General features: G+C 38.8%; 3 protein-coding genes and 1 pseudogene across 6 annotated transcripts; all 4 read right to left on the bottom strand.

Annotated features, from left to right (window-relative positions):
* Nucleotides 1–15,712: 15,712 nt before the first annotated feature.
* LOC149018752 (NAD(P)-binding Rossmann-fold superfamily protein) lies at nucleotides 15,713–53,015 on the bottom strand. 2 transcript variants are annotated; one of them, XM_089152908.1, is made up of 12 exons: nucleotides 52,847–53,014; nucleotides 52,670–52,725; nucleotides 52,539–52,572; nucleotides 43,904–44,002; nucleotides 43,656–43,804; nucleotides 42,638–42,676; nucleotides 42,225–42,317; nucleotides 41,624–41,722; nucleotides 30,212–30,313; nucleotides 19,441–19,524; nucleotides 18,960–19,025; nucleotides 15,713–16,306 (listed from the first exon to the last, which is right to left on the bottom strand). In XM_089152908.1, the coding sequence occupies exons 1-12, from the start codon at nucleotides 52,920–52,922 to the stop codon at nucleotides 16,217–16,219; spliced, it is 987 nt and encodes a 328-aa protein (XP_089009034.1). In that variant the 5' UTR covers nucleotides 52,923–53,014; the 3' UTR covers nucleotides 15,713–16,216. The 2 variants fall into 2 exon arrangements, with proteins under 2 accessions (XP_089009034.1, XP_089009035.1); XM_089152909.1 differs by lacking the exon at nucleotides 15,713–16,306 and having other exon boundaries at nucleotides 18,954–19,025; nucleotides 52,847–53,015.
* An 11,452-nt stretch (nucleotides 53,016–64,467) lies between these two features.
* On the bottom strand, nucleotides 64,468–66,401 carry LOC149018751 (protein TIFY 10A-like; annotated as a pseudogene). The gene is made up of 2 exons (XR_016172976.1): nucleotides 65,995–66,401; nucleotides 64,468–65,609 (listed from the first exon to the last, which is right to left on the bottom strand). The product of XR_016172976.1 is annotated as a protein TIFY 10A-like (transcript).
* A 1,031-nt stretch (nucleotides 66,402–67,432) lies between these two features.
* On the bottom strand, nucleotides 67,433–123,001 carry LOC149018750 (YTH domain-containing protein ECT4-like). Of its 2 annotated transcripts, none has more exons than XM_089152905.1 (8): nucleotides 122,701–123,001; nucleotides 120,300–120,376; nucleotides 120,026–120,188; nucleotides 113,012–113,088; nucleotides 112,408–112,923; nucleotides 98,073–98,612; nucleotides 69,421–69,633; nucleotides 67,433–68,341 (listed from the first exon to the last, which is right to left on the bottom strand). In XM_089152905.1, the coding sequence occupies exons 1-8, from the start codon at nucleotides 122,744–122,746 to the stop codon at nucleotides 67,961–67,963; spliced, it is 2,013 nt and encodes a 670-aa protein (XP_089009031.1). In that variant the 5' UTR covers nucleotides 122,747–123,001; the 3' UTR covers nucleotides 67,433–67,960. The 2 variants fall into 2 exon arrangements, with proteins under 2 accessions (XP_089009031.1, XP_089009032.1); XM_089152906.1 differs by having other exon boundaries at nucleotides 120,300–120,337.
* A 15,588-nt stretch (nucleotides 123,002–138,589) lies between these two features.
* On the bottom strand, nucleotides 138,590–141,124 carry LOC149018749 (uncharacterized). The gene is made up of 4 exons (XM_089153959.1): nucleotides 140,447–141,124; nucleotides 139,078–139,133; nucleotides 138,927–138,978; nucleotides 138,590–138,721 (listed from the first exon to the last, which is right to left on the bottom strand). Exons 1-4 carry the CDS (start codon nucleotides 141,122–141,124, stop codon nucleotides 138,590–138,592), a joined length of 918 nt encoding a protein of 305 aa, XP_089010085.1.
* Nucleotides 141,125–144,179: the final 3,055 nt, after the last annotated feature.

The following is a 144,179-nucleotide window of genomic DNA, read 5'->3' as shown; positions in this document are numbered from 1 at the left end:
ATGGTCCCAACAGTAAAATAGAGAAAAGATGAGTGAGAAAGTGATTAGGAGAGAGAGTCATACCTTTAAAGTGGAACAAGAAAGTAGGAATGAGTGGTTGGCAATGATTGATGAAGAAGATGCTTCACCACTACCAAGGAGGAGTTCTTGGGAGGCTCTCTCACGTTCCCAGATGTTAAAAACGCGAGAATAGGGCTCCAGTCTCGAGGAATAAATAAATAGAAAAGAATATTCCAAGAATCTTTAAATCTGGGCTCAGCAGACTTTTTGGTCGATACCTTTGGTCGATGGTATCGACCAATAGTATCGACCAAAACAATCTCTGCAGAAATTTTACAGAATAGTTCAGCAACTTTAGGTGCGGACTTGGAGGGCTATACAAGGTCAAATTGCATGGGGTTTTCTCCTACAGTTCACTCAAGAGGTCTAGTTTCAGGGAGTACCTTTGGATTATGCACAGGAGTCCGTTTGCTATTTCAACTGTCTCGCTCTTCATCAGTGCGCAGATTCTAACTTAGCACTGGTAATGTGCTCAAGGAAGGAGCAGCATCATCAATGTCCATAAACTGGAATCCCGACATTACGTCATCAACCAGTAGGGCCCATAAGTCCCTCCTACCACCACTTCGGGTCTTTGGACCTACAAACATAACAATGACCGGGTCGGGTCAAGGTTAGGTAAAAGCTAGATTTTACAAATTGTGTCATGCCTCCTCTTGGTTCGGACGGAGGAAGAGACGTTAGCCCTCTCCACCATTGGTTTCTTCCCTTTACCCAAAGCATCAGCTACAGGCCTGATATTCCTGATACCCCTGTAAGAGGGGTCGGGAGAGGGAAGAGAAGCCTCTTGATCTGCAGTCAAGACCCTGGGCGATCGTTGCTCGACTGTCACAACGGCCCTAGCGGCCTTCATCCGCAGGCTTTCAAGGTTCGTTCTGGGAGGCACTGCAAAGAAGAAGGACAAGAATCAGAATTCAAGACATATCACTTCAGTCAAATCAAAGGATGATGGTTAGAAGCTCACAATGAGCCAAGCCCCAAGATGAAGGATGGAGTTATACTCCACTTCATATCCATGTATCTCTTGATACCACGGAATGGATTTGATCTTCCTGATGGCCGCCTCGTCTTCTCTGGATAAGGGAAGGCCCCGGTTACTTTCGGACGAAGAAGTAAACCTCCTCCAGGTGGTCGGGAAGTTAAGATCTGATGGAGGCGCTCGACAGAAAAAGTATCATTCGCGCCATTTTTTGTGATTAGAAGGGCAAGTTCCTTTGACAAGGATGCTGCCCCTCCAATCAAGTTCAGCCTTATTGCGTTTGGAAAGAAAGACCCATCCGGGAGGATGGGAGATAGAAAGAACATGAAAATGTACAAAAAGAGAAAGAGATGGCGTAATGCCAAGCTCAAAACACAAACCCAAGAAGCCGACGATGAGACGCCAGCTATTGGGGAGGAGCATTCCAGGACAAATGTTCCAGTGATTCAAAACAGCGGAGAATAAAGGATTAAAAAAGGGAAAGCGAACCCCGCTTTCCAGTGCATCTATGTACAGAGAAAATTCACCCGAAAGGGATGAATCAACCCTCTCATCAAGGTGGGGAGCCCTAACCTGATAAGAGGAAGGAAGGTCAAAATCTTGGACAGCTGAAAGAAGGGTTTCTCCATTGTAAATGGAAGGAACAGAGCCAGGTCCACCATTGGACCCGGAGGTTTGAGGCTGCCTAGAAGAATCGACGATCTTGGAAGATCCAGACTCGAGAAGGACAGGAGAAGTTTCGGTTTTTCTTTCAAAACCTTTTTGAGAAACTTTAGCGAACTCCTGCCAGAGGACGGTTAGGGTTTTGTTATCACTATCCGACTGTTTGGGAGCAGGAGAAGAAAAAGCATCACTGCTATCACCAACATGGGGTACTAAAGAAGCCCTATCGTCCGCCATTACTCGTTTCAAGTAAACTACAAAAAGAAAAGACCAATAAACTTACCGATTCAAGTGAGACGGAAGCTTGAGAGCGAGGAAGGCGCGAAGGCAGACAACAAAGGTTCAAATTCCAGACGGGGAAGAATGAAACCTACGAAGACAACGAACCGCTTTTAAAACTCCCGCACGAGTGTTCGGGAATCTGAACGATCGAGATTGATTCAAAATCAACGATCAAGATTGAAAGACGTTTTGAAAGTTTGAACTCACGAATCCGAAATAGGCGTTCCGAAAACGTCGCTTGGATGACGTGAGCCACGACAGATCAACTGCAACGGAGATACGTGGCCTTACACTCACAACGCTCGAGGAAAAGTGACCACCGCATTAAATGTGATATGACATCTAATGAAGCACGCAGAGATCATCACCTGACGACGAACCTAGTTAAAAACCAAGCCCTCGGGATCGACCGAACGCTTGGTCTGGGGGGCTCGTGATATGGAGAGTTTATGACCGGGTTCATACCTGGTCCGACCCTCGACCCCGGTCGAGACGGAGAAAACCGAATCGCTCCCGAGCGAACCGGATCAGGAAGATGGCTTGCTGAAGAAGAAAGATTATTCGGCTGCAAGCGTGCCCTAATCTTACATATGGATTAGGGTAATCACCCTGATGACAGCAGACTCAAACCGACGGCTGCGGATAATCATCATCAAAGGGATAACTATCGCATAACCTAACGGTTACCTCAGGAGTCCTCTACTAGCCCAAACTAGTAAAAGTCTATCGCTCAATGGATCTCATTGATAAGATCCAACGACTACCCGAAGAAGGCTCGAGTGCATCCAACGAAGGAGATTCGAAGGTACACTCTATATAAACCTCACTACCATACAAGGTGAGGGACGGATCAATCGATCAAAAAGAATACTATCTGAGACTCAGGTTCAAATACATATCGATAGATCCAAACTATCGGCGTCTCCGCTATCTAGATCACCTTTCCCGTTTCTTCATTCATTAGCTCTGTGCTTCTAGCAGAGCCGTTTGTGATTAAGTTCATCAACTGACTTAGCCTTCGGAGGTGGACTCCCGACCCCAGTGGTTGGGCCACATCTAACGCTTTCGTTTTGCAGGACATCACGTGGAGATCCTAGGGCTGAGCAGATTTTGGACGCATCAGTTAGAATATATCTTTCTTTCTTGTCTTTAGAATCAGCTGTAATCCCTTTGATTTTCGAACTACATTCCGCTGTACTCATGGAGTGAGATTTTGCCTCACTCTACTTTTGATTTATATATCTATTGGTATCATTTCCGCACTCTGATGATTATCTCGTTACTCTACTTTGATTCATTTGAATAATATTGTTAACATTGATTTAGTCTTGTTCTTGATTATATTGTTGTGAATGTGGGAGGTTGATTTTACTAACTACTGGATCTTGTGGACTGTGGATCACATACTCTGTGAAATCTAGCCCAAACCTAGCCAGGACACCCTATCTATTTTGGGTGAAGAAAGGTTAGTTTAATGTTACATCTTGAAGTTGGACCTTGATTTCAGTGTTCTATCTCCTTCTTCTCTCTTTTCCTCTTCTTACTGTTCTATCTTGATGTTTTGATTGTGGAGAAGGTGTTACACTACTATAACTACCTATTCTCTAATCTCCTTATGTCTTAGAGTGAATCCCCAATCACTCTATGCATTCCTTGAAACCACATGGTGAATCTCCTCAATTCTTCACTGATTTTGATTGAATTTTGGACAGCATGATCATTTTACTGTAGCTTCTTTTCTAATTAATGTTTAACATGTTTGATCTTAGCCTTTACTGCTGTTCCAATGTATTTCATCTCCTTGAATCAATTCCCCTTTCTTTCTAGCCATTATAGCCTTCTATGTTGACCATTGATATAAGCATTCTAGTAAGTTTCTATTTGATTCCTCTCATTCTAGGATTAGTATTCTTTTGACTTTCTATTTAGTTATTCTCGCCTCTGATATGTTCTTGATATTCCATTAGAGTGAAGCCTTGTTCTCTCTAATTCTTCCCTTGAATCCATGGTGAGTTTTCTATGAGAACCATGTTGTTTCCAATTTAGAAACTCATGTTCCCAATTTATAAAGTACTGATTTTTGGACCATGGATGATGTCAAATTCATGCTAGATAGTCTTAGTATGTTTGTGTGAAGCTCCCTTTCGAATTTCGGATCAATCGGACTTCAAACAAAGAAGTTATGACCAAAACAGTGCAATCTGTACCTTGATGTCTCCATCGGTCGACTGATTGGTTGATTGGAGCCAGTAGACCAATCCAATCGACCAATGGGATCTGTTTTGCAGATTTAGGTCTTTCTTGCTCTATTTAAGTCAAATCTCGGGATTACTTCGTCTCCTCTGCCTCCTAAGCCTCAGGAACGAGTTAGAACTCCATTCTAATCAATTTCCTTGCATCCTTGGTTGATCCCTCGCAAGAACTCAAGTAATCTTCTTCCTCTTGCATCAAAGGTATGTCTACACTCTCTTCTTCTTCTCCATCTCTGATTTTCTTTCCTTTTTGGGCTAAGACAGTAGAGAAGATGTTGCATTCTCTATTGCAAGCATCTCTCTACTCATCCCTCATGATCTTCCTAAGGATTAATGGCTAATGCGATGATCTTAATCATGATCATTGCAAGCTTTTGAAGGAATCATGATCTAAATCATGATCTTGTCTTCGTTCATCTTTTGATTCAAATTCTGATCTTCTTAGATCTATTTTATTGATCATATTAGTAGTCAATCGTTGTGTTTTCTTTACAAGAGTTATAACCTATCAATCTCTAGTTCTTTCTTCTTGATCATACCATGCTTTCTCCAAGAACCATGACTGATACATTTATGGTAAGTTTTGTTTCCTTATTTAGATTCATGTTCTTCAGTCTTAGATCTATTCTTCTTGAATATCTATGCATGCTTTTCATGATTTCTTTATCACAATCAATGATCCATCATCCTATTGTTCTTGTCCATGATTTTTACCATGAATTCTTCAAGAACCATGATTGATCTAATTATGGTAACTTTTGTTTCCTAATTTGTAACTTGAAGACTTGATTTGATTAGTGTTTTGAAGTCCTCTATATACTAGGATATTGTCATAGTAGTTTCCCCCTTGTTTAGTACCCTTTTGAACCACCAAATTCGGTTCTATATTCTATGATCTCTGATTTTTGAAGGCCACTGTCTCTGTTGGTCGACTGAGGCAGTAGACCAAGTCAATCGACCAATGAGTACAGCAACCTCATATTTGGTCTGTTTTGGATGTTTTGATATCTTTCCTTCTAGGTATCTTTCCTAATATGTTATATATACTTGTTTAGGACCTTCTTGCCAAGTTTGGGAAGATTCTCCTTGATCCTTGGAGATTCTCTTCAAGTTATATAAGGTAAGGATGGTTACTTCTATAATAGCATAGATTGTGTGATTTTAGTTTCTATATTAGAATCTTTCGGATCTGTTACCATAATTAGATTCTTGTATGAATATATTACTACTGTATTTACTTCAATTACAGTAGTATTATTTACTTGCTTTCTTTAGTTTATGAATTTCTTTATTTGTTAACTGTATATGAGATGGATCTTATTATGGTATATTTTCTATATACAGTAAAAGTGTATGATATGATTGATTGGTGATTGTGATTGTTTAAGTATGGTTCAGGAAGGAGAGGTGTCCTTTTGACACTTCTGTCCTTGGACATCGGAGGGAATAGTATGGGATGTTCTCTGAAGATGCCCATTGACACCTTCCTGAATTATTGATTTTCATACCTAGGGTTGTCAATTAGTGTTTGGCTAGGAATACCCCGTTATATCAGACCCGATTCGGAAGGGTATTGAGACCGAACGACCCGTGGCAGCAATGGAGATTCATGGGCGCTCAAGACCGGTAACCAACCCTTGAGAGGACAGGAATCACATTGTGGGAGCCATTTATTGGTAGGGTTGCATATGGATAGACTTGGGCTCACGGGTGCTCAAGACCAGTAACCAACCCGTGAGAGGACGTGAGAGCTTCCTGTTTACCATATGTGGATGACCTTTAGGGTTGATGAGTCCGTAGTCAGGGACTATGAGGACTCTAGTGTGAAGGATGCCGGAAAGGATCACCAGGGGCGAGGAATGGACGTATCTGGATCTTACTTGATGTAACTAAGTAGGAGACTTGCATTTGGCTAGGCTTTGACCGTGACATGCGCCAGTACTTAGACCAATGGTGATGTGAGAGAGTGGTGACCTATACCCCCAGCCATGGAATGTCCCGAGGGATGCCGGACCCACTACCAAAAGGCGTTGTGTGATGAAACCTTCCTAAAGAAGTATGGTGCTATGACTTAAAGCATGTCTCCCAATAGAGACCAGCATACATAGAGTTAGATTCATACAATCATTGTTTGTCTCATACCATATTGCATTTATGTTTGTTTTGAAATCCTGCCATTTATGTTATTATGGACTTAACTGCCTTACTGGGTTTCTTTCGAAACTCACTCCTTTTGTACCATATATGTTGTTAGACTTCTCTGCAGGTTTCGAATACGATGACGATCCATATGAGGAAGCACAAGGTGAAGAAGATGAAGACTGAAGATGAAGAAGAGCCGACTGAAGATGTGGATTAGATTTCTCTTGTTTCGTCTAGACTTATCTTTATTTTACTTGTATTAGCTTAGAGCTTTACTTAGATTCGATCTACCTTCCGCATATGTTGTGGAGTATATTTCCGCTATACTCTACACTTGTCTTTGTTTGGTATCTTGTTATTCTGCACTCTGATATTCTTTTGTGATCCTTCTAAGATCCTTTCTTGGCTTTTATTATAAATTACTTGAACATTATGATTTGTTCTTGCTTTTGAATATGTTATTGTGCTAAATGGATATGATCGTTCCTAAACTTGATCTTTTGGGCTGTGGATCACTTCCCCAGGTAATCCAGATAGGGTACCGGCTGGGAGGATGTGACACACTCGGGTATGCCAGATAGGGTACCGGCTGGGTGGATGTGACGGTTCACTAGGGTACACGATCGAGACTAGGACTATCCGACAGATGAAGCTGAAACAGACGGGTGAGATCTCCTGGTCCACATGGTGAGGAGGATGAGGAGACAGAGGATGGAGGAGAGGATGTCGGTCCTGATAGTGATGATCAGGCCGGAGGTGATACAGAGATGCACGAGGCTGAGCCGGGGCATCACGAATTTCCTCCATCACACTTCGAGACAAGTGGCCCGTCTCATGCAGTTCCATAGACTTCAGATCTCGGTGCACAGATGATATCGATGACTTCCATGCTGGAGAGGATGGAGGTTAGATAGGAGCAGATTTATGAGAGGATGGAGTCACGAAAGGATAGGATAGAGCATCAAGTGACTCAGCTAGCAGAGGACTTCAGAGCTTTCAGAGATCAGAGGAGATCACCTAGATAGACTGTACTTTAGGATTTCCATTTATGCATTATCTGATGTAATCGTTGTAAAAACTTTTGAAATTAATGAAGTTCACTTTGTTTCACTTTATTATTGTGTATTATGAACTTTTCTTTTATTGCATTAAGTGACAATTGTTTAAGTATAATTATGGTATGTTATTCAGAAATATTCAGTTATGCTTCATTGGTTAAGTTTCTAATCCAAGTGTTCTATTATTCACTTCTAAGAGTAGAAGATTCATTTCAGATCTATGACTCAGGAATGTTCTGTTATTGTTTTCTGTGGTTAGGATTTCCTTGAACTTTGGGCTCTGATACCATTCTGTAACATCCACCCAGCCGGTACCCTACCTGGCATACCCGAGTGTGTGATCCACAACCCCGAAGATCAAGTATTGAGGTAATCAACCTCCCACATAGACAATAACATAATCGTGAACAATAATAATCAATGTGCAAAAGATAAACAAAAGATCCAAATAAAGAAAGATTAAATCATATATCATCAGAGTATGAAAGACAACCAGAATGTCTAAATCAAAAAGTAAAGTGAGGCAGAATCCCACTCTACAACCAGCGGAAAGTAGATCGCAAATCAAAAGAAAGATTACAACTGTTTCTAAGATAAGAAAGAAATAACAAACTAAACTAGAGTCTATTCTATCTTATAAAGAACGTCTTCATAAACATAGACTTCATCAACGACGCACAGACGTTCCCACTCCACAGTAGGGCTAATCCTGGTAACAAGCAAAACCACTTGAGGAATCCTCAATGTAATCTTCATGGTTGCCAGCACCTTGTGTGAAGTACGCCTCTTCAGTTTGTGCTTCCTCATATTGACTTTCATAGTCATCAGTACCTGTAGAGTAATCTAACAAAACATTGTACAAAAGGAATGAGTTTCAAAGAAACTCAATAAGGCAGTTAATCCATAACAACACAAATGGCAGGATTTCAAAGCAAAGTAAAATGCTATATAATATGAAACACATGATGCAATATGATTCTAACTCTATGCATGCTGGTCTCTATTGGCAGACATGCTTTAAGTCATAGCACCGTACTTCTTTAAAAAGGTCTCATCACACAACGCCTTTTGTTAGTGGGTCCGGCATCCCTCGGGACATTCCATGGCTGTGGGTTAAGTCACCACTCTCTCCCATCACCATTGGTCTAAGTACTGGCGCATGTCAAGGTCAAAGCCTAGCCAAATGCAAGTCTCCTACTTAGTTACATCAAGTCAGATCCAGATACGTCCATTCATTGCCCCTGGCGATCCTTTCCGGCATCCTTCACACTAGAGTCCTCATAGTCCCTAACTACGGACTCATCAACCCTATAGGTCATCCACATATGGTAAACGGGAAGCTCTCACGTCCTCTCAAGGGTTTGTTACCGGTCTTGAGCGCCCATGAGCCCAAGTCTATCCATATGCAACCCTACCGATAAATGGTCCCCACAATGTGATTCATGTCCCCTCACGGATTGGTTACCGGTCTTGAGCGCCCACGAATCCCCATTTCTACCACGGGTCGTTCGGTCTCAATACCCCTCTGATCAGGGTCTTACATAACGGGACATCCTAGCCAAACACTACTAAACTATCCTCAATATGTCATCCAACAGTTTAGGAAGGTGTCCAGGGGGCATCTCCGGAAACATCACATAATATTCCCGTAGTAGTCCAAGGACAATGTCAAAAGGACACCTCTCCTTTCCAAACCATACTTAAACATACACAAGCATAATTCCATAGCATCACATATATGGCAACTTCTTATATGGAAAGAAATCAATAATAACATCCAACTTGCATATATTTGGTAAGTAAATCACACATGAATCAATCTAGTATAAACAAGTAATGCTACTGTAATCAAGGTAATGCATGAGTAGTATATCAGTGTAAGCATCTAATTAAGGGAATAAACTAACAAGATTCAAATATAGAAACTAGAACATGCAATCTATGTAGTTAAGGAAATACCATCCTTACCTTATATAACTCGCAAAGGAATCTTAGGGAATCAAGTAAGACCTTGAGTAAACTTGGGAAGAAAGTCCTAAACAAGTGTATACAACATATTAGGAAAGATGCCTAGAAGGAAAGATATCAAAACATCCAAAATAAACCAAATATGAAGTTACTGTACTCATTGGTCAATTGACTTGGTCTACTGCCTTAGTCGACCAATGAGTCAACCAACAGAGACAGTGGCCTTCAAAAATCAGAGTTTTTAGAATATAAAACCGAATTTGGTGGTTCAAAAGGGTACTAAACAAGGGGGAAACTACAATGGCAGCATACTAGTATATAGAGGACTCCAAAACACTAATCAAATCAAGTCTTCAAGTTACAAATTTGGAAACAAAAAGTTACCATAATTAGATCAATCATGGTTCTTGAAGAATTCATAGTAAAAATCATGGACAAGAACAATAGGATGATGGATAACTGATTGTGACAAAGGAATCATGAATAACATGCATAGATCTTCAAGAAAATTAGATCTAAGATTGAAGAACAACAATCTAAATAAGGAAAGTGAATGAATACAAGTTTTCCTTCAAAAGCGAGTGATGATCTTGATGAAGATCATCCACCAAGCTTTAGATCCTTAGGAAAAGAGAGGGAATGAGTAAAGAAATAGTTGCAATAGAGATACAACATCTTCTCTACTGTCCTTGATTAGAAAAGGAAAGAAAACAACGAAGAATCAAAGATGAAACACAGAAGAGGATGATCACATACCTTTTTGTGTAAAAGCACAAGTTTTGACGAAGATCCATCAAGATAATCACCAAGGACGCGAGGGAGATGACTTGCAGAGGGCTCTGGTACGTTCCAAAGAGTTTGGAGGCAGAAAATATGAAGTAGACTCGAGATTGGACTTAAATAGAGCAAGCAAAGACCTAATTAGCAAAACAGAACCCATTGGTCGATTGGATTGGTCGACTGGTCCAGTCGACCAATCAGAACAGCAAGTCCAAAACAAGGAAATGAAGGCTCAGATCAAATCCAAACATAAAGGGGTTTTGCACACACACCAAGTGACTTACCTAGTAGGTAGAAATGCCTTTGAACCAAGACAAAGAGCACTCCAAGTCTATCAACTAATTCGATCTTCATCAGGATGCAGTTTCCATAAATGGAACACTGACATCAACACTCATGGGTTCTAAGCCAGTCACCAAGTCTTCAACTGAAATGGCCCAAAGCTGACTTCTTGGTTTACTTCGGGTTGTCGGACCTACAAACAACAGGGTTTCCTGGTCAAGGTTAGGACTGGGTTTCACATCATCAATCCAACAGAGATGTTCCAACTCCACGTTGTCTCTAATCGTAGTACGAAATGTGATCGCTTGCAGGATCATCAGAGTATTCTTGATTGTCGCCAACACCTTGCGTGTAGTACGCTTCATCGGCTTGCGCTTCATTGTACTGTCCGTCATAGTAGTCAATCCCTGTAGAATAATCTAACAAAACATTGTACAAAAAGGAATGAGTTTCGAAAGAAACTCAGTAAGGCAAGTTAACTCATAACAGCATAAATAACATATAGCAAATCATAACAAGATGCAATGCAGTATGAGACAAATAATGTATGTATGCATCTAAACTCTATGTATGATGGTCTCTATTGGCAGACATGCTTTAAGTCATAACACCATACTTCTTTGGGTAGGTCAGTTACTTGGCTCCGGTTGGTAGTGGGTCATTCATCCCTTGGGACAATCCATGGCTGGGGGTTAAGTCACCGCTCTCTCACATCACCATTGGTCTAAGTACTGGCGCATGTCAAGGTAAAACCTAGCCCAATGTAAGTCATCTACTCAGTTACATCAACTCAGATCCAGATACTTCCATTCCTCCCCTCTCAGGATCCTTTCCTGTATCCTTCACACTAGAGTCCTAATAGTCCCAGACTACGGACTCATCAACCCTATTGCGTATCCACATATGGTAAACGGGAAGCTCTCATGTCCTCTCACGAGTTGGTTACCAGTCTTGAGCGCCCATGAGCCCAAGTCTAGCCATATGCAACCCTCCAATAAATGGCCCCCACAATATGATTCCCGTCCTCTCACGGGTTGGTCACCGGTCTTGAGCGCCCATGAATCACAATGCTACCACAGGTCGTTCGGTCTCAATACCCTTCTGATTCGGGTTTGATATAATGGGGACATCCTAGCCAAACACTACTAGACAACCCTAGGTATGACAACCAATGATTCGGGAAAGCGTCGATGGGCATCTTCGGAGAATATCCCATACTATTCCCTCCGATGTCCAAGGACAGAAGCGTCAAAAGGACACTTCCCAATCCCAAACCATACTTAATCAAACACATTCTCAGATCAGTCATGACATACACAGCCAACAATTCATCATATAAAAGAGAATGTAAAAGTATAATCCGATCAAGCAGAAATAAACATCTCATATAAGCTTGAATAATGAAAAATAATACATAAACAAGTGCTACTGTACTTACAGTAGTATATCAGAAGCATAAAGTACAAGAACAGTAAACAAACTCATAGTTTTATAAAGTAGAAACCAGAGAGTATGTGATCTATGTTATTATGAAATAACTGTCCTTACCTTGATTATCGCCGAAGATAATCCAAAGATCAAAGAGAGCCACTCCAAACTTAGCAAATAAACTCCTAACAATCATAGATACAACATTAGGAAAGATACCTAAAAGATCAGAGAGCAAACGAATCAAATCAAGCGAAAAACGAAGCTACTGACATCATTGGTCGAGTGCTTGGTAGACTGGCCCAGTCGACCAAGCAGTCTACCATGCGAGTCAGTACGGAAAAGTGAAAACTGTTTTGGTCATAACTTCTTCGTTTGAAGTCGGATTGATCCGAAATTTGAAGGGGAACTTCCTAGAATGTATTAGAATCATATGGGAAGGTAAAATCATCAAGTCATGGTCAAAATATGGGTTCTTGATTTGACCCAAGAAATTAGGGTTTCAACCTTTATGGTTCCCATAAAAAGGTTATGATCACGGAATGAAAGGGAATGATTGCTATCAAGAAAATAACAAGAAATCATAGAAAATCTAGTTTAGATTAATAGAAACATTGCCCATGAGGTTTCCTTCGCATGGGAGGTTACCAAAGGTTTCTAGAAATCAAACAAGGGTTAGGGTTTCAAGAAAATAATCAAGCTAGGGTTAAGATCATGATGATGATCATAGATCTCAAAGAAACGATGGAGATCACGAAGGGATGGTTGCAAGAATGCAGCATCTTCTTCCTGATCTCAATTAAGAACAAGATCGAAGAAAGAATAATTAAAAATTCAGAAGAGATACTAACCTTGAATTGTCATATCAGAGATGAGAGGCTTCAGATCTGCAGAGGAGTCTTCAAAATCACCAGAGAGAGTTTCGGAGAGGTCTTCTCACGTTCAAAAAGTGTTTAGGAGGCAGCCGTAACAAAGAAACACGAAGTAGGGTTTAAATATAAGTGAAAAACCCTAAAATTGGATTTTCTCGGATTTGGCAAACCTTTGGTCGAGTGCTTGGTCGAGTGGTCCAGTCGACCAATCAGTCGACCAAGGCAGATAGTAAGGAATAATCAGGGAATTGGAGGATCAAATGGGCTCTAAACCTTATGGGCTTTTGCACACACATCAAGTGACATATCTAGTGTGTAGAAATACCTTCAAACCAAGTCAGATAATACTCCAAGTCCTTCAACTAATCTCATCTTCAGACAGGTGCAGCTTCCTTTCCAAATCTGCACAGACTTCCAAGTATGGAACTCCATCATCAACATCCATGGGTTCAGAGTCAAGCACCATGTCTTCTACTGAGATGGCCCATAGTTGGCTTCTTCCTTTACTCCGAGTCTTCGGACCTAAAAGCAACCGGGTTACCGGGTCAAGGTCAGGGTTAGGTTAGGGTTGGGTTTCACAGTTGACATATGGATGAAAAATGCATTATCCTTACTAAGTTCGTCATATTTCATTCCTTTCTTTGTATACTATATTAAACTATACAAATGGTTTCAAGTCATTGGAAAATTGGAGAGAATTCGTATGATCAAACCATCACCTATGAAGAAGATGTGGCACCGTCAGTGAGAGATGTAGATAGCTTGCACGAAGCCTCCTGCGGATGCTTGGTGTGTGCTTATAGCACCCATTGATGGTAGAAGGAGACAGATTGCCAGACATTTTGTTGACCGTCTGGAGAAGAACCAGAGAACCCCCTTTCTTGACAAGCATGAACAACTTATCTTAGCTTTAGAAAAAGAATCTAGAATGAAACTTATTTAGTTTATTTTGATTGCTTTTGCTGAACTCATTATTCTTTTTGAAATATTGATTCTTTCTTTGATTATTTTATTGGAGTATTTGGACTCCTGTAATCTTTTTTTATTAATTAATGAACTTGCTCTTACTCTTGATTGTTTATACTTGCAGTTATTATTATTGATAGGTAAGACTGTGGATCCTGTGACGGATCGCACCCACTGGTTGTCGGGCGGGTAACCAAGACCGGCGGGTGGGGTGTGATACCTATAGCCAAGGATGTTTTTATTTCTCATGTAAAATCCTTGGGCTTGCGTAGATTGTGACTTACTTTTATATTGAAACTTTCTTATTATTGAGTAATATAAGTTCATTCTAGCATTTATTTTTCACTTTCTGTGTGATTGTGTTTCTTCTAACATAAAATGAGATATGTCAATAGGCAAGAGAATGGCTCACTCACACAAGCATTCACCTCTGGCGCCTTGGAGGCAAGTAGAGATGAGACAGATTGTGAATGACTTTGTGTAGGTCAATCCATAATCATGATGTCGCCTTGATTTGGAATCAAGATGAGTTTTTATATTGTGAAAATAATCGACGTGAATGTTCCCACTATTTATGTTGCCTATAGAAGCTAGGTGCGAGTACTTTATGTAGCGCTAGGGTGGCGACAATAAAGAAACTCGGGTTAAGCACAAGAGGTTGCGACTAGACTAAGACCTGTATGGTGTTAAGATGGACATACATTCTATTATGTATAGAATGCTCCACCATAGAATGTATATCATACTATGTGTGCTTAGCGATCATTGGAAATGAGAGGATGGATCCCTTCTCCTTTCATTGTGTGAGTCCTGGACCTTATGGTCCATTAGTGTTCTTCGCGACTTTCAACGACATCATGAAACGAAGGGTTGATGTGGCTACTTTGAGGTGTTACCTATGGTCATGATTGATTCGACCTAAAGGGGCATTACCGAGAAAGGAGTCAATCCTAAGTGTAGTGATGGTCTGGGGCGAAAGGAAAGGTTTGATTCAACTGCACCCTAAAAGTGTTTGCTGGCACCAACTGTATGTGTTACAGTAGTGTACATTTTAAGGACAAGAAGATGATCTCTCAAAGGGATTGAGATACCTTTAGTCTGGTGAGTTTGAATAAACCTACAACACTATGGTATACTAATGCTTATTTGATGTGTTTCTTTAAGTGATGTACCATTTTGGCCTTCTAGGAAGGTTTCTAGTTTGAGGCGCACACGTGCAGGTATATCACCAGTCGCACAACCCATTTGCCAGTATGACTTGTGGATGTTAGTTTCTAGGACACAAGTGGTCTATATATCTGGGATACATAGTAAAGAGATCAACATATGTATATCTGGGATATACATGTGTGTCTGAGATACACTGTGACAGAAAGATTAACACTTGCCCTTGTGCAAGTGTGGAGATGTTAGTGTTTATTAATTATTAATATAATTATATGCCCAATGACAAAACTAGGAAATCACTTTTAGAATGGTTACAAAATATAAGGTTATATATTTTGGTAACTACCACATAAGTGAGTGTGATTGCATTACGTGAGTTCCACAGAAAAGGACAGCTCCTTCTCTCTAAGAAAACGCAGGAAAGAGTTATTCTTTGATAGTTTCTTTTCCTTTGCTTTAGATCTCCATACCATCATTCTACACAATATTTGGGTTGTAGAATTTATTCCCTTTCTTAGAGATTGTGGAATCAAACCGGTAACGAGATTGTGGAGGAACGAGGACGTGGATCCAAATTACTTCCGTTGCAGATATTCTATAGTATTAGAAAAGTGAATCCAGGTAATGATATCTTTTCCTTTCTATTATCGAATAAAGATATATGAAATATTACCAACACAGCCAGATTAGATTCACATGGTCTTCCTCTTCCATCTTCCTCACTCTTTCCTCTATAATTATTAGAATCAAGGGTTCTAATAAATGTAAAAGAAAGGAAAAACATCCTCTGCTATGTACAACAATGCACATATATACCAAAAGATTGGCTGAGAATAATCTTACTATTAATTTGGTCATCAGGTCTAGACAAATCCAGATTTGCATAAATTCTACAAGTCCCTCGATTTCATCTGAATAACGGGGTTTTGATCGAAGGTACTGAATTAAATCGAAAAGAACAAAAACATGTAAAACCCTCATCATTAGGATCAACAGGTGCCACGAATTTGTCTTGCAGGAAAGCACACACTAGAAAATTCTAGAAATGAGAAACTACTTTTACAACCAAGTTATCACATTGCAAGCTTTGAAGGAGAAAAACAGGTGAAAAAGATAATTCATACAAAATTTGATGGGAGACAGATCATGCCTTATTTTAGTGGGAGAAGGAGAATAAAAGGAAAAGAGGAATATCAAAACAAATAACAAGAGCCATTCTGTAAACAGGATCGTACAAGTGGGATTAAAAGCAAATAGTGTCATGTTACATGTATCTAGTTTGAATCTAGCAGGCACAATTCAGAAGCATCTTAAGACTCATGCTTCTTTCTTCTTGTTGCCGAAGAGTAATCCCATTGAGTAGAGGTTTCCCTTCTGCGAAACAGCTTTGACTCTATTCCCACCAATCTGGAAATAACACCAGAAGAGTTGGGATAAATTAAATTGAGAAAGGAAAGTAGAAGTTTCTCATCAGAAGGTAATAAAGTACTTGTTGGTATTTACTATAGAAGCACAGTCAAATTTAAACCAAGGTTTCAATTTAACCTTTCCGAATGCTACTTAAAACAAATCAAATTGTAAAGCTCTGTCGGCAGCTTCTGCTGCGAAACCAAGGATTTATATTCGACTTGAGAATGCATCAGAATTTCATCATGCATGCAGGATGCAGAAAAATCATACTGTATGCTGGCCATCTGTTATTGGGGTATTCCCCCATTACAACATGCAAAAGGACATGAACTATGCTATCACACTGATTATCCAAGCACTTAGTCCAGAATTTCTTTCCACAACGATCACAGCGGCAAACTTGGGCTCCAGATAGGGATGGATCCACTGAGGCACTCATCTTGGTATTGAGATGATGGAGCCACCATAGCACGTCAGGCACCAACATGACCTGGGTTATTCTTATTTCATATTCTACACTTGTATAGTTGTACAATTGTAGTTGACTACTTGTATAGTCATATACTTATATAATGAATTTTAGTTGTTCTCTTTTTTCTTGCAATTAATGAAGATCTCTATGTTCTCTTGCATCATTTGCATTAGTTTAAATTGATGTTCTAGACTTCCAGTTTTGCCCGAATACAGACGGGTAAGTACTGATCAAGAACACCGTTTTAGATTAGGTATTCTACAGAAATAACATTCTCAGTGTGTTTATTGGCCACAAATCAGGCAAGACACAAAAAACCAGGCCAGAATAATCCCAAATACCCGCTGAAACATTCCAAAATTTCAATATTTTGGTCAAAACCAGTTTCGCTGAAATTTTGTACCTTTAGCGTAAGGTAGATGTAGGGGATAGGAAAGTGTAGGGATGACTACCACTAATTTTTGGAGGTTATTGCTGAAACAAAACACTAAACCAAGCTGCTGCAGGACCTTCCTGCGCTGGGTAATCCCAAAAACCCTAGTTGAACCACAACCTCTATTGTAACTCTATCTACAATATTATATTCATACAAAACTGCCTTGTGACAAGCAATAGGCTGTGCATTTATAACCTTTAATAGGAAACTCTTAGCAGTACCCTACTTTGAAAAATAAACTAAAAAGGACTTGCATTTTAAATAAAACTCCTGATCTGAACATAGAGACCCTCCTTGGCCAAACTCCAAGTGGGGCCCGCCAGATGGCCCATCCCCCTGATAGGGGTATTTAGGCCATTTTCAGCTCTCTTTTATTGCAGAAATTATTTCTAGTGTTTGCGTTGGTTTTTATTTCATAATTTGAGTTATGTTGGAATTGCTTAGATTGTGGATAAGACTCTTGTATAAAGAGGGGTCCTATCTTTTAGGAGGGTTCCTATCTTTTAAGAGTTTACTTCTAATTAGAAGTTGTCTTATAGTAGCTACAAAAGTGGAATTCCTTACAAAGAGTCTTTAGTTAATTAGTCTTCTATTTTCAGCATGTGTCTTTAATTTTTTAGATTCCAATTCAAGAGTCCTAATTATGTGGCGGGATCCTTGTCTGTTAAGGAATCCCATAGTGTTAGTCTTTGAAGGCTATAAATAGCCTAGTATTCTTTGTACTTCTAAATTTGGTTTGAGGATCACGGTTTCCTAGTTGAGGGGGCCATGGTTGAGGAAAAGTTTGATCAAGGATCAAGCAACCTACCATTGATTTCAAGCATTCAAAAAGCAACCTTTAATCACTCACTCCAGCAGCAGCCAAGTAGAGAATTCCCCCACCCATATTCCCTGCCTCCTATCCCTCTCATAGCCCTTCCCCCCTTTCCCTGCTTTGTGTAAGGTCGAGGAACGCCCCTCCTTCCATCACAGACCCTACCAGGCCCTTCCCCACCCCCAACAGCACCCTTATCCCCCTCCCCTACATCCTGCGACAGTCCCGGCCTTTCCCCCACCTCTCCCCTAGCCCCACGACTCCCCTACACCTTCTTCCTTCCCACAGCAGCCTTAGAACTCCCATTCCCTGCAGCTCCCTCTCCCCAGCCCCTTAAGATGCTTTTCTGCTTGCCTCAGGATCGTACCACTCCTTAGAGATTAGTCCTATTTCTATTCCCCCAATTAAACCCTATTTCCCTAGCTTTAAGAATTTCCTGCACTTCATTTTCTTCCCCTGAATTTCTGCAACTTTTTTTCCAAAGTTCTGAGAACCTAAAACTAATACTAGTCAGACCATCCCCTGCATTCCAGATCACTAAACAAGATCTGAAAACTCAAGGCAGCCCTTTGCCCACCCTAGCCTAAATACCCTAAACCCAAGCTTTTCAGATTTGTATTAAAATTCAGGTTTAAATTGGGCATTACAGCAGAGTTTTCAGAGCTATAAAACACCTGCATATTCTAGAATATCCTTTTAAGTATATATATATATATGCTAATCAAAAGTTATTCCGAAATTTCTGAATGCAGTGCTTGAAAATGATTTTGGTCTTTCAACCAAACTGGCTACTGCAAGGAGATTTACAACAAAGATACGCATGGAATAAGAACAAGAGAAGCCCAATCATTGATAGTAGAAAATGAATTACAAAGCAATTCCTACTGTTGGACAGCATTCATTTTAGAAGTCTCTCTACATGTCATACCTTGTCCATAAGCCAGAATCCAATGGCAGGCATGTACTGCACCAAATACATGACAGCAAGTACAGGCTGCAAAAATGAAGCACAAATTTGGCATGCAAGCAAAATTAGATGTCATACACAAATTCACGTGCTGAATGCATAAAAATCAGCCTAATTGGGATGGGTGAAGGACCGCACCATTGTTCAAAGTTCAAACGACGGAAAGGTGTACTAAAATTCAAATGTTAAACAAGATTTCAGATTAAGGAAAACAAATAATACGTGGTAGACAATTCAACATCAGTGAGATACACAAGACCTTGGAATTGGTTGGTATCATTACTTCGTGTGCCAATTCATTTGGCTGATGAGAGTCTAACCAACTCAGTGGAAAAAGTTGGGTCATATCTTGTGTTCTGCCTTTCTGGGAATGCTAGCATATATGGTCCTAAGTTCAAAAAATAACCACCATCCTAGAAAACAAAAGCTTTTAAGTAAATACCTGATTCGAGATCCATGCCTCCTTTAGCCCATGTGTTGCAGCAATGATTGTCAGCTCTGCGCACCTTTCTGATGACACACGCTTCTGCAAAATGGCAAGCACAATTTTATCTCAAGTTGCCATGTATCGCATAATGTTACCTCAATCACTGAAGACAGTATTGATAACAGTGAGCTGTTCAGCTGTAATTTAAATTTTGACTAGAAACAATTCGTCAAATAAAAAGGAGAGAGCAATATAAATATTTGCCTTTCCATGAATATGATATTTCATCTGAATGCTGCTAGTTTCAATAAGTTCATCCCATTCTCCAACTACGGACTACACAGGATACAGAGAGGAAGTTGACTAAAATAAGGAACTCAATGTACCGCATAGACCCCTGATGCAAAACTGACTCTAATTAGAACTTTCAGACTTGTTGCCCTGCCCATGGATTCCCAGGTGAACTCCCTAGGCTTGGTGTCCATTAGACCTGTAAATGAATAGCCGAAATCCACCTCCAAATTCACATTCGTATTCAGTTAAGGGTGTCCGTATCAGGAATTTTTCTTACCAAAAGATATCTGTATCCATCAGATAAGCAACCGGATTCAGATAATTGCTTATCGAACCGGATAATATCCAGATAAAAATTTATCTAGATACAGTAAAGTATTCAACTTTTCTCTCTCTAAAAATGGATGATAATTGGATTCGGAAACGGGTAATCGGTAACCGGATAAATCATAAATCAGAAATTATCCGGTTAGAGAAAAGTACTAAACATTCTTTTCTCTTAAAAAGGGCTGATAATCGGATTCATAAACCCGTAATCGGCAATCGAAAATTGGAAATTAAAAAAAAAAAAATGACAATCACCAATCAATAATCGGATAGTTTATCGGATCGTATTATTATCGAATAGCCGGTAAAGTTCTGAATTCGATTCGTATGCCTTCCCTAAATTTTTCTCCAAATTCGGATTCAGATATTGGGGTATCCGAGCCGAATTCGATCCGTTTACAGGTCTAGTGCCCATTACCTAGGCTGCTCCAAGCAAATACTAAAAGTCACTATTCTTTTTCGGCACTGAGGTTTCTTTTATTTTTATTCTAGTATTAGTAATTTCAGTGGCAGTTTAATAAATCTTCCAAAGATTGGATAGTAAGGTCATTCGAGTTATTAGTTTTTTCGTGAGTCGGTTTGTGTTTTAATGCCCATGATGATACAGATCAAACATCAAATTGGATTATTTTCCTCTGAAGTAAACATAGGGTTGATAGATAAGGGTACTAGGCGTTTAATCCACAGGTGTATGTGTTCATGGACCTAAAAGTCAAGGGCCTACATTAAGTAAGAAAACAGTTAACTGGTTTAATTGTGTAAACACTGCATAAGTTATAAGAACAGTCTTTTCTTGGATTTTATTTCAGTTTCCAGGAGTCTTAACTTAAAAGATAGATAGGAGTTTGAGTCTAAATAGAGCTTCTTTTATTCGTTTGTCAAGACTTGCATTCCCATTTGTTGAAGTATATGCAAGTTTTTGGCTGTTTTACTGTTCACATGAACAATAATGTGAACAGTATTATGCTAGCGATGATACTCTACTTTCTATTTCTAATATAAAAATCCTGCTACACAAGTTTTGGGAGTTCCTAGAAAGCATAGTTTCTATTTTATGTTAGTCACTAATTTCAAAACTTTCATTTTTCAGTACTTTCTGTTTTGGACAAATTTTAGGAATTAGAAGATTAGAAAATTCTATCCATAAGTTGTACTATTTATTTCTTTTTATAAAAGGCAAGATGGGTTGCTTCTGAAGTTGTAATCTAGACTATTGATATCTATAAATAAGAGGCTATGATTCTAAGAGTTCAAAGCTAGAATCACAAGCATATCTATAAATAAGAGGCTACGATTCTAAGAGTTCAAAGCTAGAATCACAGGCTTATGTGATTCCTATCAATTCTTCTTCTTTCTTCTTCTATTCTCTTCTTCTTTTTTCTTCTTCTTAGTTTTTCTTATTATTGCACTATTTTGGTTGATTAAAGTTTATTTCTAGCATGGTATCAGAGCATTAATCTTATTCACGGGTTGCTTTCGATTGCTGGTTTGAGAGTCGTTTAGGTTACCAGTTTTTGAAGAACAAAACCCTGGTTCAATGAAGATGACAAACTATTCATTGAACTGGGGTTCCCATGGAAATTTAACATTTACAAAAATAAATAAATAATTTCAGTAGTTCATTTTTTGTTTTTTTTACCTTCCATTGGAGGTTTTGCTTGGATTGAGTACTGGTTCTCTACACTTTATTTGCGTACCGAGTTTTCTGCAATCTATTTTCTGGTTTCTGAATTTGCTGCAAGGTGACTTTGAGTTCTCTAGTGAGATCTGCGATCTGTTTGCGAGATGTGGTCTTTCTTGTCCCTGTTTTAACTTTGCTTTCAGCAATTAGTTTGGCTGCGGTGGTGCTGGTGGTTCCTCTTTGTGCGATTTGTGCAATCTGCATCCCTTCTATTCCCTCTCCTCTAGGATTAATATTATTTTTTTTTGAGAAAAAAAGGGTTTTGATATTTCTCTCGTTCCATGAGGAAGAAGATGAAGTTTTGGTTAGTTTTTGGTTCATACTCGTTCAATGTTGGTTCAGTTTTAGGTTCAATTTTGGTTCAAATCTGGGTTCACTTCTTGGTTCAGTTTTGGGATCACTTTTGGTCCAATTCCTGGTTAGTTTTGATTCTGGTTTTGATTTTGTTTCCTGATTCTGCTTCCCTGGTATGTTTTTTTATTCTGTTTTCTAGTTTTATTCTTAATTCTTAATTCTGGTTTTGTTTCAGTTCCATACTTCCCAGACTTGCTTTATTTTGTGTTTCCATTAGTATTTGTTTCCATATTTAATTAGGATTAGTTCCCACCTTGTTTCCTATATTTAAGCTTCCAACTTTGCCCTCCATTTATAAATCTAGTTCCTTTCATGTCCATCACTTCTTTATTTACATCCAGCCTCTTGAAAAATCTGATTTATTATAGAATTGCCATTGGGCTTTTATTTATTTACCAGTAACCCCTTGAAAAATTATGGTTTATTACAATGTTACCATTATCTTGATCTACCATGGGGAGAGTTTGGACATTGTTTCTTGGATTCAAACTTGCTAGAAGAATGAAGATTATATCTACAATAAAAGTCTCATTGGAAATTATTGCTTGGGATCTTTTTATATTGGATATTGGTTGTCATTAATTGTCCACGTATAATGCTACACGTGAGGGGGAGAACGGTGCCTTATTTTATATCTACTCAAGGTGTGTTGAAGGATATTATTTGTGAAGACCTTTGTCTTCCCAAGATGGTATTCTACAATAATACTTTTACCTACCTACAAGGCTACAATTACCTAGCATTACCTACATTTACCTATACTACATTTATCTATTTGGTCCGTAGTAACCCATACTACCTTACCTAGCTGGTCCGTAGTAACCTATACTACGTTACCTATTTGGTCTGCAATAGCCTATACTGTCCTTTACTTACCTCATTGGTCCGTAGTAACCCATACTACCTTACCTATTTGGTCAATAGTAACCTATATTATCTTTTACCTACCTACTTGGTCCACAATAACCAATACTCCCTTTTACCTACCCATATTTTACCAAGCCTTCTTGCAAAGCGCTTATATGAACATTGGAACTGCAATTTTGAAGAATCAGTGTGGAGATTCCTCCCTACTATTAGCATTATTGAATGGTGCCTTTGATGTTGCTATACTTATGGATTTTATTTGTCTTCAATGTTGTTGGTTGTTCTCATTATTGGATGGTTCGTTTGACCTGAAGAATTAAAAAAAAAAAAAAATTTAAAGTTGGTGTTCATTATCTCCTAGCTGAAGTTCTCTCAGTGTTTCTCGTCGTCTGCTAATGCTACACAATTCAAGATTGGTGCTACCTTTCAAGTTTATTTTTATTGTGCAAGCTAGAGTTTTCTTTGTGTATACTCTAGTTTGAGGGGAAGTGTTGAAGTATACTCAAGTTTTAGGCTGTTTTACTGTTCACGTGAAGAAATATTATGCCAGTGATGATACTCTACTTTCTATTTCTAATGTAGGAATCTTGCTACACAAGTTTTGGGAGTTTCTAGAAAGCATAGTTTCTATTTTCTATTAGTTACTAATTTTAGAAATTTCATTTTTCAGTACTTTCTGTTTTGGACAGATTTTCGGAGTTAGAAGCCTAGAAAATTCAGTCCATAAGTTGTACTCTTTATTTCCTTTTATAGATCGCAAGATGGCTTGCTTCTCAAGTTATAATCTAGACTATTGATATCTATAAATAAGAGGCTGTGAATCCAATTGCAAGCTTATGTGATTCCTATCAATTCTTCTTCTTTCTTCTTCTCTTCTTCTTTTCAGTTTTTCTTGTTATTGCACTGTTTGGTTAATTAAAGTTTATTTTCTAACACCATTTAACCTATGGAACAAAGGCCCAATACCAATATCTATCAATTCTAGATTGATTTCAAAAACAAATAGTCCAATCTGGATCCAGGTGTGGAATTCTGAAATATCGGAATCGGCTTCTTCTTCTTCTTTAAGATATCGACCTTAAGTTTCGGAGGCTTTTTGGGGTCATCATGGCTTGGTTTTCAGTGTTCAGCCTAATTTGAGGCCAATAAACACACTAGGAGTGTTATCCAGTCAAAAACCTAACCCAAAGTGATGTACTTGATGGACACATGCTTGGCTTGTATATGAGCGAAACTGAAAGTCAGGAATATGAATCTTAAACCAATGAAATACGGATATGATGCGAGGGAACATTAAGATCTTCATTAAAATGCAACAAAAGAAGAAGAAAAAAAAAAAAGAAGCATCAACTAAATTTCAATATACCAGATTTTGGCCCTTCATTTCAAGCGTATAAGGATCATTTTGGTCTGTTTTCGGTATCTAGCCTAATTTGAGGCCAAGAAACACATTGAGAGTGTTATTTTTGCTTAAAGTCTAACCCAAAGTGGTGTTCTTATCGCCATATGCCCAACTTAACCCAAAGTAGTGTTCTTGATCACCACATGCCCAGTTGCGTGCAGGCGAAACTAGAATTCTGGAACATGAATTTTAACTAATGTAAATATGCATATGATGCAAGAGGACACTAAGATCTCCATTAAAATGCAAGAAAAAAGACAACTAAAATTCATTATACAACTCTACAAGTAGTCAAGTACAACAATACAAGTGTAGAAGTTAGTAGTCAGTAAACTCAGTACAACTATACTAAAACAGTATAAATGTATAACATAACAATATCCAAATTAATTACATGTTACAAATTTACAATCATAACCCACCTATGAATAAGAATAACCTAATAGTAGTTGCCATGTTCTAGTGGCTCCATCATCTCAATACCAAGATGGTGCCTCGGTGGATCCATCCTTTGAGCAGAGTAATATTGTGCTTATACGATTCTCCCTCGACCATTGGACATACACATCCCATGTCATGTTTCCCCTAGGGTTGTCAATGTAGTTGACCATTACAGCTCTGTAGGTCTTGTAATCCACATTTTTTAGATACCCTATTTAAGGGAACGTGCAATACGAACATGGAAGAGGAGATGGCTCTGGTGGTGGTGGTGGTTGCCATCTGTGGACTCCACATATGTCTTTGCCCACAACCCAGGATCCGCATAAGTAGCACCTTGGTACCCATATACCATCCCGTCACGGTCTCGAAAATAAGTCTAAGTGTGTCCCATTAATGCTTGATAACCAGGAGGGATACTGTAAGGTCCATAATTGTACAACCCAAAAATAGATGAAGCGCTCTCCATACCACTGTTGTGGGACTGGGAATCTACGAGTTTCTAGTATCCGAATCCTCTAGCTGTGGAGCCTCTAGACACATCCAAGCTCAAGTATCCCATTGAACCTACCAAGTGGCCTATATCCATAGGATGGTAAGATTTATATGATGAGGTGTCACCCTCATATCCATATCCATGTTGTTTTCCCTTCACCTTTCAGTTGTTGTTCATAGGATGACCATGAGATGCATCCCCACTATGATCTACATCCTTTCTAGCATGGGTGAACTATCCCTAGTGTATCTCTTGGGAGGCAGTTGTATCTCTAGTAGTGGAACTGCCATACGCCCTACAAGTGCTCCTCCACCACCATGATCATTTTCATCATCATCATGATTCTTGTGCTCATCATCTTCAGCCTCATTATCATCCCCATCATCACCATCACTATTGTCTAGGAGTGAGGGTCTCATCTAAGTCTTGTGTGTACGTGGAAGGGAGATCCTCATTGTCACGTATGGCTAAGGCCATCACCCAATCCTTATCCACAAAACCAACTGCCTCCCATGGAAGAAAATTCGACAAAAATTATCGAAATTTCGGTCAAAATGTCTGCAAAATCGCAGATAGAAATGAAATATAGTAGTAGGAACACGAAATGTATTATATCGTCGATACGACATGATATTTCGGTCGATATTTCGACCTATTGTCATTTTGACCCAAATCGAGCGATATTGCCTCTTACATTTTGAACTCTTTTTTTTTTATTTCTCTAGCTTTCATCCCTCTTTTCACCTAATTTCTACAAATCCATTCATTCAAACACTAGATTTGCTCCTCCATTTGTGGATTTTCTCAAATCTTGCAAGGTGAGTAACCAACTTTCTCATTTTTTTTATTTTTGTTTTGTTTGTGCCTTAAATCTTCTTGATTGCTTCCAAAATTTAAGTATGTTTACTTTAGAGTGTTGATCTATGACTTTGTAGTGTCAAAATTAATTTTTTATTCTTCCTACTATTTTTTATTTTTCTGTTATTTAAAAATTATTTTGTAAATTATGTATATGGCTAAAAATGTATATGTATAGTAGATGTATAAGCTTCAATTTAATGTATGTGAGAATTGAGACACCATAATGCTATGATGGTGTTGAATCAATTTTTTTTTTCTATTAATTATTTACTTTTACCATATTTAATTTATATCTAAATAATTTAAAATTTATTTAAATATTATAAAATAAAATAAAAAAACTAATTAAGGGTTAGCCATTAGTGGAGCCTTATGGTTATGGAGCTTATGGTGTCCCTTCCACTGTCACCTATCAAATACATCAAATAACTTAAATGTCATTAAAATTCCATCCATATGAGTATCACAATCTCGACTTTTGAGAATAGAATAATAAAGTTATACAACCATTAGAAGTTGTTCTATGTTAGTCATTAACTTATAAGTTCATAAGACAAGCAGAGAATGATTGATCTTCCTTTGATGTTGTAGATGTGCTAAGAGTAGCTATAGGTGAAAATCTGGCTGAAATCCACAAAATAAGGGGCAAAAATTGAGAGTTCTAGCGAGATATGGCGAGATTTAGGGCGAGATCTCGAGCGAGATCTCGAGCGAGATATCCCATTTCGCAAAACTCAATCTCTTTATATCTCGCGAGATCTCGCCACCATGGTTGCATCTACTTCTAATGTTAATGGTTATGGACCTTATGGTAACCATCTCGATTATTAGGCACGGGTGGGGCACACTCAGACTTATTTTCCAGGCCTTGACAGGATGGTATATGGGTAATATGGTGTTACTTATGCGGATCCTAGATAAGGGGCACATACATTTGTAGAGTTCATCTTCAGCATGCAACTACCAACACTACCAAAACCATCTTCTCTTCCACATCCGTATTGCACATTCCATCTGACAAGAAATCTTAAGTCTGTGGATGACTAGACCTATAGAAATGCAGTGGTAGACTGCATTGACAACCATAGGAGAAACATGGTTGGAGGAGAGAATAATAAAGGCACGGCTCATAGGATGGATCCACTGAGGCACTCATCTTGGTGTTAAGAAAATGGAGCCACCATAGCACAACAACTACTATTAGGTTATTCTTATAAATAGGTGTGATGTGATTATAATATGTAATTCATTTGGATATTGTTATGTTATACATTTATATTGTTCCAGTATAGTTGTACAGAGTCTACTGACTACTAACTTCTATACTTGTATAGTTGTACTAGACTACTTGTAGTCTTGCATAGTTTTATATTGAATTGTAGTCGCCTTTTCTTTTCCTTTCTTCTCCCTCCCTTTTTTCCATTTTAATAAAGGTCTTAGTGTTCTCTTGCATTATATGCATACAGACATAGGTTAAAAGTCCATTTTCCAGACTTCCAATTTTGCTACATACCGCCAGGCATGTGGTGAACAAGAAAACCACCTTAGGTTAGGTTTTAGGCAAAAATAACACTCCCAGATTGTTTACTGGCCTCAAATTAGGCTAGACACCGAAAACAATGCCATAATAACCCCAAATACCCTCCAAGATGAAGCTTCAAAATCTTTAAAAAAGAAAATCCAAAATTTCAGCAAAATTGTGACCTCGGTAGGAGCCGAGATGACCAATATGGGAAAAATTTCGAACCTTGGTTCTAGTAGCCTAACAATGTCTACCTCATTCATGGTGATCCTAGGGTTTACTGGTAATTGCTGCCCTGATACCAAACTGATGTAAACAAAAATTTAGGGTCAGGATTTTTTGAATGAATTAATTAAAATTAACGGCTAGCCCAGGATTAATTTCTTTTAAACAAGCAAAATATCAAATCTAGATGAGATGAATAATATTGTTAAATAAAGATGGGGATCTAAATGTGGAGGATTTGGGTAAAAGAAATAGTTTTAACAAAACTAAATAGGATGGTGGGGAAAAGTTTTGGGCTTAACAAATTCCTTATGAAATGACATTGGGTGACTAAAATTGTTACTAAGGGTGGTAGGAAAGAAGGATGAAATAATTCGGAACAATATGGGTTAATTCTTGGAAAAGAGAAGGATCACTACTATTTCTTCCTTGCTTTTCTTTTCTTTCTCTTTCTTCCTTTTTTCTTCCTATCTTTTCTTCTCTTTCTTCTTTCCTTCTTTCTTCTTTTTTTCCTTTTCTTTTCTGTTTCTGGTCTGCAATAAGGAAGAAGAAAAGAGACAGTTAGCCAAGAGGGTAAGAAAGGGAACGGGGTACTGTAAAGTAGGAAGAGGTGGGGTAGGGGTGGGGGGAGGGATTAGGGTTGTTGTAGGGGCTTGGGAGGGCCATTGTCCAGGTATGACAAGAAGGTGGGAGGGGTACTAGGGCTACACTGAATAGGGGAGCGTCTTGCATAATGTGAGGAGGTGGGGGAAGGGGCTGAGGCTGCTGCGATTGAGTGGGAATGGGTGGGGAGGGCCTGCGATGGTAGGAAAGGAGAAAGGGGCTGGGGTTTGTTTACTTGGAAACTTGCTGAAATTTCTGGAAGAAGAGTGCTAAACAAAATGTTGTTGTTGATCTTTGAAGAAGAATCTCAACTTTAACTCAACCATAGCCTCATCAACAGAGACCACAATCCTCAACTCCAATAATCTTATTCAAATAAGCTGACTTAAAGAATCACATAGAACGAATAGGCTATATAGAGCCTACTAAAAGACTCTAATCCTAAGTGGGTTTCCTTTAGGATCCCCTCACACATAATCTCAACTGTCTAAATAATTATTTAAAGATCTAATGGAATCTCCTTGAAAATAGATTCACCCTAAGACTTAAATACTAAAGGAACTCTTCTTGTAAATAAAAACTGATTAGAGTGTATCCTTAAAGAGGAATCCCAAAGACTCCAGAACTTATCCTTAACTCAAACTAGATTCTTGACCGACCAACAATCCTTCGAAATTAAAAAGAAAATTCTGAAATTTAAAATTTAGCACTAATTAGGGCTGGGATGGACCAAATTACCCCTCTTGGAGGTCTCTGCCAGCCCTAGGTGAGCCACTTTGGAGTGTCCTTAGCCCACTCTAGGGATTGAGGCCAGGGGCTGAATTTTGGTTCATATCAACAAGAGCTGATTCAAAACTCCCAAGTAAAGTCAAGCTTCTAATAGAAGAAAATTACATACAACAACAACAATAAGCCTTTTCCCAACTAAATGGATAGTTGCCCTCCAATCAGTTCTGTTTGAGGCCATGCTAGATACAAGGCCTAAGCTATGCATATCTTTTTTCACCACTTCTCTTTAAGGTTATCTTAGAAGAAATACCAAATATAATCCACACATGGACAGAACGAAAAATTCTGCCCCTGACCTATCAAGTAGACTCAAAAGAAAGCAATTAAAATTGAAACTAAGCAATTGGCCAGCAACCCTAGGAGATGGATAATAACCCTAGGTGGCTTCCTTTGCCCTCCACTTGGTCACGGACTTATTCTTGGGCTGGGAGGGCTAAACACTGCATCAATCTAAAGCATGTATCAGCCAATTCTGAGTAAAGATGAAAATACAAGTAGAAACCCGAGACATGGTTCTCATGGACCTCATGGTGACCAGGCGACCTTAAGACACTGGAGAGCGACCTAGGTGACATGACACCCATATAGAAATGATAAAATTATATAATCATGCTCACATGCAACTTAGATGTCAAATAAATGCAATATCCTATAATTATGCTAGTAATGACCAAATATATAATGCATAGGATTAATAAAAGCATATTCATGAAAAAAACAAAATGATAAAAAGGTGCACATGCAATAACATTGAACAACACGAACTGTGAAGCACTATAGTAATATCCTAGAAATTTGTTCTCTAGAAGAAATTCTTAGTATCTATATTCTTTGAGAAGAAAGATCATCACTAGGCCAGATGCTTTTCAAACTTGAAACAAAAACTTAAACACAATATAAATTCCACAATAAACTTCTGGTGATTACCTCAGGGTTTCCCTTCTCTCCTGAAGTGCTTGCTCCAGTCCCATTCGATGTCTCTATTGGTCCAGGACATACAACTGTGACCTTAATCCCTTTCTGGATGAGCTGGACCATGGGAAAAAACAACATGCACAGACATGAACACAAGCACTTATACATATAGTGAGATTTGGAAAGAAAGACACTGTTGATGATATGTTACAAACAAGTAACTAGTATATCTCTAAAAGGTGACATAAAGGAACTGAAATGATTTCACAGACTTGCTCCTGCAAGCATGTGGAAAGAGAATCGCTATAAGAACTAGCTCTATGCCACCGGAAGAAAAGCTAAAAGGAAGAAATATTGCAATTGTCATTAAAACTTCCAAGGAATCACCATAAAAAATTTAAGGGAAAAAAAAAAGAGCAAAATCAATTGGTGAAAAATAATATCAGGAATATATAGTACACACAAAATATGGAAGAAAATATTGAACAAGAAGTCAACAACTAAGGGAACTCAGATGGACTTGACCACGGTTCCAAGGGTTGCAGTCTGTTACAAGTAATGAGACTTTCTGAAACATTTTTTAACCAGATGAATGATAATGAAACTTCTGATAGTTGTCAGCTACATAGCAAAAACCACCTAGGTGATGCTTTGACAACTCTTCCTCTTATGATGCTACAACATTAAATATAGCCACAAAACTGCTAATATACGGCAGAACATCTAGAATTTCAACTGCAACACAGAGCCTTATAAGTAAAAAGCAGTTCTACTATAATATTCTGGCAAAAATTAATATCAACAGATACGGAGGGTATGACAGACTGTCACACAAAGAACAAAATCCCGTCGAAATTTCCCATTTTGGGAACCTCGAAACAAAAAAACTAAGGGACCAAAAAAAATCCTAAGTTTTGATCGAAACTTGTCAAAACCTCGAAACTTGGTTCAACCCAACTAGACCAGCTGGTTCATGAGAAGAAAAAAAATCCCAAATTTTGTGGGAAACATGGGAAATTTCGTGGAAACTTGGGAAATTTCATGAAAACTTAGAAAATTTCAGGGAAACCTGGGACTTTTTCTTGCAAGTTTCATAGCTTTCCCATATTTTCAATTTTTTTGTTTCTTTCATGTTTCCCCAAATACCCCCTCCAATAGGACTTCCCTATCCAAATTGCGTATTCCCTCAGACTGGTTATCTTAGGCATGTTGATGATCAAACTTATAAAGTTACAGTTGTCGATTAACTTGACAACCATAGGCATAAAATGTCATGGGATGTCTATGTTCATTGGTTGGAGGAGAGAATGTTACAGGCATAGTACTACTCAACTCACAGGATGGATCCACTAAGGCACTTCTGTTGGCACTGAGTTGTACTTTCTTTTTATTTTCAGTTACTTTGTATTTGATGTTTTGAAGTTAGAAATTATATATTGAATGTTATGTACTTAAGTAGTTAAGTTTATAGTGTACTTCTCGGACAACTCTACATTGATGTTATGTACATTAAATAACATCTACATTAACTTTTTTAGCAAAATACAGCCAATGTGTTCTTTATTCTCTAATTAGCTTAAATGCAGAGTCCCACCCTAAAATACTCCTTAAAACCTGTCGAAACTTCATGTCGAAACTTGCACAAAAAAGTCTTAAGTTTCCTCAAAATTTTCCAGTTTCTCACCTAGGTTTCCCATTTTCACCTAGTCGAAACTTGAGTTTCCCTCGAATTTTTTTCTATGCTGTCACATATGGTGTTCCCATCAGCTTTTGTTACCACCTGTCAAGAACTTGATGTGAATAAAACATAATTGTGAAAACAAAGACAATAATTCCACAAGATCTGAGAATGATCCATTATTTATGAGCATTGAACCATGGTATGTGTGATGATTAGGACCTACCAGACATGAGGACCTTGCTGGTCAAGATGCGAGAGTGAGAGAGGAAGAAGAAGACAATGATGAGAAGAGAGAGAGAGAGAGAGAATGAGAACAAGGAATAGAGGCAACTCAAAGAGAGACCATATCTCATCTTATCCACACTAGTCCTTATATAATTACAATGCTGGTAGAGTTACCCAAACTAGATAAGATCCCCTACCTTTTTAACCAAATTACACTCAAACTAATGAACAGAAATAAGAAACATAAATCACAAGAAAGGAAATAAATCTAAGTTCTAGCTCATGCTCAATTCCTTGACTTGGGCACCACTTCACACCAAAGGTCATCCATCCCTTTCTTTTTTTCTGTAAGAAATGCAACCTGTTAACACCACCCTTCAAGATGGAGAATACTGATTGCCCAATCCCCAGCTTGAGACTACCTCGCTGAAATGCAGGACCAAGCAAAGGCTTGGTAAAAATATCTTCAACTTGTATAGCAGAACTCAAATGTAATGTAGATATTACTCCACTCATGACTGCATCACGTCAAAGTGCAAGTCCACCTCATCGTGTTTTGTGCGCTCATAAAACTTTTATACAGGGTTGCTTGCGATATAGATGGATGCTTGATTATCACAAAACATCTCCACCGGTTCTTCTATACCAATTACTACCTTCAAAAACAACTTGATCCAAAAGATCTCAGAGAACATGTGTGCCATGGCTCAATATTCTGCTTCAGCAATCGACCGTGCTTTTCCATGTAACTAGATTTCCTCCCAAGAAGGTGCAATCACCCGAAGTAGACCTCCAATCATCCTAAGATCCTGCCCAATCAACATCAAAATAGGGACACAAATTCATCTATGAATTTTTCTTATATACCAAGCCTTTCCAAGGGGCCACCTTAAGATACTGAAGTATCCTAGTAACTACATTCCAGAGCCTTTTTTGGAGCATGCATGAATTGACTCACCACACCAACTGTATAGGACAAGTCTGGACGAGTTGCTATTAGATAAATAAGCTTTCCCACTAACCTTCTATATCTCGGTGGACCTAGAAAATCTTCTCCTTCATCTCTAGACAACTTGATGTGAGGATCCATGGGTGTATCAATAAGTTCACACCCTAACATACTAGTCTCTGTCAACAAGTTAGTCACATATTTATGCTGAGGGAGGCTAATTCCCCACCTACTCCTCAAGATTTCAATGCCAAGAAAGTATTGTATCAAAAAACAGCTGCCTAGGAAAGCTTTTACTTTGTCAATTCCTGCACCATCACTTCTGGAATGAATTATATTATAAACATAAACAATAAGCATAACAATTCCATACTCCTTTCTGCACACAAAAACATAGTGATCTGAGTAACACTGAGTAAACTCAACTTTAGAGAGTACAAAATTGAAATTTTCAAACCAAGCCTTAACGGATAGTTTGAGGCCATAAATGCAATTGCAAAGCCAGCAAACCTTGCGCGAATTACCCCCTGAGCAACAAATCCAAGGGGTTACTCCATATACACTTCTTCAAGTAAATTGCCATAAAGGAAGGCGTTCTTATCACCCAATTAATGAAGACGCCACTTTAAATTTGCAACCAAGGACAATAAATATGAACAAAATTAAGGCAGGCAACAGGGGAAAAAGTCTCAGAAAAATCTACACCGTAAGTCTGGGTGTAGTAGCCCTTCACCACAAGTATAGCTTTCAAGTTTCAACCTCTTTATAGGCCCATCTGACATATATTTATTTAATAGCAAAAACCGAACGACACTTAACCAAATCCTTACCTAGAGGCAAATCAACGAGTGTCCACATATGCCTAAATGTAGAGCCTCAACCTTTGACTCCATATCCACTTTCCAACCCAGACCAAAAAGAGCCTCAGACTATATAGATGGAACAGTGACAGAGGATATGGTAGTGGCAAGACAACGGGAATTACTAGGAATGTGAGCAATAGTAACATACTCGAAAATAGGGTACAATGACCGATGAGGATTTAGATATTTACCTTTCTGGAGAGCTACTGGTAAGTCATCAGGATTATCAAACATAGAAGGAGGATTGGAGTGAATTTCCATACCATCTAACTATTTTTGTCTCTTTCTTTGGTGATAGACCAATATAGGAGGAAATTAAACTAGGACTTCATCTGGTCCTAGAAAAATTTCAATATTTTCTACTTCAGTGGCCTAAACCAATTCAGAGATAGTATCATGGACACTTTCCTCATTACCCTAATCAGACTCAATTAAGAATAGCACAGGAAAAGGAGTATCAAACATGTCATCATTAGAAGAATTTTCCGAGTGATAATACGGCGTACCCTCAAAAAATGAGACATCCACAGTAACAAATTGCCATTTTGATATACGATAAAAAACTTTGTAACCCTTTTGGAAACAAGAATATCCCCAAAAAAATGCATTTAGAAGCTCGAGTAGAAAAAAAATCCTTATGATGGGGATAAACATGTGCAAAGCAAACACAACCAAAGGTTTTTGGCAGGACGGAAAATAACAGCAATTTGGGGTAGACAATTTTAAAAGGAATCTCATCTTTTAAAACTATGGACAATTTTAAAAGGAATCTCATCTTTTAAAACTATGGATGGCATTCTATTTATTAATGTGCATACAGTAAGAAGGGCATCACACCAATATCCTTTAGGAACATTAATATGAAGTAATAGAGAATGTGCTACTTTTAGTAAATTGCAATGTTTTCTCTGAGCAACACCGTCTTGTTGAGGTGTGCGAGAGTAACTCAACTGGTGAATTATGCTTATGGAAGAACACAAATCAGAATTGCACCTTTATAAATTCAACAAAGAAATCAGTGATAATTTTCAACACCCCATTTCTATCTTCAATTGGAAAAAGAAAAAAAAAACACCAACCAAGTTGTTGGTTGAGTTCTATTAGGAGTTTTGGTTCATGTAACTTTCTATTTCCTGTTGCCCAAGTAAAGGTATTTATCTAATAGTGCTCTTTCCACTTTACTATAAATAAAGGGCTTGGGATCACACTAATCAATGCAATCCATTCTACCACAATCATCTTTCTCAACATGGCATCAAAGCCAAAGATCGATTAGGGAAGGAAAAAAGGGGGAGGGGGAGGAGAGATCAATTCTACCTGAAAAAGATCCTCCACTACCATTGATTGATTTTCTCTCTATCTAGTTGATGAAGATCCACCACTGCTGATACTGCATCTACAACTAGAACCCATCATTGCACTCCATCGCATCTTCTTCTTCACCAGAACCCAATCGCAAAGACTTGCTCTTCTTCCGCAACAGTCAAAACCCATCACAGAGATCCCATTGAGTTGCATCTCCATTGCTTGACTTGCGCAACACCTTCCCTTCTATCACCTCAACCAGAACCATCACATCGGAAAAAAAAATAGAGGAAAGAACACACCTGCTTCTACCCATCAACCCTACCCTGTTTCAACCCATCGACCCTACTTCCGCCTTCCTCCTCCTTTTGCCTTATTTTGCCTCTTTTAAAACCATTGATTGAACTCCATTGAACCAATTAACCAGACCCAATCAAACCAATGAACACATTAACCAAATTGACCTCTGGTTTCTCCTTTTGAACCAAATAACAACAACAACAACAATAAGCCTTGTCCCAACTAAATGGGGTCAGCTACATGGATTCTTGCCTTCCAATCAATTCTATTTGAGGCCATGCTAAATACTAGGCCTAAGTTAAGCATATCCTTTCTCACCACTTCACTTAAGGTTATCTTAGGTCTACCCCTAGGTCTTCTAGTTCCTTCAATCTGGATTATATCACTTCTTTGTACAGGGCAAGGGTACCATGCATTCCTAGTTAAATGGAGGGGCAAACCAGTCAATGAGCGTTCATGGGTCTGTGCGAACAACTTCAAGAGGATTGATCCTGATCTATATGAGATATACCCGATTTTCACCCATTGATCGCAGATGAATGTTTCGAGAAGGGGAGAATTGATATAAGGACAAAGCAGGCCGCCAACAAGAATAGAAAGAGGCCCTAGGGCCGCTAAGCCCATGCGCAAACCTCTAGGGGTATTTTTGGTCTTCGTCCTTTAATTTTTTTTGCTTTATTTCTTTAGTTAGTGATGTTAAACCCAATTTTAGTTAGGGGTTTTTGATTAGGGGTTTTTGATGATTTTCCTAAAATTAAGGGCTGCCTAGAATCTTCCAGCAAATAAGTCTAATATTATGGGATGTATGGGATCCAGGGTTCACAAGCGTTGGCTAAAGGCTTAAGAGAATTTGTCCAGGCATAGGGTAAAAGGGGTTGAGGGTCTTAACTTGAAACATTGCTCTAATGATAGGTTCAAATTTGGATTTAGACATTAAGGTTTAGAAACAAAGGTCTTAGGGTTTCGGTTAGGTTAGAACTTAGGAATGGGGCTGTTGTTGTTACTTGTAATTTCAGATTTAATCCCAATCACTTTAAGTTTAGCTGGAGGCTTCCTACTTGGAGTGGGACTCTTAGGGAAGTCAACTAGGGTTAGGATTTGGAAGGGGAAGTAGCGTATGTGTAGGAAGTGCCAATCCTAAGTGGGTTTGGAGTGTGGTTGAGGGTCCAAGTTGAATCAAGGTTTAGGTTAGAGGATGAAGATGAATTGCAGAATTTTATGGAAGAAGATGATGATGAAATTATGAGAGAGAAGAATTGAAACTCATTTGAGACAAGTAACCAGAATCACAGAGAACCAATTTGGCTTTACGCCAGGAAGATCTACAATGGAAGCTATTTACCTCATTAGGAGGCTTATGGAAAGGTAATAGAGAGTGTCCTAAAAATCTTCATATGGTCTTTATAGACCTAGAAAAAACTTATGATAGTCCTAGAGTTTGATTTGGCAAGTACTAAAGAAAAGACATGTTGCAAGTAAATATATGGACATAGTTAAGGTCCTTAAGGATGTATATGACCATTCAATGACAAGTGTAAGAATAGTGGGCGGACAAGGTAGTGAATTCCCAATTACAGTTGGGCTACATCAAGGATCAACTTTAAGCCCATATTTATTTGCACTTATTATGGATGAATTAATAAATACATTCAAGCATAAGGTTTCTCGGTATATGCTTTTTGCCAATGATATTATATTGATGGATAAGACACAAGTAAGAATTAATACCAAGTTAGAATCATGGAGAGGAACTTTGGAGTCAAAGGGCTTTAAACTAAGTAGAATGAAAATAGAATATTTTGGTCATGATTGGGTAGACGACAAGGTGGCAAAACTTCATTATAAGGAGAGTTTTCAAAGTGATTGTTTTAGGTACCTTGGTTTAATCATTTATAAAAAAGGTGATATAGAAAATTATGCTTCCCAAAGAATTAAAATAGGGTGGATGAAGTGAAGAGGTGCATCCGGAGTCTTGTGTGATCGACGTATTCCTTTAAAGCTCAAAGGAAAATTTCATACGATTATCGTTTGACCAGCTATGACATATATTTTAGAGTGCTGGGCTGTTAAAAAGCACCAGATAGATAAACTCAGTGTGGTAGAAATGAGGATGCTAAGATGGATGGGTGGTAACACTAAGAAGTATAAGATAAGGAATGATAATATTAGAGGTGGTCTAGGAGTAGCTCCAATAAGTGATAAGCTATGAGAAAGTCATTTAGGATGGTATGACCACATCCAATGGAAGCCTATAAATGCCCCTTTATGGAGAAGTGATATAACTCAGATTGAAGGAATTAAAAGAGCAAGGGGCAGACTTAAGATAACTTTAAGAGAAGTGGCCAGAAAGGATATGCATACCTTAGGCCTTGTATCTAGCATAGCCTTAAACGGAGCTGATTGGAATGCAAGAATCTATGTACCCCACCCCATTTAGTTGGGACAAGGCTTGTTGTTGTTGTTCTTGTTGTTGTTCTTCAAGATGAAGTGCAAGAAATTTAAAAGTGTTACGATTGTAAGCATTTGATGGAATTAAGGATCAAGATGAAACGAGGGGTGATATGCAATCCAACAGAGAAGGGAAGGTAAGAGGGTGGGGACTAGGGACCTAGTAGAGGAGGGGTGCTGCTGCTGCCATAGGCAAGAAAAGACAGAGAGAGAAAGGCCAAGAGGGTTGGGGAGGGGGGTGTCATAGGGTAGGGGAAGGTCTAGGATAGATCGTAGGGGGTGCGGGAAGGGGCTGGGGTGTTGTGGGCCTTGGCAAATGATGCTACCAGAGTATGGCAGCAAGGGAAAAGGGGGACTAGGGTTGCGCAAGGAAGGGAGTGGCTGTAGGAGGTGAGGGAAGGGGATGCAGTATGCTCTATTTACTTGTAGGCTGCTGTAGTTTCTTATTGATGTTTGATAGAAACTGGAAGTAGACTGCTAGACAAAAGAGATGGTTGCTGATTTTTGAAGAATAAACTTGCTGAAAATCCGCTGTGGCCCCCTCAAACAAGAACCATGGTCAGGCTTAACTTTTACAAAGAAAGATCAAGCCATTTATAGCCTACTAAAGACCCTAAACCTAAGTGCGACCACTTTATAGATTAGGATCCCATTACATTTAATCACAACCATTAAAATAGAGACTCTAATTGACACATGCAGAAGCTAAAATCTTAATCAACCCAAAGATTCTAATAGACACATGCTGAAATCTATTCAACTAAAGACTCTAATTGACACATGCTGGAATTAAAGATCTAAAGACTCACATGCTGAAATTAAAACCTAATAACTAAAAATGCATGCTGAATTTAGAGAATTAATTAGTCTAAAGGGGGAAGAAGGACAAAAATGCCCCCTATGGATTGGCCAGCCTAGGGAGGCTCCCCCCTATGTGAGGGTTTTGGGTCCAACTTAGGGTTTTGGCCAAGGGCTCAACCCTGTTCACGTTAGTTCTCCCCTTCTTGAAAGCATTCATCTCCTAATGAATGAGCTGATCAAATGTTCTTGGTTTCAGTCTCTGGAAATTTCTGGTGTGGACTTGTCCTCGATCTTGCAGTGAGGAGGAAGTAGTAGATGCTCTGCTGCTAGTACTGCTCCAAAACAGAACTCTAGCATGGTAGGACTGGTGGGAGTGAAGTCTTCAATCCTAGGAGTCTGTTTGTCAAAAGCGCCAGGAGGAAAGAGGAAGTGAATGGACATGCTCTGGAATCCTTCCTTATCATCAACTCTGTCAGTACTGTAGCTAAAGCCTTGAAAATCCTCATAGTATCCCCTCCAAGAAAAAATTTGAGACCAAACGGAGGGCCAGTTTGACTAGGAATTGGGGGGCTGGCCCTGATGTCTGTGGGCAGCATTACTCTGCCTGTGGTGTGAAAGACATAAGGGATCTCCAATGGGGATGCCCTGTTTATGCACTTTGTGGGGCCACCTTTGTCAAGTATTACGCCTTGACATCAAGGACTTGAATCTCCTTGTCCTCCACCGTTTTAGGTACCACTTAATTCTAGGGCACAATTCAACATCTGAATCCAGAATTTGGTTCAAATCAATCAGGCAGGGTCCGCGAGGTTCACAGGGGGGTCTCAGATCACTCATGCAATACAAGATCAACATCATGGTGCATTTTCACCAACAACATACCTGCAGCCAACATCGTCACAACCTTGGAGCTGAGGATGACATATATGCATCCCCGATTCAGGAACCATGGGATCAATGTGCTTTAGGAGCCTAGAGGATCTCAACATTGACAAGCACCATCATTCAGTGGTACCTAAAAGACTACTACGGTGAGCATTGAATCAACAATAGACAGGTTATGGGGATGAGCAAATGGGGGATTTAACGGTAGCCCTTCCTTTGAGAGAACTACAGCATACAGACATAAAAATGGATATAGGGGGTCATCTAGTACAATTATGTCTGCACATGAATATGGTATAGATCAGAATCAGGATTAGGATCATCATTCATGGACACCACATCTATGGATGCCCATCACACCGAGTCCATCCATCATCCTCTAACAATAGCTATGATGAGTCAGTGACCCATTCCTTAGTTTGGAATATTTCTCTGAGGCTCACGTTGGGACCTATAGATGGGCAGTTATAGACTACCAAAGCAACTAACCCAAACCATGACATGGGATGTGTATGTCCACCATTGAAAGGAGAGGCTGAGACAGATGCAATGGTATGCACTCATGGGATAGATCCACCAAGGAACTACTCGTGAATTTAAGTGGTGATCTCGGATTCACAAGTTTCTCATTGCTTTTTTAGCTGTGGTTACCATGTTATTTAACATTTCATTTGATTGTATGAAACATCTAAAGTAAGTTTTGGTACAAGTTACAACTCTTTTTATTTGTCAGAATGAACACAATGTCTCTCAATTAGTAGGATTTCAATGAGTACTTTCATTGATCTTTTATGCAAAATACCTCTTTCATTGTGTTAATTATGCTTTAAACAGGGTGTATACAAGAACCCAGGTCAAAAAACCACCAAAATAGGGCCGAAAGCAGGGACCAGACTTTCCAAGCAAAAGTACCTGGTTTCTGCTGAGATGGCTAATTTCAGCCATATCTCAGTCTGGAGGCAGGCTGAAACTGGCCTAGAAACCAAGATCTTGAACCTTGGTTAATAAAGAGTTGAAGAACCAAGACTGAGAAGGGTTCCGAGGTTAAAGTCAAGCCTAGACACCTCCGATTGGTTGAAGATCAGAGTTCAACCTTCATTATCCATTTGAACATTCCATCTTCAAGGCTCCATTCAGGTATGCTGGCAGCCTACGTCAATCCCCATTTCCATTCTCTTGTATTTTCTATTTTAGACACCCATTCCCTAGTTTGGTCTCTTCTTCTTTGCCACCCACATCAACAACAGCCGCATCTCCATCAGCCACCAGTCCCACCCAAGCCATCAATCCACCTCCATCCCCTTTACCACAATCCAATCATCAGATCAAACAAACCAGCCAATCTCCAAATCTGGTCATTCTTCTTTTCATCACCCAATTTCCCTCCAAAATCAAGAAAAACTTAATATCTCAACATTCCATCATCCTAATCCATCAAAACTTTTGGGGATATTATTCTGTGCAGTAAGTGCTAGACTCTATCCAAGTTTCATCCATTCCCAAAACTTTTCTTCCCCTATCTCAAGAACCAGTCCTATTTCACCTAACATCCCATCACTCTAGATCTCTCCAGAAACTAGCAATGTATCATACTTGATACTTTTCATTGCAATCGACTAAACCAGGGATTTCAAATGCGTCAATCAATTTCGGCACTTTATAAGTAAGGACATTTTAGTCTGTAGGCAGATCTTTTACTAACACAGGTTAAGCGGGTCCAGTAATTGTCAGAAATGCAGGGGAGATTGTCAAAAAGGTCAGTGAAAGTCTGAGTAAGTGGCCTTTAAAATTGCTACGTACCAATGATTCAGTGGTCAAAATTAAATTATTGCAGGTTGTAAAAGTATATTACACGAAACACATAATAAGATTCAAAGCCACATGAACTCACTCAAACAATGTAATACCAATGCTAATCATTTACTAACATTCAGATCCTTACAAAAGACTGAATTATAGAAAAATACCTCAGAACGGAAAGAATGAAAATATCCATGTAGCGCATGCTTAGAAGCAGAATATACAGCCTGACCTGGTGTAGGCACTTTTCCTGCAGCACTGCTCATCTGCGCAGAAGTGTAAGCAAATAAACCTTTTATTAATAAGGAGAGAGAGAGAGAGAGAGAGAGAGAGAGAGAGAGAGAGAGAGAGAGTCAAGGAAAGGCAATCAGGGTAGGCATTCATGCAACGTTGGCAAGCCTGCAGCTATCAACAAATAACAAACACATCCCACCCTAAAACTATCTAATCATGGACCACATCTTGGACAGACATAATATATTAGTATACTTACGAGATGGTTAGAGCATCACTATTTGATCAATGCTCTTCTCAAACCAGTGGTTGTAATTCGATAACTGGAAACTCTATTTGTAATCATTTGAGGAATTGTAGTTGCCAGATTAACAACTAGGTGGAACCCACTCCACCATCCATGAAACTTTTTCCTACCCATTTATATTGCCTCAAGGAAATACAGTTCATAAAAAGAGGAGAAAATTATTCCATATCCAAATTTCTGTGACTTTATATTCAGAAAATTAATTGATGGAATCTATTAAATCATACCACAACAAAATGGCCCTTCCCTCGCCTCAACATTGATGGTGCCAATAGCCGAGTAAGAGATATTGTTCCCAGAACATTTACATCGAATGTAGCCTAAATAAAACGGAAAAAGAATTGTTAAAATTTCACAAAAGGAATGCTCATTACAATTATTTTGTTCTTCTAAGAAAGAACGATTATTATTGAGGATGTACACTTGATCAGAATGCCCAAGCGAATGAATGATATCTCTCACTGGATAACTCATTGACTCAAATAGCCAAGATATTATCTTGAACAACAAAAACCGGTTCAAAGTATCTGACGTCATTTTTCTCTCCCCTTATTTTTTCTGGATATCGAAGAGCATTTATTGTTCTTATTTTTCCTTTTCCAAATAATATACTACACCAAAATCTTTCCCTGAGTTGTACCTTCAGACTTTCTTCTGGTACATCAAGAACTGTCGTTTTCTGCAAAGATAAACACAAACAACCAAAGGGAGTTAGGCAAATGTTGATTATCTGGCAACTTCATCTTCACTAGGTTATCTTCAGTGATATCAAGATACAAAAGGTTTAAAGAAAATAATGACCTGTAGACTCAACCTCTAGCACCACATCAAGTGCAGAGAGTAATAGAGAGGAATACATCAATAGTAGGGAATGATTAAAAAGGCGTACTAAAGGCAAGCTTTAAGACTTTAGAGGCATCTGGTAACTAAGAAGCTACAGCACAAATGACATCTCAAGTTTGAATATAGCTACCCACTCCCAAGTCCCCACCAATGTCTCACATCCTTGCGCAAACCACTAATATAAACAATGTGCCACCAGATGCTAACCATTTCTAAACATATTATTAATCCATTTTCGTCTTACTGCAAGCAATCCTGACCAAGAACTAAGACCTTATGCTGGATTAGCAAATGTTCGTAAAAACAAGGGAATTGAATATCCTTAAACACCCTCCTGGAGACATCCGTGTACATATATTCAGATTTTTTAAGAGGGGAATGACAATGAATGATGTGGACTCATATTTGATGTCAACTTTTTGTGGTAATTATGGAAAACTTGTGTTAAATTATGATGGAAGAAAATTTTAATCTAATGTAAGCTGCAAAAATAATGAAGCTAGATGTCATTCTCAAGAATCTTAAAAAATAAATAAATAAAAAATAAAAAATCATGTCACTAAAGGTTCCACCCTATAGGTTCCCAAAGATGAATTAATGATGATTGCAGTTTCCAGCAAAAGAATTAAAAAATAAATAAATAAATAACCCGGACAAACAAGCAAACGAATCAAGCAGCAACCGCTCAAATAGGGATTGCATTCCCAAGCTCACTTCTTGTGTACATAGCTTTACATATACCTGATGCTTGTATCTAGGAGTGTGTTATGAAAATTGGTTGTCCTTAGTGGATAAACCAATCAGAAGTCACTTACAGGGCGTTCATAGGCTGCATTGTGCACCATATAATCAACACCAGCACCAGAAAAGAAGGACTCCACTTTCTGTACAGCTTCTCTCAGAGCCTCTTCACCAGACGCCAAATCCAAAGGTAAAATTTTCACTCCATCAGGTGCATTTTTACCTAGAGGAAGAGTAAGATATCAATAGGAGGCACAAATAAAACTGGAGTAACAACTAATGAAGAATCAGTGAGCATAGGGATTTTCAGTAAAAGATATACCAACAAGTTCTGTTTTGACTCTCTCCAGTTCAGCTTCATTTCGTGCTGAAAGTATAAGCTTGGCTCCTAAATTTGCAAATTGCTTTGCAAGAACCTCTCCTAATGATCGAATACAAAAGCAGGAAGTCATCAGGATCCAAAATCAACAGTTGCTGAAAAATCTGTATGTATCTTTGAACATTTTCAAAGAAGATATTTCCACTGAGGGTAATTCATACCATAAGATATTTAAAGGCTGCCATCTTGTTTTCACAGGAGGGTCATGAGGCATGGGGACTACTTTTACAGGGCAAGTGGATGTTTTAGGGAACCCATGATCTTGGAATTTAAAAAGTCCTAATGGAACTTAAAAATTGGAAGTTGAACATTAACAGTACTCCTTCAGCACAAATCTCAAGGGTGGGAAACCTGAATAAAATGTCAGGAAAAGACTCAATTACCCTAACTTGAATTAACCCAGCTAATTTTAACTCAATTACCCTAACTTGAATCAGCCTAGCTAATCCTAAAATTTGAACTAAGGTTAAATTGGGCTCAAACTTTAAAAAGAATGAAAACAAAGTAATCAAATCTAATTCTGTATCTGGCCCTTGCAACTGATTTTAAGCCCATTCTAGGGTCACAACCAAATACACCCTGTAAAGCCAGCAGCCAACAGATTAATTATGAGAAGTCATGCCTGACATTCAGCCCAAACGCCCCAATAAAAATTAAACAGTGGTTCTTGCGTATATTTAAGATCAATATGGTGATGGTTTAAGAAAATTGTTGAAAGAATTGTAGAAATCCTAACTTGTGTTTGAAAGACACAGCAGGAGCTTTTTTTAAACTAATAACTTTGCCAAATATAGAACAAACCAAATATTCCCAATGTGAGAATATTAAAAGAAAATATAAAAGATCCTAACAAAGATCCTAGCAAATCTACCCTTAGTAAGGAAACCCCAAATATGGAAAGTAAATCTAAAATCTTCCTTACAACACTCCCCCCCCCCACATTGGAGCATGGATATTTACAATGCCCAACTCGCTAACAATATTACTAAACGTCATGGTACTAAAGCTCTTCATAAGCACATCAGCCCGCTAATTATCTGAAGTAACAAAGATGATATGACTCTGTCCAACCCTCAATTTTCTCTTTGATAAAATGCTGTCAATTTCAACATGCTTGGTCCTACCATGCTATACTGGATGGTGAGTTATCTATTTGAGTACAATTGTATAGGAATCTTCAAATTTGATCCTATCTCCTAAAGCAGCCCTTTTAGCCATAGTACCTCATAAATGCCCTAAGCTATTGCCCTAAATTCAGCTTTGGCACTGGACCTTGCAATCACAACTCGTTTCTTGTTTCTTCAAGTCACCAAGTTACCTCCCATATACATACAGTACCCAGAGGTAGACCTCCTATCATCTAGACACCCTACCAATTTTGCATTTGTGCATGCCTCAATCTTCAAGTGTCCATGAGCTGAAATTAAAATTACGTTTCATGGAGTGGCCTCCAAGTGCCTTAAGATATGATACACTGCATCCAAGTGAGAGGAGTAAGGATCATAAATATATACTGACAACAAAGGTGATGTCTAGTTTGGTATAAGATAGATAGATCAACATCCCTACCAACTTTTGATAACTAGCCTTGTCAACTGGTTCTCCTTTTTTTTGCCTTCAAGTGTAGGTTAGGCTCAATAGGAGTCTATGTTGGCTTACACCCTGATAGGCCCTTGGGATCACAGTATTGTGCTACATTGAGGGGGGGGGGAGAGAGAGAGAGAATTAGGGTTGATTAGGGGTTATAAATAGGGGTAAGATGTTAGGAGTTAGGGATTATTTTATGTGAGTGTTTGGGCAGCCGTAAGCTATGGACAGTAGTGTGCTGTGGGGGTGACTGGCACCATTATAACCAGTTTATCATTGTTCTTCGTTATTCTATCAATTAAATAAAATTAGTTTTGCTTTGGATTCATGGATTCATAACAAATTGGTATCAGAGCACGCTTTGATCCACAGAAAGCAATGGAAACTGGATTGTCCATGTTTTTTGGGGAAGGGGATGTGCAGGAATGGCTTCTTGAAGTTTTGTTATTCTGTTGGGAACACCAAATCAATGATGAACCTAGATTGGGAGTGGCGCTCCAACATTTAGAAGGAGAGGCGTTAGCATGGGTTTACCAGAAGAAATGGTCAAACTTCAATAGGTCAACCTTCATGGAAGCCCTGAAATTGGATTTCAGTGTGAACAAGCGACTGAAGTAGCGAGAGAAGCAGAAAACACCAGGTTCGAGCAAGTTAATGGCATCACAGTGTATGAATCATCAATAATGGAACAAATAGAAGCAATAAAGGCTGAAATCATAGAGAATGCTCTGAAAATTTTCGAAGCCATCCAAACAAGAGGTGAAGGTATCGAAAATAGTAACCATGGCGATGAAGCATTGGTAAAGATTTTAAAAGAGGGTGAAAAAGAGGTCAAAGGTAATTTAGGATGGGAGGAATGACGCCAGGATAGAGTGGAAAAAGGCTGGGCGACAAGGTCTTCAGCAAAGCCACCTTGGATGAAGGAAGAAGCGTCAGGAGCAGCACTTTCCGAGTTGCAACGCCGGCATTGGAGGTTGTTACCGCATGATTTACAACGTCGTTTTGTCCAAGATCGCAGAAAACTGGTGATTGAAGATCTGGCAGCAAGCTTTGAGAAGGAAAGTGAGGAATTGATCGCCGGAAATCTCGTTGAGGAAGAGCTGGAATCGAATTTTCCAGATCCAGCAGCGAAAATTTGGGCACTGGTTAGGGTGTGGGTTGCAGGTGAAGCAAGGAGGAACAAAGGGCTTGAACCGGCGGTTCAAGTGTATTAGACCCTTGGGCTGTTTGGGCTATTTATTTTTATGTAATAAACCCATGGAATGGGCCTTGAGAACCCAAATAGATCTAACTCCCCAAAGACCCAAATCCATGGGCTGTGGACCAAAGGTTAAAAAGGAAGCACTAGGGCCTATTAAGCTAGGTCGAACTGAGCAACGTACCCAATATTCAAAATCCAAAGTGTGGGCCTCAAGGAGCCAAATTAATTCAATCAAACAGTGGCCCACTCACTTATTTTATGGACCCAAGGGTCAAGACGCCAGGCAGCAGCCCATCAGGTGTTATATTTCCAGGCCTAGCCCAGCGGTTGCTTTAGTGCCCAAGCAAATAAAGGTCCAAAAAACAAATGGCCCATTTGCCGAACATCATAAACAGGGGTATTTTAGGAAATACTCTATTCAACCTTCTTCTTCTTTCAACCCTACAACTGATTCAGCGAACCAGCACTGCCAACAGTTGCTCACGGTCAAGAGGAAGATTGTGGTGGTTTGTGTGGCAGCAAGGCTTCCTTCTAGGGTCGACGGCGACCCTGAGGAGTCTGTTGGCGCCTTCTATTTCGCCAAGGACTTCATTTTTGGTTGGACATGTGTGTTGGAGATGAATTGCAAGCCTTCTATAGCATAAGAAAAGTTGGAAGTTGAGGGTGTTTTCGGTGCACACGAGCACACTTAATTGCATATGCTAACAAAGATGCTTCCATTCGAGCACTTGAAAACAATTACTATGTGTCGCATTCCTTTTGTAATGAATCCTTTTGCAACTTCGGCATCAAGCAACGCATTTTCCCCCGCCAACTTGCCGGACCAGTACGTAGGGGACTGTGTAGAATGGCCTACTTTTGGTCGCTTCCCATGTACATTTGAAAATAAGTGCATCGTTCTCAATCTTGAAGGGGAAAGGGCTGCAAATGACGGTATGGCAACCAGAGTGCTGCTAATCCACTGCAAGTCCTTAACTCATATATTGACACGAAACTCAGGGCAGCAGGAGTTGTGTTTTATATGGGTCCATATGTTATTTTTGTTCAGCTGATTTCAGTTCCAATGGCTATTCCTGGTTTACTCTTTAACTCAGCTGAAGTTTCCAAGGTTTTTCTTCATTTGGGTTGCTTGGAGTTATGTGGTTATAGCATCTGTTGGATTCCAAGGAGGTGTGTTGTGCAACATGTCGAACTAGCATGGTAGTGAGGCAAACATGTAAAGACCAAGCTTCTAATTTTCTATCACGTCATTCACGTGTGAACAGCGAGTGGGCAGAAGGGAAGGAGGTCCTCATACGGAGTCGCACACAACCCTGAGTAGTGCGGGGAGCCGGGGAATGGGTCAAGTAAACTCCCTTTGGGCCGGAAAAATCACAGATGAAGTCAGCCTCCTTGAGGACAAGATGATTCTCGAGGGGCCAGTAGTGATAGGGCCCCAGGATCACAGTATTGTGCTACATTGAGGGAGGGGGGGAGAGAGAGAATTAGGGTTGATTAGGGTTTATAAATAGGCGTAAGATGTTAGGAGGAGTTAGGGATTATTTTATGTGAGTGTTTGGGCAGCCTTAGGCTATGGGCAGTAGTGTGCTATGGGGGTGATTGGCACCATTGTAACCAGTTTATCATTGTTCTTCATTATTCTATCAATTAAATAATATTAATTTTGCATTGGATTCATGGGTTCTTATCACACCCTAACATCCTAATTTCTTCCAATAGATCCAATGTATACTTTCTTAGAGGGAAACAACACTGGCTGAATATGCCGATTCCAGCCCTAGAAAGTATCTAAGCTTCCCATGTCCTTTATTTCAAATTCAGTTCCCAACAATTTCTTCAGAGCTGCAACCTCCTCCTCATTGCTCCCTATGATCACAAAACCGTCCACATACACTAGGACTCTAGGAGTACAATGGTATGGGAATTTTCTCTCTTGGTGAACAAGCTAGGATTAGCATTACTTTGCTAGTAGCCGATGGAAATCATTGCTCTATATAACCTCCCAAACCAAGCCCTAGGAGACTGCTTCAGCCCATTGAGAGCTCTCTTCAACTTGCACACCTTCTCATGAGTCTCAAGAGAGTAGAATTGATGTGAACACAAAGACCCCCAGGCCAAAACACTAAGTGGGGCCCCTGGATGGCTCCAAAAAGCCCCCTTGATCTGACCAAACCCCCTAGTAGGTATTTAGGGCATTAAGTCCTCTTTTGAGAGCTGGAATTGTTTCCAACTCTATTTCTAGAGTTTAAGCTTGTTTTTTGTTCTTAAATTGAGTTTGTTTTGAGTCATTAATCCATTAGTCTAGCACATGTTAAATAGAGTTATCATTAAATTGAATTTAGCATGTGCTAATCAGCGGTTAAAGTTTTATTTCAGCATGTGTTTTAAGTGTCCCTTAGATCTTATGTTTTAGATGGTTGAGATTAATTCATAAGGTAGGAGCCTAATCTATAAGGGAATCCCACCTGGAGTGAAGGTCGTTTACTATATAATTACAAATCGAGGGTTTAGGTCAAGTGGTAGGATGCTTGTCTATTAGGGATTCCCACATAGTGTCAAAGTCTTTAAAGGCTATAAGTAGCCAAGTCTGCCTTGTAATTCTTCAGTCCTGATTGAATAACATTGAGTTTCCCCACCCCATCCCCAACCTCCTCTCTCTCACATAAGAGCAACCCAGCCCTCCTCTGTTTCTGCGCAACCTTCCCCACACCCCTGCCCCTGCTGCCACATCAAACCAGCAACACTCCCTGCCCACTCACAACATCCCCAGTCCCTCCCCCACCCCACCCCCCACCCCCCGACTCTGTTAGACCCCTCCCCTTTCCCTCCCAACCCTCTAGGACTCTCTCTCTCTCTGTCTCTCTTTCTTGCGGCAGAAAAAGAAAACAAAAAACAAAAATAAAAGGGGGGGGGGGAAGAAACAAAACAAAACAAAAGAAGAGAGGAATCAAGGAAGAAATAGAAGATATCCTTACCTTCCAATATCCAACCCATGCCCAGTACATCATTATCCAATTTGGGTTTGTTAAAACCCCAAAACCTTCCCCATACCCAACCGCAAGTTTTGTTTACCCTTCCCGTCTTCCTATTAATATTTTTGACAAAGAAACTAATTCTTCCCTTTTTCTCAAAACCCTTCCCACATTAATTTGGATTGACCCATATCCATCCTTTCTACAATCCAAAATTATTTAGCTTCTTTCTACCCATCTTAGGCATCCCATAATATTTTTACCTTAATTTGCTGGAAGATTCAGTGAGAATCCTAAATTCTAGGGGATCTTTCTAAGAAACTCTAACTTTAGAATTGGATTTACATCAAGAACACCCAGGTGGCACATTCATATACACCTCCTCTTGGAGCTCTCCATGTAGGAAAGCATTCTTCACATCTAACTATTGTAGGCTTCACCCCTTATTTACTGCACATGAAAGAACAGTCCGAGCTATGTTCATCTTGGAAACTAGAGCAAACATCTCCTAGTAGTCAATCCCATAAGTCTGAGTGAAGCTCTTAGCCACCAACCGTGCCTTGTACCTCTGCACGGTCCAATCTGCCTTGTGCTTTAAAACAAACACCCATTTGCACCAAACAGTCTGCTTTCCTGAAGGTAAAGACACCAGCTCCCACATTTTGTTTTTTTCAGAGCTTGCATTTCCTCATCCATTGCTTCCTTCGAGTTTTAATGAGATAATGCTCCCTACCAAGGATTAAGAATAGAAGTAAAGGACAAAGATGAAACAAAACTTTGAAACTCTAGGGATAGGGACTAATATAAAACATTGGAAATAGGATGCTTGGTGCAAGTTCATGGTTGCTTTTTTAATGCAATTGATAAGTCCAAAATATGATCAAAAGAAGAGTCAGAGACAGACTCTCCTAGAGGAATGGATACTTTAGGACTGACTGATTAAAAGCTGAAGCTTCCAACTAGTTAGGCTCAGAAGGGGTCACTCCCTGCTTTATGTGACAGGTCTTCATAGATATTTGCCCCCTCTACACATCATCCACCAGCTATTTTTGAGGGGATAAGGCTTGACTACAATATGGGTCACTAAGGTTTTTTTCTTTCTTTCTTTCTTTTTTCATTTTTTTTTTTTTTGGGAGGGGGGGGTAGGGGGAGGGGGGAATGTACCTTAAGCGTGAGATACATCGACCAGTTACATTGGTGTAGATCTGACTTTAAATTTTGGGTTTACTTGAGAAGTCCAAAAATTAAAGAAAATTCAGGAAAAAAAAAATTAAGGTGATATGAGAAGGGGAATGGATGTAGTCTACCAAATACCTGAATGAGGAGCCTTTTAGAACTTTAGAATGAATTGAATGGCTTCTTAAGGCTGTTTATTCAGCCATAGAACAATTTGTCTTGAATTCACCAAGAACCTTGATGGGATACTCAACTCTTGTACCTCTTAGACTGAAGTTGACATAAACGAATAGTTGCAACAACAACAGAAACACAAACACAAATGCACTTTAGGCTTAAAGGAAAATAATCCATCTTAATCGATGGGGGTTATTTATAGCCTTACATAAGAAGTCCTAGTGAAATATGACTTAGAAACTTACTTAGACTAGTAGCATGTTGTGACCCAAATTCTTGAACCCGATTTCAAATATAGACCCACACCAACATATTTTTGGCAGGTGAGTTGAATGACCCATTTTTGGAGATTTGTGGTGGAAGCAAAGTGCTTGGGCATTGGCCCAAACTTAGAGCCCACCATTGATTTTGGTTTGTCAAAGGGGGTGGCAGGTCATCACCCCCACGGTACAATACGACCCATCTACCTGATTGGAGTTCATACATATGTATCTCATATGCGCCTACCACATTATTGAGAGATTTGGGATTTTTGGTTACGGTTTTGAGTGAGAGTTCTTGTAACGTCGTTCTTAGCGATTGGTTGTGAGATTTCCTTCTATACTTCTTCTACAGAGTGAAAAGCCTTCCCCTTGGAGGTAGTACATTGCATTGGTGTGTGAATCGTGTTAAATCTCTATATGTTTCTTGTTTCGTTTCATTTTCGATTCATTATTTCATAATGTTCATTCTAACAAACTGGTATCAAAGCTATTGGTTGTTTTTTACCCGTACATCCATGGCTTCTACATCAACTAAATACGACATTGAAAAATTCGACAGGAACATCAGTCAGAATTCGTCAAATAGAGAAATTATTCTGACAATTTTTTTTCTTGGTAGGAAGTCAAATCTAATGTCAGCCGTCTGGAATGTCAAACCCCACCCACATTTCCAGTCAGAATTCGTCAAATAGTAAACTAATGCTTTGAAAACCCAGAAAACTGAGAGGGTGAACACCAAAACATGGACTGCTAAAGAATGCTTGTGAGTATCTAAATGTAAACTAATATATTTTAGGCCTGAATTTTAACACAGGCCAATCCAATCATGTATTATGTCCAACAATCTGTATAGGCAATCATCCTGCAAGACTAGGTGGACCACCAGGAGCCTTTTCTTGAGTCTTGACCGGACCATGTTATGGTAATTTTTCTATCCAAAAAGAAACCGTCCATTTCCGTATGCACACCACCCTATTTTTATTACTTGTAACACTTCCAAATCCAATACAATAATGAGGGTGTTCGAATTGTGCAGACGAAAAGAACTTCAATTAAAACTCCTTGTTTCACAGTTTAAAAAGAAAGGGGGTAACATTCGACTCTAACCATTTATAGAAAAGCCAAAGTTTGTAAATAATATTTAACCAAAAACATAGTTCTAAAAGGAAACTGTTTGGAGTGGGAAAGAACTGAATCAATACCAATTCCTTTGCTGGCGCCAGTAATCCAAACAACCTAAGGTAAAATTTCAAGGGCAAATAAGAAGAGCAGAGTTATAATTAGTCAAAAGAATTCAATTAGATGAGGTTCAACTAAAATCTCAGAAATCCACCTTATCTTCGACTTCTTCGCGCTTTACACTTCTTTTTGAAATTAAGGTAAGATCCCCTGAACCAATAAAAATGGGGAAATGAATAAAAACAGAAGGGAAATGAATAAAAACAGAAGACAACAGAAATTTAATGGAAACAGAAAAGTGAACATAACGATTGCAATTAAGATTCATTACCATCCGCAACGACGAATTTCACGAGGATCGTGAGGACCGTGATTGAAGATACTGCAACCACCACCAGACCCAGCATCCTCACTGTATTTGTTTTCCTGCAGTCTTCTCGTTATCATCGGCCGTTGTTCATGGTTTACTGCACTTTTACTAACGTGAATCTTCACGAGTCAAACGTCTTTTTTTTTTTTTTAATTATTTATTATTTTTGAGTTTTTTATCTGTACATACTCATTTACCGGATTTTTATTTGCAATAATTGTTGCAGCGATCGAGATTCGACCACGTCATCAAATTTCTATTGGATGGTCCTGATTAAAATCTCAAGGGTAATATGCAAATACAACTTTTTATTTTACATTTTAAGGATTTTATAGTTGTAAATTTACGAACTCTAGCCCCCTGCAATTTACCCAATGTGAACGAAGAAGAAGATGGCGTTAGGTACCCAATAACCATTTGTTTGCAATTGACTCATCAAACACCCCCACTGTCGCCTCCTGGATCAATCGCAACGTTGCAACATTCTACCCAGAAACCTTAATCATCGGTGTTGCTATCGACGACGAGGTCTTGACCATCATCCCATCCTCTGCTCCCATTCTTGTTCGACGATTTAGTCTTGTTGTATAGTCTTAGTCCCACATCTAGTAGAAGTGAGAGTTATTATCCCACATCGAAAAGAAGTGGGAGTTTGTTGAGAGTTTTAGTCCCAGTTCGAGTAGATGTGAGAGAAGGTAGGATGATGAGGGGCTATAAAAATATGTCTCCCCTTCCACATATAATTGATCTCAAAATCTTCCTTCTTATATATTTCTTTATCTATAGTGGAGTTTTTTTCTCTTACCCGTGGTTTTTTTCCTTTAAGGGTTTTTCACGTAAATTCTTGTGTTCCTTCTTTTCTCTTATTTGTTGATTGTTCTATTCGGTGGGTTTTTCATAACCCAACAGTGATATCAGATCAAAGTTTTGTTTTCATCCTACGGAGGTGCTGCAAAAAATTTTTGAAGTCATTATTCACGTGTTTGTTTTCTTTTCGAGTATCCTGAAAATGTAGATTGGATGATTAAGTGCATGTCTAAGAAAATTTTGTCTAAAGAGTCTGGTATTTAAGCGGACCGGTTGTATCCCTCCAGTCTTTCCTGGAAATTTTCTTGGTGTACTTTGGTTCAACAATATACCAGTTGGAAGTAACCTGAGGAGATACTTTTCACGTGAAATAATGGGAGTTATTCTGTAGTCAACAACAGTTCGTGATAGAAGCAATGGCAGCAAGGATTGACATCGGCAAGTTTGACTGCACAAAATTCTCATTATGGAAGATGAAGATGAAGGCATTATTAATAAAGGATAACTACACGGAAGCCATCAATAATCGGTCGGCGAAGATCACAGATAATGAAAAGTGGAACAGAATAGATGCAATGACCCTTTCCAATTTGCATCTGGCATTATCTGATGATATTTTAGCGAGCATAGAAGAGAAGAAAAGTGCTAAAGAGGTTGGAATCATCTCATCAAATTGTATGAAGCCAAGTCACTTCACAACAAAATTTTCTTGAAGATAAAGTTGTATACCTCGCAGATGTTAGAATCTACATCAGTTACAGAACACATACATATTCTAACTTCGTTATGTTCTCAACTTTTAACGTTAGGACATAATGTTACGCCACATGAATGTGCTGAAATTTTACTCCAAAGTCTTCCAGATTCATATGACCAAGTCATCATCAATTTAACCAGTAATATCCTCTCTGATTATCTGGTATTTGATGATGTCACTGCTGCAATTCTTGAAGAAGAAAATAGACAAAAAAGCAGGGAAGATAGACAAGCAAGCTCACAACAAGCAGAAGCTCTGTCTATGATGCGAGGAAGGTCAATGGAACGTGATTCCAATGAGAGTCAAAAATCAAGGGAGGTCAAAATCCATGGATAAAAAGAATTTCAAATGCTACAATTGTGGCAGAAGGAAGACACTTAAAAAATGGTGTAGATAAGGCAGAAACATCTCAAGGGTGCGTTGCTAAAGGAGATATTCTTTACAACGAAGCAGCAACGGTATTCAAGGATAGATTGGAGCTCACTGATGCTTGGATCTCGGATTCGGGAGCAACATGGCACATAAACTCTCGCAAAGATTGGTTTCACACTTATGAACCTATCTCTACAGGGTCTGTGTACATGAGAAATGATCATGCCTTGGAGAATGCTGGAATTGGTACCATCAAATTGAAGATATATGATGGTATGATACGTACTATTCAAAATTTGCGGCATGTGAAGGGCCTAAAGAAGAATCTATTATCTTTGGGACAGTTAGATGAAATTGGGTGCAAGATCCACATCCGAAATGGAATGATGAGGATAGTCAAAGGAGCGCTAGTTGTAATAAAGTCTAAAAGGGGCGCTGCAAATTTGTACAAATTAATGGGAGAAACGAGTCTGGAGGCAGAAGCATCAATTGCATCAACCGGTACTACGGAAGAGATGACAAAAGTGTGGCATCAAAAATTAGGCCACATGTTAGAGCAAGGGTTGATGGTTCTCGCCGAATGGAAATTACTCCCGGGCCTCACAAAGGTTTCATTACCCTTTTGTGAGCACTATGTTACAAGTAAGCATCATACATTGAAGTTCAATGCATCTGCTTCCAGGAGTAAAAGTATTCTGGAATTAGTTCATTCTGATGTTTGGCAAGCGCCTGTTACATCTCTAGGAGGAGCAAAGTACTTTGTATCTTTTATTGATGATTATTCCAGAAGATGTTGGGTGTTTCCTATCAAGAAGAAGTCAGATGTGTTTTCAGTTTTCAAAACATTTAAAGCCCAAATTGAACGAGAAACTGAGAAAAAAATCAAGTGCCTCAGGACAATGGCGGAGAATATACAAGGGATGACTTCATTGAGTTTTGTAATCAATAAGGCATCAAGAGACAATTCATGTGGCTTACACTCCTTAACATAATGGAGTAGCGGAGCGGATAAATAGAACTCTACTCGAAAGAACACGAGCCATGCTAAGAATTGCAAGTATGGTTAAGTCCTTTTGGGCAGAAGCCGTAAACGCTGCTTGCTATATGATTAATCGATCACCATCAAGATCAATTGATCTGAAGACACCGATGGAGATGTGGACTGGCAAGCCATTTGATTATTCACGCCTGCACACATTTGGGAGTCCTGTGTACGTGATGTATCATTCCCAAGAAATTTCAAAATTGGATCCAAAATTCAGAAAGTGCAGATTCTTGGGATATGCTGATGGAGTCAAGGGGTATCGATTGTGGGATCCCACTGCCCACAAGGTCGTCATCAGCAGAGACGTCATTTTTGCAGAAAATAAGTTGCAGAAGGAAGATGTGAGTAGCACTTCTATAGAAATTTTGGAGACTTCAACAGTTCAGGAGGAAGAGAAGTCCAATCCAGAAAATTCTTCTGCAGCAGAATCAAAAAACGAGGAACAAGTACAAGTTGAGTCTACAACTGTAGAAGTTCGACGGTCAACTCGTGAAAGATATACACCAACCTGGCAGTCTGATTATATTATGGAGAGCAATGTTGCATACTGTCTTCTAACAGAAGATGGAGAGCCATCAACATTCAAAGAAGCGATTGATAGCTCAGAAGCGTCACTTTGGATGGCAGCTATGCAGGAAGAACTAGAAGCTCTTCATAAGAATAAGACATGGGAGCTGGTACTTTTACCGCACGGAAGGAAGCCCATTGGTAACAAATGGGTTTACAAGATCAAACGAAACAAGGATGATCAAGTAGAGCGGTATCGTGCAAGATTGGTGATCAAAGGATATGCTTAGAAAGAAGGTGTCGATTTTACAGAAATCTTTTCTCCAGTGGTTCGACTTACTACTGTCCGGAATCTTCGGATGGTTCTGGCATTTTGTGTTACGTTTGATTTACATCTTGAGCAGTTAGATGTAAATTTGCACTTCTTCATGGAGATCTTGAAGAAGAAATCCATATGCTCCAACCAGAAGGTTTTAAAGAACTAGAAAAGAAGAACTTGGTTTGCAGATTGAACAAATCTCTACACGGCTTAAAACAGGCGCCAAGATGTTGGTATAAGAGATTTGATTCCTTCATATTGAGCCTTGGATACAACAGATTTGCTTCAAACCCTTGTGCGTGTTACAAGAGGTTTGGTGGTGATGACTTCATTATTTTGTTGTTGTATGTTGATGATATGTTGGTATCAGTCCCCAACAAAAATTATATCTTAGAATTAAAGGCTCAGTTGGCTAGGGAATTTGAAATGAAGGACTTGGGACCCGCAAACAAGATTCTAGGGATGCAAATTCACCGAGACAGAAATAACAGGAAGATTTGCCTATCTTAGAAGCGTTAATTAAAGAAAATCTTGCACCGCTTCAATATGCAAGACTGTAAGCCAATTTCTACCCCACTTCCTGTTAATTTCAAGTTATCCTCAAGTATGTGTCCTAGCAATGAAGTAGAGAGGATGGAGATGTCTCGAGTACCGTATGCATCAGCAGTGGGGAGTCTGATGTTCGCTATGATATGTACAAGACCAGACATTGCACATGCAGTGGGAGTGGTTAGTCGTCACATGACGAATCCAGGATGAGAGCATTGGATTATTGTGAAGAGGATCCTAAGATATGTTAAAGAAACCTCGGATGTTGCTCTATGTTATGGAGGATCTGAATTTACTGTCAGAGGATATGCTGATTTTGATTTTGCAGGTGATCTTGATAAAAGGAGATCCACTATTGGCTATATGTTTACAATTGCAGGAGGAGCTGTGAGCTAGGTATCTAAACTACAAATAGTTGTAGCACTGTCTACAACAAAAGTTGAGTATATGGTAGCTACACAAGCTTGTAAAGAAGCAATCTGGATAAGAAGATTCATGAAATAACTTGGGCACAAACACGAGAAGATTCTCTTGTATTGTGATAGTCAGAGTTCCTTGCACATTGCAAGGAATCCAACTTCTCATTCCAGAAAATAACACATAGATGTACAATATCATTTTATTTGTGAAGTGGTGGAAGGCGGAAGGGTGGATATGCAGAAAATCCACACAAAAGAGAATCTAGCAGATGCATTGACAAAGGCAATCAACATTGACAAGTTTATTTGGTTCAGATCCTTGTATGGCGTGACAGAGACGTAGACAGCATGGTGGTGGCAAGATAGAAAATGGTGTGGAGATTAATTGGTTCTCAATCTAATCTCCAAGTGGGAGATTGTTGTATAGTCTTAGTCCCACATCTAGTAGAAGTGGGAGTTGTTATCCCACATTGAAAAGAAGTGGGAGTTTGTTGAGAGTTTTAGTCCCAGTTAGAGTAGATGTGGGAGAAGGTAGGATGGGGAGAGGCTATAAAAGGATGCCTCCCCCTCCACATGTAATTGATCCCAAAATCTTCCCTCTTGTATATTTCTTTATCTATAGTGGAGTTTTCTCTCTTGCTCGTGGTCTTTTCCCTTTAAGGGTTTTCCACGTAAATTCTTGTGTTCTTCTTTTCTCTTATTTGCTGATTGTTCTATTTGGTGGGTTTTTCATAACCCAACAAGTCTCTCTACAGTGTTGTGGTGGTTTCCCTATTTCTCAAAAATCAATTCACCATGTTAGGGCCGAAGGTAGAATGGAATGCCAAAGAATGAGATTTTTCTTGTCTTTCTTCCTTATAGAGAAGAGATTTTTTCCAACAATATACAAGGTTCTACTGATAAAACAGAGGAAGCAGGAAGGAACTAGGCTGCTTGTTTCCTCTCTTTATTAAATACTTTAATGGTGGATTCCAAGTTTAAACCAGTTCCCCTTGGCTTGATACTTCTAGTTCTGCCAAGTATTTTCACAATAACAGGTAAATTAAAAGAATTCCACTACATTGAACTACTTGTTTTGTTAGACTTTCCTCTTTTTCCCATTTCTCTTGCGCTTCATTGTTGCAGCAGGAACAGGAGTAGTTGCAGAGTAGAAGAAGCAGATGAAGAGCCTTTTTTGGGGTTAAATATCGGAACCGACGTCTCTAATCTCTAATCTCTAATCTCTTATCTCCGGCAGTAAGTGAACAGAGCTGTTTATATTGGCTTACTTAATTTTCCTGTATTTTGATTTTTGTTTGTTTTATGTCCAAACTTAGAACACGACTTGCTGCTGGCTAAGCAAATTATCATCTATTTATTTGATCTAAGGTGAGGTTTGAGAATCCTATCATGTCTAAGATGTCTGCAAAATGCAAGATTTAATCTTCAATCCTTCGTGCTTTCAAATGACCTTTCGAGTATACATTTTCTTTTGGTTTTCTGGTAAAAGAAGATCACATGGAGGTGAAGTTTTGAAAAAGTAGGATTTAAGAGTCGGGTTAGGGTACATACCAAGGGGTTGAGTTCGTAAATTTACAAACTATAAAATCCTTAAAATGTAAAATAAAAAGTTGTAGTTGCATATAATATCCTTGAGATTTTAATTTGGACCGTCGAATATAAATTTGATGTGGTCGAATCTTGACCGTCGGCTGTTGGCAGCTGCTGCTACAAATAAAAATCTCACTTTACTGGGTTGAAACTCCAAGTGAACTTTGGTGTCAAATATCACAATCATTCTAATTTGAAACGTGAAATAATCATAATGCCCTAGCTTTAGTGTAGCTTTCATAGAAAAAAATTTGAGGGAAACTCAAGTTTCGACCAGGTGAAAATGGGAAACTGGGAAATTTCGAGGAAACTTAGGACTTTTTCGTGTAAGTTTCAACATGAAGTTTCAATAGGTTTTAAGGAGTATTTTAGAGTGGAACTTTGCATTAAGTTAATTAGAGTGTAAAGAACATATTGACTGTATTTTGTTAAAAATAAATAAATGTAGATATGTCATTCATTGTACATAACATCAATGTAGAGTTTTCTGAAAAATACATTATAAACTTAACTACTTAAGCTCATAACATTCAATATATAATTTCTAACTTCAAAATAGCTGACAATAAAAATAAAGTACAACTTAGTACCAAGAGGAGTGTCAAGAGTGGATCCATCCTGTGAGTTGAGTAGTACTATGCCTGTAGCATCCTCTCCTCCAACCAACGAAGATAGACATCCCATGACATTTTATTCCTATGGTTGTCAAGGTAATCGACAACTGTAACTTTATGAGTCTGGTCATCAACATGCTTAAGATAATCAGTTTGAGGAAATACGCAATTTGGATAGGGAAGTCTTGATGAAAGGAGTATTTGTCGTGGTATTTGGGGAAACATGAAATAAAAAAATTAAAAAAATTGAAAATTTGGAAAAATTAAAAAATTTACAGGAAAAAGTCATAGGTTTCCACAAAATTTCCCATGTTTCCCACGAAATTTGGGAATTTTTTTCTTCTCATTAACCAGCTAGTCCAGCTGGGTTGAACTAGGTTTCGACGAAATTTTGACAGTTTTGATCGAAACTGAGGACTTTTTTTTTGTCCTCATGAGTTTCGTTTCGACTTTTCAAAAATGCAAAATTTAGACCGAAATTTGTACCATGGTAGTAATTGAATTATTCTTTTATACCCAACTTTGCTAACCATTTAGGAAAAAATTGCTTCAGTCATGTGCATTAACGGTCAAACAAAATTTTTTTTTAGATAAAAAATTTCTGTCATTATTTCATCTCAGTGGTCGAGAATCGAAATCTCGACCGAAATTTTTATCCGACGGACCAAAATGTATCGCACAATGGTCGTGCACATTTAATGCGCAAGGACGCAACCCATATGTGACCCATCTTGTTTATGTACCTTACTTTTTTAGTACCACCGCCCACCACCACCTTCACCTTTCCCCTCTTCCTAGTACAAGAATGGATATAGCATTTTCTGTAAGTTTATTAGCAAGATTTAGCTCTTCTCCAACACGAAGATACTAGAATGTTGTTAAACATATATTTAATTACCTTCAATGAAATATTGACATGATGTTATTTTATGAATATGAACATCAACTTACTTGTTATGCAGATGCATAATATTTATATGACCTACATAAAACTAGATCTCAAACATGTTATTTATTCACAAGTAAATGTTAGTTATTTCACGGTGTTCAATAAAACAAATTATATATGTCACTTCTTTAAATCATGTATAATAGTGATTCATGAAGTAAGTCGACAATATATTTGGTTAAAATTAATGATACAACACATTTAGGAAGCATGTGGTCTTCTATTAGAAAAATGGATTTCAACAATATTATATGAAGATAATGTTGCATGCATAGTTTAATTAAAGGGATTATACATCAAAGGAAATAGAACGAAATATATTTCACCAAAATTCTTTTTCATTCATGATTGTAACAAAATGGTGAAATCGATGTTCATTGAATTCGTTTAAGTGATGATTTGACAAATTTATTTACAAAGGCATTGCTTTTTCAAATTTTGAAAAGCTAATATATGATATTGGAATGTATGTACTCAAAGATACTCAATAATGTTTTCATCAACTGGAGTAAAATACGTCTTGCATTCTTTTTCCCTTTACCAAGGTTTTGTCCTACTAGGTTTTCCTGGTAAAAATCTTAATGAGGCAGCTACCAATACGTATTATTTAAATATGTATATTCTTTTTCCTTCATTAAGATTTTTTCCTGAAGGGTTTTTTCTTAGTAAGGTTTTAACAAAATAAATTATCTATTGATGACAATCCAAGGGGGAGTGTTATAGATAATATTGATTTTGGATTTCCATTAGCCCCAAACAGATCATACCAAAAGAAGTAACTTCCAAATGAAGATCTCAGTGTGCAATCTTGGCAATTCGCATTCCCATATTAACCAAAGATCTTAGCAATCCATCATTCCATATCAATATTCTTATTGTGTGCGAGAATCATATATTGTATTTATTCTTGGACTATGATATTTCCATATCAGAGAATATGCTAGTTCCATTATAAATATACAATGAATAACTCAATAGAAGAGTTGGAACTCATCTTGTTCTAATTTTCTTTTTTGTATTTAATATATCTTATTTATTTTATAACAATATTATATTTCTTTCTCGATTTTTTATGTTGTTCCTTTTGTTTAATTTTATATTGTGAATGGAATATAGGATGACTACATGATTCATTTGATTTGCATTTAGCCTTTATTGTTGAAATCATGTGCTTTTTGTAGGGTAATTTGTAAGATTTTTTTTTTTCATTTTTTGCATGAAAAAAATGTTCATTCAATTATTCAAACCAAAAACAGTGTTGCGTAAGATTTTTTTGGGGGTTAATGATCCTCATGCTTTAGTTCTAAGGGCAAAAATGCCATTACAAATAATTATCTATATTTTTAATATGTGTAGGCCCATGTCTGAATATGATAAAATAATTCAAAGATGGGACCCTTAGTGTGTCCACACAATATGTAATGTGAAAAAGTGTTTGTGTTCCCTGACTGGGGTGGTGATTTGGACTTTCATTGTTGCCCCCCATGTTGAATCCTAGATCTACCCCTGGGCATAGCTTATTGGAAGGGAGAAACATTCTTAAAAAAGATATGTTATGGAATGCTGGGAATGGTGGTCATAGTATCTCTATTATAACTTGGTTCCAATGGCTAACAAATTCAAGTCATTCAAGCCCCCTAATTGTTCACAAGAAAAGATCTCTGATTTGATTGATGCCCTTAAGGAAGCGGTTGGAGGATACATCAGATGATTTTTTTTTGCCTCTGATAAGCAAGCAATGATGCAATCAACTGAGCGAGAAGACAATGGATCATTTGTTTCTTAGTTGCCCTTTCTCAAGGGCAGCGTGGTTTGTTTCTCTAATATCTTTCATTCACTCTTATGATAGTTGCTGGACTTTGTTTCAGTGCTTAAAGTATTGGGATCCTCTCTTCAAAATACTAAAAAGTTTCCTCAAGACAGGCTTACTTGCACAGCGTACCTTCTTTGGTATTTGTTGAGACCTAGAAATGAATTGGTTTCCAATAATTCTTCTTGGTCACCTGAGGGAGGTTGTTTGGTTAGCATGTAAAGCCCCTGAAGAATAAATTGCGTATGTCATTTCAGATAAAACTTCTCTGAAGTTTACTGAGATGTGAAGAATGCTGTTTCATGGAGCCCCCCACTGCCATATTTTTTCTAACTAAACTATGATAGTGCATGGTCTAACGGAAAATAGTGGAAGAGGAATTGAAACCATTATCAGGGATGAAAGAGGCTTGCTTTCAGCCGCTTTTTCAATAGGAAATTTTGATAGTGGATGAGGAATTGAAACCATTATCAGGGATGAAAGTGGTTTCAATAGGGATGAAACCTAGATTTTGCTTGGGAGCAGTGCCACGTAGGCACTGCTCCAAGCAGTGCCACGTAGGCACTGCTCCAAGCAGCCAAGGGTTGGATTTTAATTTTGATATTTAAATTAAATTTTCACCATCCATTAACAGGATGTGCATTAAACATCAAGTTAAGTGAGGATAAACCGTTTCTTTTAAATGAACCGAACCATTTGAGGTTCAATCCAAACCTGTATTTCTATAATTTTGATTGCATTAGAATGGTCTGCCATTTTGGCCCAAAGCTCTGGTGCTCCGGCGACTGTGACGAAACAAGCTGCTCCGGCTGCAGGGGTAGGATTATAGGATCCAAGTTGGAAGTGGTTTGTGGTTAGCATTAAGTGAGGATAGAGATAAAGATGGATAGAATACTCCCTGTTTCTGAAGGCCTGTGAGTTGAGTACATCTCTACTGTTGAGTTGATTGGCCAGGGACCTAACTGCGGATTCCCTACAAGATGATTTGTGGTGGTTGTAATCCATGGGTCAAACCAGAATGAAGTGTTTTTCCCATTGTTCACCCGTCTCATCATCAGCTGTTGTAAGGTTGGCAGAATGGCACATATACTGTTCCACGTCCACGATCCTTTCTTCTTTTTTGTTTTTGGATCAAAGGAAGATGTTTTTGGAAAGATTTTGCCTTCAGAACCTTGGCCCACAAAGACTCTTCTTCTACTAATATTCTCCACCCTTGTTTGAGCAGCAATGCTTCATTCATGTTGGCACTTTTTTTGAACCCAAGACCTCCTTGGTCTTTTGGTTACAGGCATCGATACCATGAGATAAAAGTCAGATGCTTTTTCTTTGCCGGGTTTCCGAGCCAGAAACGTTGGCAGATAGAGTCAATTTGGGAGCACAGAGTTTGTGGGAATTTGAGGCATTACATGTGGTAGATGGATTGTGGTTGAATGGCTGATTTGATTAGGACTTCCCTTCCTGCAAAAGAAAAATTAGACGCTTTCCTGGACCTCATTTGTGGCATCTAACGGGGTCCTAACAACAAAATTGGTTGGAGAAGCACTACAGAATATGAGTCCAACCACAAATATTCTGGGGAGCACGACATGGTGGAAACTTCTGTGGAAATTACCAATACACCCGAAGTTTAAGATCTTCTTCTGGAGATTATTAAATAAAGGGTTACCTCTAGCCACAACATTAACACCTTGGATGAACACTTCACCACTCTGTAGGTTGTGCAACCAGACCAATAAAACTTATTGGCACTTATTCAATCTTGTGAATGGACCAAAAGAGTATGGGCTGCAGGACTGTTGGGACTCAAAACAGAAAATATCACAAGCACAATCGAGTCAATTCTCGATCTATTTGAAACTATGACTCGAGCATGGGGAATGGATAAAGCAACAACAAAATGGACAATGTCGGTCTTCATCATCACATGCTACTTTCTATAGAAGGAAATGAATAATGCTACTTTCTCGAAGAAAGGGCCAAATTGTGAAAATATACTTCAAGCAACTTCTAAATGGATTAGGGACCTCCAACTCGAACCACTTTAGAAGGCGGATCCAACTCATACCCAACAGATTTTAGAAAGGACTCATGAAAGTACTACTATCTGCATTTGCAATTACAATAATACTTGTCATTTACCCATGTTACTATGTGCAGGCGTATGCAATCCAGAACTAGACATGGTGGCGTGGAGTGTAGGGATCATATGGAATGGGAAAATACAACATCTAAATAAAGGAATTATCAACAAAGGGACAAAGGTACATGCCACAATCAAGGGATACTAGAAGGACTCAAGGTTGCGGATCAACACAAAGTCGAACTAAAGGAGATTTGGTGCAATGAAAAAAACTTAGCTTACCTCTCCCCTGAGATGAAGACTTTAAATTGGCCCCTAAATCTTATACCTTTGTTGCTTGTTCTAAAAGATTGTATTAAGACCCATATTACCATGTTTATGTCTCCTACCCTCCAGAAAACATTTGCATGCATAGCTAATTTAGCTCATACAAACTCTAAGTATGCATGTATGTAATAACTGTATTGCTTAAGTTTTTATAAAAACTTCTTTTACTATCAAAAAAAAAAAAAAAAAAAAAAAAAGGTTGGAAGTGGTCTGGTTGGGCTGGTCGGTGCCGGAAGTGGATGTAAAGGCGGTGGTGGGTTTTTGAGAGCTTCCATTGGTCGCCAGAAGCATGATTTCCTTAGCTTTCTCAGCCGGGAAATCATAAAGATAATAACTTTTTCGGCGTAGAAAATTGTCATTTGAGATGAACCCTTGACATAGCCATCTTTTGGTCGTCCTTGGCAGGAATGGAGGAGGAGGACCCATGAGCAAAACCAGTGTGTTGGGGGAAGAGATCCATAGATTGGATCTTCCGATTCGCTGTCACCATCTCTTCACTCGAAGCTTCGGATGACATCTCCAAGTTTGGTAATAGATTCCTCGTCGTCATTGTTTGAGGAGTTCATGTTTCAGGTTTTCCTGGAGATTGAAAAAAAAGAGAAAATGAAATAGATTCATTTTCTACCTCAATAATTCATGAAATTACTTCAAAAGATTGAAAAGCCTTCCAAGTTTCCATTACAAAATAGAAAGAACACGATTATCCACCAAAGATCTAGAAAACCCCCCAAGAAAATACTAAACTTTGCGACAATAAAGAAGATCTGCAAATTAGCAGAATACAGAGTAGGTTGATTTGGGGAAAATATCTTTATCAATTCAGAAATTAGAAAAACAGTAATTCGTTCACTACTTCCCAGAAACTAGGGCAAGAAAACATAGTACGATCCAAGATCATCAATTCCGTAGCGAGGAGATTAAAGCATGAAATATTGATAAAAACCGAGTTTAGAACTAAAAATACCTTTAGTTTCCAGATTGCAAGTGACTCCCATGTTCATCAGATCTCCAAAACTCCCTCTCTCCTTCAAATATTGGCTCAACAAACTACAAGTCAACGAGAAGTTAGGTTTGTCGGCCAATCTCATCAGCTTCTTGCGGAAAAGCTTCCAATTTCCGAATGATCAGACAAACTCGACATGTTTCACGGCGTAAAATTTGAAAATCCTAGAAAACCTTAACGGAGAATTAGATCGCAATCGTAATCTTGATTCTTGTAAGGTAAGGTTTGATGATAACGAAGAACAAGAAAAACTCGAGCGATTGTGAAGCGATGAGGAAGTCTTCTTCCTCGAGGATTTTGCTTGGGACTGCTGGTTGTGCCTGCAGCCGAAGCAGCTTGCTTCGTCACAGTCGCCGGAGCACCATAGCTTTGGGCCTAAATGGCAGACCATTCTGATGCAATCAGAATTATAATAATACAGGTTTGGGTTGAACCTCAAGCGGTTCGGTTCGTTTAAACAAAACGGTTTATTCTCACTTAACTTGATGTTTAATGCACATGATGTTAATGGATGGTGAAGATTTAATTTAAATGTCAAAATTAAAATCCAACCCTTGGCAGCTTGCAGCAGTGCCATGTAATACAGAAGCCTTGGCAATAAAATCGGGACGGGTATTGGCGGTTAATAAAGAATTTCAAAAAACTGCAAGTTGAATCAGAATGCCAAGAACTGGTTCAGCAAAATAATGGTTTCAATCCAATTGCCATCGAAATTTAGACTATTGTTAATGATATTTACAAGCTTAAAGCAAACTTCCACGGATGTATTTTTATACATGTTCTAAGAACTACCAATTTTACTGGAGATTCGGTGAAAGATGCAGCTAACGTGAGTATGTCCTTGATTAAGTGGTTGGTATTCCAGTTAGGACAGGACAATGAATTGAGGATGGAGGGCACAAGTGTTTGGTTATCACTTTCCACACAGACACGAGACAGGTGAAAATCAAATGCAAGAGCAAGGCCTCTTATCACATATTCCTGGAGAGGCTAACTTCATGACGGACGAGCTTGCCAAATCTGCAGCACCATCCCAAGATCGGTTTGTGTATCAACATACCCCATCCCCTTTTTATCTTGAGTCCTACTCTTTGATTCCCTTTGATTCCCTTATGTGTAAACTACCTAAAAGTTTTCATTTGAACAAATGAAGTTATGTTTCTTACCCAAAAAAAAAAAAAAAAACCTGTTGCAGATTGTTTAGCTAGTTTGGCCCTTTCAATGGAACTACCGATGGATTGGCCATTAATCACCCGGTGGTTAATGCAATTACGTAATGCAGATGCCCCAGCTTGTAACAACTTTTCTAATTTAGATATGTTTTCAACTCCACAACCCCCCCCCCCCCCCCCCCAAAAAAAAAAAAAAAAAAAAAAAAAAACGAACAATCTTTTTTCATACAAAACTCACGGTGGTAAAGTGTCAATATGTTAAGAAGCCGCTCTCAACTTCAGCTTATACATCTTCAACTATTAAAAAACCTCTGCATCACTAATTTCATCAAGACGCATTCACACGCGCACACACACACAAACACATTACGTTCACCAAGGGCTTTGATGCAATCTTTATTATACTCTTCCTTCCAAGCTGGGAATTTTACAAAGGCTTAGATCAAACCAGCAGCTTTAATTAACTGCTCTCACCCGCAAAACAAAAGCATCAAAACTGAAAGAAGAAAGGGAACAATAAAAACTATAATTACAATTAAGAAAAAAGGAAGAATGCAAGGAAGCCAGAAGGATATACTATACACCAAGTGAGTCGGCCTTCAAACTTGAACTTTCTAAGTAAATGGCAACACACTTTGAATTCCTCGGATATCTGAAAATTCCACCTTCCACTTGATATTTCTTTTAATTCAATTGAGAAGGCAAAAAAGTGAGCATCAGATTCCAGCAACCCTGCAGAACACCACCATCATCTCCTAACCGTTATGCACAGTTGAGGCAGTCAGTGCCATAGATGGTTTTGTGTCTTCGGGGTTCACAGCACTCAGAGAAACAGTGACAGCAGATTCATTCTTTTCCTTCGTTGGATCCTTTTTACAGCCCTCATCCAACTTAACAGCTTGAGCAAAGCTCTTTGACATATGTTTTATGAAGTTGCCAGATAATGAAACAGGATTCTGGTGCTCATGCATACCAGCAGCTACAGGCGTAAGCATCAAGTTGGATTGCTGTCTGGTCTTCCTATCAAGCATGGCTTTCTCCCGGTCTTCATAGAAATCAAAATCATCCAGGATGGACATATCAGTTTCATAGTTCTTGAAAATGTTTAACATCTCAATACCATGTTCCAACTTGACCTGCATCATTTTCAGAACGGCAGAAGGTAAGCTATATAAATCAGATTAAATAAATAAACAGAAATAAAGTCCCTAAAGAGTTACCACACAGCAATTGAGCACAATGGGCAGGAAGCAACATAGTAATAAGCCCTAATTATAAAAAACAATAAATTACAGGCGTAAAAAACAGCATCACATCAAAATAGATGTCAAAGGAATGAGAATAAACTAGAGTAGTTGTCACAGCATCTCAGCAAAACTCACCTGGGTGGTACATATTTTGGGGGTTGGGGCTTTTTTTTTTTTTTTTTTTGGGGGGGGGGGAAGCATGGAGAAGCAACACCAAAGCACCTGGACACCATTGACTACTATGTAAACAAGCAGGACCACACAAAGAAAGAACCAAAAGTTAAACGGGCTCTCACATCAATTACTCCCAAGTAGTCTATCCGCACTCCATTTATTAGGACCATTCTTAGTCGCACACCATCTTCAATGGGGTGCCCATCAGAGAACACATCAATTACTCCAAACAGTCAATCTGCACCCCAAATATTAGAACTGTTCTTAGAAGCACACCCTAGGTGCCCATCAGAGAACAATTAATTTCAGAACTAACCATAACCTGTTTAACTAGTTTTGGCAAAGAAGAATTAAATAAAATTTCAAACTAACTAGTTTTGGCAAAGAAAGAATCAAGTAAAATTTCAAACATGTTTAGTCATTGGGTGCCCTGTTTCATGTTCACCATGTTTCTTCTTGGATAGGAACCTTGAAGAATTCATTGTTCCCTAAAACCACCTCTCTCTAACCATGGATCTTACACTGCATTGAAGATATGCATGCTCCTAGTGCAAAATAAGGCTTACCTGGGCATGCTACTAGTTCAGCAGTTGTAAAATCTTGGTATGGACAAACAAAAACCAAACAATATTGGGAAGGGAAAGGCATCAAAGCAGAATCCTGGTTCTCCCGAGTGAAGCAGACTAAACTTGGACAACCTACAGATGCCACAAGTCCAAACATGCCCTAGATTGATTACAAGTTAAAAGGATTGGTACTCCTCTCAGATTTGTCGATAACAAATGAAACCATACCTCCTGAGTGTCTCGGCTGTTGGTCACAGGCTTGTTATCATTGTTTTCAAGGATAATGTGACGAAACTGACTATTGGGGACATCTTTAATAAGATGCCACTTGACAGGAAACTGGCCACTCCACTTATCTTGCTGCCAATAATCCACACTCTTATCAAAATCCACAGGACCTACCATCTCGGCCACCCCACAGAACTGTGCACTAGCATTCACCTGCACATAGCCATGAAAAAACAGAATTGAAGTTCCAGCATAATGCAAATAAAAGCACAGACGGCCTTCCAATAACCTGAATGAAGCACATGTATTAATTAAGATGAAGCAGCAAGATTTAGGATCCCTACCCAAGAAGTCATCAAGAAAGGCTATGGTGCCAAAAAACACAATAATGGTAAATTGTCAAGTAAAATACAGGGCTAACATGATTAGTCTAGCTAAAAAATAAAGCTCAAGGAAGAAAATGATGGAACGACCCAGAAAACAGGGAAAAATATGACCCACTGTTGAATGGACAATGGACAAAGCCATTCAACACTGCTTTGTCTACTTTCTGCGGGAGATCGCTGGCCTGATGTGACTTGGTTCTTGGTTCGTTCAACGTAGCTCGTTCCAGCAAATCGAACTTCTACTTTGAGGAGCATAAGGAATCAGTAAATACCTGCCCAGGTTCATGCCCCCTGGCATCCATCACATTTTGTGGACGATTATCTTCAGATTTGAATAGATTTTGATCTAGTATATTCCTTATTTGTGCAAAAATCTTCACACCTCGTTGGCCAATTGGCCCCTTGATGCGGACATCACACACCCAATTACTCGTTACAACCAAAGGCAGAGGCGACAAAACCTTTCGATTTGGTTCGGCTATTAGAAAGGGTCATCTGGACCCTTAGAACCGTGGTCCACACGATGTCTTTTTTTTTTTCCCTACCCTTTTTTACATTAGTATTAGTGGTTGTTGATATTTCACTTTCTATTTTGGTTACTTTCTATTTTACTTTGTTTTCTTTCCATAATATGTAACCAATTTATGGAACTTTATGTAATCAGGATAAGGCCCAGAATTTAGAAATAAAGCTATCTTGATAGGGGGAGAGACACGTACAACTCTCATCCCTCCATCTCTTCTTCTCTTCATCTTTTCTCTTCATTCTTCTTCTTCTTCTCTTTGCTTAACCTAATCACGGATTCTGGAATTCTAATATGGTATCAAAGCCACTATGATAAGGTTAAGTGTTTCTTCCTCTTCTCTCAACTCTGGTCGAATCTTTTCAATTTTTGTTTTCTTCTTACCAGGTCATAGCCACTTACAGCTACTATAATCATGTGGTGGTAACTTCTCCAATGACAAATGTGAAGTCATCTACCATTCCTACTACTAGGGACCCTAGGTGATGTGGTTTCTTATTGACCGAGATCTGAATTTGAGCATGGTAGCCTTTGGTTTTTTGGATCGATCGGCTATTTTTTCGTCCAGGTTATGATGGGTATGATGCCTTCTTATTCTACAATCGATGTTGATGCTGCTAAAACTTTGAGGGATTATTGTATCTACCTAAAGGGAACTCAATCACAATATGGGAAGTTTCTGGTGGTTTGGTACCAGTTTACACATCCTATTGCCCTCTTTACTTTTGGTGGAGAATATTTTTTGGAATTTTCTAGTTAAGCTTCTGTTCAAGACTGTTTGCATCAGATTGTTTTCTTGTTTCCCAAAATATTGAGATGTTGTTGGTTTATGCATGACCAAGGTACTGTCGCCTCCTTCCCTGGGTTTTGATAACCAAGCCTGAACCTCCCCTTCTATTTTTCTATTTTCCTTCAAAAATCTCCAGTTTTTTTCCCCTTTTTACTGCGGCAGTTTGTTTTGCTTTCCTGAGGGTTGAACATTATCACGTTACTTACTGCTTTATCTGATTTCAGCCTCTCTTTGCTTAGCTTCCATAAATACCCCTCCCATTATCCTATATTCCCGCATGTCTCATCATATTCTTTCACTTTATTTGGTTTTCCTATCTATAGTTACTTCCTAAATCTGTTTTTCCATTATTAATGCTCCACCTATTGCCCTTCTTTCCAACACTGAAATCATGCTAATTGTTTCTCTTTCTAATTAGTTTCCCCTCTTCTTCTTTTTTTTTTGGTTATTTCTTTATTTGGAGACAGATTTTCCTCTTACTTTTCTATTCGTTTAGTTCTTTGTTGCAAGGAGGAAGAAGTTTATGCTTGATAGGGGATTATTTTGCATGGTGGATCCCTCTTTGTGGTCAGAACTGCCATTGGACTTATATGTTAGCCATATTATGTGGTACACTCCTATTACATCAGCTCAGAAATCCAAATTTTGAAGATAAGCACTTGTGTGGCCATTATTGTGGAAGGTTCATTAGTAACTATTTGGTCTAATCAACGTGTAGTGCTACAAGTGAGGGGGAGATTGAAGACTTATCTACTCAAGTTTTTTTGAGGAGCATTATTTGTGAAGATTTTTATCCAAAGATTGTATTCTATAGCAACACCTACCTACTTGGTTGGTCCGTAGTAACCCATACTACCTTTTACTTACCTACTTGGTCCACAATTACCTATATTGCCTTTTACCTATCTACTTGGTCTGTAGTTGCCTACACTACCTTTTACTTACCATTCTTTTACCTACTATACTTGCCTTCTTTCGAAGAGCGTTGTGTGGAGAATACTCCCTGCATTGGCATTAGTTGGATAGTGCATTTGACGTTTCTATACTTATGGATATGGTTCATCTTCAATATCACTGATTGTTCTCATTATTCGACGGTTCATTTGACATTAAAGAATTAAAGATTATTTTTTAAGTGGCTATGGATTATCTCATGAGTGAAGTTTTATCAGTGTCAGCTATTGCTATTTGTGCTCAAGATTGATGAAATTCTCAATAAATGTTCTTGTTATTCCAAGCTGAAGCTTTTGATATGTATACTCTAGCTTGAGGTTCATTTACTATTTTAGCTTAGGTTTCTATTTTGGTTATTTTCTTTCCATGATATGTAATCAGTTTTAGGAACTTCATATAATCAAGAATAGGAAGTTCTTCCTAATCCCAGAATTTATAAATAAAGCTATCTTGATAGGGGGAGAGACACGGATAATTCTCATCCCTCCATCTCTTCTTCTCTTCATCTTTTCTCTTCGTTCTTCTTTTTCTCTTTGCTTAACCTAATAACAAATTCTGAATTTTTAATAATAGTCATTGGGATTTTATTTCATTGTAAGGATAGATCAGGAAAGTTATTATTTCAGTTGGGATTTGGGTTCTTTTATTTCATAAGGTTATCTTAGGAAATCCTTTTTATTTTTATAATCAAGCACCAAGGAAACTTAGGCGTGATATTTAGAAAGAAAAAAAATTGAAGTTTGAAGCAGTGGCAGCCTTCAGCAATAGCTCTCCTTTCTCTCTCTTCCATGGGATCTTCTTCTACATCCGGTAAGTTCTCTCTTCTCTCTTCTCTTTTTTCTCTTAGTTGATTCTGATTCCCACTCTCATTAGTCCGGCAGTTCTTCTTCTTCTTCTCTCATCTCCTCTCCTAACTACCTAATGGCAGGGGTCCCTTTCGTTCTGTCGAGAATTATCTCCTATCTCCTTTCTTCTCTTTTTTCCCCGTGTCTCAAAACCTTACAACAACTCTGCTGTTTCCTGCAGAAAATTTTCTTTTCTGCTTCTTTCTTCTCCCACCCGACTGCCAACTTTCCTCTTTTCTTTTACCTGTTGACAGCCCCTCCTTGCTGTCTCTCTTGTGCCCTCTTTCCTCTGTACCTCCTTCTCCTTTGTTGACCCCTACTTTTTTCTGTCGAGCATATCAGTAGCCGAATTAATTTCTGCAGAACCTATTCTCCCTCTTCTGCTCTTCTCTATTTTCTACCGAGTGTAATGCTAATGCAGTTTTGTTTCCAGTACTTTTTTATACTTGCTGCTATAACTATCTTGCAAGTTGCACCCTGCTTTTACTGGTTTTGCTGCCCTTCTTGTTCTTGCATTAAAAAATATATGTTGGTGCCCTCGTTGGTTGGCTTGGTTTAGGAGTTCTTTTCTCTTTTTGTTGTTGTTGTTGTTGTGGACGTAACACTTGCCTCTATATCGAATAAAATTGATTATATTATGACTTTGCTGGAATTTTATCTCTTTAAATGTAATGCCCCTGACCCCCCTTGCCTAGTAGCATGGTTATCAAAGCGTCCGCCTAGGCGCGCCTAAGCGGATGCCTAGGCGGCAAAGCGGTTTTTGAACCGCTTAAATTGTGACCACTTAACTAACGGGCTGATTTCTTGTCGCTTTCTTGCTTAGGCACTACCGCTTTGCTGCCTTTTGTGCCATATTGCCGCCTAGATGCTAAAGCATCTGATTTTTTTACATTTTGTAATTTGTACATATTTATTATTATTATTATTATTATTATTATTATTATTATTATTATTATTATTATTTAATCATAATTTATTCTACAATGCCATATATAAATTTAAATATGTGAGCCATTTCATAATCGAGGCCCAATTTCCAAATGAACTCTGAGGCCCAAAGTGCCTATCGGCAACAGAATGTGAAGTATGAGTCATATTCAACATTGATAATCAATGAATCATTAAATAAATAATGACTTGGAAATCGGAATAATAAGATCTATTAATTATCATGTCGGCACTGTTTGGTTAAAAAAAGGGAAAAATGGATACATCAATTCTGATTCCAATTCGAATATTATTCATGTATATTTAACAAAAAAATGACATTAAAAATAATTTGTGAAATAATTTGACTAAACTATATATGAATAATATTGTTATTCATAATTGTAATTCTTGAATGTTTTTTTATTTTTATTTTTATGAATGTGATTGTTGAATGTTTGTTTAGTACTTTAGTTTATTATAAAAAATATTTGTATAAAAAAGTAGTTTGAAAGTACCGCTTTATTGCCGCCTAAGCGCCGCTTAGTCGCCTAATCGCCAAGACGGGACCCCAATTGCTTTGGTCGCTTTGCCGCTTTAATAACCATGCCTAGTAGTGTGGATTGACCATACACAAATTCTAAATTGTATTCTAGAGTCTCTAGTTATTTTGCACTTTACTTAAATTCTTGATTGCTGAATTTTTATTTTGTACCGTTCTCTTAGTGTGAATCTAATTATGTGTTGTGCAAACCCTTCCCCTAATCTCTTATAGTGTTTTAGTTGGCTTAGGATCCTTTCTTAGAATACCCTAGTTCTAGGGCTGTTGGACATCACCCCCCATGGCCATTGTGTGGGTGGAGGGTCATGACAGCTTGCAATCATCCTATAATTTAGGAAACTAAGAGGGGTTTATGCTGATAACTAACTTCTGTCTTAGTTTTTAAGTAAGATTGGGATTGACATTTCATACAAGTAGTTTCTATTTAGGATAAAGTTCAGCTTGTGAGGGAGTCTTCCAACTCAAGGCACCTTTCATGAAATTTATTAGTAAAGAAAAAAAGGCTTAAACAGTAGAGTTCCAGAAAAGAGTGGGCTTAGTTAAAGATTTCAACCACCGTTTAGTAATTCAACCCCAACTTTAAGTGAGGGGCAGCAAGCCATTTAAGGTTATTATACTTTTACTCAAAGACACTTATTTTCCAACATTTTATACACACACATGCAACCAGTGAGGGAAATCTTGCCCTTGAGAAAAAGCAAGATCTAGCTTGAGATCCGGTATTTTTTCTTGGGCCAACTTGAGGACCAATCTCGTGGGGGGCTTGAGGGTCAGGTTGGGCTCAAAGTTGTTGTCTAGTATTTTAGGCCTTCTAAACACATTGGCGGCCTTAGATTGGTGAGAAAACAACCTTAAGTATGAGTTGTAACTCAACCCTGAGTTCGAAACTGAAATGCTGCAGGATGAACATACAAAGTTACAAAACATGAAATATACAACCATTAGGACATAAAATGAAAAGCAAGTGATAAAATACATCAAATAACTCAAATAGCAACAGAATTCCATCCATATGAGTACACTAGAACATCACATTCTTGACTCTCAAGAATACATCATAAGTTCAATATAAATTATAAGATCATAACAGAAGTGTTAAGTACTATAGATACTACACATTCTGTTGCCAATGACCTTTCCCCCAATGCACATCCCCCAGGGAGGAAGCCCAACATGGGTGCAAGGGGCACCGCCTTTGGCCCTGTAGAGGCCTTATATCACTTTGGGCCTCGGGATTTCATTTGCAATTTGGACTTGGGCCCATGAATAGCTGTTGTGCCTTTAAGGAAGCTGTCAACGACAATTTGGAAAAAAATTCGGCCAAAAAATGAACTTGGGAAGCTATGAGCAAGATGGGAGGTGAGAAGATGCAAGACAAGTCGAGATCCCCACCTCTGTCGCTCGAGTTGTGGGACTTAAAAGGGTGGTTGGACCGAGATCTCGAGTCAAACCAAGAAATCGGTCAAGACTGGGTGTTGTGTGAGACTCGACCAGGGTCTTGTCCCGAGCCTTCAAAAAGGTGACATCTCATACGTTGTTGACTAAGATTTCTTATGTAAAGCTATAAATAGCCCCCAACCAATTAGAATAGGCTACAGTTGATTAATAGGTCTTTGAAGCTTGAGTGCTTTTGTTTGTGATTGTCCTAGTTTGCTGCTGATTGGGTCAACTTTCAACATAGAAGCTCCAAGAGTTGCGTAATCCTGAGGGCAGATGATAAGCCCCTGATTACACAAGTGTATCAACGTAAGAAGAGACAGAGAAGAACAGTAGAAACATTGGCTGAAACAGGGCAGAATATAAATGAAACAAGGGAGATGTGGTAGCTACACCAGCAGCGGGTGTAGAGGGAGGCCAAGTGGCATCTCAGGAGTCGGCAAATACCACCATTCTTATTATGCACTAAAAGACAGAACTGTAGGCCAGATGGCAGCAAGGACAGTGGATCAGAGAATTGAGTTTGTTAGAGGACCAGGGGATGGAAGAAGAATATAAGGGGAATAGCAGAGAAGGAAAGGGGGAGGAAGAAAGACGGAGGATGGAGGTTTTGTGTTGATTATCGGGCACTTAATAAACTCACAATACCCGACAAATTTCCTATTCCGGCGATAGACGAGTTGCTTGATGAATTGGGGGGCGCACAGGTGTTCAGCAAGCTCGATCTCAGATCCGGTTATCACCAAATCCGAGTTGCTGAAAATGATGAAGAGAAAACTGCATTCCGCACACACGATGGACATTACGAGTTCCTCGTAATGCCCTTTGGGCTTTCGAATGCACCAGCGACTTTCCAGGCACTAATGAACGAGGTATTTCGCGAACACCTACGTAAATTTGTGCTAGTGTTTTTTGATGATATTCTTGTTTACAGCAGTACCATGGAAGATCATTTAGATCACTTACGGTGTGTTCTATACATCTTATCACAAAATCACTTGGTAGTGAATCGAAAAAATGCTCCTTTGCTGTCACAACCTTGGATTACTTGGGGCACATAATTTCTGCTGAAGAAGTCTCAGCAAATCCACAAAAGATCCGCTGCATGGTCGAATGGCCACTTCCGAAGAATGTCCAAGCACTTAGAGGATTCCTTGGTCTCACGGGGTATTATCGGCGATTCGTTCGGGATTATGGGAAGATAGCCACACCACTCACCAAGCTGTTGAAGAAAGATGCTTATAAGTGGGATGTTTCAGCTACTACAGCCTTTGAAGCATTGAAGGCAGCAATGACTTCCGTACCTGTACTTGCTATGCCCGATTTTTTGAAAGAATTTGTGGTGGAAACGGATGCATCGGGTGTAGGGTTAGGAGCTGTCCTCATGCAAGAAGGGCATCCTATCGCCTATTGGAGTAAAGCCTTATCACCACGAGCCCGCGCCAAATCAGTTAATGAGAAAGAGTAAATGGCAGTGGTGTTATCAATTCAAAAATGGCGCCATTACCTCTTGGGAAGACACTTCAAGGTTCGCACCGACCAAAGGAGTCTCAAATACCTATTGGATCAAAAACTCGTGGCCGAAGATCAGCAGAAATGGATTATGAAGTTATTGGGGTTTGACTTCGAAATCCTTTACAAACCAGGTTGTGAAAACAAGGCTGCCGACGCACTATCCCGACAATTGGAGGGCCCAATCCACTGTTCTAGTCTATCTGCAGCAATATGGGAAGGTGGAGAAGACTTAGAAGCTGAACTTCAGGCATCTGAACACTATCGGCAGTTGATACAGTCATTACTTAGTGGTTCGACTGCATTTTCAGATTATAAGTTGAAGAATGGGACTCTTTTCTTTAAAGATCGTTTGGTCATTCCTGAGGGTTCTAAAATGATTCCTAAATTGTTGGCTGAATTTCACTCTACTCCATTTGGGGGCCACTCTGGCTATTTTCGCACCTACAAAAGAATTTCAGCAGTTGTGTATTGGATAGGTATGAAGAAGGCTGTCCAAAATTATGTGGCTAGTTGTGACACATGTCAACGAAGCAAACATCAAGCCATGAAACCAGCAGGGTTGTTACAGCCTCTCCCAATACCAGACCAAGTTTGGGAAGATATCAGCCTTGATTTTATCGGTGGATTGCCTAAAGGTCGTGGTGGAGACACCATACTGGTGGTAGTGGATCGCCTTTCGAAATACGGACACTTCATGGCACTCACACACCCATATTCCGCAAGAGATGTGGCTGTAACCTTCACCAGGGAGATAGTAAGGCTCCATGGATTTCCAAAATCCATTGTCTCAGATCAGGACAGGGTCTTCATGAGTAACTTTTGGAAAGAGCTGTTCAGTCTAGCTGGGACCAACCTGAAATTCAGTAGTGATTATCATCCTCAAACAGATGGCCAAATGGAAGTGGTGAATCGCAGCCTTGAGATATATCTCTGTTGCTTTTGTGCGAGACAACCAAAAAATTGGATCACTTGGCTTCCTTGGGCTGAATATTGGTACAACACTACATATCATTCTTCCACCAAGATGACACCATTCCAAATAGTCTATGGACGGAAGCCCCCACCTTTACTCAAGTGGGAAGGGAATTCTTCCAAAGTAGCTGACGTTGACATTTACCTCAGGGAAAGAGATCAGATTATAGCTGAGCTGAAGGACAATCTGAGGATAGCCCAAGACCGTATGCGGTCTTCTTCAAATCAACATCGACGAGAGGTGACTTATCAAGTGGGAGAGGAGGTTTTTCTCAAACTCCAACCATACCGCTTCAAGAAGTTAGCCAAACGTCCAAATGAGAAGCTCAGCCACCGATACTACGGTCCATACCCCATTGAAGCACAAATTGGTCCGGTTGCCTCCAAACTTACACTTCCACCAGACTCAAAGGTACATCCGGTGTTTCATGTTTCACAATTAAAGAAGGTAGTGGGTCTCAACATCACAACTCAGCCCTTACCAACATGTCTAACCGAAGATGGGGAAGTTCAACTTATTCCGCAGACACTCCTAGACATTCGCTACTCAACTAAGGGGTCCTTGGAAGTACTGATTCAATGGCAACAGTTACCCACTTGTGAGAACTCCTGGGAAGATTTTCGTGAGCTCCACAATCAATTTCCTGAATTTAACCTTGAGGACAAGGTGAAACTGAAGGGAGGGAGTGTTGATACGCCCCTGATTACACAACTGTATCAACGTAAGAAGAGACAGAGAAGAACAGTAGAAACATTGGCTGAAACAGGGCAGAATATAGATGAAACAAGGGAGATGTGGTAGCTACCCCAGCAGCGGGTGTAGAGGGAGGCCAAATGGCATCTCAGGAGTGGGCAAACACCACCATTCTTATTATGCACTAAAAGACAGAACTGTAGGCCAGATGGCAGCAGGACAGTGGCTCAGAGAATTGAGTTTGTTAGAGGACCAGGGGATGGAAGAAGAATATAAGGGGAATAGCAGAGAAGGAAAGGGGGAGGAAAAAGAGAAAGGCAAGTTGATCTTGCGGGGAGAGGGAGCCTCTCAGGAGAAGGGAATGACCTTCTGGTGTTAGTACAGTTTATCTTATTTCTGTTTTATCATTCCAAGAATTATTTATCAGATGAATAGTCTGTTGTAGTGATTCAAGTTGAATTGTCATCGTAATACTTATGCAATGATATTCAGCTTCCCTTATCTGTTATATTCTTTATTTATTAATATGAGTAATCCTTGCTGCTGTTAAGGAGTCGATAGGAAGGTAGGTTAGGCTCATAAGGAGGGGTCCTAACAGCAGATCTTACCATGACTAAAAAGACAGCCGTCAAGAAGCCATTCCATTCACTTCACATCTCTACAAGGTTCCCCCAATCTAAATATCTAGCAGCCCATGCACCTTTCATTTAACTATCTTTTCATTATATTCTTAAATTTCCTTGAATTTTTGGACTTCCCAACACGCTCAAAATTCAAGGTCAGATATACACATACCTGACCATCAGATCTGTCTAAAACTAGACATCAACCCCTCAACTCTAGTGATCTTAAATCCTAGTTTGACCCCATTCTGACAATCCAATTCAAAGATATAAATATTTCGTTGAATTTTCATACTCCCAAACCTCCCCCCCCCCCCAACAACAAAAAAAAAAAAAGGGGGATGAAGGAAAGAAACTCCATATCTTTCAACTTAGACATCCAAACCCAACCAAACTTAGAGAATCATATCCTCTTATCAATACCTACGACCCCTCCAAATTTCAGCACATGCTCACATCCATAGAACCTGGTTTCCCATTTCAATGAATTTATCCCACATCATCCATGCAATGGGCTAAGTATCCTTGATACCCAATACAGAACTCAAGAGTGCATAACTTTTGACCATAGGGCCTAAACCTAACCCTTTTCCCCTAGAACTAAATCTTGCCACCCCATTCGACTTGGTCCTATTAAAAAATGTTGTAGTACTGGTCCTCATTCATTTGAGGATACGTCAGAGGCATACAACATGCACCAAACTTGGATCCAAGACTTTTACATCCTAGCCTCCTTGCCTAAGCAATGAGCCAAGCAAAACAAGAGGAGTTGAAGAAACAAGTGGGCAAATTACTAAAGAATTATTATTATTTTAAATCAATGAGAGTGCTTGAGTTCTTGTGGTGCCCTAAGTAGAAAACAGGAATGAAGACCTTCAGCCATGGAAGGAGGTAGTTGCTGGAAAAGAAGATGAAGCAGAAGAAGAGAGCTTGAGTTCTTGCAGTTCCCCAATCAGAAAAGAGGGATGAAGATGAAGTCATTCAGCCAAGGAAGGAGTTAGTTGTTGGGAAAGAAGATAAAGAAGAAGAAGAAGAGAAAAGGAATGATCTAGAGAGAATCATGAATCCATGTGATTCAAATAGATATCTCTAGGAATTTGAAGGGTCTTCCTAGAGAGGTAAGAAAGATAAAAGCAAGAAAAGCCATATAGAATTTAACACGTCTTATGATAGAAATGTGACACAAGTAACCCACTTCTATAACTTTTAACACTCCCCCCAAAGTTGGATAGTGTCATGCATTCCTAGCTTGCATAGAATAGTTTGGAAGAAGACTGACGTAACCACGGTTTTAGGGTTTCAAGGTGTGTAACCATCCCCTTAAAATCAGAGTTACTCTAGGATCCTTTTCTTTGTGAACCAGCAAATAATGAACCAAACTTGGGAAGTAAAGATTTTAACAAACCTAGATGGGATGGGTCTGATGGTGAAACTCAGGGTGGTTAGGGTTTTGGGATAAGTTTGAATTAACAAAAACCTAGATGGGTTGATAGAAATTGAAAGGAAATAAAGTTAGGGTTTTAATAAAGAAATATCGGATGTGTTCAGGTTTTGAAAAACCCAAATTGGATGATGTATGTATATGGAACCTAAAGGGAATTTTGGGGGCCTAGCAGTTGGGAATGGGAGGGTCTAGGGATGACGTGGGTTGATCTTGGTTAAGTTTCTTGGGATCTTGATAAGGTTTCTTGGATTCTCGGATGGTTCTTTGGATCTTGCCTCTCTTGATTTTTCCTTTCTCCCCTAATTTAACCCAGGGTCTGGGTTAGCCTTTCAAGAGCTCTCAATTAGAACCAACAGCAAAGTAGGGTTTAAACCCTTTCTGTTTGGGTGCAAACCTCAACGGACAGCAGCTGTTTTTGCTCAAAATACCATGCAGATGCAGGTAACTCCTTGCTGTACTTGAGTTTCAGATCTGGGAATGGGTTTAGGCTTAGGTACAAGTGGGTTTAGGGCTTGGGAAGGGTGATACCAAGGTTCGGCTGCTGCTGTTTTGGAATTCCAGAGCTGAATATGTAAGTTAAGGGCTTAAAGAATGCTGCTGTAGGGTTTCAATTATGCTTTGGATGGGGCTGTTAGATGTTTAATAATTTCAGGTCAATCTAATAAGTTCAGGTCAGTCCTAGATGGATATGGATGTGTTTGAAGTGTCCTAACGGGTTTGGGATTCTTGGATTTGATTGGGACTGGGATTGAGTGCAGGAAAAGGGGTGGGGATGCTAATTGAAAAAAGGTTTAGGATTTGGTTAAGGGGTTTGGGAGTTATCAGAGTTTCAGTGGAACTAGGGTCAAGGTTAGACTAGGTTTGGGTTGGTCTGGATGATGTAACCAGCCAGAGACAGCCCAGGAGGGGAGTTTGCAACAATCCCAGAGGAGGCCGAACCAATACAGGGGGATTTTGGTCATTATCCACCCCTGCTTCAAGCCTATTTAGTTTGAACAGTTGCAGCTATTTTGTGGAGTCCTTCTCTACTTTTCTTTTGTTAATTGGAGTTTCAGTTTATGAGTTATCTAAGAGTTTTAGTTTGAGTAGAAGTTCTTTAATTAATTAGCGATGGGTTTCTAAGTTATCAAATAGGAATCCTAATTAGGAGTTAGTTGGGTTTTCTTTAAGAGTTCAAGTAGGAGTCTTACTATTTTATCTATAAATACAAGTCTGAGGTTGTAATTCAATTCAGTTTTTGATGCATGAAATTATGAGAATTGAGACAAGGAAGTGCACTACCATGCTTCACGGTTGAGAAGCCCTGCGGCAGCAAGTAAAGTCATCCTCCTCTCCAAGATTCTGAACAGAAACCTTCTATCACCAGTAAGTCCCACTACAGCCCTTCCCCCACCCCTATTCTTCCTCTCCTAACCTTCGGATCTTTACCCCAAATCCTGCCGTGTTTCTCTAACTCCTGAAATCCCATCGCAGAAGAACCCAGCCCTTCCCACCTATGCCGCAAGCTTTCTTGCCCTTCTTTTCCTTTACCTAGAATCCCTCTACCCATTCCCAGCAACCTAACAAACCCCAAATCTTTTCACTTTATCCTTTGGTAAGTTTGGGTATCCCTAAACGCAAAATTAGCCAAATCCATCCCATCTTTTTGATTGTTAAACCCTAACCCATCCCAAACTCATCCCATGACTAATCCATTCCCCAAATCCCTTACCCATGGCCTACCCAATTTTGATATAGATTCCATCTGGTGTGATTTCTTGTTGTTGGTTCTAGTTAAAGAAAGGTCCTGGCACATAACTTGTATCCCCGGGTTACATCACAGTGATGCGAACCCAATTCTAGGGTTAGGGTTTCCAGAATAATCTTTCCTAAAATTAAGGATTCGCCAAGAATCTCTATGTGATGAATTTTTAGTTATCCAAAATTTAATATGGGATGCAAGGGAAATTGGGTTCCTAAATAGAAATGGGGTTGAGAAGGGATTTTATAATAAATACGGCTTTTAAGGGAAAAATTAGAAAAAACTATGGAGGGAAAGCAATTCAAGGAGTTGAAGATCTTCGGCAATATCTCTTCTTCTTTCTTTCTGTCATTTTCTCTTTCTTTTCTTCTTTCTTTGCCTTTTCTTATATTTTTTCTGTTTTTCGGCTCTTTTTAGGTTGCCGCAAGTCAAAGAGGGTGGAAGGGGTGTTGCTGGGTCTGAGGGAGGAGGAGGGTCCTACGGTGATCGCAGGAAGGGGCAGGTCTTTTGGAAGGTTCGCAAGGAGTGGGAGTGGAACTGAGTTTATCGTGGGGGGGCTGGGATGCTTGCTGCCAGGCTGTGGCAGCACGGGAATGGGGTGGGGGCACTTGCGCAGGATAAGGAAGGTGGGGAAGGGTTAGGTTGTTGCTGTAATTACAAGGGAAGGGGAGGGAGAGGGCTGCGATGGTGAGGAGGGGAATTCATAGGGCTTGCGATGAGGAACAAGGCCAAGGGGAGGGGTGCAATGGAGGGAGAACAGAGGGGAAGGGGCTGGGGCTGATTTGTTGAAACTGCTCAAGATGAGTGAGAGAGAGAGAGAGAGAGAGAGAGAGAGAGAGAGAGAGAGAGAGAGCTGCTGATTTGTTGGAGAGAGGCTGCTACAATTGAATCCAGAAACTATATCATCGAGGTTTTCCCAAAGAGAACCCCAACTTGTTTCCGACAAGCAGCCTTTATTCAATGCAGAGCAAAGTTTACAATCATAGGCTGGCTTTTTTGTAGCCTTACATTAAAAAACAAGAACTCAACTCAGATCGGGAGACTCCATCTTGACTCAATTAACACTTGGAGAACAACTTAACTAGGGTTTCCTTTATAAGTTAGGATTCCCTTTTACAATTAATTAACAACCACCTAAATAAAATATAGAAATAAAGACTAACTTATCTATAAGAATCCTCTTTAAAGAAAGACTCCTTACCTAAGTAAATCATAGCCCCTAATAAAGACAAATTCTAATTAAAATATTAAAATAAAAACTCTAAATATAGGAACTTAAAAGAGTCTTATCTTATCTACAACTAATGGAAACCAACTCAATCGCAACTCAAATAAGAAATTTAAAATGGATTGGGACTACTCTAATAAAGCTAGAATTCTGGAATTTAGATTCCAGCAGTAAAAGAGAGCCTAAAATGTCCAAAATACCGCTATAATAGGGTCCAGCCAGCTTGCTAGGGTGGGCCTTGGGGGCCACTTTAGGTTTCAGCTAGGGTGGGCCAATCTATGTTCACATCACAAGGGTTGGGCTGAAACTAGGAGGGAAGGTCACCAAGTTAGAGGAATGATGTTCCTAAGATTTGGAACAGATCAAACAGTTAGATTTTAATAGACCTGACCATGAATTTATTGCAGCAAAATTTGAGAAAAATAGAAAAGGGGTGACAACGGCTACGGGCGTCAAATCGGCCCAAACCTGCCCTGAGCCCGGCCCGATTCCAACCTGATTTATTCAACCTGAGGGGCAGGCTTACAAAATAATCAGCCCTGCGGGTTGGGGTTCAGGATTAGCCTTGGGGCCAATTCGGCCTGGCCAAACCCGACCTTGTATTACTCTAATTTAATTATAATTATTCTTAAAATATAAATTGGCTTCAAACAAATTGAGTATCCCTTTACTTTTCTTTTTGGGTAAGTAACAATCAAGTATCTTTCTTTTGTTGACAAGTTAAGAGTCAAGTATCCCACTAACCCTAAATATCTAAATATATTACCACAAATTTCACATTCCCACATCAATAATGGTGTATGCTCTTCAACTCCATCCCCCAAGTTGTTGCTCAATGGACTCCTCTCTCCCCTAAGTCTTAGATCTTCACTTTTCCAATCAATCATGGTGTAATATTGTGGAAGGCTTCAAGTAAGTAGTAAATAAAGGAGATCTCGTTTTCTTTCAGTTAATCTTTGCTTCATTCTGTATGTTGTGCATAATCCCAACCCCAAACCTACCAAATCACAATCTTCTGGCTTTCTTTCAATTAAACAGTAACACTTAAACATTGCTTTGTTCAATAAAAAGAGTTTTACAGTGTTCAATTATTAAACAAGTAAATGAGTTTTATCATGTTAAATAATTAAATTAACACTTCGGATAAGAAGCGATTAAAATTGGGGTCAAGGTCAAGGTAAATTAGGGCCTACCGTTCCCCTGTCATGGTTAATCAAGGCGGGTCGAGCTTAGAGAAACCCTAAAGGGTCAGGTTGGGTTGGGGATTTTCAAACCCTGACAGGGTAGGGTAAGTCTTGGGTTTCAACTTTAGTCTTCAGGGTAGGGTTAGCATTCAATGCTGGCCCGACCCAACCCGCTGCTAACACCCCCCTAATAAGGGCATTAGGGTTTGGGAGGGTGGCTGGGGTTGAACTTACTTGATGGGGAAGAAGGACACTTGAAGGCTGCAGGAATTAGAAAATTTCTTGATCTGCCACAAGCTTTAAGAAGATGAAGAAAAATTGCACAAAATTTTTAAATTTCGTTGTGGCCCCAAGAAGACCACAACTCCATTCCCTCAAATTCAAATTCAACATACCCAATAATTGAAGAGAGGGGGGGAGGGAGGGCTTTATAGCCTCACACCCTAAGCAACTTGACTAAAACTCAAACTGGGAACCTTATCCATAAAGAATTCCCTTTACAAAACATGGTGGGAGATCTCACGAGATATCTTGCTTTTTCAAATAAGCGAGACGAGATGGAGATCGAGAGCAGAGAGATGGGATATCTCGCTCGAGATCTCACCATATCTTGCTATATCTTGCCAGAAGTCTCAATTTTTGCCCTTTTTGCGGATTTCAGCTAGATTTTCACTTGAAAGTTGAAACTACTCTTAGCACATCTACAACATCGAAGGAAGATCAATCATTCTCTGCTTGTCTTGTGAACTTATGATTTAATGACTTATATAGAACTTTTAATAGTTGTATAATTTTATTATTCCATTCTTGAAAATTGAGATTGTGATATTCATATGGATGGAATTTTGATGACAATTAGGTTATTTGATGCATTACACTTGTTTTTCATTTATGTGCCTTAAAGGTTCTATACTACAGGTTGTATAACCTTGCATTTCCTAATCCTACAATATTTCGGTTTCACACTATGGGTAGACTTAGAAACCGTACTTAGGGTAGTTTTCTAACAAATCCAATGACACCGATGTGTTCAAAAGGCCTTAAATAGGCTGAATACCAAGTTTCAGCTCAATTGGGACCCTAAAACCCACCGAGATGGGCCACCGAGTTGACGCCCAAAAATCGCATATCTTGACCAAGATATTGTCGAGATGGTTGAACTCGAGAGCGAGATCTTCTACCGTGTTACAAAGGACTAAACTAATCAATAAATAAACAACTCTTAACAAAACCCCAATTGGACCCTTACATAAAACAACTTCAAGGAAATAAATTACTAACTCTAAGGAGTCCTTTTTAAATGTTGGACTCTAAAATGAGAATCTCACATAGAATGGGACTATATCATAATTCATACTTCACAAAATTATAACCCAAACAAGAAAACAAATATAGATCTATGACCCTTGGATTGAGGGGGTTCCATCTAGACCCTTCTTAAACCCTAAAAGGGCTGGAAAATGATCAAAGTACCCCTGGGGTTTTAGCCAGCTTTGGTATGGGCCTTTAGCATCTAGTTTTTAGGCAATTATAGGGGAGCTCAACCTTGTTCACATCATGTCCTCTTTCTTACTTTCTTTCCCTCTTTCTCCTCCTTTTTTTTCTAGTTTTTTTTTTAAGGGCTACCGCAAGATCCAAGAAAGGGGAAAAGGGACGGTGGGTTGCAGGGTTTAGGAGGGTTCTTTTGTTTTTTTGGTTGGGGGGGGGGGGGGAAGAGGGATGGAGGAGTGGGCCTAGGGCTGCCGCAGGGCAAGGGATTCAGGCATGTGCTTATTAGACATTGCGATAACTTAAAGTTTTATTTTTAACATGCGTCTTTTTCTTTTAGATTCCAATTCAAGAATCTGGATTATGTGGGTGGGATCCTAGCTTGTTATGGAATCCTACTTAGTGTTAGTCTTTTGGTAGGCTATAAATAAGTATTATCCATTGTAATTCCTTAAGCCTGCATTGAATAAAGATTGAATATTGTTTGTGGGAAACAGGTCCTGGTTCTTTTTGGGAGGGTCACAGTGGATTTTATGAGTCTTGATTCAATTTACAGCAACCGTTCTTCAGCAAACCGGCAAGCAATCATCCATTACAGCAGCATCCCTCTTCTGTCAAGCTGCAACCTGACCAAGAATCCCGCTCCTTCCCTCCTTGCACAAGCATCCCCATCCCACTCCTTCCTCTGTCCCACTTCTTTCCCCCTTTTCTTGAACCTGCAGCAGCATAGGAACCCAAGAAAACCCCATCACAGGCGTTGTTGAAGGTCGCAGAATTTTCTACAATTCTTGTTTCCCCTCCCTTCTCATGACAGCAGCCAACCCCCCCCCCACCGGGAGGTATTCCTTGCAATAGCCTTACGTCCCCCTCTATTCTGGGCCTTTTTTCTTCTTCCTTCTTTTTTTTCTCTTCCCCCCCCCCTTCCTGGTTTTTGCAGCAGAGTTCTAGAAAAGAAAATACAGAAAAGAAAGCAGGAAAAAAAGGAGAAAAGAAACGAAAGAAGAGTAAGAAAAGAAGAAAGAAAATAAAGAATCGCAAGATTTTCCCCACCCCATTTCTTCCAATTGCAAGTCTCATCTTCCCTCCCTTTCCCACTAGATCCCCTCATTCCCCCCATTTCCTTATCCAAGATATTTCCCTTCCCCTCCTTGTGTAAGTTGATTGCACCCTATTACATCCCAATTCAGGATACCATATAACAGCCGACATCCTTCCATCCAACTCCAAATTATTTAACTAAACTAATTCCCTCCCATTTCCCTTTTGGAGTATCCCAAACCCTTTGCATACCACAGACCTCCCTTCCCTTCCCTTCCCAAATAATTTTGATAAAACCCTAATTTCTTCCTTTTCCAAATTATTTCACCCCACATCATTATGATAAACCCATACCCTACCCATAACATCCACATTTGGTCCTTATTCAACAATATTATCCTTCCTACCTAGATCTCATAATTACTTTTCTGGTCCAAAAAAAAGATTATCCTAGGCAAACCCTTTAATTTTAGGGAATCCATTCTAGAAACCCTAATCCTAAAATTGGGTTCAAATCAGAAAAACTTCCTAAATCTGTTGTGGCCCTCCCAATAAGACAACATTGTTTGCCTCCAAGGTAGAAACTCTATTCATCAATCCAGCTCTTCTTCACAATGAGGTAAGGCGGGCTATATACAGCCTTGCACTTGGAAGTTGGAACAATTTATGAAGGATTTGGGGAGAACTGAGAAAAATAATTGTCATCTACCTTTCGATTGCGACTACAAGACAAGTTAAATTCTATTTGTCAAGGGAACTTGTCAGTTGCAGAATCTATGGAACAATTTGACTCTCTTCTCGTACAGGAATTCGAGAGAGGGAGATCCAAATCTTGTCACATTTCAGATTGGCCTAAAATCAATAGGGCCATTGGCATTGAGGATGTAGAGAATGTTCGGGATTGTTTTTGAAAAAGTCCTACATGCGACAGAATTATTGGCATCCAACAGTAAAAGGTTTGGATACCAAGATGGGGAGGTTAGGCGAAATTTTCCAGCGCCAAAACCTACTACAACAACCCCTACTCAACCCACATTTCCTACCCGACAAGATAAGGGCAAGGCTCCTATGACCGGTGGCAGCCAAGCACAATGTTTTTCATTGTCAAGAGGTTGGACATTTGATGCTAAATATTGCCCACACTGTCAAAAGATTAATGCTGTTGTTGAGATTGAGAAGTAAACAGAGGAAGAAGATCATGATTGATGCTAATAGATGTGATGCTTATGGCATTCATATAGTAAGCTACATCTTGGTGGCTGAAACCCAAAGGAGAGGACTGGCAGCGCAATTTTATCTTTTACAACCGTGTGAAGTCTGGAGATAATAACGCTTTGGTGATAGTTGATAGTGGGACCTGCGTCAACGTTACTTCAGACACCTCTGTGAAGAAAGCAAGCTTGAAGATGGAGAAGCACCCTCAACCATATCAGGTATCCTTGTTGAATGGGAATACTCTGGAGGTAAATCAACGGTGTTCCGTACCATTGAAGCTCCATCGATATGAGAAAGAGGTATGGTGTGATGTAATCCCCATGCATCTTACGGATGTTTTGTTTGGTCGACCGTGGATGTATGATAATGATGTTATGGCCGGAGGGAAGAAAAACCGGTATGTATTCAAGTTCAAAGGTCTTCACACTGACCTCCACCCAGTCAATGTCCCAGCTGAAATGTGTCAGGGAGGTCCTCGAGGACCAACCAAAAGAGGACCATTGAAGCACAAAAGTTGTTGTCCATACTGCAAAAGATGCTGTTGGTTGTTCCTCACAAGGAGTTCATTCACACTAGCCATGATACAGGGCTGGTATTGGCTCTTGTTACAAGGGAAGTTATCCCTCCACCTAAGGTGACATTCCCTCCACCAATCAAAGAGTTACTTTTTGATTTTTTCTGATATGGTTCTTGATGAATTGCCTAATGAGCTGCCTCCTATGCGCAATATTCAACATGCCATTGATTTGGTACCGGGTTCGGTGTTACCAAACCTACCGACTTATCACCTTAGCCCAACAGAGCACAACGAACTCAAAAGACAAGTGAATGAGTTGCTACATAAAGGATTCATTAAGGAGAGGTTAAGTCCATGTGTTGTACCAGCATTACTCACTCCAAGAAGGATATCTCATGGTACATGTGTGTGGACAATAGAGCAGTCAATAAGATTACAGTCAAGTATAGGTTTCCTATACCACGGCTTGATGGCATGTTAGATATGCTATCTGGGGCTAAGATCTTTTCTAAATTGGATCTTAGAAGTGGCTATCATCATATTCGTATTCGGCTTGGATACAAGTGGAAGACTGCCTTCAAGACCAAGGATGGACTATTCGAATGGAAAGTCATGCCTTTTGGTCTGACGAATGCACCTAGCACATTCATGAGGGTGATGACACACGTACTCCGTCCTTTTATTGGTTGATTTTTTGTCGTATACTTTGATGACATATTGATGACATAAGCATCCACACGATCACATCGATCATCTACGGTAAGTCTTGAGGGTGCTTTGCCATGAGAAGTTATATATCAATCTCAAGAAATGCTCCTTTATGCTGCGAAAGGTTGTGTTCCTTGGTTTTATTGTCACATCACAAGGGGTTGTGGCTGATCCAAAGAAGATAGAAAGTATAACAGATTGGGATACACCAAAGACAATCACCAAGGTTCGTAGTTTTCATGGACTTGCATCATTTTATGGGAGATTCATTCGAAACTTTAGTGCAGTCATGGCACCTATTACTGAGTGTTTGAAGCAAGGCAAAGGTGAGTTTAAGTGGCAGCAGTGGCAACCAAAGCCTTTCATCTGATCAAGCAAAAGATGACAGAGGCTTCAATACTTTGCTTGCCAGATTTTGACCATATATTTGAGGTAGCAACTGATGCCTTACATATTGGTCTAGAAGGTGTATTGATGCAAGGAGGGCACCCATTGCTTTCTATAGCGAGAAACTCAATGATGCCAAGTGATGCTATTTGACATATGATCTAGAGCTCTATGCTGTTGTCTAGGCGTTATACCATTGGAGACAATATCTCATCGGCAAAGAGTTCATTCTCCATATCGATCATGAGGCCCTCAAGTATTTACATTCACAAAAGTTGATCAGCAACAGGCACGCTAAATGGGTTGCTTATCTAGAAGAATTTGCCTTCGCAATGAAGTACAAAGCATGAAAGGAGAATACAATGGCTGATGCATTGAGCCGAAAAGTACTTACTCTTAGCACATTCTCAGCACATGCAGTTAGCATTGATCAGATACGTTATGAGTTTGCATCTGACGAAGATTTCAACATGCCATACAAGGAGTTACAGCAAGGCAGGCAAAATCATAAATACTCACTTCTTATCAATGGGTATTTGTTTTTGGGAACTTAGTTATGCATTTCAAATTCTTCCCTACAACATACAATATACAAGAGCTGCATGACGGAGATTTGGGAGGTCATTTTGATAGGGATAAGATCATCATACAAGTCACCGATCGGTATTATTGGCCTCATATTGCAAAGGATGTTGATAATGTAATCAAGAGATGCAGAGTCTGTCAGCTAGCCAAGGGAACCAAGCAAAATATAGGTTTGTACTCACCATTACCAGTTCCTCATGCACCTTAGATTGATATTAGTATGGATTTCATACTTGGGCTACCCTCAACAAAAGAGTGATACAACTCCATCATGGTTGTGGTTGACCGATTCTCAAAGATGGCTCACTTTATACCATGTCGCAAGACTTTTGAGGCATCTCACATTCCAAAGATATTCTTTAAGGAGGTTCTACGACTATATGGGTTACCATGTAACATTGTCTAAGATCGTGACGTCAAGTTCATGAGCAACTTTTGGAAGACATTGTGGCTGAAAACTAACACAAAGTTATAGTTTTCAACAGCATTCCATCCACAAAACTGACGGGCAAACAGAGGTGGTGAATCGAAGCTTGGGAAACTTACTGAGGTGCTTGGTTCGTGATTATGAGAAGACATGGTCATCCATACTCAACATAGTTGAGTTTGCTTACAACTACTCAGTTAATCGTACGACAGGTTGTACTCCATTTGAGATTCTACTTGGAGTTCAACCCCGACGGCCTATAGACCTCATCCCACTACCACCACAAGCACGTGTGAGTATTGAGGTTGACGAGTTTATGTGCCATATCAAGAGGTACATGTTGATGTTTGCCAAAGAATAGCTCTCAACAATGATGTCTACAAGGCTACAACAGATCATCATCGACAATATGTGGAGTTTCAACTGGGAGACATGGTGATGGTTCGCGTCAATCCAAAAAGGTTCCAACATGGGGTCAACAACAAACTCCATCCAAAGAAGATGGGTCCATACAAGGTGTTGAAACACATTGGACCAAATGCTTATGTACTCGAGCTACCAAAAGAAATGAACATAAACAATGTCTTCAACGTGGCTAACGTACATCTTTATGTAAGACACCACTCTAATGATGGAGACACTGAACAAATGTTGAGGCTGCCCCAACTCCAGCCACCAATCACCGACATCATTGAGGAGGTTTTGGATGACTCTTACAAAACTACTTGTCGTGGCACTGAATATCATGCTTTCCTCGTCAAATGGAAGAATCATCCACGACATGATAGTACTTGGATTCATGCTAACGATTTCAAGAAACTCGATCCCGATTTGTATGAACATTACATGTCATTCATTCATTCGTCGAAGACGAATGTTTTCATGCCATGGGGAGTTGATGCAGAATTGAAGACATATTTAAGAAAGAAAAAGCCCATTGGACCAGGCCCATCAAAGGCCTAAAGCTATCACCCAAATCAGCCCATGACTTTCATGGGCTAAAATTGTTTTAGTGGGTTAAAGTTAGCCACATATTTTGATCTCCATGGTCTAGACCTAAGCCCAAGTCTAGTTCTTGAAAAGTCAATAAAAGGGGTTGTGCTTTGAAAATAAAAGAACTCACTGTCAAAGGAGTTTTCTTTTGTCAAGTGTTAGATAATAGTTGAGTTATTAATAGGTAAGTGGTGTTAGCTAGTAGTTGGAAGTTACTATTAATGTTTATGTCTCTTTAGAATGCTATATAAAGAGACTTATGTAAGAGGTGAGGACACAACTCATCAATTGAAATCAAATTGCTTCTCTATGGAGAATCCTTGTGTTTGATCAAGGTAGGTTGGTGTTCAATCCACCTTGCAGTGTGAAACCCGGGTGTTACATTGTTATTCTCAATTCCCTCCTATTGTCCTTACAATTTCTTCATCATAGTTCTGCCCTTGTTTTGAAGATCTATTCAGCCCGTACTGTTATGCTATTATCCTTATAATATCACTCTAGTTTCAGCCCTCTTTTACATCTAAATTCTGTTTTATCTTAAGTCTATCAAATCTGAACTTGATTCCCTGTGAAAGATCCTATTTGGCTATTGTTTTGATCAATCAAATACAGTAGTAGGAATCCTTTATAGACTAGGATCCCCTTTAAATCTCAACATATAACAACCCTAAAAAGAATAACCTTAAAGATAAATCAACTTGTAAAATTGTAAGAAATTATGCAAAAGGAATCCAACGTTAAAATGGAATTCAATTGGGGCTCCAACTCTAACTAGGACTCCCAATACTGACTCAAATAAAATTTAATATTAGATTTGGACTTACAAAAATTATAATACAAAATTACTGGACTGAATTAATAATCAAAAGGAATGAGAAAATGACCAAACCAACCCTGGTAGGGTTCAGCCAGCCCATCTGATGCACCAATGGGTTTTGGGTCTAGGGCCAAATTTGCCGGTTCAGGCACCCCGGGGGGTGCAGACATCTGCTACACGGTCACCACAAAGGGAGCAAAAATGTCATATATATAGACTGATAAGCCCCTAATATCCAACGTATACAAGGGAAGTGATAGGAGGGAGTATGCAACATTACCTACGGCTGTTACAGGGGATCTGAATATAGAGAATACAAATGGCAGCCTCCCAATGGACAGCAGCAAACACCCTGCTGTGAACAGAGGAGCAGAAGAGACAGCCAGGTGGCAAGACTTGATTGAGTGAATGTGTAGGAGTTTGTTATGTGGCAGAGTTGGTTAGAATGGAAGGGGGCTACGTAAGGAGAGGGGAGGGAGAGAGAAAGGTAGGAGAAAATAGGAGAAACAAGCTGTGCTTGTGGGAGAGGGAAGACCTCTCGGGGAAGCTCTGGGTGTGCAGAGGTTCTGGTTATCAGGGGAGTGGAGCTGTTCTTGTCATCTAGTCTTTTCTTTATTTCATAAGTTCTCATCAGTTAGTAGTATCAGTTGGAATTAGTATTAGTCTGGATTCAGCAAGCTATATCTTCACTATTATTTTGCTGTTTTACTGGTTCTGTTACAACATATGAACATCTACATTGCTATCAGTGATCTTCATGATAGGATTCAAAGCTGATTAGATCTGGGTCCTATCAACTTGGTATCAGAGCATTAACGTTCCCAGGGAGTTGAGATGACAGTGTCTCTGTTTTCAGGAAAGAACGAGCGCAGGTATGGTTGATGGAAGTTGAGCTCTTTTGTTGGCAACATCAGATTGAGCAAGAACATTGGCTCGCAGTAGCTCTCAATCATGTGGAAGATGACGTGCTCGATTGGGTCTACCAAAGAGGCTGGCCGAAACTAGATTGGGAGAGCTTCACGGAGGCCTTAAGAATGGACTTCGGTGAAAAGAAGACGTTGGATTCAAGCTCGGTTGCAAACACCCATCAGATGGAAATCGATGCTGAGGAACACGATGAAGAATCCAAAGTTTATGCTGAGAATTGCCGGGAAATGAAGCCTAGCAGCCCAAGAATGAGACAGCCGGTGGTGACTCAGAGTTTTCCGTGCCAAGCTTGGAGAAGAGAGAAGCAGAGAGGGAGAGGAGCAGGCATCAATACCTACCAGACTAAAGCAGCAGCAGCGATAAAACTTCCCGCTCGATCAACGATCTGCGAAGAGAAGAGGAATCGAGGGAAGCCAAGATCACATGGCGGCAGACTTCAGGCGACGATGTGTTCCGTTCGCAGGAAAGGAAGAAGAAGACGATGGAGAGTTAGGGTTAGTGGAGTTGGTTCGGTTCGCATCAAACCGGTTCGTGAGTTTCATCCAAACCAATTGGGCCAAAAACCGTATTTCTTGGGCCACGTTCAGCTATGTTTTGACTCACACATTGGGCCCAAACAAACCCAATACAACGATTGGACTGCTAGACCCCCAAAGAAACCACCTTGGGCCCAACCTATTTCTTTAAACCCCAGCCCATTTTATTCCATTAGCCCAATACCCAACCTATATTCCTTCACCCACATTTTTAAGTGCTTCGGCCTAGACCCAAACCCATCCTATCTCATTAGCCTAAGTTCTGGCCCATATTTCTTAACCCATGGACTTAAGCAGTTAGGTTTAACCGACCCAAAATTAACACTTTCGGCTCGGCCCACTGTATTAACAAGCCCAGCGCAGTCCTTTTATAAGATAACCAGCCTATACTATTCGTCCCATGGGTTTACATACTTAAGCCCCACCACTTCAATGGATCCAATATGGGCCTGGCCCATTTCGTTACAAGAAAACCCATTCCCTCTCATTTCCATTCCGGGCTTAAACATTCTAAACCAATCAACAAATCAGACTCAAACCAGTCTGAACCAAGCCCTTACCGAACCAGCGGACGGAACCACAAGTGGAGGAAATGATCGTCTTCAACCTTGCAAAATCGAGACGGAAACCAGGCAGCAGAACTGGATTTGCAGCGTTGCGATGGGTGTGGGGTTCGTTGCCAGCGACAGCATCTTCAAGACCGATTGTTTCACTGCAAGCTGTAATGCTATTTCCCCAGTCGTTTTGCAGAAATGTTTTGGGGCTTTCACACAGAGGACTGCTCACAGGTGTCGGACGACAGCCGCAAGGAGGGTGCTCGTAAGGCGATCACGCAAGGACCCAAGGCTTCTCACTCGGTTGAGAGGACAAGGTGCTGGGGCCGCTGTGCTCGACGGAACAAGAACCACCGATATGCAGGCATCTGCTTTGAGAGTCACGGTTTGTCATCTGCAGGACATGCACACCAAACTCATTCAATCACCCTGTCAAAACACGAAGGAACTCATCATCCCGGAAGTTTTGGAGATCTTGAAAAGCTACAACACAGCCAAAGTTAGATTTGGTTCTCGTTACAATATCAAATCCTCAATCAGAAGAGCTATCTTTGAGTGCCCTTTTCTCGGTGGTGATATCAAGAACTGTGATGGTGTAGATCTCTGCACATGGACTAGTGCCAGCATCAGAAGCATCAATAATCTTCGCACTTCCTTGCATACCTTCCGTCAGTCTACAGGATGCAGTGGGGAAATCATTATTTCTGGAACTTGCGAACTTACTTTGGAGCCAAATCTTATATCAACAACAGTTGTAGTATTAGTCTATGATGGACCAGAGGTTTCTCCAGAAAATAGTTTTCTGTCCAGATTAGCTCTGCATTTTCCATTCATTTTTTCTCCATGGGATAGAGACCACCCAAAAGCAAGCTTATTCTGAAGAACTTGACACTGTATCAAGCGACAAATATGATAAAATTTCTGCTTCCAGAGGAGCTGTTCTGAAAAGGGAACATATTATTAGCTGGAATATCGGACCAGGATTCTACATTGCCGAAGAATGGGTCAAAGGAAGGGCCTGCATTTCATTGCTTCTTCTTCAGGTCTACAGAACAGGGGTGCTATCGGGTGAAAGTCCTTCATACACATATGGATGCTCAATTCCTTACAGCAGGTGTTGTGATCTCCTCTCTGTATGGAATTTCAAACCATTTGCAATTGGGATCGGTAAGCTGACAAAGAGGGCTGGTCAAGATGCTGAACTAGCATGGTTATGTGGCAAGCATGTGAAACTCAAGTTTCAAATTTTCCCGCACCTTTGAGGACAAGGTGAAACTTAAGGGGGGAAGTGTTGACAAGCCCCTAATATCCAACGTATACAAGGGAAGCGATAGGAGGGAGTATGCAACATTACCTACGGCTGTTACAGGGGATCTGAATATAGAGAATACAAATGGCAGCCTCCCAATGGACAGCAGCAAACACCCTGCTGTGAACAGAGGAGCAGAAGAGACAGCCAGGTGGCAAGACTTGATTGAGTGAATGTGTAGGAGTTTGTTATGCGTCAGAGTTGGTTAGAATGGAAGGGGCTACGTAAGGAGAGGGGAGGGAGAGAGAAAGGTAGGAGAAAATAGGAGAAACAAGCTGTGCTTGTGGGAGAGGGAAGACCTCTCGGGGAAGCTCTGGGTGTGCAGAGGTTCTGGTTATCAGGGGAGTGGAGCTGTTCTTGCCATCTAGTCTTTTCTTTATTTCATAAGTTCTCATCAGTTAGTAGTATCAGTTGGCATTAGTATTAGTCTGGATTCAGCAAGCTATATCTTCACTATTATTTTTCTGTTTTACTGGTTCTGTTACAAGGAATGAACATCTACATTGCTATCAGTGATCTTCATGATAGGATTCAAAGCTGATTAGATCTGGGTCCTATCATAGACCTTCTAAAGTTCCTAATGTGACCCATAAAAGGACTCCTAATTACTCTGAAGGACTCAAGGAAGTAAAAAAAATTGAAACATAATTCTTTAGCCATTAAGTATATCCCTAATCCAAACCAAAAACTGAATTTAACCACTAATCCAGTATGCTAACATTACGCCACATTACAGGCTCATATGCAGGCCCATTACTTCAATAACCCAAAAACAAGAAACCTAAGATCTACAGAACCCACCCATGGGGCCCTACTAAAGTATTCTAACCCCCAATTGGCCTATTTGGAAAAATCTTAACTGTAGCATGCAATGAATCCACTCCAACACCTTAGGTTGTCTAGATGCCATGACATCTATAAAATCACCTTCAACCAAGCTTCCAACCATCCATTTGCAATAACAATTTCTAAGACACATAATTGCAAAGTCACTCTCTCCAAATGGGAAAGAATAGTAGACCAAGCACAGGATGGAATCCAGAGCTACAACCAATAGAATTCTGCGGGGGAAGAATCCAAGTGTGAAAAACTACAAACTGCAGAAGCTACTAGATTCCAATGTTTAATGAAGTATTCAATAGACGTCCTCCAAAAAGAATGAAAAGTAGGCAAGTAGCAGCCAAAAATCCATGCTCAACATGATGAGCTGAATTGACTGTTCCCTTAAGCATCAGTTGTGTATTGTTTTCTGCCTTTCAACAATGGAAATCACAAGCCAAGCAACCGGTAAAAAAGGAATATTGGATTAGGAATCAAGTAACTTACCGAAAAGAACAGAAAGACAGGGCAGTCACCTTTTCTCTCCTTAGCTTCACGATAAGCAGCATCCAGTTTTCTGTTCCCATTTGGTGTGCTGGCCCAGACACCATATTTAATACTCTTGTGGACATTATCCTCACTGTACGATTTGATAATGAAGAACTTGGCATCCCCATACACAGTCACAAAATCTGGACAATTGTAGGACTCACTATGGGTGTCAACTTTAGAAATGCTGTTCTTGCCACAATCAACAGAAGAACCATGTTCAGCAGTGACCTCGCTCTTCAGCTTAGAAGCTCTTGGACCTCGGTTCTGCTCATCATGGATATCAAGTGTTTCATTACATACACATATGGATCCAGTTCTCCTTCCCCGCCGTCTGCCCTTCTCAATCGCCATCCAGCTCCGGGAATTTGTTTCTAAACTGGAAAGAGATCCACCCCCAAAACTAGAGCCTTGATAAATTCCACCATTAGGATACCCTCTGGCATATGAGCTGGAACCGGATCCAAATCTATATAATGGTCCTTGCTGTTGATGAGTCTACAAATGAGAAAAGTAACTCAGAAAGTCAATTTTTTTTAATAATAATAAAAAATAAATAAATAAAAAACACTCTATCTAAAGCCTTGTCATAGCATAGCATATATCACAAGGATAAAAGCAAATTTAACCAATTTCTATACAGAATAGTTAGAATAGCCCACCACATTATAAACAAGTGTAATTCACAAGATGCTTCTCAGACTGGCATATCAGTGCATCTAGGCAATCTTTGGCATAATTTATATTTATGACCTATTTATGAAAAATCAACTATGATAAAGGGTTATGGAAGAAAACAATAGTTTGTTTGCTTATTATTAGACAGTATGTAATATAAGAAGTAATTGTTTCGTACAGTTTGGTGAAAAATAGTATATTGAATTATTGGTCAGGCTTTGGGTTGGCTTTGGTTTACCCTGTGTACATGTGCATGGTTCAAGGACTTGCAGGATATCGCCACCACCTCTATTTTTGAGACCTCAAGGTGAGACCTCATGCAAGTTGATCAATGATGTAAACCGGATACAAAGTCACCCAAAGAAGGCCCAGAGAGGTTACAAATACCTTGCGGCCCTGCCAGCAACCCAAGCAATTTTGGCCAACTTAGGGGAATTTTGGTCATTTTGCGTAACCTAATCCAACCTAATTTGACCTAGCCCAAATCATAATTTTGTCAGCAGTCCAAGTCTACCTTTATTTTGTTATTTTGAGTCAGCCTTTGTTAAGTCATGAAAGAGTCCCAGTCTAGTTACAGTCCTAATTAGAGAAGGATTCCTTTTGTTGGATCCAGTATGTTAGTAGAATTCCACATCTTTCTTTCTTTTCTTTCTCTTCTTCTTCTTCTTCTTCTTTTTTTTTTTTTTTTTTTTTTTTTTTTTTTTTTTTGAATTTGGTTTGAGTTATTAAAGAGTCCTAGTTAGGTTAGGAGTGCCAATAAAAAGAGATTCCCTTAGTTACAGTAGACTTCTCACAGCGAGTCCTTATCTACAATTCTAGGATGAGTTATGACAGAGTTGTTTGAATTTGAGTCGTTGGTCCAAGTAGAAATCCTAGGTTGATTTACTTTCTATGTTTGAGTCCTAGTATGAGTTCCTTCAATGTAAGGCCATAAACAAAGCCCCATACTTGTAAACAATTCAGATCTGATGAATAATAAAGTTGAGATTGAAGGTGCAAGGAGTGGTCATGGGTTTTCCCTAAGCGAGAAGACTAGCAGCTGTGTTTTTAATTTTCTGCAATTTGAAGTTCTTCATATCTCCCATTCCCTTCTTCAAGTACAAAAAGAACCCCATCTCTGAGCCAACTCTTCTTCTTCCATCTCTTTCCATTTGCAGTCTTCTGTTCACCTTTGACCTTCCCCCTTGCCTACAGCAACATTTTCCCCCCCCCCCCCCCCCAAAAAAAAAGAAAAAGAAAAAGAGATCTCATATTCCTTTTTTCCCTCTCAATTTTCTGGAATTCAACATCAGATCTATGAGCATTTCACTGTTAGATTTGTCCCAAATCTTAGGCACCTCATTCCCCCAACCCTAGTGACCTTCCCTCTTAGTTTCAGCCTAGTAGGACCAACCAAACCCTAGTCTAAACCCTAATTCCTTTGCCGCCATAAATTCCCAAAACTCCAAGAAACCCTAACCTTCTCTTACTTAGATCTTTCAAACCCTTCACCCAAATCCTGTTCCTCTTATAATTGTCATTCCCCAACTCCTCCTTTCTTTACCTTTGACCTTTACTCTAACCCTAGCCACCCCCTACAGACCCTAATTCTTAGAAAACTCTTAATACTCCTAAACCTTAAACCTAAGATTCAGTTCTGAATTAATTCAGATCTGGAAATCAATAAACCATAGAACCCAAGTTTACTCGAACCCTGTAGGCCCTGCTCCTAAAACCCCTTAAGATAGCATTATGCTCGAACCACAAGGTTATAAAACCCTAACTTTACTGCTGGTTCACTCAGATTGATCCTGAAGACTGGCCCTCGAATTAGGGTTACATCAATCAATACCAAAGAATACAATATCTTGGCCGAGATCTCGGATCTCACAAGATCTCCGCTTAACCTAGCCTCTATAAATACCCCATCTCAGTCGAGACAAGTAGAGATATCTTGATCTCAACTCAATCTTGACCCATCTTGGCACTCATTCCCCCTTTGCTGGTTTTGATGTTTTGGGCCAGAATTTTCACCAAAAAGTTGGGATCTCCACCTAGGCAGCATCAACAAGTTGTTTAGTTTATCTACAATAAAGATCTACCAATTTTGAAGCCAATCTTGAAGCCAAGTGAGTGTTCTTCCCAAACATCATTTTTTCCAAAAACTATGAACCACACTCATGGAGATGGTGGTAGAGCAGAATCATCTTGCACTCTCTTGGTGTAACGTATAAGTACAACGATGTGGTAATGGGAAGTGAACTGAATATGTTTGATGTATTATTTTAATTCGAAACTTTATTTTCATTTATATTAAGTAATAGTTGTGTAAGTCATGTTTGAGTCTGCATATTCTCCGTGTATCGGTTTAAGCTCAAGTTGGAACTCATATATACAATTGATCTCTCACAAATCTAAGGCCACCACTATGTTTAGAAGATATAAAATAGACTAAAAACAAAATTCCCAGCCCATATTGAGCCTTAGTACCCCATAGAGATGAGCCCTCAAGTTGGGTCAAGTTGACTAGGAATTTTTACCAGATCTCAGCTGAGATCTTAGTTTTTTGAGGGACAGAGCGTGATGACCACGAGTTTGACCCCCAACCAACACCCTAGGTGGGGCCCCCTAGATGACTCCAAGGAGCCCCCATGAGCTGGCTGAACCCCCAGTAGTGGTATTTAGGGCATTTTCAGCCCTCTTTTAGTGTTGCAATTAATTCTAGATTTATTACTAGAGTTCTATTTGGGTTTTACTTCTTAACTTGAGCTTGTTTTGAGTTAGTTATTGAGTCCATGGTTATTTTAAACTCCAGCACATTTGCCACTAGAGTTTAAACTAAAATAGAATTTAGGCAAGTGCTTATTAGAGTTTGAGATAAAGTTTTATTTTCAGCAAACGTCTTTAGATTTTGGGATAATTAGTATTGCCCCCCTATACTATAGCTTAATTACTTATCAAATCCTACACGTTATGAAATTATTATTCCCCCCCCCCCACTTCTAACGGTGTTAAGTATCCGTTAAGTGTAAGTGCATAATGTCCATTATATCCCCCTCACTTCTAACAGTGTCAAGTATCCGTTAACGAGGAAGACGAAGTCGATCAGATTAAAAAAAAAACTTTTTTGGGGGTCGGACCTAGGTTTAGTCGTCCATATGTTGGCCCTTGTAAACTTTTTTTAATAGCCAGTTTGCTTGGTCGACCCGGTTAAGTTGCCATGGTTACCTGTTCGGTATATGTAGATATATGTTCAACTACTTCCCCCTAGCATGGTAACTTGGGAATTGCTCAAAAGTGAATTGATGCTAAAGAAAGAACGAGTCGAAAATTTGCTCAAAAAGCAAAATTTACATCGATGCTTAATAGCGGATAGAATATTTGCTCAAGAAGCGAAATTTACATTACAAACAGTGAATCGAAGATTTACTCAATAAGTGAAATTTCAATTGATGCTAAACAACGGATCCATTGATGCTAATCAGCCAATCATTGTCCTAGTCGAGCAAAAACACTCCAGTGTTGGTCAAGCATAGTCATTCTAGTGACCAAATCATCTTAAAAGACTAGCTCAAAAAGCGAAATTCATATCGATGTTGAAAGAACAAAAGGATTTGCTTAAAAAGTGAACAGATGTTGCACAACGAATTTGCTCAAAAAACGAGATTTACATTTGATTCTAAACAGTGAATCGAAGACTTGCTCAAAAAGTGAATTGATGCTAAACAACAAATTTGCTCAAAAAGCAAGATTTACATCAATGCTAAATAGCAAATCAAAGCAGGAAACTGCTCTAGTAAAGAGTTCCGCAACAAAAAAAAATTCTTCCTTCCTTAATGAGTTCGCATATGGTGCGGAAGAGAGAAGACTGAGCGGGCATTAGCAATAATTCATATTGAACTTGGAATTTTGAGTTTTATCATATTCGTTTACACAACTCTTGGACACTATCCATAGTAAGGATCTAATTTCTAATATACAAATAAAGTAAACAAAGGCATTATTTGCCAAATAACATATTTCCAAATATCCTAGTAGACCCATGATTCCAACTGAACCCGGTGCATCTTGGTCAAGAAACACGGTTACGTTTGGGTCAGCACAAGGATATTTGCATTGACACACTTATGATTTAGCAGTATGTTTCCAGGAATGACTCGGTTTAATAAAGATCAATGAAGCTACCAAGGAACTAGCATTCGAGCACAACCGCTAAAAGCGGAAGAAAATAGAGAGACCCTTTATCTGTGGCTGAGGAATAAAATCCAGTTATCTCTTGAGCTCCACTAGATTTGAGTTCTAATAATAATCTAACATGTGTTGCTGCAACTTGAACCCCACTAGATTCCAGTTCATAATAATCTGACATGTGCTGATACAACTGTCAGCATCACTCAAGAAAGACAGTAGTCTCCAACTGTAAGTTTGAGCAGCCCATATCAAGTCAAACTTAAATAAAGCTACCATAAATGATAAATATCAGGGAAACCTTCTTCCTTAGGGAACGCTGTAGATCTGTAAGGCAATGACAAGGGTTCTGAAGAGCCTCCTTCAGGAAGGGATCCACCTGAGTAGCCCAGAGACCTTTTTATTTGATTGCTGGAGTGGCTATCAATCGCTTGGGGAAGATTAAATTAGTTCTAAAGATTTTTAGGAAGTGTGAAGCTGGAAGAAGATTTTAGAAGAGAGCAGGCATGAGTTGATGCTGTCACACTGAGAAAGGGGAGATTCTTGTTGCCGTTGAATTTACCTATCCACTTTTCAAGAAGACCCTCCTCCATTAAATCCTTTTCCTCTTCTCTGAAAATTCCTGGTTCTGGCTAGTTGTTACCCTATTAATGTTTTCCCCTGCTTCATGAACAATGAATCATGGTGCTTTAGTTGCTGAACCAGACTAATCATCACCTCATCAATGTAAGGTAAAATGTCTCAAATCAATGGATTTTCATCCAATGAAGCCAAAACATTTTTTAATGAAAGGAATTGCATACTTTATGTAAGACCCAATTGAGTTTTCAATCAGATCTCTGATCTCTAGGAAATCATCACCCAGAAAGAAAGATCTCGAAGAAATCAAGAATAGTTCATCATGAGTTACTCCGTGCCACTTATCTAGCATAAATTTAAGAATGGAAATAGTATTCCACATACACAGATTAGCTTAGCTACACGGCACCTTCTAGGAACCTAGCTTCCTGGTGCATTTTGTTGCTTATACATGCTAATAAAAGAGAAAGGGGTAATAATAAATGTATCATAGTCTAAAAGTTGCACCAACGATATAAATTAACAAATTATCAATGGCAAGAATCGAACAATAATAAGGATTTGGCAGCACCTCATTAAGGACATACCTGTTTGCATGTTTCATTCATGCACTCATAGGATCTACGGTTCAGATCAATGTCAAAAGATACTTTTAAGTGTATTTATGATATTTGTGTGCCTCGTTTTCTTATGGCACATTCAGTTACCGACATGGTTATCAAAGCGTCCGCCTAGGCGGCCGCCTCGTTTTCTTATGGCACATTCAGTTACCGACATGGTGATCAAAGCGTCCGCCTAGGCGCCGCCTAGGCGGCAAAGCGGTTTTTGAACCGCTTAAATTGTTGCCGCTTAACTAACGGGCTGATTTCTTGCCGCTTTTCTGCTTAGGCACTACCACTTTGCCGCCTTTTGCGCCATATTACCGCCTAGATGCTAAAGCAACCGTTTTTTTTACATTTTTTAATTTGTGCATATTATTATTATTATTTTTTTTTAAATCATAATTTATTCTACAATGCTGTATATAAATTTAAATATGTGAGCCATTTGGAATCGAGGCCCAAAGTGTCTGTCGGCAATAGAATGTGAAGCATGAGCCATATTCAATATTGATAATCAATGAATCGTTAAATAAACAATGACTTGAAAATCGGAATAATGAGATCTATTAATTTTTCATGTCGGCCCTTGTTTGGTTAAAAAAGGGAAAAATAGATACGTCAATTCTGATTACTGATCTATGCACAAGAGTACAAGACACTTATTTGGCGTTGCACTATCATAGAGGTAAGTAAGAATGTAAATTACTACTTTGATTTTCATTTTTCACATTGATTACTAATATAGTACATACTACATAATTATTGTTATGAATCTTATGATGCCTGATGAGATGAAGTTATGTTTTTATTCTTTTTTTGGATAATTTTTCATAATTGTGATTCTTGAATGTTTTTTTATTTTTATTTTTATGAATGTGATTGTTGAATGTTTGTTTAGTACTTTAGTTTATTATAAAAAAAATATTTGTATCAAAAAGTAGTTATATTAACAATATTGACTAAAGCACTTTGGTCGCTTTATTGCTGCCTAAGCGCCGCTTACTCACCTAATCACCAAGACCCAATCGTTATGGTCGCTTTGCCGCTTTAATAACCATGGTTACCGACCGGAAGAAGGAAATCCAAAGGACCTCAATGATCCTAGCTGAGGAAATGACTCTATAACCCTACTCTCGATGAGATGGAAGTCCATTATTTTGAGCTCTCGGCCTATTTTGTTTTTGATCGTCCAACCCTCATGGTACAAACCTGATCTTGTGTGCACGATGGTTTTTCGATCAATTTCCCACAGACGACGCCAATTGCTGCTCCAAAAATCTGTTCGGTAGCACGAGCGAACTACCTGCAAAAAACGTGCTCAACGGGGTTGGTCGAGGAGCATCTCTGACAATCAAGTCAGTGGAAGTGCACAGCTTTGGAAGAAGAAAACGAGCTCGCAATGCTAGAGAGAGTCAAGAATGCATATCTGATGTAGGTGTGGGTATTTATAGCTTAAGAGGTTATCTTGGTTGTGCGGTGATGGAGTTCAACTTGAACTCTATAATTGTTGCTAACTTAACAGAGGAGAGGAGGAATCTTATCCGCTAAGAGAGTATTACTAGGGTTGTAGTTGTGGAGTATGATCTAGATACTAATAGCAATTCAAACTATTTGACTTGATCAAGATCCTTATCCCTATCTTTAAGGAGGTTGATTATGATTCATATTGTACACGTTGCTTAGTGGCTTCGTTTCATATGTTTATTTGTGGTCCGACCAAAGGTTTGATCGGTCTAGATCTTCTTTGGTCAACCTAGGTAGGTCTATTATGAATCGTCCATAACAATACCAAACCTAATAGACCTCACCTAACCTAGACGGAAACAAAATTTAAATGATAGAATTAAAATCCTATTGTAGGTAGAATTAAAATCCTACTGTAGCACTAATAACAAGTATGCCACTGATGTGTCCAATTTGTGCCTTCTAATCACAACTATGCCACTGGAATCTCAAGTAGGCTTCTAACACTGCTAGGCAGGAAGCCTAGGGCTTCCTTATGGCCTTGGACCTACCTTTGGGGTAGGTCTTGGGAGTTGGGACCTACATCAGCTCTCCCCTTTTGAAAACATTCACCTCCTCCAAGTTCTAGGTCAAGCCTCTTAAATCAGCAGCATGGATCCAAATGCTCTCACTCCTGGGCTTACCCTTTCTTAGGACCCTGGGAGAAGGCCATATGGAGGAGAGAGAATGGGATTGTCACTAACAACTGCCGGTTGAAGGATTATGTAAGGGGGGAAATATGCAAGAAGAGGCATGGGTTATTTTGTGCAAGGTCTGGGCAGCTGTTGGCTAATGGCAGCAGAGTTGTTGTAGGGGGTGATTGGCACCATCAACCCAGTGTTATCTTTCTTATTGTCTTATCAACGTGTTCATCTAATCATCCATATTATTTTAGTAATTAAATATTATTTCTCGTATTCAATTTGCGAGTTCCTAACAAATTGGTATCAAAGTGCATTCTGATGCGAGGGAAGATAGATGGAGACTCAATTGTCCATATTTTTCAGCGAAGCTGACGCACAAGATTGGATTGCGAAGGTAATATGCTTCAGTTGGACAAACAGATTGAAAATGATTATACATTGGGTGTGGCTCTCCAACATCTAGAATGGTATGCATTGGAGTGGGTTTATCGGAGAAAATGGCCAGAATTCAATTGGAAAAATTTTAAGGAAGCCCTGCAACTTAATTTTGGCAAAGGAAAGATGTCAAAATCTCGAAGTGGAATTGGATGCCATCCAGCTTGAGAGGGAAGAAAGGGCTGCGAACGTCATACAATCGTGGTTCAGAGGATTGATTGAACATAAGAGGTTTTCAAAAACCAAGTCTGCAACCACTATGTTGCAAAGCCTGGCCAATGGCAAAGCATCGCCGTAAGAGAGAGTCTATAGCCATTGTGTTGCAGGGACATTTGCACATCCCTCCTACAAGTGCAGATGGTAGAAAGGATTTGCCAGAGAAGGAAGAAGAGGTCCTCGGGAGAGGGAAAATGCAGCAACAGTGCCGGATCATTGAAGAGTTCAATTAGGTGGCACAACCACTGGCAAAACCACTGTGGAAGGTGTTAGTAGTGATAGAGGAGAACCGCAAGGTGGAGAAAGACTCACGAGCAACATGGGGGTTGTTACTGCAAGATTTCCAGCATCATTCCACCCAAGACCAAGAGGAGTCAACATTGGTAGTGGCAGGGATAGTTGAAGATGAATAGCTCAGGGCTAAAATCGTACAGAAGAAGCTCAATGGGGAAGAGGCGGTCCAAGGGAAGTGGTTCGCTGAATCGGCAGCTGGCTACCAAATGAGGCTTGAGTTAATTCAGCCGCTGGGCTTTGGGCCGAGTGGAGCAATTGGCCCAAAAAAGGGAATCTAACGACTAGACCTTAAGATACACAATTAGTTCAAAAATACAACAGCTCATTTCCTTGATTTAAAAGCTTAGTAACCAGTTGTCAAGTCAGGGGCCCATTAAGGCTGATATTTCTTGGACCTAGCCCAAAAGGTGGGTAATTGCTTTGGCAAACAGGGGCCCAGAAAAAAACTAACCCATTTGTAATTCTAAGCTACCAAGGGCATTTCAAGAAAAGGATTATTCATCCATCTCCTACCTTTATTCCTTCGACTCAGCCGGAACAGCAGAGATCGCCGATGACCAGGGTGTGGAGCAATACTACAAGCCAACAGCAAGCGGCACATTACTCCAACAGAAATCCGGCAGGATTTTTCCTCACTATTGAAAGCATTTGTGTCGCTATGCATGTAGACACTTCAGGGCTATTCTGTGACGGTAACAATGGGGTTCTTGGTGCTTGACTTTTTGGGCAAATGTCCCCGCAAAAGTCAGCAGCTATGGAAATCTTTAGATCGGCAATTGCTGCTGAAGAGTATGAAGTGAAGAGTTTCTCCCAACCATGGAATCGCAGTTCTTCCCGTTTCAAAGAGGTAGAGCAGGATTCAGCCTGCAACATCATGAGCAAGCATCCTTGACGAATGAAGGGAGCCAAGGAAAGACTTTAAAGGCGCTAACTATTATGACAAGTGGGTGTTGTTTCTGGTCGGCTCTGGCTCTCACCCCTTCTTCCTTATGTTTACATTGGATTTTGAGGACTCATTAAGAGCACCATACATCTTCAGGGGCTATCCTGCAATCTTGACTCAAGTTTCTGGCATTAACAGGAGAGGAGGTTTGAAGTTGCTCACTGAATTACTACAGTGCATCCCTCCTAGGGGGCACCATTATTTGCATTTGCAAGGGTTGAGAACATTATTGGCAGCCATGAAGATTCCAATGTTTTCCTTCATACCGGCTTGCCAGAGGTTGTGGAGTAACAAAAATGTTGGATTTCAAAGAGGTCTGTTCTTGAAGACACTAAGCTGGAATGGTTGTGTAGCAAGCATGTGAAGATCAAGCTTATAATCCAACTTCACCTTGAGGACAAGGTGAATTTTAAGGGAGTGGGAATGTTAGGACCCTAGGAGAAATGCCATGTGGAGGAGAGAATATGGGATTGTCACTACCAACTGCTGGATGGATGATTATCCAAGGGGGAAAATATGTAGCATAGGTTATTTTGTGTAAGGTCTCGGTAGTCATTGGCTGAGGGCAGCAGAGTTGCTATAGGGGATGACTAGTACCATCAAACTAGTGTTATCTTTCTTATTTTCTTATCAAAGAGTTCATCCATATTATTTTAGTAATTAAATATTGTTATATGTCATATTTGATTCAGAGGTTCCTAGCACCCTTCCACTGATGTAAATCCAATTCTAGGGTTAGGGATTCTTGGGTAGATTCCCTAGAATTCAGGATTGCCAGAATCTTCCAGAAAGAAAAATAAAAATATTATGGAATGCCTAAGATTGGTAGAAAAGAAGCTAAATAAGTTTTAGATTGTGGAAAGGATGGCTATGGGTCAATCCAAAATTAATTGGGAAGGGTTTCAAAGAAAGGAAAAAACTAGGGATTGTGATGGGATCGTTTACTAGATGGTAGGATATCTGAATATTATTAGGGAGACAGGAAGGATAGTGGAAACCTACGGTTGGGTATGGTGAAGGTTTTAAGGTTCTAACAAGCCCAAATTGGGTGATGATGTAATGGATATGGGTTTGATCTTTAAAGGGAAGGATTTTCTCTCTTTTGATCTCTTCTTTTTACTTCCTATTTTTTCTTTTCTTTTCTTCTGTTCTTTCTTTTCTTTTTTTCTTCTTTCTTTTTCTGTTTTTATGCTTCTTTCCTCTGCCACAAGAAAGAGAGACAGCGAGAGAGAGTCCAAGAGGATGGGAAGGGGAAGGGTCTTAGGGCAGGGACAGGGTGGAGGAGAGACTCAACAGAGTTGTGGGGGGCAAGGAGAGGGCCTGGGGTGTCATGAGGGGATGGGGGCCCTGATGGTCTGGTGCGGCAGCAAGCTGAAGATTTTGAAGAAAGCTGTTAGACTTCTGGAAGCTTGCTGAAATGGAGAAGAAGGCTGCAAATTGGAGGAAGATTGCTTGATCTTGAACAAAATATATACTCAACCCTGGCCCCCTCAACTAAGAAACCAAGATTCTCAAACTCAATAACTTTATTCAATAATCAAGACTGAACAATTACATAGTATGCTTGGCTATTTATATTCTTCAAAGACTCTTACGTGGGTGGGAATCCTTAATAGACAAGAATCCCACCATTTGACCAAAACTCTTAAATTGGAATCTAATTACTTAAAGACCTCAACCTTAGATTTGGAATGATGTTACCAGCCCCCGGGCAGGCCCAAACGAACCTAGAAGGGGCCCAAGCCCATCCCGAATAGGACCCAACCCAGGGGGCCCGAATCTGACCAAGGGGCAAAATGGTTATTTTCACCCCTTGGTTCGCGTCTATGACAGTAGGGTTGAGTTCAGAGAATCAGAATAATTTCTGATTTTTAAATTCTGTTTTTAATATTTTTATTTGAAATCTTAGTGGTTGAGTAATTGTGGTATTTGTTTCTTTCCATTTTGGTTTGAAATTTTAAATTGGCAAGAGTCTTGTTGGGTTGTTTAAATTAGGAAAGAGTTATTTCCTTTTAAAGAGTCCTATTTTGTGTTGGTAGGAAAGAGTTATATTCTTTTAAAAGTCTTATTTGAGTTTGTTTCAAATTAGGAAAGAGTATTTGAGTCTACTTAGAGTCAAGTGCCTATAAATAGCTCAAGTCTCTCACATATTTGGCAGTCTTGATTATTGAATAAACCAGAGTTTTGTGAATTGGCTTAAGAAGTCATGGGATCCGGAGGGACACCCTATGGCTGGGTATTGTGCATTGTTTTTTCAACTTCAAGGTCGCCTTCTCTGCGTCAAGCATTCAATCACAGAGTTTTCTGCAAGTGGAATACCCCCATCCAAACCCTAACCCTCCCATCTCTATCCTCAAGCCTTCACAACCCCCTCCCCTCACTTTGAGACCGTAGGAGTAGCCCTAACCCCATCGCAAATCCTTCCCCTGCCTTCCCCTTTAGTTACAGCCCAAACCTAGACCACCCTAAGCTGTTGTGGCCCTTCTCCTTCATCCCCTGTCTTCCTGTGATACAGTAGGTTATCCCACCCTGCCAAACTCAAACTCCTGCCCCTTTCCTACCCCTTTTCAATCCCTTTAGGTCGCCCTTTACTAGGCTGTAGTCCTAATTCTAGTTTCCCAAAATCTGCCCTGTTTGAAGTTAGAAATTTTCTGCACTTTATCTTCTTCAAATGAAGTAGCAGAATTTTTTGAATTTTCAGAAAACCCTAAAACCCTCATTCCCCAGCCCCCTCACCTCTGGAGTCTGGACAACATCTGAATTACTAATTTAGCAATAACAGTAGTTCAGATATACAAAACCAGCACCCTAGGCCCATCCTAAACCCTAGCCGAAACCCTAGTTTACCACAAAAACCTTAATTTAGTGTTGGTTCCTTAATTAGAAGATCCTGAAATTTAGCCCTAAACCCTGGGTTACATCATGGAATCCCTTAAGTGATACATGCTAATTAAACCTTTAAGTTAAAAGCCTATGCTAGCTTAATATAACTTAGAACTCATCCAAAACAACTTTGGACTCATCCAAAACAACTTCGAAGCAAAATAAAACTCTCTAAACATAACCGAACCAACTCACTTACAAATTTAAACTCAACTAAACTTCTGAAATATTCTGAAAATAATTCCAGAATTTAGAAAATGTGGCAAAATGTCCAAAATAACCCCCCCAACAGGGCTTCGGCCAGGTTATGGTGGTTTCTTGGAGCCATCTTGGGGGGCCCCACTTGAGGTTTCGGGCAGGCAGTCCCTATGTTCACATCAGTTCTCGCCTTCTTGAAAACATTCATCTTCTAATGAATATGCTGATCAAACACTCTTAGCTCAATGCGAAATCATTGATTTGGACTCGTCCTCGCATCTAGTACTGGGAAGGTAGTAGTACGTACAGGGCCGCAAATAATGCTCCTCCTAGACAGAACTCATGAAGAGTGATAGATTGTTGGATGTGATCTTCAAATCGAGGGGCCTATTTTTTCGATGAACCAAGAAGGCATGATGAAGACATGAAATCCAAGGCAGTGCATTACTGATGTGATTCCTACAAGATACTCTTTGAGTTCATCATTGGTCCAGTATAGTGCAAGATAGGGGTTGGTGCTAATCTGAAATTTGTGGGCAGCAACTTTTGAACTTCAATATCAAGGGCATGGTGATCTTCAAGTAGAGAGATTATTGACGTTGTTGCCCTAACCATATCTTTGTACTTCTTGGAGGCATTTTCTTATCTGTTAGAGCCTTGACTTTAGGGGCTCAGATCTCCACCTGGTTTACCACCATTTGGGCCTCGTGGTCTTCTTGGGACTTCTCCGTGATTACCTTAGAAAGCAAGGGCAGCATCACCGTACTTGTCACTAACCACCATTGCCATCTTTTGAAGGCTATCAGTAAACCATTGTTGTGACCAGTTTGACCTCCATATCAGAAGGTTGAATTTTGTTGGCTTTTCTATTAACTTTTGGGAGAACCGACTATCATATAGGGATCCTAAGGCTAGGTCTGCTGGGCAATTGTAGGTTTGGTCCTGCATCAGAATTACTTGCTTAAAGGAACTCCCCAAACCCCCCCCCCAAAAAAAAAAAAAAAAAAAAAAGAAAAGAAAAGAATAAACCATCTATACCATTCCGTGAAGCAGAAGCATTGTATGGATCCCAAAGATCACAATGAATTTTGAGTTCCAAAAGATCATAACAAGTTCACCTTTACAGAAATTAACGGGTAAATAAATTGTACCATTCCAATGTTTGGTCCAAATGGTCCAATTGGCTGTAGAGAAGCTGCCGGAGATGACAATGGTGACAAAGACCTCTGTCCCTCTGCTGAGTTTGACCAATCTGACCACTGTGCACCAGATCCAAACCCCTCATACCCTTGGCGCAAGTCATAGAAACTCCCACTACCAGAATTTCCTGAAAAACTGCCTCCCCTGCTGAAAGAACTGAAAGGAGGGGGATAACCAGGTCTAGGCCCAACAAGCATCCCATCCCCTTGCTGATCTATGTTAACAGGCATTGTCAGATCAGTTAGTGAAACTGGAGTTGGAGAGGAAATGTATGGCATGCTTGGAGGAACCGGTTGCTGGTAATAAGGCTGAGCTGCAAAAGGGAACTGCTGTGAAGGGTACAACTGGGCATCTCCCCTCACAGATGGAAGAGGACTAGTAACTGGAGAATACGGTCCATATGGCATCTGAGGATTGTACCCAAACCCAGAATGGAATACAAGAGATGGACTTTCTCTGTAGACACCCTTAATAAAACAAATAGAAAACAGAACTTTGGTAAGATGCAAAATCAAAAGGGATGGTAAAGTAGTGCAACAGTAAGAAATTACTCACAGGAGATCCAATCTCCAAGCCTTCTGCATTAACATAGCGTGGATATTCATCCCATTCCCCAACACCATTGTCATAACCTGAAATACAGCATACAAAAGAAAAATGGATGTCAGGTAAGGCAGCACAAATTCCAGAAGCACAATACAATTGAAACATGAAAGTTACTGGTAATAAAAACATTCATCAGTGGATATGTCTTAGATTTTCCATACCCAAAATTGCCAACTGAATGACCCTAACCATCCAAAAGCAGTCTATTTCTCTTCACTATCAATCGACAATTATCAAGTGTGACCACAAGTACAATTTCACCTCCACAACAGCAATGTTTATATGCAACTACAAGCTCACCCATTTACCATATATAAATTTCGACAGTCCGTGAATGGAAGCATAGTATGGAAAGTAACCAATCATACCTGTTTCCTTTCAAATGATCAGCCTAAGTAGCTGTGGTTGCTTAGTGATTAAGCTGCTGCTGGGATTGGTTAGACCAAAAAACTCCTTGTTGGTGAGAAGCCTGGGAGGTTCCAATCAAGCTTTCCCTTTGAGGCTTTAACTAGGTTAAAAACTTCATTATCATGGTTTAGTTCAAGTTACTAAAACTGCTGTCTTGAAATCCTACAAACTGTCATCTAGAAGATCATGACCAAGTTATTGTTCACACATATTAAGCCTAGCCAAAATTAACCACGAAAACATGTTCAAATATTGATCAAATCTATTCCAACCCAAGAAAGACTCAATTCAAATTTCAGACCCAATGACATGGAGACACAGTCTTGGGCCACCCCAACTGGGTTTCCAGACCTATATGAACCAGATCTAGAGTGAGTAATGGTTCTACTGTTCTAGTAGAATTCTAGGAAACATATTTTTGGGGAAACAAAATGTCTTCGCTTTATTTTATTTAAAAATTAGCAGCATATGACATTTGATTCCTTATTTCTTTTAATTTCCTTGTTTGAAAGACATTCCTAGTTAGAGGGTATCATTTTAGCAAGGTCTTTTAATTTTCTTACATATATGATGTAATCCCCCATTGCTAGACAGAGATGGTCAATATGATTTATGTTTGTGAGAGCCACCATTCTCCCCCCAGCCCTCTTTTCTTACGTGATTTCCCCTTCCTCTTTCTTTGTATGTTCTAATTCTCCTTTTGTGAAAGCCCACCACAGCAAGCTATTGTCAGATCTATATTGACTAATATTGAAGTAGAAGACCTGCAGCCATCAAGTTTTTTCTTCCACTATTCTCTCTCCTCTACCAATTCACCTTGGAAATACAGCATTTTGCAAGGGGGGAGAAAAAACAAAAAGAAAAGGAAGAGAAAAAGAGAGAGCAAAAGAGAAGAGGAGCAAAAAACAAAAGGAAAAAGAAAGAAAGATGAAAAAGAGCCGAGAGAGTTGAGAGAGAACTGATGAGCACATTTACGGGTGAAATCTTAGGGCATAAAGCATGGTTTTTACACACTTAAAATAGAGCCACCTTGTGTTTTTTGCCATGTTTGCAGGGTTTAGGATTTCTTTGGGACATAACAAGATATTCTACATTATCAGATGTGATCCATGTAATTTTGCACATAAAGAGGTCTAAGTTTATTTTCTCAACTGCGATGAGGGCCCAATTCTAAGCATGATAAGCCAAAAATGGATTGAAATGCAAGTCTGAGCCAAATCAGTCATTCCAAGGAAACTATCTAGGATGGCTTTGGTTTATTTTCTTTTTTTCTTTTTCTTTCTTTTTAGAAAATAAATCTCAAGTGTACATATGGGGCCTACAAAGAAGTCAAAGGTTAAGATCTCCTTCAAAATTTTCCATATTATCCTAAGATTCTACGAAACCTTTTATTTTATTAGATTTTTATTTATTTCCTAAATTCTTTCCCCCCCCCCCCCCCCCCCCACCACCACCACCTTCCTTTTTTCCCCAAAAGTTGACCACTTTCCATTTTCTTCTAACTTTCTATTCCCCCCACCCTCACACGAATTCTTGTTCATGAAATAAAAGTAACAGCAAGTGCACGGTATTGTGTAGCTAATAGGTCCACACACCAGTCCTAACATATGCATCTAATGAAATTGAATTGAAAATAAAAATATGCATAACCTAACTATTCACCATCTAAAATAAAATTCAAAAAAAAAAGTGCATAGATAAAAGATTAATAAAAAATTAAAACAATAAATAAAAAGGAAACCCTAAACCAAAGATAAGCATGACTCTAGGCATATTTGATCAAGGGCCCATGGGGTAAGGGGAACAATAATAAAAATTGCGAGAAAAAAATAACAAAATAATAAATAAACAAAACAATAAATAAAAAGGAAACCTTAACCAAAGAGAAGCACGATTGTTGGCATCTTTGATGAAGGAGCAATGGGAGAAGGGGAACAACAATAAGAATTGTAGAAAAGTAAATTTCTAAATTAAGAATAGAAAGAGTAAACAAAAGCCGGAACGGAGGAAGGAGCAAAGAGCCAAAGACTACTGAAGAAGGCTATTTTACTTGCACTCTAGAATTAAAAGGAAACTTGATTGACTCAAAATTCAACCGACCCAACAACCAAATATGGAGTAAACCACATCTCAAATTGCTAGAACCAGAGAAAAACGAATCCCTCAAATACACAGGAACTTGGACTTGAAACTTGAAATTACATTAATTGAAAATAAAAAAGTACACTTGGATAAACAAAAGAAACTAAACAACTAGAAGCATTAATTGATTACATGAAAAATTGAAAACCTAAACATTCAAACTAAAAATTGAAACTCAAAAAAAACAAAATGTTTATTGTGGAGAGGTTATTTATAAGGATTGGAGAAGGGATGTAAATAAGGAAAGAAATAACAATAATAATAATCATATAATGAAAAAATTAAAAATCAACGTGAGAGAGAAGTGGAATTGGAAGTGGAAGGTGAGAGAGTTAAGGAAAGCGAGTAAGAAAAAAAAATCGTGGGTTAGAAGAAAAGACTAAAAAGGAAAAGAATACAGAAACTGGAGAGTCTCAGGAAAGTGAAGATGGAGAGAGCAAAAGAGAATGAGTGGACAAAATAAAGGAAAAGAAAGAGATAATGATACGTTAGGAATAGAATGGATAGGGAGAAAGAGTTAAAAAAAATAATAAAAGGCAATCCTGGAGATCGGAATGAGAGTGGATACTAATCTTTTACTGCTTTTTCCCAATACATAAACTAGGAAATTCTCATTTCTTGAAATACGTAAATAGATAAATAAATTCCTAAATTTCAGATTGTAATACCCAATATTCAAGTGAGACAGTCAAGATCTCGACTTGTCTCGCCTCCCAACTTGCCAACAGCCTTCCCAAGTTTTTCTTTTCTCCCCCCACCCAAAAAAAAATTGTTGCCTCCTCTCACCGATAGCTTCCCTAAGCCACAACAACTATTTATGGACTTAAGCCCAAATTGCAAAAGAAATCCCGAGGCCCAAAGTGATATAAGGCCTCTACAGGCCCAGGGGCACTCTCCGGGGAACAGGACACCCATGTGCGTCAAGGGGAAGGTCGTTGGCAACAGAATGTGAAGTATGAGCCATACCAAACACTTTAGTTATGAACTTATGATGGTTATATTATCCTATTCTAGAGAGTCAAGAATGTCATGTTCTTTTCCAGGTTTAAAGTATCGGTATCGCGTAGCGTATCGGTAAGGTGATTTTAAGAGACGTATCGTCCTGTATCGAGTATTGTATCGCTCTGACTAATGTATTTTAGTGTAATTCAATGGAGAGACGTATCGATATGTATCGTATCGGTTGGGTCAAATATGGATACGTATCGGCTAGTATCATATGGTATTGTGGGATACTTTAAACCTTACTTCTTTTGTCCTCATATGGATGAATTTTGTTGCAATTTTAAGTTATTTGATGTATCCTATATCATGCTTTTCATTTATATATGTCCTAATGATTTTATGTTTCATGTTTTATAACCTTGAATGTTCATTATTGTAGCATTTTGGTTTCAGACTCAAGGTCGAATTAGAACTCATACTTAAGGTTGTTTTCTCACACATCTAAGGCCACCAATGTGTTTAGAAGGCCTAAATATGGTAATACCAACTTTAAGCCCTACCTAACCCTTAAAACCCCTTGAGCTGGGCCCTCTAGTTCACTCAAGTTGGCTAGAGAAAAATAACCAAATCCCAAGCAAGATCTCACTATTTCTCAAGGGCAAGATTTGATACCATGACACTTACCTATTTGGTCCATAGTAACCCATATTGCTTTTTATTTGGACCATAATAACCTATATTACCTTTCACCTACCTACTTGGTCCAAAGTAACCCATAATGCCCTTTACCTACCTCTTTGGTTTGCAGTAACCCATACTAACCTTTACCTACCTACCTAGTCCGCAATATCCCATATTGCCTTTTATCTACCGATTTGATCCAAAGTAATCCATATTGCCTTTTACCTACCTACTTGGTCCGCAATAACCCATATTGCCTTTCATTTACGTACTTGATTCAAAGTAACTCATATTATCCTTTACCTACCTATTGGTCTGCAATAATATATACTATCATTTACCTACCTACTTGGATCACAGTTACCTATATTTGACATGTTCAGCGCTTTGTTTAAGGCTCTATATTTTTGCCTTTAGTTGAGCAAAATTACTACATAATACCTACTACTTGCCTTCCTGCAAAGAGCTTATATGCAAGACTAGACTATACATTTTATCTTCTAGTGTGGAGATTCCATCCTGCTACTGGCATTATTTAGATAGTGCTTTTGATGTTGCTATGCTTATGGATGTAGGTCATCTTCAATACCTCCTTTTGTTCTCATTGTTGGATGGTTCGTTTGAAATGAAGATTGTTTTTAAGTGGATGTTGATTATCTCTTAGTGAAGTTCTCTCGATGTTTATCAGTGTCGGCTATTGCTACTTGTGCTCAAGATTAATGAAGTTTATAACATATGTTCTTATTATATTCCAAGCTACAGCTTTTGATATGCATACTCCAGCTTAATGGGAGTGTTAACATCACTTTCTATTTTATCTTACGTTTCTATTTTGGATGCTTCCTTATTTTCTTAGTAATAGGTTGACAAGGAATCTCCGTACAAAAGTTTCCTTTTTAGTAGATTTCAGAGATTCTATAAAACATGTAATTTTTATTTTGCTGCAACGCAGTTTGAGAAAGTTTCATTAAACTGAGATTTGATTCTATATTGCAAGCTCTCTCCTCTTTCTCCCTTTCACCTTCTCCTCCTCCTCCTCCACCACTTCTTTTCTTCATAGTCTTTGTTTTTAAACTGAAGATTTGTCACAGTTTTCAACCAGAAAAGTCCAACAAACACCCTTAAAAGCAAATTTGAGACGGAGCAAAGGGAGGAAACAAAATCACCGAAATGATGAGATCTCACCAAAGTCTCAAAACAGTAAAGAAAATTACGTTTCAATCAAGATGGATCAAAACCAACCAAATCATGTTCTCCCCCCCCCCCCCCCCCAAAAAAAAAAACAATAACTAGTCTCATTTTTTTGAAAGGGAAAAAAAAAACTGATATTTTGGCAAAGCTTGAACATTGGAGTTCGCCAAGTTCAATTATACAAGGCTTTCAAACCTTAGTAGCAAAATCATCCTATCATAGCCCAAACCACAAGACCCATAAACAAACCAACCTAAAGCTAACTTAATTGCCCCATAAGTTGGTCTTGAATAAGATCTCAAAAGAAATAGCTCCTACTAGTCATCCATAAATCTAAGGACTACATCAAGTGATATCAAAGCATAGAAGAACTAACCACGACGGGATAAAAGAGAGAACATGAGGAATTTACCCCCTACGATGCTAAATGAATCAAATGATGATCAAATTGATGATGATTCATATGAACAAGACTACCAAGAAGACTAACAATTCATGTGGTTACTGTCCTAGTAGCTGAAACTGAAGGTGAAAATTGGACATGTAATTGCATCTTCTAACCCAGATGAAGACAGAATTTTTATACTCCTCAATACCCCCAAAAACAAGAAACTCAATATATTCCAATTTAACAATCACATCCAACCAAAATTGGAGGATCATACCCCTATATCATTACCTACATTGCTCCAAGTTTGAACCCATTTTGACACCTAGAAGTGTCCCATCTACATCATTTAGAAATATCTCAGTTTGATTCCATTTTCAAGATCTCCCTTTTGCCTTAAAACCTAACCTAATCCTTCTAAAACCAAACCTAACCATCCAATTTGAGTTCACCAAGCTTAATTACATTAAGCACCTCCATCCTAAGCAGCGAAATCATCCCATCATAGCCTAAAAAACAAGACCATACTCGCAAGGCCATTACTAAACCAACTAACTTAGTTTGTCCCATAAGTTTGATTCTGATCAAGATCTTGGAAGAACTGGCTCCTAGTCAATCTGATCAATCTAGGACTACATCAGAATGCAATCAGATAGTGTACCAGATTTCAAAATGCAATCACAAAGTAAATCGCGACATATCAGATTAAACTTATTGGCATCATCAATTCATTCTAACAGATTTCCCCCAAAAATAAAAAATTTAAAAGACAAAAGCAGTAATAACGAAGATCAATCAACAGGAATCAACATATGAAGAAGAAAAAAGTTGCACCCATTCCCAATATCGACTGTGCCATGCTAGCTTCCAGAAAAGCACGTCAATTCTCATGTATGAGGTTGGAATTAATTAAAAGAAAAATAAAAATTGAACCTATAAGAAGGTGACCCCATACAATATCTGTACTCAGTTAAAAATCACAGTCGAAGTTCAAAGTTCAAAACCATCCAAATTGGTCCTTCTTGTTTACAGAGTTTCAACAAAAGTTTCCTTAAATCTAAGTATCTAACATATCTTATGGAGGGTTAAACATCAAATCCATAAATTATATTTTCAGTTTTCAGATCATTCCTGATGAACCATAAGTCCCAAACAAATATAGCAATTCCCAACCTCAGCATGAGCATATAAAGGAACAATGAACTAACCTCCATAGTAAAACGAATGTGCCTGAGATGCGTAGACAGTGTTGTGGTCCCTGGCTGCACCTAAAGAAGCCGACTGACCCGTGGCAACTCTTGGAGCACCCACGGGAGCTGCAACCTGAGAAGGATTTGAAGGAACCACCTGCTCGCCTTTGGTAGAAAGAGGCTGATAATAAATTTTAGAAAGAAAAAATCACGGAATTGCTTTCACCAAAAGAATAATGGTGGTAAAAATGACAGACAAATGGGTTATAACATATAGGTGGTCACTAAATACCTGTTCCTTCAAGTTATCAGCATCATTAGGTTTCCCTTCTGCATTCAAGGTCAATACATTCATTGAATCGGTAGAGTCTAAAAAACAAGAATTTCACAAATTACTTTCCACCCAGAACTTCATTAAAGAACAGTAAGAAAAACAAACAAACAAACAAACAAACAAAAACATAACCCAAAACTCATTTAACAAAAGAAGGAAAAACAGAGATATGCACACAACTGTACAGTAACTAAATACATGCATGGACAAATTACTGATGATTCTTACGAGGGAACATACTGAAAATACAAGTGTCAGTATAAGCCCTATCAAGTAAGGATGATTCACAGGAAAAACATTAAAACATCCATATGCAGATCAATTTCAATAATAAATATCCACAACATCCCTAAACCACCACCTCTAACCTAGCCAAGGGTTCTTGAACTATGAGAATAGACAAATGGAATGAATTTACAGTTGCAACTGAACTCGGGCCATTAATCCTGTAAACAACAGAGGTAATATACGACCAAAACATACTTCAAAATCAATTTGGGTTAAAAACACTTCCACACCCTCCATTAATCCAGGAAGAAGAGAAAAACAAATTGATAGGGAAAATTAATACAAAACAGATCCAGCTTCTGGAAGAAGCACACAAGATACAAATTGTGTTCAGTCATACATAGACTAAACCACGTCCAATGCCAAAAGACTGCATCCAATGTGCTGGGAAGAAGCAAGAGTTCTGGTCAAATTAAGGAATGGAAAGATAATTAGCAATGAGAAATGCACTGAAATAAGCTTCTTCCCACCTAAATGGGGTTGACAACATCAATCATACTTCTCCCTTTAACCCTGTTTAAAGCCATATATATTGTTAATCCTAAGCCAAAGCTACATCACCAATAACCATAGCACTGAGATCAAAAGTCACAATGAAATATTGGCAGGTGATTTATTGTGTAGTGGTGGTCTTTGTGGCCAACAATGACAATTCCAACTCAAGTAATTCAACTATGATGAAAAGAACTACATAACCAGTAAATATAGAACCAATTTCAAAGTTAAAATGGAACAATTGCCCGATGCTTCAAATTGTGTAAGCTTTTTGTGACCATCATCAACAACTACCACAACTCGGTATTATCGCAACTAAAAGGGGAAGCTACAAGGGAACTATTGGCAGATACTTCATTCTTGTGTTTTGTATGGCATCCTCCCCTGCAGGTTTCAATAGGAATCTCAAAGGCATAAAAAATCATGTGGTACCCCCTTCCAGTCTCATTATATATATAGGAAATAAATATAGCACAACTATTAATGTAACAAGCTTTTACATTTTAGTACACTTCATTAATCAGGATTTTATTTTCTCATAGAACACATGGAAACTGCATGTATCCATCAATTTTAGGGTTGTGTTTAAGTTTTTAGAACCATGAACCGAAGCCAGAATTCCCATTACAACTCCTTACTCTTACTAGGCTTAGCACATGTTCTGAATGAACTAAATCTCATACATCAAAGGGCTATGATATTGAAAACAAATGCTCAAGTCAAACTGGATCTTCTGAATTGTGATTTTTTAGCGAATCAAAGTACAGTGTAAACATTTTTCCCAGACGGGTAAATTAAAAGGAATCACAGAAACAAATAAATCAATGAATAACATTGTGGCACTCATCCCAGAAAATGTTCCTAAAACCCTACAACCAGAAAAATATCAACTTTGTATCTGACAACGAGACCCAACCAACCAACCCGCCAAAAAAGGAACTCCAATACAAGAATGATGCATCTCTCCTCCTGTGAGCTCGAGCCTCACAATTCCCAAATTAAATACATAAGGGCAGACCACGATGTAACTTTATGACCAGAAAAATAGACAAAAACATTATAGGTGAAAAGGAATAAATACTAAAAGCATCAAACTTTAAAAGTCTCGTGTGTAATACACTAGACATTTACCTAATTAAAACTAAATACCAGAAGCATAAGAACTTAGTAACTCCGATCGAACATGGAAACTTTACTGCCAACGAAAAATAACAAGAATACAGTTATTTGAACAAAAATGCTTGTTCGACACATAAATCCCAAATATTTATCAAAACACACTTCAAATCCAATCAATCGATACCAAACCAATGAGAGCTCGTCGCAAAATTGAACTAGAAACTTGATAATTCGAGACAACAGAAATTGAGAACTATCAAACACAAATTCGACGAACTGGCATATTGTGCTGGTTCATAAAAAAAGAATTTTACTGTCTTTTGAGTTTGCTAAGAAAACTAAGAAAAAAGAGAGAGAGAAAGAAATTCTTTATGCAGAGCCACACAGAGAAAGCGAAAAATTATAAAAGGCGAAACAGTAAGTCAAATCCAGAAAAAGATAGAACTTTTCTACGTACCACTACCCGAGATTATTCGATCCGATTCTTTTTGGACTGTCGCCATGAATCAGTTATCTCGAACAAACACTATTCCAGGGGAACCTCTAATCTGTAACCCAATAACCTATTGAGAAGAAGAGAAATTCTACCTTCACTGAATCACTAATGGTTTTGTTTTGTTGTTCTTCTAATTGGATAAGAAACAAACAGTGAAACCAAAAAGGGTTTTAGGTTGCAGGGGGAAACCTCTCTAGGTTAACGGATAGTGAACAGCTTTTATTTTATTCTCCATTGCTGATGCTTCTCTCTCCTTTCATTTGTTATTATTATATAAATAAAACAAATACTTCATGTACAGGAGGGTAGTCTTGGCGAGGGTAGAAGCGACTCGGACTGCGACAGGAATCGTGAAAGGTAACTAGGTAAGTATCGGGGGACTGACACATTTTTATTTTTTATTTTTTATTTTTTATTTTGTTTTAACAAGGGCGCTTCATTTTTGTTTTTATTAATTACTAGTAAAACCTCACATGCAAATGCAAGTGGAATTTTCGTGATTATACCTGACCCATTCGATCTGGCTTGTCTAATTGTCTTTCATATTTAACCAAACCCAACAATCCATTGATATTCCTGTAATAACCAAATGCTTGAAACACATATGAACAAACATCCATAATGCATTGCTTTCTTTCAAACATTTAAAAATATTAGAAGCAATGAGAGATCCTATCACACAAGCAATCTTTTAACCTTTCATGACCACCATTTAACACAAATATACCATGACCATTTGAGTTGGTTCTTGAGAGATCCTAATATTGGCACTTGAGCGGAGCCCTCCAACTGAAGGCTACATCAACACCTACTCTTCTATTAGAACATCATACCAAGCCTTATTTGCTTACCAAAAGAATATATGCAAATGGTATTTTTGGCAGAATAAGTTTTGGAACTTCGCAGGCTTTAACTCCACTAAACTAATTGGCATGATGTAAAGGAAGATGAACTTCAATAATTAAAGCTAAATCAGGGTGCCAGTATAACATATTAGCCACTTCTTACTGTTACGTTCTTACATCCCATATTACAGGAAACACAGAGGAGTATGACTTATGCTTTAACTCTTCCAAAGACTATAAACAATGAATTACTATGAAAAAGTACAAACTTTAACCAAGTATTGTGCATGCTTTGAAGTTTAACATGGGGACCTAAATCATGTTAAATTAGCAGGAGATGAAACTTAAACAAGCCATAATTTGATTAAACTTCTAACTCTGCACCCTATCCACGTCTAAAAGATAAAGAGATGGATACGTAGCTGTTTAAGTTAAATGACTCATTAAATGTTTCTACCTCAGCTTGCATTCAAAGACTCATCAGAGCATAATTTATAGGTATTCTTTAAATTAACCCATGCAGATCCATGCAGTGTCCTTGCTCTAACATTACAATCGATCAAAGAACAAAATATGGAATTCTGGGGTTACCAAAGAAAATTCTAAAAATACTATTGATTAGAATGGGTATTATGAATGTCTGATTGCAATGATGATGCAGTATAACTACAGTGTTAAGTTAGAAATGACTTCTTCACCCTAAAGAAGTCACAAATGACATCTATATTGAGCTTTGTAGAAGTGTTCTAAAAGCCCGTCCTACATGCTATATCCCATTTTTCGTGGGTCATCATAAATCACTTTGGCCAAGCTCTAGCATTACCAATACAAACCAATCATAATACGGAATTATTGGACTACAAGAACATCTAGAGATGGTTTTGCATTGAGTTGGACTCTGAGAATAATAACAATATGGTATAGAAAGTTGAAGTTATGAAAGACCAAATTGAGATTTTCGAAGTGCTTCAACTGACTCTGTATAATGATGTTATTAGTTTCTACTCAAATCAACGCTAAATTCGTTTTACTAAGCACAAATTCTTAAACTTTAAACTAATGATATTCCCATGGAGCTCTAGTACGTTCTCTCACATGCAGAATGAGATTTAGTTCACTAACTCACACAATTAACAATGAGGCCAACGATTTAGAAGAAGAATAAACAACCTAGCTTGACCACTAAGAGACCAAAGCCCTCCGACATAACTTTCTAGCTAACCTCGTGTGACCATTCTCAGGATAGCAAGAATGATCTACATTTAACGTTATAACTTGCTTCTTCATACATTAAATGCTTAAAAACGTATACAAATAATCAAAATTCTGAGAGACTTAAGAATATTTCACATTCTTTCAATAGCCACGCATATAGAGTAATCCCATGCCTTGAAGCTGCGTATGTGCGAGAGTACAACCATAATGAAATAGAAAGGATTTCTCCTCGTGGGCTTTTTTTCCCGATCAGAAATATCTATTGCGCATCAAGGACATGGCTAAGTTCCTTCTTTAAGAAGCTGTCTTCATGTTCCGTGTTACATGTGAACCAGGTTCTTACCAGTTACCACATCTCACTGTTAACTCCAAGTTGACGATTGGTCGAGTGATAGGTTCCAGATAATAGATATTTCAGACATTAAATACAAGGATACAACAATAGCTAATTAGGTAAGTACACGAAGTTATATGCCTAGATTTTTCTCTTCTAGTCCTTATGTTCAAACTTGAGTGAAAAGCTAAAGAGACAAACCAGGCTCCGCCTTGATGAAAAGATTGAAGATCTGCTGAGAAGGTTCAGCAAGCCACTTGGGAGCAAAGAAGTTGTTGATGAAGTATCATAACACCGCAATTCTTAATATTCTTGTAAGCTCGAATCCTTCGGTTTGCCACCGTTGTTGAACTTGGAATTTTGGGTTTGCCCATTATTTTCTTTATGCCACGCGTCGTACCTCAAATTTTTTCCCTCGTCGTCTTTGGCTGACATCTTAATTTCTATTTTCTGCTTCTTCTTCGCAATTATACTTCAAATAATGGAAATCACTCTACTAACGTCATAAACGGGCAGACTGGCTTCACGGAAATATTAAATATGTGAATTGACAGTAAATAGGCCTGTTTGATCCTGCCAGCAATGTTTCAAGAACTCCAAGTGAATTTGTCCAATTTGAGAGAGAGAAATTGAGTGAGACGGAGAACAGAGACTGTTGCAAACTTTTGCTGAGATAGAGAAACGGTTGCACGAGGGAATTTTGAGTTTCTTTGAAGATTCCTTCTTATATGCTCTAATCGGTGGAAACTATAGGAACAAACGAAGAGACCACAATACGAGCATCCCTTGTTCTCTTTGTTTCTCTTTTCTTCTTCGTCAGCAATACACTGCAAGGAACGAAAATAACTCTGCTAAGATCAAGAATGGCCGGATGGATTGCCTTTTTTTTAAGGGCTTGGGTTGGAACTGGCGCCTTCTGCATTTCCTTTTTTAAGAGGCATTCATGGTGGGCATTCATTCGAATAGGTGGAGGTGGACAAGTACATCTTTTGGTCATGCTGCCTGTTGATTAGGCGCCTTGGTTTGGAGGGTTGGGAATGGGTTGTTCGGAGTTTTATGAGCAGGCACCTTTCTATTCAGAGGGGTAGTTTGGTCAAGTAAAATACGTGCCACAAGTGTTGGAGGTTTTCCTTTTATATAGTAGTATGACTAGTAAGGATGCATGTGCAAATGCACATAGAGTTTACTTCTCAGAGTGGTCATTTTAGTACACCTTTTCCTTATCATTGTTAAAATGATTTCATATGCATTTTTTGTCCCAAATCACCAAATATTGGACTATCAATTCGTACTCTTATTGCATTCAAACCATTGTCGACGTACACAACTTCACCAGTTGTTGTAATGTGTACATGGACAATTTTGTCTTTTCCTTTTCTTTTAGGACTAGGTTGTCCTATTGATTAGTTTAAAGGGCATGATAGTCTTTTCATTATCTCTATTTGTATACATGAATTGGGGGTTAGGGATTTTCAATCTCATTCGATCAAAACATCTCTCTCTCTCTCTCTCTCTCCTCTCTTTCTTCTTTCTCTGTTTCTCTGGTTTCGGTTTTCTGGTTTCTTGAGAAGTCGAAGGATTGCTGTGCTTGAAGCTGCTGGTACAAGGGCAATAGAAGTGTGATTGTTGAAGCTTGCTTGCTTCTGAAGGCTTGAGAGAATCCCTGGTATATGGTGTATTCGGTTGCCTTGAAGAGAGGGTTGGAACGCTGCTGTAAACAGGTGCTTTCGTTCTTGTTTAGTTAATCCTCTTCTTGTCTCATGCTTGGGCTCTTGTTGGGTAGATATCATAGTGCTGTAGCCACCTTCTCTTGATTATTTGAAGATTGCATGAGCTTGGTGAGTGCTCAACTCATCCTTGGACGTAGGTCTCTAACTGAACAAAGTAAAACTGTGGTGTCTTGTCTCTGATTTCATACTTCTCTTTCTTTCTTGGTGATAATCCGCTGCGCATATCATAGTTTTCTTAACAGTTTTGGTATCAGAGCCTGTTTCGTTTATTGGCTTGATCTATTAATTCTTGATTAACCTGAAATACTAAGTTAGAATGTGTTTCTATTAGCATCAATCATTCTAGATGCTGTTAAATTGATTCTTTCTAAACCTCTATTGTTTCGGTTACAATTTCTGCTAAACCCTAACTCTTGGCCAAAACCCTAATCTAGGGTTTTGCCTAAATTAGTTTAGGGCTTTGTTGTAATTGATCAATTGAAGTTGTTTGCATATTAATTCCCTTATTTATTCACTAAAATTGATTTTCAATTTGGCTATATAACCTGTATACTGGTTCGGCCTTTGGGTTCTCTTGAATATTATTGGGGACTTTATGCAAGGCATATTGTTTATATGAAATTAATGATTGATTTATGTTTATAATCTCAAAATAATCATAGTTTTAATTTCTGATTATAAGTAATATATGGTTTGAAATCTAATTTTATGATTTGTAGCTTACTGTTAACAGCTTTGGTTAGTCTTATTGGAGAATATTATTCTGATTTAACATTAGTGACTTGTTATATAATCTCTTGAATTAAATATGATTTTATCATACTATATATTTCAAAAAGTGTTTGATTAAATTCTGAAATTTATCAAGTTGATAATATCTAGTGTGTTATTGTTTAAAAAGTTAGATATAATTTGACTACATTCTTTTGTCATGGCCCCAACCCGGTATGAATTGGAGAAATTTGATGGTAAGGGAGATTATATGGTATGGAAGAATAGAATGCATGCTATTCTTGTTCAAAACAAATGCCATAAGGCTTTAATGACTGATAAAGAGATCTCCTTGTCCATGATTGATGAAGAAAATGAAGATATGCAAGATATGTGCTATAACACTATTTTGTACTTGAGTAACACCGTGATGAGAAGGGTAAGAGATTGTAAGACTGCAGCCCAGGTTTGGCTTAAACTTGAACAACTCTATATGGCTGCATCTATACCTAATGTTACCTTGTTGAAAGAACAATTATTTAGTTTCAAAATGGATGCTTCTAAGTCTTTAACTGATAATGTAAAGGACTTTTATAAATTGTCATGTGATTTGGCTGATTTGGATGAAGAATTATTTGATAATACCCTTGCTGTCCTATTATTGAAATCTTTGCCTGATTCTCATGTTGGTGTTAAGAATGCTATAAAATATGGTAGAAAGTCTATAACCCTTGATGATGTGATGGAAGCATTGAAAATTAGGGATATAGAATTGAAAACTGAGAGGAAGGTAAAGCATGTTAGTGATGGCTTGTATGTTAATTCTGACAATAGAAGTGTGTATGAAACTAAGAAGAAGTTCAATAATAATAATAAGAAAAAGAAGAAGTTTGTTGCAAAGAACACTAATGCAAATGTAAATCAGATTTTAATGGAAAGTTTAATAATAATAAGAGGGTTTGTTATTATTATAAGAAAGAAGAATATATTAGAAAGTATTGTAGAGAGAGACTTCAAAAGTTACAAAATAAGAATGGAAATGAGAGAATGGAGGCTACACATGTAGTTGATGTGACTAGTGATGCACTAGTGGTTTCCCCTTATAGTGATCATGATGCTTGGATCTTAGATTCAGGCTGTACCTTTCATATGACTCCTAGAAGATAGTGGTTTATCACTTTTGAATCCATTAGAGGTGGTAAAGTGTTAATGGGTAATGATCATGCTTGTGATGTTGTGAGGATTGGATCAATTAGACTTAAATTGAATGATGGGACTGTTAGAGATCTAGAAAAGGTGAGACATGTACCTGGACTTAGGAGAAACCTGCTGTCCTTAAGTCAGCTTGATACTAGGGGTTTTCATTACACCTCTAGGGATGGTTCTCTTAGGGTTATGAGGGGTAGTATTGTTGTAACAACCCCCGTATTTCTAACCCGAGATCCGTATTGCAGGTCTAAGAACCCGAAGGTCTAGTCGAGTAAGTTTGTGGAGTGTCCGGATAGAAGTCCATGATCCATACCCTGAACCCATGGATCTGGATCCTCTGTCTGAAGAGCCTGCCTTGCTTGGTAGTTGGTCTTCTGGAAGACAAGTGTTGTTCGGAGATGTCTAGAATGAAGGTAAGATCTCCCCCATCTCTTCTTTAGGGCTAGGTTGTACTTGGATATCAACCCCCTAGCAAAAGCACCCTTGTATGGCAAATTACATGGGGGCTGTTGCTAGTGGCGGCCGATCAAACCAAGCGACCACCTGGAGCGACCGCCCGGTCTGTTTTCGGGGTTTTGCCCTATTTTTCCCCCTGACTTCTATAAAAGGTAACCCTCGTCCAAGTTACCAATATTTTATTCGTGGTTACTGATTTTGGAGGTTAGACGGCTGCGGGGAAGTGCCAAAAGTGAATCGAAGTCGCTGGCAGTGATCTAGAGATTAGTCCTTCCCTTTTTCTGGTGTTCTGAAGTGAGGTAATGGATTCATCCTTCATTCTTTACCTCCTTTGTCTTTCAATTTCGTGTTAACCCATCCCCTCATCATTGTGGTTACCCTTTTGATCCATTTGTGACTCTCTCTCCAATCTTCTTGAGGTGATTCATCCGAAAACGAAACCCTGCTTTCGTGAAAAGGATAATCCAGCCAAGGGGAGAGTTCTGGGTAATCCAATGATGGTAATTGTTAGGATTCCTTCACCCTTTGGCTTTAGGAGTGTTAGATTCGAGATTTAGGTCATGATCACTCGAAATTAGGATTGAAAACTGATGATCAGAAGCCTGAGTTTCGGATTGAAACTCTCTGTTTTTGGGGCGGTCACTAGTGGCTATCGCTCAACCTAAGCGACCGGCTGGTAAACAGTGACCAACTGACTTTTGGTTTTGATCCACCTTGATTCAATTAACTTATACATTATTGTAACACTGTGTTTAGGTATTCTCTGTTTGAAGAGAAAGTCTTGTAATAGTTTACGGATCTCTTTTTACGGACAATTTACTTATATGCAAGTAAGGAGTTTCAATCCTATCTTTATGAATAGACTTGAACATGCTAGTCCAGTGTCTGTTAGCAATAGCCTTTCATTATATATCTTGCTGTAGTCATATTTTATATACTGATCTTGTTATACTACTGTTGTTTGTCTTGTTTACATGTATACTTTGTTGATTATGAATGCTATGTACTGATTATGGTTAGTATATGGTTCTGATGGATGAGGTATTCCTTTGAGATATCTTAGCTTGGGATATTAGAAGGCAGTGGAATGGGACACATGCCTGCTAATGTCTCCAGCACTGTCATGACTGTTGGATGACATTCTTAGGTAGACTCTAGAAGTGCATGGTTAGGTACCCCACATGCTACTACCCTTTCGGTAGGGGGATTGAAATCGAGTAACCCGTGATGGCAGTGATGTGACGTTGGTCCACTGTTAGTCATGTAAATGGTAGGGTTGCATATGTTAGGGTTGGGCTCATGGACGTCCAAGGAACGGACCGGGTGTCGTGAGGAGACATGAGAGCATCTGCCCCAATAATATGTGGATGACCATAGGGTTAAGGAGTGGAGTCCAACAGCGGTAGCCAGTCCGTGAGGATTCTCATTCCTAGGTTGTGAAGGATACTGAACCGAGTTGGTTGGTGCCATAGGGGATGTATTTGGACTTCATGTAGACATGTTACCAGTATGACCTTGCATTGGATTAGAAACCCCGACATGCGCCAGTACTCATTACCAATGGTCGTGGTAAGGGAGTGTTGACTTAACCCCAGCCATGGTTTGTGAGCCAGGTGTGGACTTTCCCTTTTTCCCAGGATCCCTACACAGGTAACCAGTCCTTGCCGGATCAGAGTGATTAGACCTACCCAGAGGAGGGCCGGTGTATATTTTAAAGCATGTCAGCTGTTAGAGACTTGCATAGTTAGAAATCATAGTATCATTCATACTTTTCACTCATTCATATCATTCATGTATTTATGCTTTGTTGGATAATTGATGGGATTTGTGATTGTTTCTTACTAAGTTCTCTAGAACTCACTCCTTTATTTTGTATATGTTTATTAGCCTGCACAGAAGAAGGAATTGTATCGGAAGATGGACTGGTTCCTATGAAGGAACCATCCCGTATGAAGAGGATGTGGCACCGTCAGTGGGAAATGGGGATAGCCTGTGCGGGAGCTTATGCGGGTGCATGGAGTGCGCTTATCGCACCTATTGATGGTCAGAGACGAAAAGTGGTTAAAAAGTTCGCTCAGTGAATGGAGAAGAATTGGAGGACACCCTATCTTGAGATTCATGAAAAACACTATTTATCCTTAGAAAAGGAAACTGGAAAGAAATTGATATAATTCTTTTGATTGCTTCCGCTGAACTCGTATTCATTTTATTCATTATTCTCTGATTTATTATTGTTATTGGAGTATTTGGACTCCTATAATTCCTTTAATTCATTTATTGAACATTTATTGCTCTTGATTGTCTATATTTGTATTTATTATTGTTGATAGACTAAAATCGTGGATCCTGTGACGGATCACTCCCATGGGTTGTCGGGCGAGTAACCTAGACCGACGGGTGGGGTGTGACAAGTGTAATTCTAACTGCTGATTTGAAGAATAGTTTATACTTCTTAAATGGAATTGTAGTTTTAGGGGCTGCATCAGTCTCTAGTGGGGTTCTTAGTGAGGTGGAGCTTTGGCATAGAAGATTGGGTCATATTAGTAGTAAGGGGCTTGGACACTTGTATAAAAGTGGCCACATAAGTCTTAAGAAATTTAGCCCTTTGACTTTTTGTGATGTGTGTGCTATGGGTAGCTCCATAAGACTAAATTCCCTCATTCTTCATATAAGACCTCTCAAGTGCTTGAATATATACATTTTGATTTGTGGGGAAGTCCAAATGTACCCTTGTCTTTTTCTGGTGCCCAATATTTCTTGTCTATTATTGATGATTACTCTAGAAAGACTTGGCTGTATTTTCTTAGGGATAAATCAGCTGTCTTTGATAAGTTTCTAGAGTGGAAAGTTTTGGTTGAAAATCAAACTGAAAAGAAAATCAAGAAACTTAGAATTGATAATGGTCTTGAATTTGTGAATGAAAAGTTTCTGATTTTTTTTGTAAGGAACATGGTATTACTAGACATAAAACATGCACCTATACTCCTCAGCAAAATGGAGTGGCTGAGAGGATGAATAGGACAATCATGGATAGAGTTAGATGCATGTTGATTGAATTTGGCCTAAGTAAGAAATTTTGGGCTGAAGTTGCTAGTACAGCTTGTTATGTCATTAACAAGTCTCCTTGTTCCTCTATTGACTTTGAAACACCTTATTTTAGGTGGAGTAAAATGCATACTGATTACAATATGTTGAAACCTTTTGGTTGTGTTTATTTTGTTCATCAAAACAAGGGTAAACTAGAGCGTAGAAGTGTGTCTTCCTAGGGTATCCTTTAGGTGTTAAAGGATATAGGCTTTGGTGTTTACAAGAAAAAAAATTGTAATTAGTAGAGATTTTAAATTCAATGAACTTGAATTTCTGAAAGTTGATTCATCAAGTGTTAGATCTAACTCCCATGATCTAGACAAGACCATATTTGAGGTGGAGCTAGAGGATAAATCTAAAATTGAGAATGATGAATCTGATCCTAAGGTTGAGGATGATGATCTAGAAGTTGGTAGTGGTTCTTTAGAGGTTACAAAAGAGCTTAAAGATGAGGATCCTTTAGATGGTTATTTATTGGCTAGAGATAGGTCTAAAAGAGAGATTAAGAGGTCTTCTAGATATACTAATATGTGTGAATCTAATGCTAGTCCAAATTTGATTTCTTATGCTCTTAATGTGGCTGACCAGCTTGAGGGATGTGAGCCTTGAACATACAAAGAGTCTCTTGAATGTGGGGACAGAAAACTTTGGCTTGTTGCCATGGAAAATGAAATGGAATCTTTAATGAAAAATCAGACTTGGACTCTTGTAGATAGACCCAAAGGAAATAAACTAATTGGTTGTAAGTGGGTTTATAAATTTAAGGCTGGTATTCCTGGTTTAGAACAACCAAGGTATAAGGCAAGATTAGTAGCTAAGGGGTATTCTCAAGTTGAGGGAATTGATTATAATGAAGTGTTTTCACCTGTTGTGAAACATACTTCTATTAGAGTTCTTCTTGCCCTTGCTGCTCTCTTTGATCTTGAACTTGAACAATTGGATGTTAAAACTGCATTCTTAAATGGTAAGTTAGATGAGCAAATATATATGGTTCAACCTGAGGGCTTTGTTGTGAAGGGGAGTGAGACTAAGGTCTGTTTGTTGTTAAGGTCATTGTATGGCTTAAAACAATCACCTAGGCAATAGTATAAAAGATTTGATAAATTCATACTCAAGAATGGTTACAAGAGAAGCTCTTATGATAATTGTGTTTATTATTATGAGTTTAGCACTAATTCTTTCATTTATCTCTTGCTTTATGTTGATGACATGCTTATTGCATCAAAAGATAAATCTCAAATTTGTAAACTTAAGTCTATGTTGAAATCTGAATTTGAAATGAAAGATTTAGGGGTTGCTAAAAGGATTCTTGGCATTGATATTCATAGGGATAGGCCTAGTGGTGTTTTGACCTTGTCTCAGGTTGGTTATATTAATAAACTTGTTAACAAGTTTGGACATGATAATATTAGAACTGTTAATACTCCTCTTGGTGCTCATTTCAAGCTTAGAATGGATTCTAATGCTGCTGTAACTGATAGACCATATCAAGAATGTGTTGGTAGTCTCATGTATTCTATGGTTTGTTGTAGACCTGATATAGCATACTCTGTTGTTCTTGTTTGTAGATACATGAGTAGGCCATGTGATTCACATTGGAATGCAATTATGTGGTTGTTGAGATATCTGAAAAATTCTGCATCTTATAAGATTGTTCATGATAATTCTTGTGTTGATAAGCTAGGCATTATTGGATATTGTGACTCATATTTTGCCTCTGATTTGGATAAGAGAAGATCTATAACTGGATACTTGTTTACTATTGGTGGGAATCTAGTGAGTTGGAAGTCCACACTCCAACATGTGGTGGCACTTTCAACCACTGAGGCTGAGTACATTGCCTTGTCTGAGGCTGAGTACATTACCTTCTAGGGGAGCTTGGTTTTCATGACTTGCATTCTCTTGTTTATTGTGATTCCCAGAGTGCTTTGTGTCTTGCTAGGAACAGTGTGTTTCATGAAAGAACAAAGCATGTTGATGTAAAGTTGCATTTCATTAGAGATATAATTGCTAAGGTTTTAATTGATATATGTAAGATAGATACTTTTATTAACCTTGCAGATATTATGACTAAAGTTGTACCTGTTCATAAGTTTAAGTCTGCTTTAAACTTGTTGAAGTTATTATCTCTATAGTTTGCTTTACATTTCTTTTATGTTTATTTGATGGGTTATGTTTACTCTCAGGTTTATGCATCGGCAAAATAACTAAGTCAAGGTGGAGAATGTTGTAATGTGTACAAGGGGCAATTTTGTCTTTTCCTTTTCTTTTAGGACTATGTTGTCTTATTGATTAGTTTAAAGGGCATGATAGTCTTTTCACTATCTCTATTTGTATACATGAATTGGGGGTTAGGGATTTTCAATCTCATTCGATCAAAACATCTCTCTCTCCTCTCTTTCTTCTTTCTTTGTTTCTCTGGTTTCAGTTTTCTGTTTCTTGAGAAGTCGAAGGATTGTTGTGCTTGAAGTTGCTGGTACAAGAGCAATAGAAGTGTTATTGTTGAAGCTTGCTTGCTTCTGAAGGCTTGAGAGAATCCCTGGTATATGGTGTATTCGGTTGCCTTGAAGAGAGGGTTGGAACGCTGCTGTAAATAGGTGCTTTCGTTCTTGTTTAGTTAATCCTCTTCTTGTCTCATGCTTGGGCTCTTGATGGGTAGATAACATAGTGCTGTAATTGTAAAATCCAGCCTTATCCTAATCGTGACCCGACCCGGATTTTATACTGTTGCAGGTCTGAAGACCCAAAGTGGAGGTAGAAGAGACATGTGGGCCCTCATAGTTGAAGATTTGATGCTTGATCCAGAGCCCATGGACATTGACAATGATGCCCCTTACTTGAGCACTTGTCAGTGTTGAGTGAAAATCTGCGCATCGATGAAGATTGAATTAGTTGAAGCACCTATTGGACTCTCGTGATCAATCCGAAGGTATTTCATGAAACTAGACTTGTTGATTGACTTGTAGGAGAAAACCCAACTCAATTCGGATCTGTCTGGCCTTCCAATTCCCTGTTCTAAGTTGCTGTCATGCCTTGGTCGACTGCTTGGTAGACTGACAGTCGACCAGACAGTCAACTAGAAGTAATGAAATCCGAAAACTTACAAAATTACTTCCCATTTTGCCCCTACCTTTTTGGAACTCGTGAATGATGACCTAAACTAATCATTGGCACTCTCTTGGGCTTTTCTTGGTGTTTGTGAAGATCTTTGACTCCAATCATTAGTATTACACATCAATCATCAACTCAAGGTATGATTCCTTCTATCCTTCTTCTAATCTATTCATTTTTTTATCAATTTATGATCTTAAGACCATGGTTGAAGTGCTGCAACCTTGCAAACACTTAACCATGAGTTTTCCCCATTCAATTCCATGAATATCACCCCACTCTTACTATGATATGCTTCAATTAGGGTTGCTTACATTTCATTACTTTGATTCTTTCCATTTCAACCTTGTCTTGATTCAAAACTGATATGTAAATGCATGTTAGGTCTAGATTACTATGAATTCATGATTCGAACTTGATTCTTACCATTCTCTTGATTGATTCCCATCATTCTTTACAATTTCAATCAATTCCAATTTGATTCTTGATATTTATCATATAGAATATAAGGCTTCGATTTGGGTATTTATAATTGGACCGTTGGATTGTCATGAAATTTAGTGTGTAGTATCCTCATATTGTCATAATCATGCCCTCCAAATTTCATGTCGATCGGAGCACCAGAAGGTCAGTTTCGGACCAAGTCTTCAATTCTGCCCATGGTTAACAAGTCTTGGTCGACTACCTTGGTCGACTGACAGTCGACCAAGCCAGTCAACCAAGAGATGGTAACATCCCTATACTTGGCCGAACTGCTTCGTTTGACCTCCGATTCGATTGTTTTCTTCTCTGATGTTACTTGTATGTTGTCTAGGGTACCAACACTGACTTTTGGGACCATTCTTGGTGATCATTGATTTTATTTACGACTCGATTAAGGTAAGAACGGTCGTTAACTCAAGTACATTGATTATGTAAACATGCTTATACTTTGAGAATTCAATAAATATATTTCCTATGCGTACTCCTTTACCATGCATGACTTTTATATGCATTCTTGTCAGTAATTGTCACGTCCTCCCAGATATATGTTACATGTCATTCGGAATATCATGCTTAATTATACTTCATGATTTCGTATATGATCAATCATGTTATGATATGCCTTTGTTTATGTAATGAATTATTGATTATGAATGATATGATGAGATTGAGCTTGTGATTGACTACGTATGACTTGGGATTGGGAAGTGTCCTTTCGACACTTCTGTCCTTGGACATCGGAGGGAATAGTATGGGATATTCTCCGAAGGTGTCCCTCGATACTTTCCCGAGTTATTGGATGACATGCATAGGATGGTCTAGGTGTATGGTTAGGATATTCCTTGTCGTATTAGACCCGAATAGGAAAGGTATTGAGACCGAACAACCCGTGGTAGAGTATGGTTGATGGGGGCTCAAGACCGGTAACCACTCCGTGAGAGGACTTAAACCATATTGCTGATACCCGAAAGGGGCCATTTATTAGTAGGGTTGCAAATGGATAGACCTGGGCTCACGGGCGCTCAAGACCGGTAACCAACCTGTGAGAGGACGTGAGAGCTTCCCGTTTACCATTTGTGGATGACCAATAGGGTTGATGAGTCCGTAGTCCGAGTTGGTCGATGCCATAAGATACGCTGACTCTAGTGTGAAGGATACGGAACCGAGTTGGTCTGTGCCATAGGGAAAGTATCTGGATCTGACATGATATGACTGAGTAGATGACTTGCATTGGGCTAGGCTTCGCTGTGACATGCGCCAATACTTATACCAATGGTGATGTGAGAGAGTGGTGACCTAACCCCCAGCCATGGTTTGATGAGGACTTTACCCAATTACCCTGGCAGACCCCAAGATATCTTGTATGATTGAGGGGGAGTGACAGACGACCCAAAGAAGTATGGTGCTATGGCTTAAAGCATGTCTACCTTAGAGACTAGCATACTTAGGGTTATAATCATATATCATCATTGTCTCATATCATCTTGCATCGTATCATGACTTGTATCGAATGAACTGTGTATTATGAAATGACTTGCCTTGTTGAGTTCTTTTGAACTCATTCCTTTCGTGCAATTTGTTAGATTATCCTGCAGGTGTAGAAGACTCTGATGGCGCACTCTACGACCCGAGTTATGATCTCGCATACTACCCTTCGGGTGATGGCTACGATGAGAGTCAGGATTATTGTGCCAAGGAGGATTATGGTTCGTACTAGGGTTAGCCCCACCATGGTGAGGGAGCGGCCGCACTGGGTTCACTTCATCCACACTTATGAAGAAACAATCATTAGGATAGAAGAAACCTTTGCGTAGTGCCCCATTTCCCTGGATGACTGTTAAACATTTGGATATATTTTCTTTAACTCTTATGGATTTACTCTTGATACTGATTGTAATTAAGTCTGATTAACCACTTTTTCACTATTATTGAAGGGGTGACTCCTGATCACTCTTTCCCTTTTGAGATTACTTTTTATATAATTAATACTTGATAAATTCTGCACTCTGATTGACTATCTTTTCTTATTCATTTGATCTATTTATTGCTTAGTTTAAACATTGATTATATTGTTCATGATTATGTTATCGTGTATGTGGGAGGCATGGCCGCTCGATCTGGATCTTCGGGCTGTGGATCACATCCCGGGTGTGCCAGATAGGATACCGGCTGGGTGGATGTGACAGTAACCACCTTCTCTTGATTATTTGAAGATTGCATGAGCTTGGTGAGTGCTCAACTCATCCTTGGACGTAGGTCTTTGACCGAACCAAGTAAAACTGTGGTGTCTTGTCTCTGATTTCATACTTCTCTTTCTTTCTTGGTGATAATTCGCTGCGCATATCATAGTTTTCTTAACACCAGTGATGGGCAATGAGAGTGATGATACAAGGAAGGCAGTAGTGTTCCCAACTTCATATACTTGAAATTTATCTAACAACCCATTTAGAGATTGTAATTGGGCAAACATAAATAAAATTCAGAGTGGATGGTCAAATTCTCAGTTGCAGAGGGTTCCTTTTGTATGGGAGCATTGCCATTTGAATATTTAATTATCTTGTCAATGAAACCAATAGCCTTTTGTAGCACGACCTCTAAGTAAACTTAATGACAGTGGCATAAGAAGGCGAAAGAAACAAATCACACACACAATAAATTGTTCATTTAACCTATGCTGGACCTTCAGGAGCAAATGACACGCTTAGATTTAATGCTATGACCTTTTTCATATTTCCAATGGGTGGTGGGTGGGTAGAAGCAAGTAACATTGAAATCACAAGTATATTATACAATTGCTTCACCTGTGAATGAATGATATGGTATTTAACCATGCAGTAGAGTGCATTCTATTGTATAATTAACTGATCGTAAGAAGCTGATGGTAGTTAGTGAAAGGGTAAAATCAACCAAAACAACCAAACTTTTTCATTTGAAATATTAAGCATTGGAAGTATAAAATCACTCAGCATATTAAGGTTCAAGAACATCTTCAGGGCTATGAAATACCACATCCAATGTGTAAACTTTCTTAATCTCCATTAGAGAATCATCTGGTAATCTGAAATGTCAAATTCTCTATCACAGGAGGGAATGATGATATGTATCCAACATTTTAAGGGTGAAAGTTGAATGAGTAATGTTAAGTACAGAATCTTACTTGGACGATTCATCAAACTTCCCACGTCTTAGACTGGTTTCGAAAATGTTCAAGTGCTGCATAAGGATAGGGAATGTTCTAGGTTTTTCACAGGATTTGAAAAGCTGTGCAAATTCATAACAACAACTATGGAAGGAGGGTTATTTAATATATAGGTACCCATGTATCAACAAGGATTTTGGCACCTTCTGCAGCAAGAGATTTGGTATTGTCCAACCATATCCATGGTTGTTAGCTATTCGGGGGGGGGGGGGGGGGGGGGAATGCTCTTTTACCTATAGAGTAAAAACAAATTAGACAAAAAAAAAAAAGATTGATTGTATTTTTACAAATTAGATAAATTAGAAAATATATTTACAAAAGATTGTATATTTTCTTTGTTCATTCAAAGGGTTCATGTTGTATGTCCTCCATTTTCTGTAATGAAGTTTTCATGTAAGTGAGTATGTATGTAAATGATGAGAGATACATGTTTATTTGAAGGTAGTGAAATCGATGTAGTTAAGGTAGTTACCTTCTTTGTAGTATTATGTTTATTCTTTTCAATCACCCGATGTTGATTGGTTTGTTATTCTGTAAAGAATATTTTGATGAATGGCATGAGTAATATTTAACTATATTTGTAGTACTGTATGTAAATTGAAGTGTTTGTATTACCTTTGAATGAGAACTTCTTTGTAGACCACGTTATTTGTGTACTCTTGAATTTTGGATGGTTTCTTGGTATTTTTGATTCATACTTTTGTCGATGACATTGAGATTCCTTTTGATAATGCAATGTATAATTGTCCATGTGAGAATATCAGTTATGGAAGGTAGATACCAACTTTTGGTATTGTTTGACCTTGTGACTTGTTAATCATCATTGCAAAGCTTAGCCGAATTGGAAACTGCCTCTTTTTAGACGAAAGGGATATCCTTCGTTCTCTGCTGGGCATAATGGTATTCTTGGTATTGGAACCAAATGTCCTTTGAACTGACCAACTACAATCTCAGCTAGAATGACATTCTTTTGAAATTGTCGACAAACCAATATTGTTCCATTGCATTCCCCTTGTGCAGGATTTGAGTTTCTTAGGAGCATCACAGGGCATTTTTTTTTTAATATCAATTGATGAGGTGGTAATCCATTTGGAGCCAATGAGTTGAGAAATTCCTTAGGGTATTGTGTGTCTATATCATCTGTTGCTAAATCATAGCTATAGTATGTGAGACATTCTCCTGGGAATCAATCAATCATTATCTCATTTATATTGTTAACTATTTCATTATTAGTTGCTAAAATTGCTCTATCTGTAATCTCCTCTGTTGAATGGACATGTTGTTGTTGTTCTGGAAATATTTCATTGATTAATTGTTATTTTCCTACCTTTTCGTCTTCAATTCTGATCAACATTTCCTCTGGTAGTTTTATCATATCATCGTCTTTTGTGGGTTCTTCTCCATTTCGAACTCTTAATAAGTATGCACAAAATGTTGGATCATTGATGGCCCTCATATTTGTTGTGAGTTGTATTTTTAGCATGGTTGGCCATAAGTATGATCTGACCAAACTGGATTCCATTGTTTGGGTTTTTGTTCCTCGAGGTACAATACGTAATACTTGTTTGAAGTCTCCCCCAAAGACGAAAACTTTACCTCCGAATGGTGTTGTATTACCTATTATATATTGGAATGTCTTATCAACTGCCTCAATTGCTTGCCTTTTGGCCATTGGTACTTCATCCCATATAATTAACTTTGCTCTTTGAATCAATTCAGCTATGACACTTTGTTTGAAGAAATCGCAAATACTAGAATCTTCAATGTTAATTGGAATTTTAAATCTTGAATGAGCTGTTCTCCCTCCAGGCAATATTGAAGCGGCAACTCCCGATGTTACTGTTGTAATTGCAATTTGATTTTCTGTTCTTATTTTTGCCATAATTGCCTTGTATATAAATGTTTTCCCGATTCCCCCTGGTCCATCAATGAAGAATGTGGCACCTGTGTTGGCTTTAACTGCTTCTAGAATTTTGTCATATACCTTTTTTTGTTCTGCATTCATTATGGATGGTACTTCATAATCTTCATTCAGTATTTAGATTGCATATTCATCTTGAATTTCCTTAAGACGATTTGTAGCCGTTTCATTCATTTGTCCATCAAGCTCTGAGAGGTCATATTGGTCTATGCTATGGCACATTGACTGTAAGAAGTTATGAACACTTTTCAATGTTTCATTACTTTTTTCTCTTATGTATGCATTTGTTTTTGTGAAGTCTTTAGATAAGTCTTCAAAATGTTCTTCCCATAGCTTTCGAACATCTGTTGGTTCACAATAAACCAATATGGTTGCAAAAAGTTTTCAGAGCATTATTGGCATGTTGAATAATGCCCCATCTCTTAAGCATTCAGAGATTGCATTGTCGCTTTTGAGTAGTCCTATCATTCTTGCTGCTTGTTGAAAAGTGTTGCATTGTTCTCCATTTACACATATAAGATTCTCAAATGATGTTGCTCCTTTGATGTTATTTAGTAACAGTCTCAAATAAAATCGTTCACCTTCAATTGGGTTTGCCAAGTTGATTCGTCTAATTGCCTCCTTAATTTTTCTTGTTGTCCAACATTTTCCTTGATTGCTCCACACAAATTTTTCTGGGAACTCTTTGTATAAATAATTCTTGGCATCTTCACATGATGTGTTCATTGTGAAGTATTCAGTCAACATTGTTCTTGAGGTGTTATTAGACTGAATCACATTTGTTAGATCTCTATTCTTCCGATACCAAACGAGTTGTTTGTTTGATAGATGCAATTGAATGTTTATCACATAAGGGAACATCTCATTTAAATTGTATTCAAAGATTCTCCACATTGCTTGTTGTGCTGATACCCACCTGGCATCTTTATATTGCTTTATTTCATCCATGAAATACTCTTGAGTGTTATATGCCAAGGAAATTGCAACACGTTCATGCCCCTTATAAACATATTTATAAAGATATTTAACTGCTTTGAACCCAGAGCATATCTAAACATTTATGTGACAATCATATCTTGTTAGGAGATATGGGTTGTAAGGTACAACCCATCTATTATCTAACAGATGTTTCCTTATCATGACTTGTCTTCCGTTATTTCTTCTTCTGTAAATTGAGTATGAATCTTGTTTTGTCATTGTAACATATTGGGTAACGATTCTTACAAACCCCGTTCCTCATGCAAGCATTATGTCTGTTTAGTTCTCCGCAAGGTCCATGCATCATATGCTTGATAACCTTCTCATATAATTGTTGTTTTTCTGCATTTGGAATTTCTGTACAAACATATTTGTCAAAAATATCTGGATTTGTGATTTTATTTTCCTTTTGGAAAATAACTAACATGTGTGCATGTGGTAGTCCCCCTTTTTTGGAATTCAATGACATGTACGTGTGCACAAACTTTGCTAAGTATTGATTTCTTAAAGAGCTGCTCTTTTAGGTCGTGTAGCTTTGCTCTGAAAATCTTTGCAATAAGATCTGGCCTATCTTGTGGAACTTGTCCTCCTTGTAAATCATCTTGAATCTCAATCCACTCGGGATTACAAGTCATAGTGATGAATATATCTGGTTTACCATATTTTTGGACTAAAGCTAGTGCATTAAGATATCGTCTGTGCATGTCTCTGGGCCCTCCAATAAATGAACTAGGCAGGACCATTTTCTTCCCCACCTGATTTCCCCTTGTTTCTCCAGTTGATATGCTATCAACAATTCCTTGGTACAATTTAGCTCAAATGTTTGATTGTCTGGAGTGGAAGAAATCTAACCTTGTAGCCTCAATTTTGATGTACATGTCTACTAAAAATTGATGTAGCAATCTTCCAAAATATAATAGGATTGATTTATCATCAGTTCTGATTTGTAACTTGTAGCAATAATATGATATAGGAGATATTTTATTTTTTTTGCTCTCATCAAATCCTGTAGGTAAAAAAGTTGTTAGTAATTTTGTTTTACAATAGAATATAAATTTTGTGATTGTATATATTTCTTCAGTTATGTTACCTTGATCATCTTGTGCTTCACCTTGAAAAAGTACTTCCTCCTCTGAAGTAATTGGAGTTGAAATTGATGTTGGTGCATTTTTTTTTTAATGTTTCGATGCCAGCCAACTTCTCCATTTGGGTATAATAATGGATATTGCTTGTGTCATAGCATCCGTAGTAATGCTTCACTGCATGTTTTTTCCCTGAATTTCCTTGGATTACTATGTCACATCTTTCTTTCATGTTTGGATTGTTTCCTTCAATCCATATGCCTGCTACTTGATCAACTGTAGGTTTGTTATACACTCTTTGGTCCAGATTGATGTCACTCTTCCGTACTATTTCACGAGACTTTAGAGAACCAACATCTTTCAAACTTCTGAAGAATCTTGCATATGGATTATTCGAAAGGATTTCCATTATTTTTAACACTATTGGCTCTTTTAATTTCATGTCTTGAAGTATCTTCAATTTGTTTTCCAGCTCATTATCTGTCTTGAAGATATACAATTGCAAATAGCATGGGCTCTCTCTTTCTGGTATTATTGGAGGTAGTTCATGATAAATTTGTCCTTGAGCTCTGAATATGTAAACTCCTCCTTTTGTATTAGCCAGTTCTTTGTCGACATGTACTCCGAAAAAAGTAAATGAGAAAATACTATTATATGCCCGTATATATCTTCTGAAATCTCGACTCTGTGTTGTTTCATTGGTGAAAAGCTCATATAGGTCATTTGGAATTGTCGTTGATGCTAGTACTACATTTCCATTTTAGCAACAAAATGAAGGAGGTTCGTATTGGAATTTCTTTGCTCCACAGTTTGTGCATGGTGGTACTTTTTTTAGTATATGCATGTTGGAACATTGTAGTTCCAAATCTGTCATATTCACATAATACGTTAGTTTGGTGCAAAAAATATATAAATTTTTTCAATTAAATTGCAGATATAATGGAAAGTGATTTGTCTTACCTTCTATAATTTGTGATTTATTGTCATTTTGATTTGAGGAAATTGAACTTTCGTTATATTGTATTAGAATATTCAATTGTTTTTCTGCTCTTTTGGCTTCTTGTGGTATTGCCCTTTTT

The sequence above is a fragment of the Hakea prostrata genome, chromosome 4, assembly GCF_041222555.1.
Source record: "Hakea prostrata isolate BN-2017 chromosome 4, UWA_Hpros_2, whole genome shotgun sequence".
In the NCBI taxonomy this organism is placed as follows: domain Eukaryota; kingdom Viridiplantae; phylum Streptophyta; class Magnoliopsida; order Proteales; family Proteaceae; genus Hakea; species Hakea prostrata.
Note: the sequence above shows the minus strand (reverse complement) of the source record. Positions and strands in the feature narration are given on the sequence as shown.

What these genes read in the sequence shown, in the direction of transcription:
- LOC149018750 (XM_089152905.1), bottom strand. Translation starts at nt 122,746, where the DNA reads ATGGCGACAGTCCAAAAAGAATCGGATCGAATAATCTCGGGTAGTG. An exon ending in GCTTGGAGATTGGATCTCCT is followed by an intron (nt 112,924 to 113,011) that starts GTGAGTAATTTC and finishes TGTTTTATTAAG; the next exon opens with GGTGTCTACAGAGAAAGTCC. An exon ending in CTGTCTTTCTGTTCTTTTCG is followed by an intron (nt 69,634 to 98,072) that starts GTAAGTTACTTG and finishes GGCTATGTGCAG; the next exon opens with GTGAATGCTAGTGCACAGTT.
- LOC149018749 (XM_089153959.1), bottom strand. Translation starts at nt 141,124, where the DNA reads ATGAATGCAGAACAAAAAAAGGTATATGACAAAATTCTAGAAGCAGTT. An exon ending in TCAGAATTGAAGACGAAAAG is followed by an intron (nt 139,134 to 140,446) that starts GTAGGAAAATAA and finishes ATCCTTATGCAG; the next exon opens with CACTTGAACATTTTCGAAAC. An exon ending in AAGTTTGATGAATCGTCCAA is followed by an intron (nt 138,979 to 139,077) that starts GTAAGATTCTGT and finishes TTGACATTTCAG; the next exon opens with ATTACCAGATGATTCTCTAA.
- LOC149018752 (XM_089152908.1), bottom strand. Translation starts at nt 52,922, where the DNA reads ATGCTGGGTCTGGTGGTGGTTGCAGTATCTTCAATCACGGTCCTCACG. An exon ending in ATGCAGCCTATGAACGCCCT is followed by an intron (nt 42,677 to 43,655) that starts GTAAGTGACTTC and finishes TTATCTTTGCAG; the next exon opens with AAAACGACAGTTCTTGATGT. An exon ending in TTCATTCTTTCCGTTCTGAG is followed by an intron (nt 30,314 to 41,623) that starts GTATTTTTCTAT and finishes CCCATGGTCCAG; the next exon opens with CTCATCCAGAAAGGGATTAA.